Source organism: Lepidochelys olivacea (genome assembly GCF_965140295.1).
Source record: "Lepidochelys olivacea isolate rLepOli2 genome assembly, chromosome: 9".
Lineage (NCBI taxonomy): Eukaryota > Metazoa > Chordata > Testudines > Cheloniidae > Lepidochelys > Lepidochelys olivacea.
In genome coordinates, this window is record NC_140419.1 from 78,415,564 (window position 1) to 78,559,742 (window position 144,179).

At 45.2% G+C, this 144,179-nt stretch overlaps 2 long non-coding RNA genes across 2 annotated transcripts; one reads left to right on the forward strand and one right to left on the reverse strand.

Annotated features, from left to right (window-relative positions):
* Positions 1-27,054: 27,054 nt before the first annotated feature.
* Positions 27,055-106,232, reverse strand: LOC311526164. Its single transcript, XR_014712960.1, has 3 exons — positions 105,737-106,232; positions 29,988-30,168; positions 27,055-27,163 (listed from the first exon to the last, which is right to left on the reverse strand). It is a non-coding gene; the product is annotated as an uncharacterized lncRNA (long non-coding RNA).
* LOC311526628 lies at positions 97,731-99,282 on the forward strand. The gene is made up of 2 exons (XR_014713074.1): positions 97,731-97,851; positions 98,996-99,282. It is a non-coding gene; the product is annotated as an uncharacterized lncRNA (long non-coding RNA).
* Positions 106,233-144,179: the final 37,947 nt, after the last annotated feature.

The window sequence follows — 144,179 nt, forward strand, 5'->3', positions numbered from 1 at the left end:
CATCCAAGATGACCCTCCAGAGTATTGCCCATTGCTGCCTCAGCTTTATTGGAGCAGCCTTGCTTTCCTGGCTCGAGGCTCTGGCCAGAACCACCTAGAGGAGGTTTAGTGGTAGGGCTTATCCTAATCTATATATTTATACATGCTGTCCCTGGACAGTGCACAGGCAGGTTATAAATACACAAGGTCCACCTGGAAGCAGAAGTGCACCTCTTAAGGACAAAGGCGAGGGCTGTAAATTAATTTTACGAAGGAAGCTATTGAGGGGATTTAGAGGCCTGATCTCTGACATCAGATTACAGTAGCTACTTTGCTAAGAAATGGAAAATTTAGAGTTTCTTTGGCCTGACTGTTCCCACCTCCCTTCAGCCACTTGATGAATTTGTATCCCATCTTCATAATTATCATTAGTATGAAAACAAAAGCTGTCCTTTTGCTCCAAATAATTTCCTCACCACCAGGGAATGATACTAATACTGGGAAGAATGGGATGTCGACCTATAAAAAGAATTTGATGAGATTGCATTGCCCGCTTACAACTGCCCCCCTCTCACTATATTTACTTACTGGGGTCCTAAATGGCCATGGATCTCTCCTCAGTGCAATCAATGATGCTTTATCAGCATTGGCATCTGCATTTAATAGTGTTTAAAGAACTTAAGTGAGATTGCAAAGCAGAATGAATATCCAGTAGAGGAAAATGTTACAGCAGCACAGAGCCACCAGGAGTGGAAGTGGCTAGCATGGTTGGAGGGTGGGGATAGGGGTTCCATCTTTTCTTTCATGTGGTTGTGGGTTTTGTGTTGCCAATTTTGACTAGTCGGCTCAGTGACAGGGTGGAATTGTCTTTTCCAAAACTGAAAAATTTCACTTTCACAGTTTGTCATTTTCCAAATTTAAAACAAAAATCATTTTGAAAAAATTCTCATTTCAAAACAAAACCGGTTTTTTAAGAGGCCGGAGAAAGCTGACATAAAAAACAAATGGAATGAAAAATGCCTTTAGGTTTGCCAAATGTCTGAAATTTCATCCCATCCCCTATTGTTTGAGCAGCTTTAGTTAAATATACAGGCATTTTCCTCCCCCACCCTCCCGTTTGTTTGTTTATTTGTTTATTAAATGGGAGAGGACATTCCTCTGGGTGATGCTGTAATAGAATGTTTCACCTGATGCCTCATTTCCTTCCCACTCTTTAAATTATTTTTATGGAAATTAAAGAAGGAAAAAACCTATTAGGACCCTAAACCTGCACTGTAATTTGTGTGGGCATATTGCAGTGGAACAGATCCCCACTGAAGCCAGTGGACTCTACGCAGGTACATCAATCAGCCTACATAGATTTCAAGGCAGGATCAAGGTCTAAGTCATTTAGTCCACCTCCCTTGGCCAATATATAAATATGGTACATTATGTCCGGTGGTTCAACCAGTGAGTATAACTGTAAATGTTCTGACTGATGGAGCTTTCACCACTTCCTTTGGAGAGAGGATTCCCCATCCTAAAAGATCTCAGTTTCAGGAAGTTTTAACTGATATTCATCCTAAATGTTCCTTTATTAATTTCATCCCATAGTTATTTAATGTGATATAGCTAGGTAGAATTCTCCTTTCTCTATGGTACTTACACTCATCAAATATTTGCAGAGTGTTATCATTGCTCCCCTTAGTCACCAGTTATCCAAGCTGGACAGATTTTGCTCTTTAAATCTTTCCTCACACAATGACTCTGTCAACTTGCGATAATTTGTGTAGCTCTTCCCTGAACTCCCTGCAGTTTATCAATATCTTTCTGGTTACAAGGAATCCAAACTGAACGCAGTATTCCAAAATTCTTCTGCCTTTTCTTTCAGATAAACACATAGCAGCTTGTACCAGAAAAACACAAACAAACAAACAAAAACAACCACCCAACAACAATCAGAAAACCCCAATATTGTGCCAGAACAAAGCACTCAACTATCTCCCTGAGGAGAGGATGAAAGAGAATGAACCACACATGACAGATATCAGCCATGTCTTTTAATACACTTCTGGATGGTGCTCAGCTACAGTGGCAATGAGGGTGGTATAAGAATCAGAATAGGATAAAATAGATACAGTTACACCCAGGTCCTATAGACCAGGACTATCTCTTCCCTGCTCCATAAAGAGATGGCTTTGCATATGCAGCCAGAACCGAGAAGGCCCTTTCTACTGCCCTGTTTCATTGTAAACTCATCTCTAGCTTTCTCTCCAGCACCATCCAATAGCTTGACCTTCTGGCTAACCAGGCACCACTCCTTTGCTACCAGCATTCTTAGTGTAGCATCAAGTGACACTACGGGTGTGATGAGCCTGCTCCAGAAAGTTACTATCCTGGGCCAGCTGAGGAGTTGCCAGATTCATACATTAAATATTTTAATAGAAGATGTCCCATGACATGATCTCATCTTGTCCTTTTACTCTCATCACCAGCTGTATCAAGGGAGTGTCCTCAAAATACATAGAATTCTGCTATCTATTATCAAGTGCCTGAGAAGGACGTGTATTTCCTAGGACACCTCCTTTTTTTCCTTTATGTAAACAAAAGTAAGCATCCATAGCAGATATTTAATGCTACATATTCTTCCTGTGCAAGCACTGTTTGGGAATGTCTACACTGCAATTAGACACCTGTGGCTGGCCCATGCCAGTTGACTTGGGCTCATGGGTCTCTGGCTATGGGGCTATTTAACTGTAGTGTAAACACTTGGGCTTAGGCTGCAGCCAAACTCTGAGGCCCTCCCACCTCACAGGGTCCTAGAGCCCGGGCTCCAGCCCATGCACAATTGTCTACACCACAATTGAACAGCTGCTTAGCCTGAGCCCTGCGAAGCTGAGTCAGCTGGCACAGGCCAGCCGTGGGTTTTTAACTGCAGTGGAGACACACACTTTGAGTCTGTGTCCAGTGCTCTGGCCTATCTGCTCATGGCCAGACCTGTCATTTTAGTTCTATAGTAACATTAAGTGGCATCACAGAGGCTTTAAATTAACCAGGAAGAACCCTACTATCTTTCAGATTCGATTCACATTATCAGCTGAGATAATAGCTAAGCAATCAGGTATAACAGCAGTCTATATCTGAGCATCATTATCAAATGGAAATAAAGTGTGGCAGAGGGCAGTTCAGACCTATCTATTCATTGGGGATTTTTTGCCACAGCAGGGCATCACTGAGAGCCTTCAATTCTAGGTCCCCAATTCAAATACAGACCAATTCAGCAGTGACTGTGTATCAGAAGGTGGGACTGGACAACAGGAGATGGATCACTTGATAATTGCCCTGTTCTGTTCATTCCCTCTGAAGCCACTGTTAGAGGACAGGCTAGATTGGGGTAGATGGACCATTGCTCTGACTCAGCATGGCCATTCTTATGTTCCTACTGTCTGACAGCCATTTGATAGCCTTTGTAAAATGAGCTGGGGATCTCAGTCCAGTTTCCAGTGGACAACTGTCCTCATCATAAAAAAGCACCACCACCACCATCCACGTTGGCACCATTATTGGCACAGTCAGCAGAAAGGCCTGATAATGGATGTACCAGACAGACTGACCTCCCCGCTCATCCCAACTGGCGGCCACTGAGGACATATTGTTGAGGGCTGGTACATAGTTGTGGACCTTGCATTGCTGCTGCCTGCATTCTATCTATGTGGTTAGAGACCTTTAATAAGGACATTTTATATATCTGAGTAAATAAACACTGCATCTAATCAACAGATAAACCGACGGCTCCCATCTCCAGAACTGTCAGTCTGGCATCTTTCATCAGCACTAAATTCACTAGCAAATATCCCCACTCTGATGTTACATACTTGCAAATACCACAGACTTGATGAAGTATGTCTTGCTGAAGGGCCATGTTTTAGCATGATGACAAACTGCTTTTATAGTGGGTTTTAGTTTCCTCTGAATGCAACTTGTTTTGCCATTAAGACCTCAGTTCTTTGCTGAAAAAAGGAGACTGAAATCCCAGGCATGTGATAGCCCCACAGCATAGAGTGACTCCTCCTTCAGTCAAATTATTTCCCCCAGTACGAGTCCAATCCTACTCCCACAGGGAATTTCACCACTGACTTGAACAGGAACAGCTCCTTCATTTTGGAACAAGGCAGAGAAACATATGAGAGAGAACACAAAGAGGAAGGAGGGCGAAGAGAAGGTTAGAAAAAAAAAAAAGAGCAAGAAGATGCAGTGCACCAAGCCAGGCACAGTGTTGTTGTTATAGAATAGCCTTTTGTGGTACTGCCCAGTTGTGATAGGCCACTCCCAGACTAACAAAGGACTGGTCCCTCTCCCCAGGAGCTCACAGTTTAGACAGACAGACACAGAAGTCTGGGAAGGGCAACAACAAATGGGATTTTTGATACAAATGAGTAAACAAAATGGTAGGCGGCATGGCAGAAGTGGCTTTTCCAGAGAGATTTAAAAGCAGGGAGGGTAAGGCCAGGGCCATGTAGTTCAGTTCAACAGAAATGAGGAGCAGTGACTGAGGTCACTTGTGCCTTCTGACCCAATGCCTGTGACAAGACTCAACAGCGGTGAGGCAAAAGGGACCTATCCACGATCTCCCTAATGCATCAAAATGGTGATCTAGGGCAGTGGTTTTCAAACTGCAGGTCACCGCAGCTCTGGTCAGCACTGCTGACCAGGCCATTAAAAGTCCCATCGGCGGTGCTGCCTGGCTAAGGCAGGCTTGTCCCTACCGGTTCTGACACCGTGCTGCCCCCTGGAAGTGGCCAGCTGCAGGTCCGGCTCCTAGGCGAGGGGGAGGGACATGGGGCTTTGCGTGCTGCCCCAAGCACTGGCTCTGCACTCCCATTGGCCAGTTCCATATACATACACATTTCATTATTTGATTTACTGGATTTTATTTTATTTGTCATATAGTGATGTATATATCCGGAACTGGGAACACATGAATTCTTTGGCAGATATTTTGAGATCAGGAACTGGAAAGTCTAAGGGCCTGGTTCTCATTCACACTAAGGCTCCTTTTACACTGCTCCGGCAGTGCATAAAAGAGAACCAAGCCCTGGGTATATAGAATTTGTTGGGATATCTGTACAAACCATTTCCAAATTGGGGAATGGGAACATTGAGAGGATTACGTCGACAGAGAGAGGGATAAAACCAGCCCCTCTTTCACACAGATAGCGAGAGAGCAAGCAGGTGAAACAGGTAGGAAAAGGCAGATGACTGGTAGACAGAAGTACAGTCAATGTTTGAAGTAGGGTGCTCACTTTCCTTTGTAACCAAAGCCTGCTCAGCTGCGATACTTTTCAGAAGACTCACACTGATAAGAGAGAGAGCCAGAGGGCAAACATCTCTGTTTCTCAACTTGTGCAATTAGGAAGGTTTTCATCTTGAGCGCTGGTGATGCAGGGCCATCTGCATTGGCTCTGGTAGGTCCCCTTCCTCAGCTCCTGTGCTTAATTGCACTTCCATTGGCAGCTTAAAAAGTCACCGCGCGTGCGTTTTAAATGAACTCCCCACTTAAAGCTAGTTTTACACATCACCCTTGAGTGACTGGCAATTAAAGCCCCTTTCAACTGAGGGGAAATTATTACCTGTGTTTCAACTAGTATCTCACTCCTTCCTCTGAGTGTTCATATTTTCTAATATTCCCTTCGTTCTTTATCTCCTGTGGGAGTTACATAATGGAGCTGTTTGTCTCTTCCCTTGATAAGAGCCATTCCTTTTGGGAAACTATCTAGATTCTCCCTAGTTGGACAGAACAATCTCCAGTACTATACCTGATCTGGCCACCTAACCACTTGGGAGTGAAGAAAAAGAGAGAGAGGCAGCGAGAGTGAAATAGCCCAGTGGTAAATCCATTCTCCAAAGCTGCAGTAGAACAAGAAATGATCTCTGAACACTCTGCACCTGCATCTCCAGGATTAGTATCCTGGGAAGGGTCTGAGCTTGCAAACAGGTACAAATGAATAACCCACTTAAACCCTTTCTTAAGTGTTGTGACCATGGTTCAGCCCTAATTCAGCTTCTTTTGGTTCCCTTTTCACTGTGTTTTTTGGTGGCTGGCTTGTACTTTTCCTTTCTCTGCATTAAGTGAATTTTATGCTGTTGAAAGGTGCTGGACTGACAACTCTGGTGGCCCAGGCCCAGTTATATTGTGGGATGATGAAAATGTGACAAGTTTATTCTTACCGGTCTCAGAAGGCACGGCCCATTCTGGCTTCAGATATTGATCTGGCACATGAGTAGAAGATTTTATTGATGTAATTTTAACAAACAAGGCTGAGCCATCTCCCCAGCCATCACAATTATCATCTCACAGTTCTCCATTCCAAAGAATCCAGCCACACTTCACCAGAAACAAAGAAACAGGTGCACACGCGAGAAAATGCTTATACACCTTCTGGCATCCCTTCCCCCAGCCCTGTAGTGGAGCCACCTCTGGAGGCTGAAAGGGGAATGTGGCAACTGTCTTAGCATTGCACTGCAACACAGCAGAATAGTTTGTTACAGGAAGTGAAGAATATGGATCCAACTAAAAATGCAGTGGAAGGTAGAATTTCATTACCTTCACTGAAATTTGGCCAGGCCACTGGACCTAACACCAATACTTTTGTGAAAATTACCATGAGATTTTAAATGGCCAACAGGGGTCTGGAGGTCAGTCGTATATCTCATCTGAAAGAAGGTCCTCTCAAAAGTGCAGTTCTCGCAACAACCGTGCTGAGTTATCAGGTTCAGCACTGACACAAAGGGAAGAGTGCCACTTCCAGAATCACTAGCACAACGTGGATTTGCCCCCAAAATCTCCCATTCAAATTCCATCCAGGCCCAGCCCTCTTTGCCTTGTGAGATCTGAGAAGTTCTCTAAGGTGGCGCAGCTGCAGAGTAAAAGACCAGAAGAAGTGCCACTTCATTAATGAAAACCAAGTGTGTGTGGGGGGGGCGTTTACATCTCAAATGAGAGTGAACAGTCAGAGGGAAATGTATGCCTCTCAAAACACAACTCAGACTTCACAGGGGAATGCTCCCCTTACCCCTAAAACTCAGGCAGTCTCCACAGAGAAATGTGCCCTCCTCCCCATGGAATGTAACTATCTTTTTCCAGGACTCAGATCAGTCTATGGAGGCTGATCCCTGCCTGGAATTAATGAGAAGGAAAGGATTTTGCCCATTGCTCGAGGCTGTAAATGAAACAGTCATGCCCAATGTTCCCAAATTCATTCAACTCACCTCCCTGCCCTGTAAATGGAGAGGAAAAAGGGGGTCAGCGGTGTCTTTGGCAAGAGAGACATACAACTCGGAAAAGCCTGAAAGAAACTGTCTGTGGCTGTATTAACATGATAAATCCCAAGACATGACAGTACTTTTTGGATTCTAATGAGATGGGAGAGGTATTTCCTCCAGACTGACTTTCCCCGGTCCCAAAGAAGGTTTTATAATAAAGCGATTGTGGGATTTAATACCAGGATGGCGGGATTAGATATTCGTGAACCAAGACCGTTCCACAATCTTTCACCCTGATTTGCCACTTGGTGTTCTTATTCCTCTAAACACAAAACAGCTCCCTCCTGCCTCCTGGACCCCAGTTCCATTTATAGTATTATAATAGCCTCCAGCCCAGGCTCGACCAAGAGCCTCTTTCTAGTGCATTTGCCTTGATTTAATGCTTTGATTTGAAAGTTATTTTTTACAATAAGAGAAAGGTGGACTGTGCCAAAAAAAGCAGTTTCATAAAATGCTGAACATGACTTGCATTCTGTAATTGCAAACCTGAGAGACTTGGATTAATTGACGTTTTGGACGTATTGCAGAGTATCATATTTAATCTTGAAAAGCAGGTTCCAGGCAATGAATGCGACTGCCAAACCAAACTCAGACTCCTTGCCGGGCTCCTACCATAACTCATTTTCAAATCCATTCAGCACAGTCCTGAACCTAAATGTTTACATTTTTGATTTACTAAGATAACATTACTGGGTCACTGAAACTGTTTGTCAGGGAATGTCTCAAACAGACAGGGTGAATTAGTGATGCACCAGTTCGGATTTCGTAGATGCGTGTGATATGACAGAAAGTTCTTAAAACCCTGACATGCAAGTGGGTAGGTGTGTATGACTTGCACAAATGCAATTTCATAGACATGTGGGACGAAAGTGAAATTTCACAGTTGCATGACTTGCTGCAAGGGTAATTTTGTAGATGTGAGACTAGATGCACGTGTAATTTTATAGATGCAAGATTCATTGCAAGTGTGATTTCATAAATGCATGAGATGCTATTGACATTCAGATGCAGAACACTGCAAGCTCCTGTATGAGAGCTGAGGGAACTGGGATTGTTTAGTCTGCGGAAGAGAAGAATGATTTGATAGCTGCTTTCAACTACCTGAAAGGGGGTTCCAAAGAGGATGGATCTAGACTGTTCTTAGTGGTAGCAGAGGCCAGAACGAGGAGTAATGGTCTCAAGTTGCAGTGGGGGAGGTTTAGGTTGGATATTAGGAAAAACTTTTTCACTAGGAGGGTGGTGAAACACTGGAATGGGTTACCTAGGGAGGTGGTGGAATCTCCTTCCTTAGAAGTTTTTAAGGTCAGGCTTGACAAAGCCCCGGCTGGGATGATTTAGTTGGGGATTGGTCCTGCTTTGAGCAGGGGGTTGGACTAGATGACCTCCTGAGGTCCCTTCCAACCCTGATATTGTATGATTCTATGAGAGGCAAGAGAAATTGTGAAGAGGGGTTTTAATTTGCAAGGGTAAATTCATAAGTGCGTGAAATTTTGTAAAGGTACTGGATGCAAATTATACTTCAGAGAAGTGCGACTCAGCTTGTGTGTATTTCTGCAGATGCATTATTTTAGTGAAAATGGAATTTCATCAATGTGTGGGAATACAACTGACATTCTGTAAACGTGTCTAATGCAAGAGAAATGTAGTAGGCAGAGTCCAAGTTTCAAACAAAACCCAGCATTCAAATATTGCCCTCTAGCATTGTTGTTGTAAAATATTTCTCCCATATTGTCATGGGTTTATAACTCAGCCAAAAATATTTCCTTCTGTCTGAAATATGACAAAACGCTGGTGTCAACCTGCATTTTGCTTTATTTTCTATTTAATCCTCCCTCCCCCCCCACTGGTTGAGGCCAAGTTTGATCCTGATCTGACTGATGCAGAGTATATCTACACTTGGAGCTGGAGGTGTACATTCTAGCTTGAGGGGACATACCTGTGCTAGCTCTGAATGACCTAGCACACTAAAAATAGAGTGGCGGGTGGGGTTAGCCACACGGAGTACATACCAGTCTGAGACACTAAGCCTGTATTCAGGTAGCTAATTCCTCCTGCTGCTTGTGCCACAGTAGCTCTATTTTAGTGAGCTATTTGGATCAGAAGTAGCATGTCTATATCTCCTGGAGCTGGAATTTACACCTCAAAGTATTAAAAATATTTTAAAAGGATGACCCAGGTAATTATAGGCCTTTCAGTCTGACAGTGATCCTAGGCAAGATAATGGAGCGGCTGATGTGGGACTCTATTAATAAAGAATTAAAGGAGAGTAATATAATTAATGCCAATCAACATGGGTTTATGGAAAATAGATCTTGTCAGACCAACTTAATATCTTTTTTTGGTGAGATTACAAGTGTGGCTGATAAAGGTAACAGCGCTGATGTAATATACTTAGACTTCCGTAAGGCATTTGACTTGGTACTGCACAACATTTTGATTAAAAAACTAGAAAGATATAACATTAACATGGCACACCTGAAATGTATTAAAATCTGGCTAACTGATAGGTCTCAAAATGTAACTATAAACAGGAATTGTCATTGAATGAATGTGTTTTCTAGTGAGCTACCACATGGACTCATTCTTGGCCCTACACTATTTAACATTTTTATTAGTGACCTGGAAGAACATGTAAAATCATCAGTGATAAAGTCTGTAGATGACACAAAAATTGGGGGAGTGATAAATAATGGAGGGGATGGTCTGTCACAATTTGAAGCAACTGCAGCTGTATTCTCCCCTCTGGGGCTCCTTGAGGGCACCCACTCTAACTCCAGCTCCTCAGCTATCACCTCGCTCCTCAGCTATCACCCATGCCTCTCGCCCTCCTGACAGGGTTTTTTCCAGGCTGTGCAGTTCCCTGCATACATTGTGTTGTTGCCTGGCTGCCTAGCGAGGCCAGCGGCTGCGCTTGGCTTATCGTCAAGGGCTGCGAACAAGGTAATTGCCAGCAGTTGTGAGTACCACACTGCCCTTTCTAAGCAAGCACAATTATTCTTAATGTGAAAGCATTACAGAGAAAGCATGCTAAAAGAAATAGAAGAACCTACAAGCCTGCTCATAAGTTTACCACAGATCACCCCAACTCCAACAAGGTCTCTGGTAGATGTCAGCCCTTCAAACCCCACTAAGGGTTTTTTCTGTGGTCACAGGTTCAAAACAGCCGTAGCTCAGAAAAGCAGTCTTACTGTTTCTTTATACAGCTTGGGCCTTTGATCTTGAAAATCTGGGCACAGTTAATCAGCAGACAAGGGTCCCTCCTCAGGCAGAGCTTCAAAAGGCTGGGTTTTTGCATAACTGAGGGGGTGAGATGGGAGGACTTGCATTTCATCCCCCTAGAGATTCCCCAGGCAAATCACTTGACACTGGTTGCCCCGAAAGTCCATTTTTGTCCGGCCCATTGTTCAACTTAGTCCACTGACGTTCACACAACTTCTTAGGGTTCACATCCCCACTCTCCTCTAGAGAGGTTACATGCACTCCCAGCCCCCAGTAATACAAAACCTTTGCATTTAATATGATGCACTCCAAAGATATTTACACATAAGTCAATACATTTTTTCAAGGAATTGCCACATCTGTCATAAAGACAATAACACAGAGTGATCTGGATCACTTGGTAAGCTGGGCATAAGCAAACAATGCGGGTTTTAATATGGCTACATGTAAATGGGTGCAGGAACAAAAAACAAAGAATATAGGCCATACTTCTACCATGGGGGACTCCTTCCTGGGAAGCAATGACTGAAGAAGATTTGGGAGTCATGGTGAATAATCAGTTGAACATGAGCTCCCTGTGAGACACTGTGGCCAAAAGGGCTAATGCAATCCTGGGATGCATAAATAGGGGAATATCGAGTAGGAGTAGAGAGGTTATTTTACCTCTGTATTTGGCATTGATGTGATTGCTGCTGGAATACTGTGTCCAGTTCTGGTATCTGCAATAAAAGAAGGATCCTGATAAATTGGAGAGGGTTCAGAGAAGAACCACGAGAATGATTAAAGGATAAGAAACATTCCTCAGAGTGAAAGATTCAAGGAGCTACTTAGCTTAACAAAAAGAAGATTAAAGGGTGCCTCTATTACAGTCTATAAGTATCTGATGGGGAACAAATATTTAATCATGGGCTCCTCAGTCTAGCAGAGAATAGTATAACATGATCTGATGGCTGGAATTTGAAGCCAGACAAATTCAGACTTGAAATAAGGCATACATTTTTAATAGTGAGAGTAATTAGTCATTGGAACAACTTACCCAGGGTCTGGGTGGATTCTCTGTCACTGGCAATTTTAAAATCAAGATTGCATGTTTGTTTAAAAGATCTGCTGTAGGAATTATTTTGGCAAAGATCAAACTAGATAATCAAAGTGGTGTCCTCTGCCCTTGGACTCTGTGAAGTGCAGATATACTGACAGTGTTAACCCTCATGTAGACTTCAGTGGAGTTACTGTTCATTTACATGGGGGGAAGAGAGCCAAGCGCCAAAGAAGGCAAGGATAATATGAATATGGAAATGAAACCAGAGCTGTGACATGATGGTTCCTGGAAGCATGAGCTTTACTGTGATTATAGGGCTAGGTACTGACACCCTTATTTATGTCAAATAGGACCATACTCCCCACTCATTTTCATTGAAATGAATGGTGCTCCTTGTAAAGTAAGATACTTCTAATCATGAATAAGGATGGCAGAATCTGTCCTATTATTTATTATGTGTCTTATGGTGACACCCAGAAGCTCCAAGTAGGATTAGGGCCCGATTGCGCTAGGCACTGTACATACATAAAGGAAGACCTTTGCCTGAAAGGTCTGAGATGACCAGACATGAGAAGTGGATGTTGTAAGTGCTAGGAGGGAATGGAAAGGGGAAATGAGGGGAACAGTGATAGGCTGCAGGTTTTCTTTCTTCTTATTTCTTTTAGAGAGGTGGAATTTCCAGCAGAGGCAGCAACACAGCGTGGGGATGATTTTGGGGTCAAGGTTGGCATCAGAAGGTGCTGGGTTATTATTTGCCCAGCTGCACATCTTTGTTAATAACACTCCTATTGTTCCTATCATTTTGCATATTTCATTGTGAGAGATAGAAAAACCAATTGCTGCATCTCTGGGGGTTCAGCTTCTCTTTTATTTCCTCCAATGCAGCCTGCAGCAGGAGCTCATGGCTGTCAGGATATTCACATCTGTTACTGATCTGCGGACAATGGAAAACCATCCACTCAACACACATGTACAATCTGTGACAACTTGACAGCTTGCCCAGGAATTCAGACTGAATGGTTACTACCCAAAATAATAGAAATTGTCTGATCCAACATTAAAAAAGAAGAAGAAATCATTTCAAAGGGAAGGAAAGAAAAGAGAAGAAAAAGAAGCATTTTTTACATTTCTGATGAGCGGCATTAGAGTCTCAGATCATACAGTGAAGGCTAGTATGACAGAATGGGAATGAAGGGCTGGGCTGGTTAAAAGCTGGCATAGACATTGGTTCAGAATATGCCCTGCTACACAATTTTAGCCTGTCTAAATCCCATGCCTCTCTTCAAACAATTGCAGCCAGCTTTCTGCAACAGGAAGTTTGATTGAGTATTGAATTTTACAGTCAATGCAGAAGTTGGTCTGCAGGAGGCACTGGAAGCAGTTATTTCCCTTGGACACCTGGCAGGTGTCCAATCCCCATTCCTGGCTCTCCCTGTCAGCAGGAGCTGAAAGTGGAGCCAGGTGGAGGCTGACCTCTGGTAGTCCTCTGGTGGAAGGCCAGACTGCAATCCCTGGAGAAGGGAAAGTGGGAGAAATAAACAGGTCCCATAAAGATGCAAAGAGATTTTGATTTTCCTCATGCCACTGCAAGCATGAGTTCCTTAGAAACCAACTTACCATGAAACCAGCAGCACATCTTCTGTCTGCAACGGATAAATAGCCACTAAATGCACCCGATCCAGGAGAGCCAGACACAGAAAGGAGCCTAAGGGTATGTCTACATTGCAATTAACAACTGCGGCTGGCCCCTGCCAGCTGACTTAGGTTTGCAGGGCTCGAGTGAAGCAGCTGTTTACTAGTGGTGTAGATATTCGGGCTCAGGCTAGAGCCTGGGCTCTAGGACCCTGCAAGGTGGGAGGGTCCCAGAGCTCCGGCTGCAGCCTGAGCCTGAACATCTACACCACAATTAAACAGCCCCTTAGCCCGAGCCCTGAGAGCCCACCCCAGCTGGGCCAACCGCAGGTGTCTAACTGCAGTGTTGACGTACCCTGAGTGAATCAGTGTATCCCCCAGCTCCTTCTAGCCCCTTCCATTATGTACGTTACCATAACTTACACCGCCTGTAGACCATCGGTTCTCAACCTTTTCCATGCTCCCTCTGTGAGAACAGAACAAAGTTTGGTCATCCTTCCCATCTAGCCAGGCAGCAAGGGAAGGTTGTTGCAACCCCCTGAAATCTGTCTGTTGCACACACACAGAGTGGCTAAGACCATCTGGTCTAGTCCACCTTAGGTTGATACGTACTTACTTCTTCCTCCCTTTACATGTCATCTCTGAATCTGGCCTCCTGAATTTAAGGAAGTGACACATCAAGGGGCCAGAAGAGAGGAGTGCATGAAGGAAAGCAGGCAACATACACATGTAAACAGGCAACTTAAACAAGGTCATTCCCTTCTTTAACATACACCTAATGCTTTCTTCCAGCTCCTTGGTATGCATATAATACATCAGCTTAGGCTCTCTTCTGCTCACACAACAGTACAGCAAATGGGTGTATGTAGGTCGAAGGAAATCTAATGAAACGTAAAGGAACCTGAATTACGCTACGTCACACATCTCTGAATTTAACCTTGGGGATTAATTAGATAAACAACAGTCTTGTACTGTACTTTACATAAATGTACAAGCAAGACACCATTAAGAATTTCCTTGTCACTAACCCAAGCTCTTGGGTGATTTAATTAAACAATTAAAGGTGCTGTGGAATGCTCTTGTACTAACCAGAGATATTAACACCATTTGTATTTATATTTAATGGCATGGCGGATGGGATTTTAATTATTCTGTCTTGCTTGCTCTAGTCTTCTTAAGATGAAGTTCTAGTCTGTTTTTAAAAGTGTATCCCTCGGATGTTTTTCCAAGTGTGACGTTTTCAGTGGTTCAAGTCATTGGATCAGTTCCCTCAGCTGGAGTAAATTGGTGTAACTCCACTGCAGGCAGTTTCTGTATCAGTCAAAATGCAGCCAAATTTGCCAGTCCATTTGTTAATTACAGAAGGAGTGGTCCATCTGATAGAGTGGTAAAATAACCTGTGAGTTTAATGGCCTGCTAACAATGGTAACTAATGAACGCTGGGTTTTATGGTAATGGCTGCAGAGAGAGAATAATTTGTGCAATGGTGCTTGGGATGGTAAAATCAATGGAAAGTTTAATAAAACTGTGTGGAAGAATGACTGGTGAGTTTCATGGTCCTTGGCATGGTGAAAAAGAACAGGATGTTTATTGGCACTCTAACTGGGTTTCTTAGTGGGGCATCCAATAGGTAAAATGTATACTAATCTGGGTCTCTCCAGAGACGAAAGCACTGAGAACTGTGCAACAGTTTAGTAACATCAGCTAATATTGTGAAGGAATATGCCTAATCATTTCAACTCTGACCTAATTCAGGGTTTGAACTAAAATCCCAAAAGGAGAAAAATCCTTGCATCACTGCATTGTTGTGCTCAGCCCACATCCTCTACTGCACTAAACCAGAGCTCTCATTGCTCTTCCTTTTCTAAACATGCCATTCCTGCCATCTCTCTGTCAATAATTGCACTTTCACTGTGTTACAAGCATCAGCAATACAATTAAGTGTAAATAATATAGATCAAGTGTAGAATAATCTTGTTTGCTAACTAATGTTTGAGACAAGTATATTTTTCCAATTTTCTTAAATCTAGAGTTGGCTAATATCACTGTAACTATTACACTCCCAGCCCTTCGTAAGGTAAAGTAATTGTAAAATGAGCAATCAATCACGGGAGGGACACATTCAGCACTCAGAACAAATGAAGCGATAATCGCTTTTGGTTAGCGTGTCAAAGGGATAGGATCCTCGGGGAGCCGTAAATGGGGAAAGGAGTGGGATGTCCTCAGCTAATCAAAGACAATGATGAACGGTGTGCTCAGTGGTCCATTGGATGAAAACATACGGCAAATGGTATATTCAACAATGTTAGCAATGCTATTTTCGGAGCATGGAGCAGAGTCAACTGGACGGCAGAGGGAACGGAACTGTACGTTCCATGTAAGAAAGAGCAGCCTGTGGTCTGGCTCGTGTGGTGAGGGGTGAACTTTAACAGGTTGAGAGCTTTAGCCCAGATAAGCACAACCTCAGTGACTGGTTATTCATAATCATTGTATTTATCCCTGTAGTACCTCCAGGGTGCATGGCACAGTGCAGGTATAGAAATACGTAAGTCCATGAACTGAGGAGTTGATTTAAATGGACTGGGGCTACTGATAAGCCCTTCAATTCAAGAATTCTCTTCCCCTTGAGTCTACTAGAGAATGGATTTTTTTTAACCAAATGTGGATGCTTCACCCCCCACCTTTTTATTGGGCTTGATGACCTGGATTTGTGGTGGGTGAGCTGATATAGAGGGATATTCTATGGCTGTTCAGTTGGTAGGATTTTTGCATTTTGTATATGGTTATTTTTCACTTTGTAAAGAGCCAAGGGTAAGAGAATGGAGCTAGAATATCTACACAAATTAAAAAAAAAATAGTAATAATTAAAAGTAAATTGCAATGTGATTGCTGTTCCAGCAGCTCCCAGGTTGGTATCCAGTACTTTAATCTATCCTTGCTAGGCAAATCTGCATGTTAAATGTACAGCTTCCAAAATATCCAGAAGCCTCTCTGTCTCAGCAAGACTAAATTAATCAATACCCAAGTGGCTATCAGCTGGGGCTGGCTAATTTCCAAGGGGTTGGGGTCGCCTTATAAAAACATTCTGCAGCAATTGTCCAAAACATACCATCTTACAACAGTGCTACAGCCCAACATAGTGATGCTTTGTTCTTTCTTTTTACAAGGGGAGATGACAAAGGGTGCTGCTGTAGGAAAGAGGAAGGGTCTGTGGCCACTAGGGAGAGGGGCTGGGTTAGGATTCTGACCTGCCCTGAGTCTTCACTGGTGCTGCACCCTTCTTTTAGTCTGCCTTTGCACTGTTTGTCTCTTCTTTATGTCTGACCCTACAGCAATAGCAGCCACCGTGGTCTGGGAGAAAACTAGAGCAGTTCTGAGCAGGCAGGTGAGAGGGAGAAATGCTGGGATGCTTCATCCGAACTACATGTGCTCTCTGGGCCACTAAATAGAGGCGGAAACCCTGCAAAATAGGCTCTACCCTGGGATTTCTGATCCGTGATGCTTTGACTTGGGCTGGAATTAACTGGCCTGTTGGAAGGGGACCACCAGAATGACTCCTCACATGGTGCTTCAGCTCTTTTACTTTGGCACCTGGTTGAATTCAGAGGCCATGTGGAAATGAAAGATACTGAGGGAGATGTTCACCAAATGTTATCAAACTGTCACAGAATTTCTGAGTCCAGCTTCAGTGTTCGCACGGTGTTCTAGTGATCAGAATGCTAGCTAGCCCGGGACTTAGGAGACAAGGGTTTGATTCCCTGCTCTGCCATAGACTTCCTGATTTCAGTGGAAGTTCAGAGCCTAAATACCTTTGAGGATCTGGGCCTCAGTTCCGCGTCTGTAAAATGGGGATAATGGCACTGCCCTGCCTGATAGGGGTGTTGTGAGGATAAATACATAAAAGATTGTGAGGAGCTCAGATACTATGGTAATGGGGGCTATGTAAGACCCTGATATGGATACAGGAGTTGGGAGGGGGCTGTTCCATCCCTCATTCTGCAGAAGACAAGAGTGCCTCCAAGCATGGGCGACGGGTGAACAACCAGCTGGGGGAGGCTAGCCCCTGGTAGCCCCCTCCCCCATGGACCCACTCCCTCCCCCGCCAGAGCCCAGACCCCTCCCACCCCTGTGGCCACCAGCGCCCCCGGCCCAGCCCCGAGCGCAGGGCAGGCGGCATAGCCCCGGCTGCCCCAGCCCCCCCCCACTAAGCATAGGGTGGGCAGCCCCCACCCCAGCAGCACTGAAAAGGAGCAGCCTGCCTGGGTTGGGGCCATGGGGGAAAAAGCAAACAGGAGGGGGCTTCGGGGAGGAGCATGAGCGAGGCCACAGGGGCTGTTTGGGCAGGCACAGCCTTCCACAGCCTACTGTACGTGCCGCCCATGCTTCCAAGTGCTATCACAATAGTAACTTTCCCTGTGGGTTTTGCAGCAGCACATGGAGGACCTGCATTTGCATCTGTTGCTTAGGCACTCTCTGCACAACCTAGCAAGGGATGGGAGGGCCAGGAAGTAGCACACTCTGTCGCTGGTGAGAAGAAGGGTTCTTGTGAGGCTCTCAAGTGATAGTCATGCCCACTGAGAAGGAGGCTCACCAGCACAGAGCCCAGAAATGGAGGGCAGAGAAAATAAACACTGGAGAAAATGCGGGGGAATGTAGAAACATGTGTGATAAAATGAGCGGTGCACCCCACAGAGGCTAGTGCACCAGGGGTATAGAGCCCAGAGTTGCAGCTGGCGTCCCAGGGAACTCATGTACTGCTGAACAGGGCCCCCTGTTGGTCATAACAGGGAACTTGAAATAAAGCCTTCCCAAAGGACATATACAGTATTAATATTACCCAGATATTCTGGCTGACCTAGTACCCATATGAGCAAGCTCTGGCTCTCTTTCCCAGTGTGATTTAATGATTCTGTATTCAAGGCTGTTAAAGGGGAACTCAAAGCATGTGATATCATTGCAAACCTTGACCTAGATGATTGCACTGGGATTACAAATCTTCAGCGAGGGGGAAGAAACTAGCCCCGTCTATTTACACATTCATTAATGTAAATTATGTTTCCCCTCCCCCCAACCTGGAGGGGCTGTTCTCTTCGCTTCAGTCGTTCTTGCTCTCAAGGCACCGGACCAAAGGCCTAGTCCTTGACTGTCCGTCGCAATATCTCAAATGAAACGTGCGGGGCCCTTTCCGTGGGCGAGGTAGGGCCAGAGCAGTAGGCCTATGAATGAAGCCTGAGCTATGTAGCAAGTCCACCCAGCTGGACCAGGATGTGCTATTGGCATTAATTACACTGTGCCACCAGCTCCAATTAGGGAACCCTTTGGAGGCTTAACTGCATCAACATCAATCACTATGTTCAGGTTGCAAATGGACACAGCCTCCCTCAGCCAGGGGTGCTGGACATTTTGTATAGTGAGTTGCTGAAAGCCATTGAATCAAACTGTAAACCCTGTATATAATGGAAACCACCTCAAGCCCGGGGGTGTGGCAGCACCCTTAGTTCCAGCCCCTATGCCCTCTGCATGCTAAACTAGTGTTCCTGCACCACAACGTCCGGTTCCCAGTCTCTCACACTTGAGGGATAGCTCAGTGGTTTGAGCATTGGCCTGCTAAACCCAGGGTTGTGAGTTCAACCCTTGAGGGGCCCATTTAGGGATCTGGGGCAAAAATTGGGGATTGGTCCTGCTTTGAGCAGGGGGTTGGACTAGATGACCTCCTGAGGTCCCTTCCAACCCTGATATTCTATGACTTACACATATTTCTATGACTCTTCTTGCCTTGTTGACATAATTGACCAAGCAGCAGGTGCTGTTTGTAGAGCACCTAGCACAGTGGGGCCCTGATCCTTCATGGGGTTCCTTGGTGCTGCTGTAATATAAATAAATAATAATTGTTTTGTCAAAATGGTGGCTGCTGCCAGCAGGGGATACCAAAATTCTGATTAGAATTAAAAAGTCCACATGGGCTTCATGGTTTATACACTGTGCTGCAGAGACGTTCAGAGCAAGAGGGGATGGGGCTAGAAGTACGGGGGGTGATGCACCTTCCCCTTAAACTCTTGCTCTCAGGAACAATCCATACCCTTCATGGCTGCCGCTGCCCCTTCCTTCTTTCCCTTGGCTGTTAAATTGCTAATAAGCTGCTGCTTGCTATGATTTGACCTAAATTACAACTTTAAAACAACCACAGATGTGCTAAACTAGCTCAGCATAACAGGACGAGATGAAGAATAAAGGTTCCCCCAGTGGGCTGTCTCCAGTGCAGGTAATTTATTACCTTGGTGGCTAATTATGTGCTTCTCAGCTTCCCAAGGTTGAGATTCCCTAATAAAGGAACCCTGTGACAACAAGCGCAGTGGCCAGAGTTGTGAGTGGGAAATGCTGTGATGAAGTACCTGAGAGATGGAGAATGCAAAGGAAAAGGCATTCTGGAGCCAGAAACAATGAACTGCGTGATTTCCCCCAGTCACTTGGAGGAGCTGAGAAGGGTGAACCCTGCTCCTAACTCTGGCCAAGTCAGGCACTGTGAGCACTAAAACTGCAGCTGCCTGAATTTCAAGCTGGAAAAATCTAGAAATGAGAAAAGAAATGGAAGCAAGTATGTGTATGTATATGTGTGTCCGGGGAAGAGTATCTCTGATATTCCTCCTGCCTGATTAATTCCCTGTTCTCTCCAACTCCATCCCATCTTACTTCCCCAACAACTCCATCCGACCTCATGTGAAAACAAAACCCTCCTTCTGGCTAAAGAATGCTTTCTGAAGCTGCACCCACAAACCTTCTCTGACAGCTGCAGGCCACTGATTTTGTTGCCTTTAAAAGTGCCATCCCTGCTCCCACCAGCCCAGGAAGCAAGCCACATGGTCCGAAATCAAGCCAAGATTCCTACCACCTCACAAGATTGTGTTTCATACTGCATCTATCACCAGGCTGGCCTCACATTTCCCAGGGGGCCAATATTCCCCTCTTCCCTCTCAGAATGACCTTGAGGTGTATAACTCCATTGCAATTGGCTAGAAGAGGCTGATTTTCCAACTTCATACTCGGAAGACCATATGGAAGAAATATATACCTAATATCCCTGTGTTCATTATTTGCTTGATAAAATTTATTGTTTGCATTGTTAAAATATTTGAGACAATGTATCTTATAAAATACACAGTCCGTCAAACACGATCAAATGGGTTAATTTTCACAATATTAAAATATATATGGCATGAGGCAAATCCTATGTGGAAGAAAGATGTCTCTCTAAATCTCTTGTGTCACACCACAGCCTGTATATGCAAAAGAAAAGCCAAGCAGTCTTGCAATGTTTATGATGGATTGTCATATACTTTAAATATACAAGCAAAACACATTTCAGGAAATATCAGAGCCTTATCAAGAAAATGGTTCTGTGGGGCCAGGCAGGGGCTAGGACTAAGCCACACAAGTTCAAGCTTCAATTTGGTGGACTTGGCAGCAAGTTAGCAGTGGCTTGGATTCCTGCCTGTTCCTAGTGCTCAGTCTGCTGCCTCAGGCTCCCACATTGACACAGTGGTGGTTGAGCATTCAGGAAAGTTGCTTGCAACCATGCAAGACATGGCTACTTGCAGGGGTAATGACACTCCTTGTGACTAAGGGATCCTGAATTGGGCTCTAAATCATCTTCCTAACAGTAATGAATTCAAACTGGAATCTAATTTTTTGAACCCCCTTAAAAAGTTGGTGAGGTCAGATAAGAGGAGCCTGGATCCACAATGCTTCTGCAGGCTATGAGGCATTGTGAAACCAACAGTACCTTGAGATTTGCCTGTTTCTGTTTCCTCTTACTGCCTTGGGTAGAAATGCAACAAAGTCTTTCCTCCCCCTGCCCCCTATTTCTGTACATGTAGCTGTGCCTCCCAGCTCCTAGCTAGGCATATCATGAGGCCTAATCGATGACTGGTGTCGTCCTCAATCGTCTGCCTTGTTGATGTCCAGAGCTCTGTGCTTGTCTAACTCTGTGGCTTGATCAGGATCAGTGCTCTGTGAGTATTCTAGAGATTGAGATTAACTTTGGAGTTCACTCTCCATCACCATTTGTGCCAGTCAAACCCAACTGCACAAAGCGAATGCCAAAGGGGCATGAGCACGGTGATTGTGAAATTCAAGTGAAAATTCAAGCAAGCATGCATGGGCAAGGGTTTGCAGTATTCACCCAGCTCTAATTTTAACAGCTTTGCAGATTCCTAAACTAGCAACAATAACCATGTAAGGCTAGTGTAATGCTGGAATGCTATGCAGGACACCAGGTTCGATTGTAGTGTTGGCTGGGATTGAGTCTCTCTTACCCTCAGGATGACAGATATAGCGAGTGAAGGAGCAGGTATTGCAGCCACAGCTCAGCTCTCCCTTTGATTCCACCTCCAGCCTTCAACAAAATTCAGTATTGAAGGATTGGGGAATTGCCTGAGCCCAGCTCTGGCTCTAGGTCTAGTCTGGAAGACCAGTGTTGTGTGAGCTCTGTTTCTGACTCAGAACTGTCTGGGACCTGGTTCTCACTTCAGGTTCCAGTCACCAAACCAGTGGCACTTTGATCTCTGGTTCTTTCTGACTTCGAATGATGTGCAGCCCAGTTCTTATGTGAGTCTAGGCTTGCAGCAGGTCAGTAGCATAGGATCCTGGTTCTTCTTGAGCTTGCTGGGACTGCAAAATCCTGATCCTGACCTTCTGGTCCAGGTATTTCCTGAAATTGGTGCATCAGCAGGACCCAATGGGGTGAGATGATTGAACCACGACCCATTTTCCCCATTCCAGTGCTCTGAGAATAATAGGTTAAAAAAAAAAGCCTCTGGGTGTTACCAGTGATAATAATAAAAAGGAGAATCTTAGAACAAAGTGTTGGGGTCAGAAGGGGAATATCCTTTTAACTGAGAAAGAAGTGTGTGTGTGTGTGTGTGTTTGTCTTTGGGCACTGCAACATCTCCCAAAGCTCTGGCTTTACGGTTTTCTTATCCTTCCACTCCTTTCTTAATGAGAAATTAATTAGCCTTGTAGTTCCTGCCTGGGAACTTGTAAACAGGCAGCATCAGTGCCTCCCCCACCCCTTCCCTCCCCATCCCCCATCTCTGAGGTGCAGTCCAAGATATCTGACAAAAACACTCAAGAACAAAGCTGCCCGGCTAATTCAGGGAATTATCAGGAAGCCTTAGCAGAGCTGAGATAATAGGCCTTAAATAGCAGACTGATTACACTTCCTCCAGAAGAATTCCATCCGCTCAATCGCATGGCAAGGCAGCAAGTGAGGCTAAACGGCAGCATAGCGTGCTCCAGAGGCCAAGAGGGGGAACGTGCAGTTGCAGGAAAGAACATGCTCTAAAGGAGATGAGAGAACAGGCATTAGCTGTCTTGTGGCTTCTGTACAGATTCATGTGACTGAGAGCTGGCATACATCTGTTATAGGTCATCTAGTCCATCCCTTTGCCTGGGGGCTCACTGAAAGGGGTTACTGGACTACTGGACTGTTGGTTTTGTCTTGTTGCTTGCTTGCTTTGCAGTTAAATGAAATTTCCTTGGAATTGTTCTGGGAGCTGCAGGGTTCATTACATTGCCCCACCCCATCACGGCGCCACTTCCTGGGAATATTGCCCCGTTTCCCAGCAGTTCACATTAGTGGACAGCTGCCGGGACTAGAGGGCCTGCATACCTTCACTGAGTGCAACCTCCCATCTCGAGAGATATTGGCTGGGGCTCCTTCTCCAACCGCTAAGTCTCTGCCCACAGACTCAGACCTCCTCCAGTATGAAGGCTCCTTCCTGATCTACCAGGTATGCTTCATATAATCTGACTTCCCATTATAAAAGATACTGGAGCACTTTCCTAAACTCCCTGCACTGAGCCCTGGGCAAATTCCAACACTGACAGCATAGCCTACTTAGACTGAGAGCTGCTGAAAGATAGTTCCATACACCAACCCAGAACCTCTCCAGAAATCCAGCGAGGCCCTTTGAGTCACATCCCTGATAAAGGGCAAAACCTGTGATGTGTTTCAAGGGCAGCAGAAGGGGAACATGAAATGGCAGGAAACAAAACTGAGAAGAGAAGGAGGGTCTGTCCTCTGACGGTTCAAACACCAAACCAAAGAGAAGTGAGGTTTCAAGTTTTCCATTAAAACTGATAAAATTCCACTGAAGCAAAAACCTGAGCCTGGCCTGCAATGGAAAAGACCAAAATTCAGTGTCCAATTTCTTTCATTAAGAGAGTTTTCTTAATTGAGAATTTTAAGTAGCAAGAAAAGTGTATGATTAATTGCTGCAATCAAGGGACAAATCGAGAAGCATCAACTTATGCAAAGATTCCACTGAGGCCCCCGTTCAGGAAAACCTTGGCGTGCATGCTGATGCCCATCCTGTTCTGCAAAGCACTTACGCACATACTGAAGTGAGACTTGGGCCTGTGCCTAAAGGTAAAGCCTTTGAGGATAGGATGGGCTTCAGCATGCACTTCCATGGTTTGCTAAACTGGGAATCTTTCAAATTGGGGCCTGAGTGAGGCTTTGGCCCAGTTTAGTTAGCAAGTTGGCCTGCTTGTTTCACACCCTAATCTGAGTTATGCTTCAGTTTCAGGCATGGCTAGTGCTGTGACTTGGGGTGGACAGCTTTGGGGCTGTTACTGATACACTGGTTTTAAAAGCACAGTTAAGAGTTTCCCTTCCTGGAGGAAAGGCGATTTCTTGCAGAGAAGAGATCTGCAGCAAGATAAACTGTCTTCTGAGGTGAATGGCAAATCCTACTCCTGGGATATTCAGATGATGGTACAAAAATTACTTCTAATTTGTGGTTCATTTAGGAAAGGAAATATATTGCAACAGTAATTTTTTTTAATGGCTTCAAAAGTGAGTCATAACTGGTATACAAGTTTAAAAGCTGTAAAATAGCAATACATAAATAAAACAAACATTGTAAACTGGAAATTAATTATATCCCAGCCCTATCTGAACTATATTCTAACCTAGACCACTGCTCCCCCATTTTGGAGGTTTATTATGAATCCCTAGAGCCCTCTGTTCAACAAGCATCGTTCGCAGGCCAACTGGAAAGCGGAACATGGGCAAACAGCAGAAAGAGGCACAAATACATTTGTTAATATGAATGACAAAGTCCAAATCCCAAATCCTTCCCTCTTCTGGGCTTTGCAGTGCCTCCTCTGTGCCTGCTCTGCATCTACGTCCATCTTATTGGCACAGTAAGTGCCTCAGAGCGGGGCACTGGCTACATCTGGTGTCCTGGGCTAGGCGCTTAACAAGTAGCAACGCGAGTCTCCCCTGCCGAGGCAGTACAGCGTAGGGAGAGCATTCTTCGTTTAACGCAGAGCCATTCACATTTCCGCCTGCACAGCTGTCCCTCATCCAAGCACCGAGGTGTGGTGACGTTAAAGGGCTAGACCCCGTGTTGTTAAAAAAGGAATATCAGTTTAGGACAGCCCCTTGATCTGTCGATTAGGCCCCTCCCCACTGTATTGTTATTTCTTATGGAATCAGAAGGTTGTGGCTGCTAATCCTCCCTGGCCACCTCTGGCTCCTGGGTGTCTGGCCCTGGATGCAAAGCTCTTGGTTAACAGCCGCTCTGACAGGCTCTTTGGGTGAAGAGGTCAGCACAGGCATTTGGGGTCAAGTTAGGGTTACCCATGCCACCACTTAGAAAAAATGTAACTCTGGCCTCCCCCCCACCCCACCCCCAAGTTACTAAGGAGGTAGGGCAGCGGTGAGAGGGGGTTGAGCAACACTGTCTTTTGAAAGATGAGTGGTGCTCTCCTTTCCCACACCAGCGGAACCACCCCCACTGTCATGTCCCGAGTCCAGTTCACTGCAGAATCTTTTCCGGGTTTCCTATGATGCGTGCCCTGAGTTTGAGGCCCCGCTGAACATGATGCACGGGGCTGTGTTTAGGGGCTGGGGCTCCTAGGCAAGAACAATTTGGTGCCTCACTCTCCTTGTCCCTGGAATATAAATGTTGTCAATATAAATAGATGGCATGGCTGAGAGCCGCCTGCTTGGCACTGGGTTGGGATATGCAAGGAGAGGAGTAAAGGAACCAAATTGAATTTGCTTCCCTTTGTGTTGTCTCTCTCTTTGCTCTCTCCCTTCTGTTTTCATTTAATTCTCCCTCCCTCATTTCCTCCATCTCCCACTTCATTTGCTTTCATCTCTACTCCCTTTTTCTCTTTCCCTTTGTTCCAACTATTTTCTCACTCCCTTTAGTTTTCTGTCTTCATCCCCCATGTCTCCCCCTGCATGTCTCCCAGAACCCCTCAGCTCTTATCTCCATCCTCCACTCCCGTCACATTCCTTCATTCTCCTGGGTCTTTCCCCAACTTTTCCCTCTTCCCTGTCCATCTCAGCCTCCTCATAGCCCTGCTCACACATTGGTTAGCTCCTCAAACGATTTTCCTTCTTCCCAGGGTTGTTTCTCTCCCTTTCCCCCCTCCTCTTCCATTGCCCTGCAGAGCTGGCAGTTATTTTAGGTTTGTAAATGGCCCTCTTTGCTGCCATGAGAATGTGGGGAGTTTAGGGGCCATGAGGGTATTTCTCCTGCCTGCTGCTGGAAGGGGGAGAGCAGGGATTTTGGAAGCTGCTGCCCCTGACCTTGGTCAGGGGAGGAACAGAAATTTTCATGGTCACCTGCATCCTCTTGTCTTGTGTGGCTCTCCAGAGATTGTGGTTCTTTGGCTGGTGGAGTCTAAGGTACCCTAGGGGAGAGTAGGTGACACTCCACTCCCTGTTTGCCAGCTAAGCAGCTCCCCATCCGAGACTGAGCTGGTCTCCCTCCTTGTCCTGATGAATATTCACTGTGGATAAATTTCCCTTTGCTTCTGCTGCCATCGATAGCACACTCCACCCATGATGCACTAGGTCCCACTACCCCTAAAGCTGGGCCTGCTGAGACTGGATCCTGTCTGAGTTTTCTAGGGTTTGGAGCACAATGCATTAAGGACTGAGCATCACCCTTAAGCTCAGTGGCTGTGGTTGCCTGTTTTGGCAGGTTCAGTTGTTCGGCCTGCTCCCTGCATCCTGTGTAAACCAGGCCACAGCATGTAAAACAAGGTGATTTAACTATTCATCCATGCAGCCGTATCTCACTGCCTGTAAAACACACACCAATATCACCCCTGCATGCCAGTGCTTTCCAGGGAAATTCCATCAACAAGCCTCTTTTCTGGAAGCTTTATCAGCATCTCAGGAGGTGCCTGGCAGTGGTATTCTGACACAGTGACTTTTACTTATATGTGTGGGTATGAACTGGGTTCCATATAACTTTCCCAAGACATCACTCCATCCAAACGGCAAGGCAAGACAAGGTCATCCTGCCTTCCCCACCAAAGTCTCCTTGTCCTGCCTCTATGAGTGTTCGGTCGGGGAAGCAAAACAACCCCAGTTCTTGGAATCAAACCCAGGTCTCCTGTCTAGCAGTGCGCAGAGCTAAGGACAGGGATACCCCCTGCAGCCCTTGCAGTCCCTGCAGGCCCAGGCAGTGAAAGACTAAAGCAGTAAGTTGAACCCAAGTCTCTGGTAGAAGAAGGTATTAGCTGCTCGGCCAATCTGAAATCAATTTGCTTCTGGCTCAGGACCTGATTCTTATTTAAAAGTGTGTCCTTCTCTGTTTGGAGTAGAGCTGATTCTAAAGGGAAGACACAGACAAACTAGACTAAACATCAAATGTTAAACAGCAACTGCTAATGTGACAGCGATAAAAATACAACAGCTACTCTGCTTCTGCCGCAACTGGAAGGCAGATTGTGGACCCACAACTGGATTTACTTCTAAGAAACTCCAGGCTGGGATGACCACCCGCTCAGGGTCAAATTAAAGAGAAACAGAGTCAAAAATTTGGAGCATCTGCTCATGAATACATCAAACAGCTGGAAAGAAGTCCACTTTCCTACTCTCCTCTGCAGGGAGTGCAGGCTTCTGTCTTCCGCCTCTGTTCTTAGCTGATGAAGGAGGAGATGGCAACTTTTTGGCAAACAGATCCCCTAGAAGTTGGAAAAGAGAAGCAAGTGGGTTGAAATATGGCCACCCAGATCAGAGAGCCTACCAAGGAACAAGAAACCAAAAGGCAGCATACCTCCATTTCTGCCCATTGCATTTCTAGTCTGGGGCATGAAAGGGGCATCATGCATACACCTACTAATGCCACCATGGCTAGTGTTCTCTTGTGGAACAACAGCTACCTGTGAAAAATCCCAGGTGAGAACGTGTTCTCTCATGAACACACCAAGTATATGGATTACTTATTTATTGAGGTCAAGATTATTCCTTGCCTGGTCACACAGGCTCCAGGTGAATGCTAGTTCTCCCAGGCAGATGGGTGGTGAGTGTGTGCAAAGGGGCAGCTGAGCCAGGGCAGGGGGAGAAGAAATCTGCAGTTGGTTAAGAGCTGTAGCAGATTAGTTTTCCTTCCTGGGACAATCGGGAAACCAGTGAGAGAGTTGTGACTATCTGCAGCACAATACTGTCCCTAACCTGCTCCTGGGGAAGAGAGATGGGGGTGACCAACATGACCTTGGGCGAGATGTGAAGTCTCAGTCGTGCTCTTATTCATTCATTTATTTACTTGACCAGTTTTGCCAGAAGTAGGGATGTTTCCCATGCTACACTGCTGGGATTCAGGAGAACTGGGATAAGAAACAATTCCCTGGAACTCCTTAAGGATCCAAGATAAATAGGTGTGATAGGAAACAGTAGAGGCATGAGAGACAGTGAACTTTGGTACACCCTGACTGTATCCCAAGTGAAATTCCCCATCATGCTGTCTGCAGGGACTTAAATGCATGGCATGGGCAGCGCCCTGGGTCCTTCTTTCTGTCTCACAGGCTCCTCCCTCTTCCTTGAGCCACTTCTTTATCTCGTTTTGAGCATACCTTCCACTTGACTTAACACTAACATACGCACAGTTGACATTTCAGTAATGCCTGACAAATTAGCTGGGTCCAATTGAGAGATTAGCAGCTGGCTCAAGTCTCTTCCCTGTACCCCCCTCAGTTTAGCTGATCCTGTTTATTACAAAGTCAGGGCTTCCTACTCAAGAAAAGGGCTAGGGCTTCCTCCTGGATTATCCAGCCATCAGCCCAGATATCTCGTTGCTATTACAGAACATTTCCTCACCCTGCACTCGGGCCATGTCATAACGAATCACTCTGAAGTTTGGTTCCCTACTGTTTTTTTAAAGAGCTTTTTAGTATTGACAGGCAATGTCTCTCTGCAGCCAAATGCTCTCTCACTCAGCAATGGAGAGTCCAGCAAGCCCTAGCCGATTCTTCTGGCACTTGTTTTATGGCAGAATCAGTTGGTTTAGCTTCCTTTTGGGTCCACTTGATGTGGCCAGCACAGATGTGCACACAGAGGTGTTTTCTATAGCCAGAATGCAGATATAATTCTTGTTGGGATTTTGGTGGCTGTGGCTCTTGTTGGTGTGAGGTTGTTGCGTTTTTTGGCTCCTCCTTGTCTTTATGTTACTCTTGTTTGCTCTTTTGATGGCTGTTTGGAGATCTTAGGCTGTGGTGTTCTGTGTGAGGGCTTCCTGCCTAACAGATCAACCAAGTGACTGGATTCAGAGTAGCAGCTGTGTTAGTCTGTATCCGCAAAAAGAAAAGGAGTACTTGTGGCACCTTAGAGACTAACAAATTTATTTGAGCATAAGCACAAATGACTGGAGTAGCCAATGAGCAGAAAATAGCCTCAGCATGCATCAGGACAAAGGGGTGGGTGGCAGGCAAGGCTTCTTGCATGAGTAAAGATTCCCATGCCTCTCTTTGCAACAGAAATTTATAAGTGTAGGAGGAGTGCTTCTAGATACTGTAAAAGAGTGACCCTCTGAAACTCCACAGGATTGACTGTGATTCAGGCTCCAACAGATCTCCAGTTATACTGTGCGTTTATAGCTTGTAAACAAAGAGTGGAGGGTGGATGGACTACATATTTGTTCAGGTGATTGTATGAGAAAATCTTTAACAATTCAAAATGCTGGTTGAGTTTGCACTGTCCCAGCACTGTCGACTTCTGAATAGAGAAGCCTAAAAACTTCCTGGGGGCTCCTTTATCCAACATGCAACTTATTATGGGTTGTTTGTTCTGAGCTCATAGATTTCCCCCAGACTTCTTGGATTCCTGAGTTCTGGCCATTTGGTTTGCCTGTAACTGTATTGCTCCATTCTGTAAAGCATTCTGAAAAAAAGCATTTGTATGGAAGATGCCATAAATAACGGTGCTTTCTAGTATGCTGCAGTGCAGAGGGGCCATGCCTTGATTTCACAGAAAGATCAAATTATTGAGGCTGTAAGGGACTTCTACCAAGTTCATTTTATCCCCTGCATCATTATTCTTAAACCTTCCCTGTCTGATGTATGCCACATTTCTAGTTCTAGCTAGTTTGTGTGTCTAGTTTTGTCTTTGACTATTTCCAACAAACGTGATACAGCAACCTTCCCGGGGCAGCTTGTTCCATTATCTGAGCTCTGTTTGGAGTTATAAAGTTTGCTCTAATATTTAATCTTAATTTTTTGCCTAATGCAATTTAATGCCTTGATTTCTTGGTCTGTCCTTGGTGACTAATAAGCAGTGGTGATTCCTCTTTTCTTAAGACCCTCTCTACAGGGGACTGAGAACTAAGTTAGCTGAATTGATTTACAGCTCAATTACAACAATTTCAGCTTCTCCAGTTTAAACAGTCTAGATAGCCATGGATTTAAACTGTTGTAGCATTAGAGCTGGTTAAAAAAAAATTAACTTTGAAATTTTGAAATTCGGAAGAAAAAAAAAGGAAACATTTTCACAAAATTTTCCCATTCCTCAACTTACTGTTTTTTGGCTGGCACGATGGTTTTGAATTTCCTTGTGTTAGTTCATTTTTCTTTCTTATGTTCTCCATTTTATCTGTCTTTTTAATGTTTGCGTTGTTGCGTTAATGGATGCTCAGAACCTAAGCACCCCCAACAGTTGCTCTGATGCACTGTGGTTTCTTTCTGTGGGACATGTGAACCTGCAAACAGATGAGATTCAGTAGTTACTTTAGGAACATACCCAGAGAACCACAGAAATTACAAAGCCTGATGCAGGATTGCTCCATATCCATCTATCTTAGGTTCTTATATGGCCCCCATTACTGTAGAATCTGAACACCTTGCAGCCTCCCAGATGACAAATTGAGGCACAGAAAAACTAGGTAACTTGCCCAGGGCCATACAGGAAGTCTGTGGCAGGACAGGGACTTGAACCAAAGTCTTCTGAGTCTCAAGCTATCACCATTGTCTCTGGTCCTTCTGTACAGTATAGTCTTCAGTCTGGCTTAAATGATGTAAGTAATGGAGCTTCCCCTATTTCTCCTGGGAGATTATACCATCATCTATTAGATTTCACAGTTAGGGAATGTTTCCTGATATTCAGCCTAAATTTTCTTTTGCTTATTTTTATCCAGTTACTCCTGGTTATATCCCTCGGGCCATCCTAATCACTTTTCCTCGCCTTTCTTTACTCTGCTCAGATACTTGTGGACAATTATCATATCTATCCTTGGCTGGTGTTTGGCTAAGCTACACATATTTAGCTCTTTTAATCTTTTGCCATAAATCAATCCCTCCAGCTCTTTAATCATACATGTTGTTCTTTCATGGCTACATTGTTTTGTCTGTTGACTGCTGGCAAGACAACCCAAGTGGACCTAGCCAGTTCACAGAGTCCCCCATCTGCCGGCTGGGCTTGCTGCACAGAATTGAATCAGGATCATCATTGTCTATAGAGAGCATATGTACCAGGTGAGCTGGCACGAGCGATGCTCAGCTTGAATCAGTGAAAAGGTGCTTTGATACACAACACAGTCCTAGTGCAGTACTTCATCAGGCCTGCCCAATGAAATCCTTTCACCCATCTGAGAATCTGAGAATTCACAGTGTTTCTTGACTCCACTTCTGTGAATGCTCCTCAAATGCCACTAACCTACAGTCCTAGAACATGCAGCAGTGTCAAGGAATGAGGTCTCTCTCTCTCTCTCTCTCTCTCTCTCTCTCTCTCACACACACACACACACACACACACACACACACACACTAGGGTGGCCAGGTTGTCCGGTTTTCGACCGGAATGCTCAGTTGAAAAGGGACCCTGATGGCTCCATTCAACACCACTGACCAGTCCTTTAAAAGTCCAGTTGGCAGCGCAGCGGGGCTGAGGCAGGCTCCCTGCCTGCCTTGGCTCCCTGCAGCTCCCAGAAGCAGCAGCATGTCCCTCCTCCAGCTCCTAGGCATAGGGGCAGCCATGGGGCTCCACGCGCTGCCCCTGTCCAAAGCGCCAGTTCTGCAGCTCCCATTGGCTCCCAGCTCCCTCCTGTGCCCCAACCCCTCAGCCCCAGCCTGGAGCCCCCTCCCACACCCCAAACCCGTCAGTCCCAGACCCACTACAGAGCCCTCACCCCCAGCTGGAGCCCTCACCCCCTCCTGCACCCCAACGCCCTGAGCTCTCCTGGTAAAAATAAGCGAGTGAGTGAGGGTGGGGAGAGTGAGTGACAGAGGGAGTGGGTTTGGAGTGAGCAGGAGCGGAGCCTTGGAGAATGGGTGGGGCCTCGGAGGAGGGGTGGGGAAGGGGACGGGGTGAAGGTATTCAGTTTTGTGCAAGTAGAAAGTTGGCAACCCTAATACACACAAAGAGAAAGAACTGGCTAGATTGTCGGGCTCAACGGGTAGTGATCAATGGCTCCATGTCTAGTTGGCAGCCGGTATCAAGTGGAGTGCCCCAAGGGTCGGTCCTGGGGCCGGTTTTGTTCAATATCTTCATAAATGATCTGGAGGATGGTGTGGATTGCACTCTCAGCAAATTTGCGGATGATACTAAACTGGGAGGAGTGGTAGATACGCTGGAGGGGAGGGATAGGATACAGAAGGACCTAGACAAATTGGAGGATTGGGCCAAAAGAAATCTGATGAGGTTCAATAAGGATAAGTGCAGGGTCCTGCACTTAGGACGGAAGAACCCAATGCACAGCTACAGACTAGGGACCGAATGGCTAGGCAGCAGTTCTGCGGAAAAGGACCTAGGGGTGACAGTGGACGAGAAGCTGGATATGAGTCAGCAGTGTGCCCTTGTTGCCAAGAAGGCCAATGGCATTTTGGGATGTATAAGTAGGGGCATAGCGAGCAGATCGAGGGACGTGATCGTTCCCCTCTATTCGACATTGGTGAGGCCTCATCTGGAGTACTGTGTCCAGTTTTGGGCCCCACACTTCAAGAAGGATGTGGATAAATTGGAGAGAATCCAGCGAAGGGCAACAAAAATGATTAGGGGACTGGAACACATGAGTTATGAGGAGAGGCTGAGGGAGCTGGGATTGTTTAGCCTGCAGAAGAGAAGAATGAGGGGGGATTTGATAGCTGCTTTCAACTACCTGAAAGGGGGTTCCAAAGAGGATGGCTCTAGACTGTTCTCAATGGTAGCAGATGACAGAACGAGGAGTAATGGTCTCAAGTTGCAGTGGGGGAGGTTTAGATTGGATATTAGGAAAAACTTTTTCACTAAGAGGGTGGTGAAACACTGGAATGCGTTACCTAGGTAGGTGGTAGAATCTCCTTCCTTAGAGGTTTTTAAGGTCAGGCTTGACAAAGCCCTGGCTGGGATGATTTAACTGGGAATTGGTCCTGCTTCGAGCAGGGGGTTGGACTAGATGACCTTCTGGGGTCCCTTCCAACCCTGATATTCTATGATTCTATGAACTAGAGCTAGAAAACTAAGGCAGCAGGAAATAGGATTAGAATCTGGTTCACAGGTAGATGTGCTACTCCAGATATGAAGGAAAGAAGTGTCACAAAGTTGGGGGCGTGTATATGTACATGTGTGTGTATAAAGATTTCCACAGAACATGCTCAGAAGCAGTTATTTAAATTGTTTATAACTAGAACTGGGCAAATAATTCATAGTAATTTTTTCAATAAATATGTTCACTCTGTTCATGAATTGTCTGCCAACAGAGTGTGATTTTAATTAAATTCTGAATAATGAATATTTTTTCACAGAGTGATTCCAGCAAGTAATTCTTCACCAGAGCTCATGTCAAAGACGTTTACTTCAAATATTTGATAGTAAAAATTCAAGCTGTTTTGACTGGACAAATAGATCACGGGGCATGTTTCTATGTCCTGAATGGCTGGACGTATCAAAAGAGGATTGCAGTGCAAATATTTGTGCTTACCAATCTGAAATTTCTTTTCCACAGATATTCTGCAATATTTGCTTAAAATTCACTATTTCTGCTAAAATTCCTGACACAGTTGATAGAATATTCATGAAAACCAAAGCAAAATAATGGAGTTTAAATGAACTTGTTCTAAAATTCAAGTGACTATTCATGGACCATTAGTTTACAATATTTATCTAGCTCAGCTTGCAGCTTTTTATTTTTAAATGTTTAAATTTTTAAATGTTTCTCTATTGAAGCCCATGCTGTATACTAAAGCCTATGTCCTAACCATGATTCAAGTTACAAAATTTTTGTCTTAGCCCTGTTAAAAAAAGCCCTGAGTTTAAATTTTTTTTTCCACACTAGAAAAAGGATATTTTTTTCCACTGTCTGATAATTCATAAATGGTTGAAGGGAATTTGCTCCAAGTTTTCCCACAAACACTTGTCTTTAGGCAGAGCCCAAGCATGGGAAATTTTAGCCCAAAATATAAATGTGTCAGACATTTATGAGAGTGTGAAAACCAGGGGCTTATAATGAAAATTGGTGTGCAACTTTATAGAGGGCTTTACTGGCAACCACTACTGTCCTGCTGAGAGCTCTTGTGTCGTAATATCATATCCTAGGCCTCAACACCATCATGTTCTTGTGTGAGATTCCCCCTCAGAACTGTGAGGTTCTTGGTTTTTTTCAGGGTCCTTGACCAGAGCTTCCTCAGTATTGCTAATGGCAATAATAGACAGTATAATCGTCTGAGTGAATGGCAGATTCGCCACAATGTGATGTCTATAATAGCCCTCATCCTAGCTGAGCATTTTACTGATGCATAGCATGCTGGCCTAAGGCTATGAGATGTAGATCACTGATGAAAGGACTGTGAATATTGATAGGTACCAGGAGAAATGCATCCCATAGACAGACACCCTGTTGTTTTTCAGCAATAGGCATGTTTTACAAATCATCACAAACCAACTGTATGCTCCCTGGAGTAGGGGAGAAGAGTTAATTGTGAACACAAGCTAATCGTGCCCAAGCCTCCTTTCAGGGTACCCAGGGGAGGGCAGAAGTTATATCTTGATGAAAGGAGAGGCTTGCTCCTTAAGGGGCCAGAAAATATCTTCCACCATCACCCCCTCACTTCTCCTCTTTCCCTTCTAAGCCTGGAACCAGGGTGCTTCTTCTCCAGCTGTTCAGGAAACAGGAAACCCTCCCACCCCTTGCCCCCTATTGAATGAACACCAAGTGAACAGAGCCTCTGTCACCGCCAGGTTTTCCATCGTCTTTCCTTTCCAGGCGATGCACCTCTGCTGGACACAATGACACTGTGTGTGTGAAAGAGAGAGGTGGCTGTAAGCTCCTTGTCAGAGCATTTAGGATACTATTGATGGGTTTAGCGAGGAGTGGGAGTGGGTTTGTGAATACAGCTCCTCAGGGGAAATCCCTACAAACGTCTGACAGCAGATTTGCACTGTGAAAAATTCACATCTCCTGCTAAGAACTCAATTTTCGGAGGAGATAATTAAATGTGACCTGTGTAACAGAGCAATATTTTTCCAGGGTGTTTCTCTTTTTTAATTTGTTCTTCTATTTTGAGTTCCGTTGCGCATCTATGTTCCTGAATATTATATTTTTACAAGAATTCTCAAACTGCTCATAAATACTATACTTCCAGGTGAGAACAAGGTGGAAACCATGACGTCTGCTTCCATTCATTAACCTGACTTAAAGTGTCAGCAGTTCAATCCCAAAGTGCAACGTCAGTCTAGTTTTGAACTTTGGAGCCAGGGCGTTGCTGGGGAGCAGAGAGGCACACGACTGCCAGGCAGGGGAAAAAGCAGAGGTCATGAAATCCGGCTTTAAGATGGAAGGAGCTGCCTCCTGCTCTGATGCCAGTGAACACTTCTCCCCTGTGAAAGACATAGGGAAATCCCAGATCAAGGGATTTTTCTCCTGATCTAATACCAGTGCAGACTCAGTTAGTGAAGACAATCTGAGACAGCAACAGGGAAGTCCCAGACTGAGAGTAATCATCCCTCACCTGCCGCTATGGCAGACTCCGCTACACTGCTCATCTAAGATAGTCACAGGAACACCCAAGGAGGTGCACTGGCAGAACTGATGCAGGATCTAAAGTAGTAAGACTAGATGCTGGTCAAGACTGAGGAGCATCAGCAGAGCTGCGTGTAAGGAGCGGCATTGGGTAAGGCACTCTGACAGATAGCTCAGGACTGTGCAGCAGCTCACGACTGGAATAGCAATGTGACAGATGAGGCTTGGTGGGTTCCTAGCCTGGGAGTAGCAGGGGGTGTTCCAGGTCTGGAGCACACTAGCCGAGTTCTGTGTTTGTGTGGGGGTGGAAGAAAAGGTGGGGAAGGACTGAAATAACAGTGGGTGCTGCTGGCCAGGAGTGAGGTACATTGGTGGAGATGCATGAATTCCTTAGACTGGAATAGAAGTGGGTACTGCAAGTCTGGGTTGGAGTGCATTATCAAAGCTGTGTGGGAAACTTGCACAGTTCCTTCTCTTCACTATAGACTGACCACTAGCCCGTGCTCTCAGCCTCTCATGGACATCAGCACTCGATTCGCTCACAAATTCTTTAAATAAAACAAAATCTCTCAACTTTCTGTAAGGAAGGAGATTGTCACAGTATCATCCATTAGGCATTAATTTCCAAATCATTTTATGACATATTTTATTATAAGTTATTAAATAAGGTAGCTACAGTGGGCAACCATTTGATAAATGATACCATAATTTAACATGATCCTCCATAATGTTTATTGGGAATAAGATTTATTTTCTCAGTGAAACTTGAATTATGGCTCAGCATAAACAGAGAATTATTGAGAGGGTCCATTGGCCCAGGAACCTCAGATTGGCCAAATCTCTCACATTAGCAATTTTGCTTGATGGTCACTTCTAGCTAACCCAACTTGCACCCCTACGATGAAGGCTGGATCATGGGCTAATTGGGGGTAGGTGATGTTTATAGATAAAGATGCTGAGTGTATGTTTTATCCCACTTCTCCACCATTTATTTGCAGGGACTGTCTTATTATATGTTTGCACACTGCTTAGTACAATGCATGATACAAATGATAAATCCTATTACTACTAGGTACAGTGCATATGTGCTGGCCAGGGAGGGAATCTCTAGGTCCTGTTCCCTGTAGCCTCCTGCCTCAGCCACGTTTTCTGTGGTCTGGGCATAGTTGCCAAGGGACAACTTTCCTAAAAGCTGTGGCTCTTGGGGTCAGTGGGTGCCCAGCCAGTGGAGGGGTTTGTGTTTATTCCAGTGGGTTTTAGGACATATGTAACACTTTGTAAACATTAGTTACTTAACTGTCAACTCCCCACCCAGTGCGGTTGGATTATCCCTATTTCACTGTTGTGAAAACTGAGGCAGAGAGAGAGAGTAAGGCCACATTTTCAAGCTGGAGTATAAAAAGTGAGGCTCTTAAATCAGTATTGAGTCAGTTTAATAAAAGTGGCCCTGTTTTCAGATACTCCAAGCACCCAGGTAGTCAGCACCTGTGGGGTTAGATGACCAACTTTTGGCATTCAAGGTTGAAAATGTTGGTCTGTGTAACTTGACAAAGGCTGCAGAAAATATTGGTGTTAGAGTTGGGATGCTACAGACTCTTCTTGTGGCCAGAGCTCATGCTGGCTGCTCCACAGAGGAGCTGGCTCAGCCTGTTGAAGCAGCTGGTAGGGAGCTTGAAGCAACTCGAGTACCATTAGTTGGTTGGCACCTGCCCCCTACAACTGTGAACTGACCCCTGGAATACACAGCAAGCAAAGGAACTATGACAATGTTTGTTTGTTTTCCAGATTCCAAATCCTAGCAATGGGACTTGTGAGATTTAGAGGAAATCAGCATCAAATTTCCAGTCCCAGTGATTAGTTTGTATCAGTTACATTCCCAAGACTCTTCTCAAGCAATAGGGCTAGACATTCCCTTGTTATTTAAATGGAAATTGGGATTCTCATGTACATTTGCAGAAATAGGGAAGTCCTGCAGCAAAGGGCTTTCCAAGAACTGTAAGCCTGCTTTGGGAACAGTGCTGCTGTAATGTAATTGCACCCAGGACTTCACAAGCTTTATGGACAACTCTCTGGGGCATGCTGTAATTTAAACTTATTTTGGGGCAAAGAAGATTTAAAACTACTTCACAGCAGCTTCTGGTTTCTAGATTCTTTTGGGGTAGAAGCAGCTGTAAACCTGACCCATAGGGGATGCTATAATCTAGTCTCAGGCAAACAGTAAAACAATAAGAAATAACCTGTGGGCTTCCATGCCAGTTAAATGGCTGTTCCCCTGTGAGAAGTTAATGGTCCTCCTGGTGAATATCACTATTAGGCTGGGAACCTTGTCAGAGATCCTCATATTTCATTGATTATTTTTATGATTATTATTGTGGCTCTGGAAACGATCTTTTAATCTCGCTCCTTGGTAAGTGTATTTTGCCTTCTCTGTTCCGTGTGATCCTAGCACGCTCTCCCTCTTGTTTTTCCGGAAGGGAGCCACACTGAGACACAAGTTGCCTTGATTTTAATGAGGACCACTGGGCAGACTGATGACAGCAGCAGCCTATCCCGAGCTGCTGCCAGGGCAGAGATGGATGGGAAATGGGCTTGGGAGGGGTAAGTGGGCATCTCAGGGAATAGGCGTGGCTTCCTAACTGGAGTCTCAAAAGTGTGTGTGTTGGGGGCAGGGGAAAGCTGCAGGTACTTCTCCTGTGGGGGAGGGGTTAATGCAGATCCATACCACTCATTCAGCTCTTTCAGTGGTGAGATAGCAACGACTGTATTCACGCGAGGAGACACTGGATTTGAAGAGATGGCGCACTGGCGTGCAGTTTTTGATGGCAGAATTATTCTATAGCTAGCTTGGGTAGTGCAAGAAGCAAAGGAAACTGTTGGAGCAAAGCAGCTAAGAGTTACAGGCTCAATGCGGGAAGCCCCATTTCTTCTGGACCCAATCTGCAGTCACATAGGAGCCTTGAGTGATTTTCCAGCTGTCTGGAGTTTCTCATCTGAGTGCAAGTGAGGCAGGCGAGGTTTTCATGTGGACCTATGGGGCTTAGGTTAAGACAGAGGCACCACCAGACTTACGTCCACTAGTGACTTAGGGCAGGATTTTTGCTCAGGTCCCAAGAGCTGAAGGATCAACCACAGAATATGAGAGAGTGAAGCCAAGAAAGTTCCAATGAGCACATGCAAAATAATGCTGCTCAGGTGGTGAGAGACCAGGGACCACCTACTCTGCTTCCAGGGTGCAGGTGGAGGTTGGAGCAGCAGGAATATTGGCTGAATTCCTTCTGAGCCCTGGCTAAGGTCGTTTCCCAAATTCTGAGTTTGGGGGGACCCGTGTTCCCATTTCCCTCCATACATCTCTAAGTGCTTTGCTATTTGACATCTGTCTATGGAGACCTTTCAACATGATCCATGACCTTCTGTGAACAGAGGGAGGGTGCTAGTTTATTGGGTGGGGTGAGGAATGTGTGGTGTTTTATGACCATTCATGTGATAGGAGAGTTCCCCCACACCAGTGGCTACACAACTGCATGGAACACAATTAGAATGAGTGCTGGCTAGTTAGCATGTCTGTGTATGGACACACCCATGCATACATGCAATAATGCATTTTTCTGGATAGGATCGGAACTGCTCTCCTGAATGACATAGGCCCTATACGGCTGATAGTTAATGGAGGTTCTCCTTTAGCACAGGTGACAGGATGCTGTACGTGTGAAGCTGAGTTGATCCCCACTGCTACTTTGCTGTTCTGGGTGGTGAGGAACAGAGACACAACTATGAAGCTGAAAATGGCCATGGGTTTTATTAGAATATGACCGATCATGGGGTAGCAAAGGGAGAAGACTGCAAACTCTCCTTGGCCTTGCACAAAGATGGATATCTCCACTCCAACCTTGTAGGAAATTGTTGCTTCCTTCACTATCCAAAAGCATCTTCCATTAGCACATAAAAAAACTCATTAAACTCCAAATTGCTCAACAGCTCAGGGAAGGGGAGGAAGAACTGCAGCAGGAAGAAAAAGGCTTAAATATGGTGGGCTGATGTCATTCCTTTTATTTGAGAAGAGGAGAAACACAATCCAGTTCCCCCCCGCCCCAAACAGAATGGAAGGGAAAGTCCCCAGAGAGAGATTAAAAAATAAAATAAAATAAAATAAAGAAACCCACCATTTAAAAAAAAAGGAGTCCTGCTGTTGTGTATAAACTCCTTCCCTTTCCCCAACTCCCCAGCTCTGGCTGCGCTCACAGGGCCATAAAATAAGAGTGTGTGGCGTGCTCAATCGATTATTTCTCCTAATGCACTGTTTTTGGAGACAGGTAATTCATTTCAGACTCTCCATGTCTACATGCAAAAAAAAAAAAAATGCTCACGTCCCCTCCTTTACTTTTCCTTTCTTCCTTCATTTTTTTATGGCTGCTTTCTGCCACTCCGCCTCCCTTGAAAGTCCCTTCAGACACAAGCATTTCCTAGTGAAAGGTGCTCTCACTCCCACAATGAAACCCAAGGCAGGTAATGACTTTCTCACCCCATCCATATCACTGCCTCACCAGCTGCATCCCTTTATTTTAGAGAGAGAGAGAGGGAGAGGGGAAAAAAGTGCCAGCCCTCTCTCTGTTTCTCTCCCCCAAGGCCTTCCAATAAAAAAAGGAGAAAGATATAAAGGGAGCAAGTGTTTGCAGAGATAGAGTTTCCATTAAAGCAGAGGATTTGGGGGGAGCGGGGGCTGCTGTATGTATGTTGGGAAGGGAGGGGGAGAGAACACTCCCAAGTACAGGCTTCTGAGCTACTGAAGTTTCCAAATTTCTTTAGTTGACTTTGCTGTGTTTTGTAACAGCCTGGACACTGGATCCCCAAGCGAACAGGAGGGTTTGCTTGATGGAAGCTGTCAGCTTCAGCAAAAGCAATAATTGGATTGGGTAACTGTTGATCTGTTATTGGATTTGAAGGTTTTGCCACTTGATTAGTGAGGCTGGGGTTCCCCAGTGTGCAACTTAAAACCCTGTATGTTCAGGATATAGATCTACACAAGTCTGCCAGAGAGAGAGAGAGTGTGTATGTGTGGTGTTGTGCGAGTGCAAGATATGGATTGTGTTTGTGGATGAGGGTGGACTGTATGTGTGCCTCTGCATGTTGCATCTGTGTGTGTTGTGAGTTCAGAAGCCTATGGTGTGTGAGAGTTTGTGTTTGTGGTGTGTGCACACACTTGAGTAGCTGCATATATCTGGGAGTGAGTGCATGGGTGGAGGGTCTTTAAGAACAGCTGGGCATTTTTTAGGAGTCAGTGCTATAAAATCAAGCGAGGCCAGCACCCCACTTTGACAAAGAGAGGCCAGGGAGCTCAGGGACATACAGGCGCACATGCTCTTTCCAGATTCAGCAAAAAGAGCAATAGTGTTTGTGTTAGCACTGATTTCCCTTGCCCATTGCTGCTGCCTCGGTGCAACTCTGCACTGTGTGTACCACATTCATGGTTAACATCTCTTCTCTTTCCATCTCAATCCTGACCTAAAGGCCCCAACGCTGGGCCTCCTGGCCCGGCCATTTCCCCTTCATGCTGGATGCACTCTGCCCTGGCATCCATATCACAAAGGGAAACAGAGACATCCCTGTTTATAAACAGTTTCAGGTATTGATTTTGACTGGCAGAGATGTCGGTCAGCCAGCAGTCACTGTGCAGCGACGGAAGGCTGCAGGATACACACTGTGGTCTGCAAGGCCATCCATCTAGGCGGGACTGCTCCTCCTTGTGAAGTCCTCCTCCGAGCTCAACGGATAGGGAAAGAGGAGGTTCTCCCATGCCACACTCTTGATAGAACAGAAATGGAGAGTAGACAGCCTCCTCCTTAGGCTGAAGGGGGTGGGTCACCCCTGTCAGATCTCAAGTATCTCCCTATTTCTCACCTCGATACATTCTCTACCTCACACATTGTGGCCACCACACTTCTAATTTAAGATAACTCAATGGAATTCCCTTCTAGCTGGTCTGCACTGCTTGTTTATCAGCTAGAAGGGCCCTGAAGAGTGATTTGAAGACTGTCCTCCTGGTCCTGTAACATTCCCAGCTCCATGGGGCTCCAGGAGAGTGTGAGACCAGGGATGGAAGTCACTCCTGGAAGCATAAAGTGCTAACCACCAGGCTACTGGGGCCTGCTCTTAGTTATGTATGAAGATTTCATGCAGTGTAGTAAGCATTTAATATGTTAAATATTAGTATTTAATCTCTGTTCCTGCCACCAAGGCTTGCAGCATGGTCCAGTGGATTGGTCAATGGACTGGAACTCAGAAGATCTAGCTTGTATTCACAGCTCTGCCAGTGCCTAGCTATGTGACCTTAGGCAAACCGCTTCCATTGCCCCCTTCCTCCCCCCCACCTCCCAGACTCCATTTCCCCATCTGTAAAGTAAGGCTAATGATCCTGACCCAGCTTTGTAAAGTGCCTTGACAGTTGGAGATGGGACGTGCTAAGCCGTAGGCGTGAATAAATATCTCCGACATTATAAATGGAAAAGACTTATTTGGTCACACCTAGTCAATCCTCAGCCATGCAAAGTGTTTTCTTCTGGTCTACTCTAGTTTTAAATGCCCTCAAAAGATGGGGCATCCACAACTTTCTAGCTATGTCTTTATTCAGGAAGTTGTAACAGGTTTGAAAACAGGCTGGAAGCTCGTCTTGCTCCTTGGCCTACACTTTCCTTTCAGAAATTGCAGCCATTCCTCCACAGAGCTGAGACCAGAAGTCTCGTTTCACTGGTTATATGACAGTGCTTCCCATTTGAAACTGGGTTTCCCTGAAGAGACAGAGGTCCTGCTCTGGCATTAAGCCGCCTCTTTCAACTCAAACATGTGCTTCCATTCCCATTATGTGTCCAGAATGGCATGAAACTGGCCACCCTTTTTACAGGTGTCATAAATATAAAGGGAAGAGCTGTACCACATCCCAGTTTAGGGTTTTCACCATTTGAACGTATATATGGCCGCAAGGTTAAGAGGCCATTACAGTTGGTGAAGCAGCAATGGGAGGGGTTTACACCTTCTCCAGGAACTAACATTCTGGACTTTGTAGCCAACCTACAAAACACCCTCCAAACCTCTTTAGCCCTTGCTAAAGAAAACCTAAAGGATGCTCAAAAAGAGCAAAAAGCCTGGTATGATAAACATGCCAGAGAGCATTCCTTCAAAGTAGGGGACCAGGTCAAGGTCTTAAAGGCGCTCCAGGCCCATAAAATGGAAGCGTCATGGGAAGGGCCATTCACGGTCCAAGAGAGCCTGGGAGCTGTTAATTATCTCATAGCATTCCCCGCCTCCAACCGAAAGCCTAAGGTGTACCATATTAATTCTCTAAAGCCCTTTTATTCCAGAGAATTAAAGGTTTGTCAGTTTACAGCCCAGGGAGGAGATGACGCTGAGTGGCCTGAAGGTGTCTACTAAGAAGGGAAAAGTGATGGTGGCGTGGAAGAGGTGAACCTCTCCATGACCCTTGGGCATATGCAGCAACAGCAGATCAAGGAGCTGTGCACTAACTATGCGCCGACGTTCTCAGCCACCCCAGGACTGACTGAACGGGCATACCACTCCATTGACACAGGTATTGCTCACCCAGTTAAAGTCCAACCTTACCAGATATCTCCTCAAGCTAAAACTGCTATAGAACGGGAAATCCAGGATATGCTACAGATGGGTGTAATCCCCCCCTCTGGCAGTGCATGGGCATCTCCACTGGTTCTAGTTCCCAAAACAGATGGGGAGTTACGTTTTTGCATGGACTACTGTAAGCTAAATGCTGTAACTCACCTAGACAACTATCCAATGCCACGCACAGATGAACTATTGGAGAAACTGGGACGGGCCCAGTTCATCTCTACCTTGGACTTAACCAAGGGGTACTGGCAGGTACCGCTAGATGAATCCGCCAAGGAAAGGTCAGCCTTCATCACACATGTTGGGCTGTATGAATTTAATGTGCTCCCTTTCGGGCTGCGGAATGAACCCGCCACCTTCCAAAGACTTGTAGATGGTCTCCTAGCAGGACTGGGAGAATATGCAGTCACCTACTTTGACGATGTGGCCATATTTTCGGATTCCTGGGCAGAACACCTGGAACATCTACCAAAAGTCTTTGAGCGCATAAGAGAGGCAGGACTAACTGTTAAGGCTAAGAAATATCAAATAGGCCTAAACAGAGTGACTTACGTTGGACACCAGGTGGGTCAAGGAACTATCAACCCCCTACATGCCAAAGTGGATGCTATCCAAAAGTGGCCTGTCCCAAAGTCAAAGAAACAGGTCCAATCCTTCTTAGGCTTGGCTGGATATTACAGGTGATTTGTACTGCAATACAGCCAAATCGCCACCCCACTGACAGACCTAACTAAAAAGAAACAGCCAAATGCCGTTCAGTGGACTAAAGAGTGTCAGAAGGCCTTTAACCAGCTTAAAGTGACACTCATGTCTGACCCTGTGCTAAGGGCCCCAGACTTTGACAAACCGTTCCTAGTAACCACAGATGTGTCCGAGCGTGGTGTGGGAGCAGTTTTAATGCAGGAAGGACCAGATCAAGAATTCCATCCTGTTGTGTTTCTCAGCAAGAAGCTGTCTGAGAGGGAAAGCAACTGATCAGTCAGTGAAAAAGAATGTTATGCCATTGTCTACGCTCTGGAAAAGCTATGCCCATACATTTGGGAACGGCGTTTTCACCTGCAAACCGACCATGCTGCGCTACAGTGGCTTCATACCACCATGGGAAATAACAAAAAACTTATTTGGTGGAGTTTAGCTCTCCAAGATTTTGATTTCGACATACAACACATCTCAGGAGCTTCTAACAAAGTGGCTGATGCACTCTCCCGTGAAAGTTTCCCAGAATCAACTGGTTAAAATCATCCTTGAGATGTGGAAACTATTGTTACTCTTTATACACTTGGTAGTATATTTAGAGGTCCATGTGTCTTATTAACTCTGTTTTCTCCTAGAGCCCCAGGAAGAAATCACAGCCAGTGTTTCACCCTGTCTGTGATTTGTGGGGTGTGTCATAAATATAAAGGGAAGGGTAACCACCTTTCTGTATACAGAACTATAAAATCCCTCCTGGCCAGAGGCAAAACCCTTTCACCTATAAAGGGTTAAGAAGCTAAGATAACCTTGCTGGCACCTGACCAAAATGACCAATGAGGAGACAAGTTACTTTCAAAGCTGAGGGTGGTGGTGGTGGGAACAATGGGTCTGTCTCTCTGTGTGATGCTTTTGCCGGGAAAAGAACAGGGATGGAGTATTAGAACTTGTTAGTAAGTAATCTAGCTAGAAATGCGTTAGATTTCCTTTTGTTTAAATGGCTGGTAAATAAGCTGTGCTGAATGGAATGCATATTCCTGTTTTTGTGTCTTTTTGTAACTTAAGGTTTTGCCTAGAGGGATTCTCTATGTTTTGAATCTGATTACCCTAAAAGGTATTTACCATCCTGATTTTTTGCAGATGATTCTTTTACTTTTTCTTTAATTAAAATTCTTCTTTTAAGATCCTGATTGTTTTTTCATTGTTCTTAAGATCCAAGGGTTTGGGTCTGTGTTCACCTATGCAAATTGGTGAGGATTTTTATCAAGCCTTCCCGAGGAAAGCGGGTGTAGGGCTTGGGGAGATATTTTGGGTGGAAGACATCTCCAAGTGGGCTCTTTCCCTGTTCTTTGTTTAACACGCTTGGTGGTGGCAGCATAGGATTCAAGGACAAGGCAAAGTTTGTACCTTGAGGAAGTTTTTAACCTAAGCTGGTAAGAATAAGCTTAGGGGGTCTTTCATGCAGGTCCCCACATCTGTACCCCAGAGTTCAGAGTGGGGAAGGAACCTTGACAACAGGGAAGTTAGCATATTGGCTGTAAAAGGAGTTTATCTAAATCAGCTCCTCAGCTTTAACAAGGCCGGCAGCTGAGGGGAACAGATGAGGCATCTATTGTTTCCAATTAGGGGGAGTTGGGAGCGGTTTTTATCTTGTAATGAAAAGGGCACTACGAAGGGAAATAATAAATATTAGAGAACGGGAAGGGAAGAGGAGGAAAGTTATTGGAAAATGCAGACTCTGCCATCAATCCAGTCCAAGCACTGGTTATGCCTGTTGGTGAAACTCTAATCCAAGTCTGCTGAAGCAATCACCCCTGTCAGAAACTGAGAGAGAAGCACCATTTGGCTCAGTAGCTCTGTCAAAGGGTCTCTGAACGTGCCCCAAAGGCACCTCTTGGGAATGAAACACAGGAATGCTACAGGGACGAACTACCTTGGCCTTGATGGGATTTCAGTTCCAAATGCAGGAAGAAAGAAGACCGGCTAATCCTCTGCTTTCCTGGGACCCCATGGAGAGAAGGGAGAGCTGAATGCTAGCTGCACGTTGGGAGCCTGTATTTCTTGTACACTCTCTGTCTTCTTAGATTGTGAGCGCTCAAGGACGGTGTGTTGTACAGCACCCAGCACAAATGGGACCCTGATCCTGAATGCAGCCCCTGGGCACTAATACATATAAATAATTCACAGGCAGAGTCAATCACAGGTTCAGTTTAATTGTTCTAGGGGTTGGCTGTGCTGAATAAACTCCTTGGGAATGGGTGCACCAGTCTGAATAAAATAAATTCCTCCCCCAATCCCTTTGCATTTCCAGCATCCCCACTTCTCCCATCTCCCTGCAGGGATGGTTTTGTCACTGGAAGTCAAGGGGACTGATTCCAGTTCTTTGGGGTTCTTTTATAGCCATTACGATTCCCTGTGTTCAGTGAAAGGGAGAGCAGTGATAATTAGTGATGGGACCAAAGGGAAACCCTGGATCTAGACACCCTCAGACTTTGGATTTGGATCCAGACATCACAGTTCTAATCCATTCTCCCCTTCCCACAATGTCCAAGACTTGTGCCCACTAGACAGGAAATGCCTCATTTCACTCTCTGTGCAATATTTTGCCCGAGATCCAAATATCCTATTTTCCTGCAGTGTCAATAAGGGCATGGCCAGTCCTTCTGGTGTGGAGGTAACACACACTGTGTGATCTTTCTGGAAAATAAGTGGACAGGCATGGGACAGATTAGCCCTCTCTCACCGATCCTTTGGACAAAGCCACATCTTTGTACAATCACTCATGACATCTGTGCCACCAGCAGCCACTAGATTGAACATTTAAGGGCCCAGCACAAACCCCGGTATATACAAGTTTTGTAAATACCAGACAGTGCAAGAGGAGGAGAAGAAAGAGACTGTTTTTCTCAATGTGTCTTCTGGGTTTCCCCTGCTGACCTCTAGGAGCCTGAGTGATAGCAGAGTTAAGATGGGATTTGAAGCTTCAGTTTCTCACTCGTCTCCATTCCAGTATCTGAAATCTGCTTTTATCATCCAGACGGTTGCCACAGTAACTTGTAAAATGCCAAAGAACTTCCTCCTCATGTGTCAGACCTTATTTTCCCCATCACTGCCCCTCCCTTCGCCACTCACTTCCCCTGCCTCCAACCTGCATCTTTGGTTTTTCTTCAGTCTGTGGTGGTTCTTGCCCTCAACATCCTGTCAATGAAGGTCTCACCATTTTGGAGCTGGTGAGCAGGACCAATTTGTCATTACAGAGAAGCTTTATCAGGGCAAGGGTGCTGGGGGCACCAAGACCTTCCCCCCCTTCCCCAAACCTCAGGGTATTAGGTGTTCTGAGCTGTAGGCTGGACTTTCACCCCAGGTAACCTGTTTCTGAGATTAACAAAGCCCTCTGTGGAAGACAACCCATAATGTGGATATCTCTTCCCTCCCCCTTCCGCCTCCAAATCTGCAAAGTGGGACATGCCCACTCCACTGGCTCCAACCTGCAGGGACAACACTGTACTTTTCTCTCTTATCTTAAAAATAGGAGACTAGGTTGCAGGGACCATTTTCAGAATTTGTAGACTTCCCCATAGTTTTTAGTGATGGAAAAGATACTACAAGGCTCTGTGAGCTACTGAAAGAATAGGCACACATGCTCTCGGCCCAATTTCACATGGGTTCTGTAGGTGTGAATTCACGTATGGGCCTATTTATTCCCTGGGGAGAGGGGGGGAATGGTGCGCAGCTGAAATATTTTGAAATATTTAAACATTTCCAATGAGGAATCAGAGCAAGATAGGTCCCCATTGCCTTTCCCTCCCCTCCCATTCTCAGCACCTTTCAAGACTCCAGCCAAACGCCTCTACCAGGATCAAAGCCTGCCTGAACCTTTTCCATATGCCCTGCTGCTATCAGATGGGCCCCCTCAGCCAGGTGGCTTTGCCTTCAAATACCGTCCGCAGACCTCCCACTTCTGAAAGAAATACAATAAAGCTGGGCCAGAAAGCAATTAGAAAGCACTCCACTGCACTCACACCTTCTCACGGAGTGCAGGCTGTGCTGGAAATGAGGGCACAAACAAACGCCCAGTCAGGTCCAGACCAGGATGAATAGGGCTCAGATAAAGTCAGAGCAAAATAATTTAACACTGGCAAAAGGTGCCAGATTGATAGCCCTGTCTATCCACATGCCCAGCAAATTGCATAGAATCATAGACACATAGGTCTGGAAGGGACCTCAAGAGATCATCTTAAGTTCATCTCCCTCCACTGAGGCAGAACCATGTCAGTGACAGCTTCCCAATGTGCCTTGGCATTCTAGGCCCACCTTGTCTAGTGGATGGAGAGCAGAGTTCAGCTGTGATGGCCCCATTACTTTTTGGGCACTCTGATGAGACTGTTGGTAACAGTGTCAGTTGTGGCTGAGGTTTTGTGGTGTGGACCGTTGTCCACTAGGAAATAGACTGAGACTCACCAATTCATTTCACACCTGTCATTGAACCGACATTATTCTGCACTGCTGAAATGTATCTCCCTGCAATGTCCCCACACTGAGTCTTCACCAGGGAACAAGTAGGGTAATCTGGGACACATAAATATAGTGGTTGGGCACCTCACATTTCATGAGTCTAGAAATGTGTTACAGGTGGCAAGTAAACAACCTGCCTTATCTTTGTTTTCAGCTGCTAAAGTTTTGGTAAATAATATATGGCTGTACATCAGGCCTTCATGAGATAAACCATCTCGTTGGGAATTCAGAGGAACACAACAAAAAAGATTAAATGGCTGAAGGGATTGAGTTATGAGAAAAGATTAAAAGAGCTAAATCTGTCTAGCTGGGCTAAATGGCAACAATAGGGAGATACGATAACTATCTACAAGTATATGAAGGGTGTATATAACAACGTGAGATAAATTGTTTAGCATAGTCCAAGGGAGTTTAACTAAGCTTAATGGATCTGAGTTGCTCAAAGGAAGAAAACTGTGAAGTCCGCTAGGCTATGAGAGGTCAGGCTCCCAAGAGAGGTGACAAAAATCCCGCTGCTTTTTGAAGTAAATGGCCCAGGCCCTGGCCAGTAGACTGTAGGGAAGAATTCTGCACTGCCTGAGGAGGCTGGAGTAGATGGGACCCAAGAAATCTAGGTGATTTGTAACTCCATCCCCTCCCCCCACACACCCCGCCCGCTCCCAGTTTTCCAGAAAGGCCTTCTGGTCTCATCCAAGAATTAGAAACTTGGCAACAAAGAAGATTTGTTCTTGCCCCAGGAGACGACATTCTCAGAAAGGGAAGCCTCCTGCCTCTCCAATAGACCTAGGGAAGCTACTATATTTCCGCAGCAGAACTTCATGTGTATTGTTAGCATGGCTGACTGCAGGATGGATGCTGCTCCCGCCTCTGATAGAACCAGGCATATTGTTCCCTTGTGAGAGAAAAGAAGATGAGGTGAAAACTGAGAACCTCCTCATCTGCGGTACCCCTGTGTCTAGAATAATCCTGTAAAGGTTTCTTTCAAGGGGGCTGGGTGTGTGTAAAACTTCCATGGAAATCCTCACCTGTGAAACCTTCATTAAGAGCTTGATTCTGCAAATCTTACCACGCATTGAGGAGCACTTACTCACTCAAGTAGCTGCACTAAAATCCATGGGACTATTCATGTAAATGCTACAGGGGAGTAAGGTTTTCAGAATTAAGGTAGCAAATAAACATGGACAGGGGAAGGGAGAATGTTAATTCTCTGATTTATGAGTCCCAGTTTAATTAGCAGCTACATGCCAAATACATTAAGGAGCTAATAGCAGCATTACACTTACCTGGAGGAGCTACGGCAAAGGCAGGATGCCAAAAATGCCATTGGACTGGAAGGAAATAGCAAGGGATTGTGGGTAAAAGTATGCATATTGCCACAAGACTGAGCAGCAGCACTGAGTGAGTGGTCTCATGTCTCTACCACTCAGGAGTCAGTGTAGGCTTTTGCTGGGATTCTTAATGCATCCTCCACGAGGGAAGATGCATTTATGAAATGATTCCCTCTCAGTGTATACTCAGGCTAATTCCCACACACGTCAGTGAGACCCTTGCTTTAGTAACCAGAGTAGAAAGCTTGGGATTCAGCCCTCAAAGAAACTTACTGCAGGGAAGAGCATGATTTTCTGGCTGCCTATGGAAATGTCTGGTTCCCACAAGGCCAGAGGGCTGCTCAGGTTTTTTAAAATATTTAATCTGCACATTATTACAATTGCAGTTTAATTTGATTCCTGCTGTAATGCATCCTACCTGGGAATCTCCTCTGCAGTGCTCCTGGCACCAGAGGTTACTCCCTCAGCCTGGCCCCACATGCTATTAGCCCAGTTGGCCCCAGCAAGTTGGTAGGTGAAGATCACTAGTTAATTGTCAAGGGATTCCTGTTGCGTCATGTGTACCTTCTCTTGGGCTTCTTATCCCACAGTAAAGAGGCAGTAGGAACTGGACCGAACCCTCCTGTAGGGAGCTGCAGAGCACGAATCACTATCAAGTTCCATCCTAATCACTCACTGATTAAGGCCCAAATGCTTCTCCACTTGAAATCAGTGGAAACCCCCATTGGTTCAATGGTGCAAGATTGGGCCCTAGAAGAACTAAGAGCATAATTCACAACTAATAATTCATTCAGAATTTTTCTACTCCCAGAGTATTCATGAGCAGGTCACAATTTCCAAAAAATATACTAGTTATTTGGAGTAACTCAAATAGCATTCCCTTATTTAATTCTGTGGGCTGATCATGAATTTGTGTGGTTTAGCTGGGACCGGTCAGATGAATCACATGGTATTGCTTCTGTTCACAGATTGGATGAGCTTGCAGACACTTTTGGTGCAAATGCTTATGTGTGTGTGTTTATTAAAATTTGGCATTCACAAATACTGGTCTACAAGGCTTTGAAATGTGTTTTTCGCTTAAACCTTTGCAGAAAGTGAACGCAAAAGGGGATCAAATGCAGCCAATGGAAATTCATTTAAAAATGAAAAGAGAGATTCATGCCGAGCTGTACTGGTGAAAAGTGAACCTCCCTCCCTCTACAGAGAAGTCAGAGTTGGTTTTAGTCACTGTCCACAGCATTTTCCTCTATGAAGCAATCTCTCATGATTTCCTAAACAAGCAAGGATTTCCTGTGTTGCCTTCCCATATTCGGTTCCTCTGCTCCATCCCTGATGCACCAGGCTCCTGGCCACTAGAGTTATTGCACATCTGACATTGGGCCAGTACAACTCAGTTCTTTAAATGGTAATTTCCCCCAAGAGGCTCCCAGCTCTGTTATTTCTCTTCTCACCAGCCCAGTCTCCAGCTTACATTTGCAAATGACAAATTGTGCTTTTGCCTCTAATTCTAGCTTCCCTGGCATCCTCGAGTGAAACAACCCACTCTGCTAAAAGCAGCAGGTTCCTTGAAACCAGCGGAAGGGAGGCTTTTCCTCTCCTTCCTCACCCCTCCCCCACCTTAATTGCAGCCCAACATGGGCTTTTGAGGTGTATTAAACATACAAATTATTCTGCAAAGCTTCATAAAGTGCTAGTTACCGAGGCCTCTAATGGGAAACGACAGTGCAACCACAGAGGCTGTTAACGTCAAAGCATTGTCTGAAATTGCTCTGGGAACATTATCATTTTGCAGGCGTGCAGCAGGACCAGGCATCGATGGATTCACCTCCTGGCAGGTCACTCTGACATGCACACACAAGCAGCGCTGGTGCTTTCGGGCTCCATGCATAGGAGAGGCAGCACTTTAGGGAGGAGGGAGAGCGGGGGTCCTTCTGTAAATGGCTAACCCTGCCCACATCTGGGATATTGTATTTGATTCTGGGCACCAGGTTCCTGGAAAGATATTGACAGATTGGAGGGAGTTCAGAGAACAGCCACGAGCACAATCAAGCAGCTGGAGGGCATGATTTATATAGTGAGGTTAAAAGAGCTACATAATAGTAACAATAATAAGCACTTACAGCACATAGTGTTTTCCATCTTTGCATTAAAACTAAGCTAACATCTACTAACCCAAGTGTATGAACATCCTAACTATGTCTGGCATGGCCAGCTGATAACAGGAGGGGATATGGTAATCACTTGCAAGTATTTGAAGAATGCAAATGCCAAGGAGGGAGGAGAATTGTTTAGGTTAGTCCAAGGGGTTATAACTAGTAATATAAAGGCATAAAAATGGAAAAAAGAAAATGTTGGTGAGATCTATTAAGCAGAGGAATAGTCTCCCCAACAAGGGAACAGTGGCCAGCCCCATCACATGGGACATTTGAAAGCTGAACCGCAGAAGAGAGTTGGGACCAGTCCTGCACTGAGCCCCAGCAGGCTGAAGGAGATGGCACGCAATAGTATCTCAGATGCCCAGGGGACCAGTCTCCGCTATGCTGATAGGGGTTTGTGTTGAGCTGGTCGTTGTCTGGGAAATTGATGTTGTAAAGAGGTGGGGGTAGTGTAATGTGCTCTGGTTCTGTAGGCCCTGGCTTGTGTCAACGGCAACATAGAGGCAAAAGGGGAGAAATAACCCGTTAGGATCTGGGCACTAATATTTATACCTGCTGCTGCAGCACTAGTAACTACTAGTAGGATGCTGACAGTGGCATTGTGCTATTGGTCTATATCAGGGATCTGGCTTTGGCACACGGCCCATCAGGAAAAGCCGCTGGCGGGCCGGGATGGTTTGTTTACCAGCAGTGTCCACAGGTTCAGCTGATCGCAGCTCCCACAGTCCGCGGTTTGCTGTCCCCGGCCAATGGGGGCTGTGGGAAGTGGCACTGGCCAAGGGATGTGCTGGCCACCGCTTCCCTTAGTCCCCATTGGCTTGGAACAGCGAACCGCAGCCAGTGGGAGCTGCAATCAGCTGAACCTGCGGACGCTGCAAGTAAACAAATCGTCCCGGCCCACCAGCGGCTTTCCCTGATGGGCCGTGTGCCAAAGGTTGCCGGTCCCTGGTCTATATGTAAGGGGACTGTTGTCCACTTACTAAAACTCAATGGGGGTGTTTTGGTTGGCTAGTTCCCAGTACCAAAAGAAAGGGGAAGGGTCAATGGGAAATCAGGACCCTGAGACTGACAGTCCCCAGGAACTATGGGGAGAGGCCAGCCTGATTGATAGGGCTAGTGGGCTAATCGGGGAGTCAGGAGGCCCGGGGGGGGGGGTGGTGTCCCATCTTCCGTGTGCACTGGAATTGCCTGAGTCAGACAGAGTGGGGCTGAGCTAAGGAGAAAGCAGGGGTCCAAGCTGAGCTGGGGAGCAGAGCTGTGCCAGCCAGAGGGGCCAGAAAAGCAGCCCAGGGAGCAGGTCAGTGCTGGGAACAGAGTCAAAGAAGCAGCCCAGAGAGCAGACCTGTGCTGGGAGGAGGGCTGCAGCATCCACAGCCAGAGGGGCCAGAAAAGCAGCCCAGGAAGCAGGTCAGTGCTGGGAACAGAGTCAAAGAAGCAGCCCAGAGAGCAGACCTGTGCTGGGAGGAGGGCTGCAGCATCCACAGCCAGAGGGGCCAGAAAAGCAGCCCAGGAAGCAGGTCAGTGCTGGGAACAGAGTCAAAGAAGCAGCCCAGAGAGCAGACCTGTGCTGGGAGGAGGGCTGCAGCATCCACAGCCAGAGGGGCCAGAGAAGCAGCCCAGGAAGCAGGTCAGTGCTGGGAACAGAGTCAAAGAAGCAGCCCAGAGAGCAGACCTGTGCTGGGAGGAGGGCTGCAGCATCCACAGCCAGAGGGGCCAGAAAAGCAGCCCAGGAAGCAGGTCAGTGCTGGGAACAGAGTCAAAGAAGCAGCCCAGAGAGCAGACCTGTGCTGGGAGGAGGGCTGCAGCATCCACAGCCAGAGGGGCCAGAGAAGCAGCCCAGGAAGCAGGTCAGTGCTGGGAACAGAGTCAAAGAAGCAGCCCAGAGAGCAGACCTGTGCTGGGAGGAGGGCTGCAGCATCCACAGCCAGAGGGGCCAGAGAAGCAGCCCAGGAAGCAGGTCAGTGCTGGGAACAGAGTCAAAGAAGCAGCCCAGAGAGCAGACCTGTGCTGGGAGGAGGGCTGCAGCATCCACAGCCAGAGGGGCCAGAGAAGCAGCCCAGGAAGCAGGTCAGTGCTGGGAACAGAGTCAAAGAAGCAGCCCAGAGAGCAGACCTGTGCTGGGAGGAGGGCTGCAGCATCCACAGCCAGAGGGGCCAGAGAAGCAGCCCAGGAAGCAGGTCAGTGCTGGGAACAGAGTCAAAGAAGCAGCCCAGAGAGCAGACCTGTGCTGGGAGGAGGGCTGCAGCATCCACAGCCAGAGGGGCCAGAGAAGCAGCCCAGGGAGCTGAGGCAGAGCGGTGGAGCTGGGGCTGGAGCAGTCCAGAGCCAGGTGTGGTGAGCAGCTGGGGAGAGTGAAGGGGACCCAGGGCAAAGGGCCCAGCGCAGGGAGACGCCCCCAGCCAAGAGGCCCTGCAGGCCAGACTTGGAGCGGGATCGTAACCCCAACAGGGCGGAGGCGACGCTGGGCAGAAGGGTCCTGCTACCTAGAGCCTGAGGATGTGTGGCCACCGCCAGAGTAAGTGTCTGACCCACAACATCCCTGCAGCACAGCCAGGGCCTGAGGAGAGGCCTGAGACTTGTGAGGAACAGACTGAACTTCCCTTACATTCCAGAGAGGCTGGTTGTGATGTCCTCGTGCTACAGAGCAGGGTGACGTGTTTTCCTTTCACCTTTCCCAGTTTTTCCTTATTTTTTTAAATTGATTGCTATTTAATAAATTGTATTTGCTTTGAACTGTATGTAATGATCAGTGGGTCAGGGAAGCATCTAGTGCAGAGAGAGCACCCCGGAGTGGGGACACCCTAGCCCTTGCCCTAAGTGACCATGACAAGCTTGGGGGTTGAGCCTCCCAGGAATCCTGGGCCCAGCCTTGTTGGGTTTCCAGAAAAGTGGAAGGGGACCCCTTGAGGTCAGGCAGGCCTTTGGGTAAAGGAAATGGGAGTGAGGACTCAGATCATTTCACTAGCCCATTTCACCGGGGTAGTGTATAAGCCAGGAAAGTTCCCCACAATAGCGGGACCATTTCCCCACTTACATGAGCAAGCCAGCAAACATGTTATAACATGAGTTTTGTGTCGGTCAGTCAGGCCTTCGGGATGTATCTCCCCTTTCCACTGAGGCCCGCACAAAAGAAATGTGCTCTGGCTGCAGGTAGTCAGCACAGCCCGCGTCTTCTTCTCTTCAAAATGATTTTAGTGCTTGCTACAGAAAGCTGAGAGCTGGCAGGCCGCAAGAAGAGCTGGAGCTAGAAATGAATGAAAGGTCTTTAATTGGAAGAATCCCAGGTCTCCAAGGCTTCTTCGACTAAATTAATTACAACGAATGTATAACCTCAAAAATCATTATGAAAACATATACAGATTTAAAACACGGAACTGTCCTTAATCTGGGTCCTGGCACCCTGCTCTGCACCCACTGACCCCAGCCTAAATGCCCACCCTGCTTTGCTCCCATGCTGCTCTGCCAATCTCGCTCTGCCCCCAGCATGCTTGCCCTCCGGCCCATGACACAGCTTGTTTCTGTGTCATCCTAACCAACTCTAGGTTATGTGTTAATACAATAGGGCCTTCTGAGAGAGTGTCAACCAAAGTTTCCAGGTACATCCAGGCAGAAACCACCTGCTGTGTTACTGAATGCAGCGGGAATGGCCAGGCAGAGCATACTCAGCAGCACTGGAAGCAAGTTCTGCAGGGGGGGCCTGGTCCATTCAGAAACAAGTAACTGTTCTTCCAAGACCCCACCTTGAGACAGTCATCTTGAGATCTAAATTCACAGCTCAAACCCGTCTCTATAATGGGTCTAATCTGAACACTCAATCCATTCTGAATCACCCCGGGGTTAAAATAAGCACAACGGGTGTGTGGGGGTGGGGGTGAAAGCTCCCCCTTCTTGCCTCAATCTACTTTAACGTTTGGTTCAATAACTCCGGATTAGTGATGCAGGGGACCACCGGCACAGAAAGGGTTAATGAATCATGCTGGAAAACTCTTCCACTAAACATTTCAAATTGGAAGGCAGGTGAAATGGATCCTTTGTCTTCTGAGCCAAGTGACACTAGGGGAAGGGTAGGCCGGGGTATGTGTGAGAGAGACTGGTGTATGGCAAGGCAGTCAGAACTAATGTGGCAGCAAAGTGTGGAAAGGAGAGAGCAAGCCAACCTCCCTCCCCCAAAGCTGAAAATGTGGCTTATAGATCCCAAATCCAGGTGGAGACCACCTAGCTGGGTCACCCTCCCCATTCTCCAAGCCCCAGTTCTATGCCACATTGTAGCCAATTCCTTTCCTTCATCCTCCTCACTTCAAAACAAACATCAAACAGCACTCTGTTACCAACTGCTGCCTCGGTAGAGGGTCCAGAAGTCACTTGTGAATTTAACCCTCCAGTCTCTTGGGAAAGCCAATCTAAAGGCTAATGTACCAAAGGCATAAGGAGGTGGGGCTGGGGAAACTTCCTTCTTTGGGTCTCAGAAGCAAGTGGGGTGCTGTCATGGTGACAATGGAAATGGACACGGAGGATTCCTAGTAATAATAATCCTACAAAGCAAAGGAAAAGAAAAAGCTCCATTTTACAAGCTCACATGTTTTGGACTGCACAAAAGACAGCAGGGGAAGATGCAGACACAGTCAGATGGGCAAGGGCATGACTCAGCCTGCAGGAGGAGTTAGGGCCTTGAAGTCCGGAGGCCTGGTTTGATCATTGCTTGTCAAACACACAAGACAAGGAAAATCTCTGGAAATGGATATCATGTTAAAAAATGTGTTGTAATAAGTGTTTTATGCTTTAGAGGAGGAGAGAGAACAGTGAAATCCCCCGTAAGAGCTAATTATCACAAATTCCTTTTCAACAAAGTGGGAGGCATGGGGGAAGAAATCCTCTCTTAGTGAAAAAATCCATGCAACACTGTCCAGTGAGGTAACCACAGTTCATGTCCTCATCACATTGTAACTGGAAGTCAAGAGAGGTTTTCCTCATGGTTTGATAAGACTGGTGTAAGCAGCTCTGAGGAGGCAGGTGTTTGTGTGTGAACTGGTCTGAGGAGGCGGTGCTTGGGTGCAAAATCTGGAAGGTGGGTGGGATCTTTATGGAGCAAGCAACTCAGAGGAGGGGAGATTTTGTCCCAATCCCGGTGCTGATGGAAAATACCACATTGACTGGCCCTGGAGAATCAAGTCCTCTATATCCACGGGGCAGGGAGATGACTGGCTGGGGCAGGGCGAGTTTGCCTCACACACTGCTCAATGCACCATGACCCACTGGACCAACACCAAGAATGTGTGAGAAGTTTCCCTGCCCTTTCAATACCTGGTCTCTCTTTTTGCCAGCAAGGGGCCCATTGGTGCTCAACGTGGAGCTGGTGGAAGACAGACAGCCATTTTAACCATATTAAATGAATACAGTTGAGTTCATATTCGTATAGGCTGCAGGAAGAGGTGCTGGTGCCTGATGAGAGGGTGCTTGTCTGAACCAATGCACCAGCATGGTGCTGGGGGTGCTGTGCAGCCAGGAAGAGTGCTGGAGGTCATTTGGAGTTGATCTTCCCTCTAAGTCAGTGTGCACCCAACACCCCAGCATGGTATTGCAGGGAGAAGCATTGGAGATTCTCTTCCTTCTTGTCTCTTGCGCCACCAATACCCAAGCATGGTGTTAGGAAGTGCAGGGTGTAGCTCTGGTGATTTAATTAGAGGAAATCTACTGATTCCAGTGCTGCAGCATGGTGCTGAGGCTGCTGTGTTGTCAAATGGTGTTAATGACTCATTCCCTAGGGGTTATTGCCCCTCAGTGCCTCTGAGTCCATACTGAACCATGGAGCTAGGTGGCATCCTACTGTCAGAGAAGCTACTATTGGAAGAGGCATAAACCAAGTCCCTGGCTACTTGCATTTCTTAGTGAACTTATGGCTCTTTCCCCAAGAGTAAAGGTGTTAGCCCTGCTACCTTGGCCAAATTCCAACTTATTTAAAATTTATAAATTACAGAGTGAATTCAGAGCAGATCTGACTCCCTAGCTCATACTCTGCACTTTTCTGTGATTTGAAATGGAGCCAGTTTGGTGGATTTCTTGCACATGGGAGTAATGTATTGAATTACATGTATGTCCAGTGCATAGGAGAGATACATTTCTTTTCCACATGTGCATGCAGCTGTGTGACCCCAGGAAACCCAACGGTGGGGTCTTTCTTAGGAGACGAATAGAGGTTCTTCCCCTCCCTCCCTCCCCCCTATCATTTTCTTCAGACAAAGAGGGGGGAAATTATCCACCTAACACATCCATATTCCCACAAATCCAACCAGCATAAACACAGGAATAGTTGTTCAACGCAATCCCACAGAGCATAAATGCAGGTTACTGGGGCTGAGTGTCAGAGGAGCCGCTGCTATGCTCAGGGCCTTTCAGTCACAGCAGTTCCTGGGCTCGACCTGCACATGATGAAATGAGTTTGCTTTACTGGCTGTCCCAAGTGGCCCCTAAATCCTGGGCCAGCAGCTCTGCAGTGGATCACTGGAATGCTATGTGGTCCCCACAACTGAGAAACTGAGCATTTGATCTCAGTCAGTGGGGGAGGGGGAGGTAGAAGGTAGCTATTAAGAACTGCTGGGAAACAGAGCCTCAAAAGTGGCTGGCCCGTCAGGTATTTCTTTGCTCCATCTTGATTAAATTTGAGTGTTTGAACAGCTTCCTCTCCCCCTTTGGTTACTGTGGACTGACTCATGGGCTCTTTCTCCGTCTCTGCAGATGGCAGAAACTCCAGGCAGGCCCTGGAAATATGGGAATGAGAACAGCTTGGTAGGGGAGGAGTGGATGGACATCTGCCGCATGCGTCTGCCGCCACCATCTCACATCGGGGGCTGCATCCCCCTGAGCCACAGGGGAAGAACAAAAGTGCAGGAGACTCTCCGTAACCATGGAGGTGGCATTTCCCATTCTTTACCTGCAGGAGAGGAGTTGGTGCCGAGGGCATTTGTGTTAATTTTGGATCTCTGAGGATGTCATCTAATCCTGCAGGCACATTCCCAGCTGTGGCAGACACATTTATCAAGAGCTTTGCGCTGGAGCGGCTGTGGGGAGTAGAATCCACTACAATGGAAAATGAAGAAGAAACCCATATTGTATAAATCAACTTTGGAGCAATTGTGGCACATTTCAGTTGCTGGCATTCAAAGGGACCTGTCCTTTTAATCCCCAGCACTGTCACTCAACATCCCACAGGCTGTCCAGAAAGGAAGGAGGCTTTATTGATATGATCTGGGGCTTGAGAGAAAATAAAAGTAGAAGGAGGAATTTTTTTTTTTTTAGAAAAATGCTTGTACAATAGAAACCTATTTAATGCAGATCCTTGCTTCACAAATACATTATTCCCTTAGCAGCAAGTCTGTTTCCAAAATCTGTTTCTTTAGTGGGCCTCTAGCCTCTTTGCAAGCTTATTTCCTTAGCGCTGAGCCAAGGCAAAGCAAACATCGCTTGCACTGGAACCTCCCAGGAAATCAAACATTATAGGACTCTACTATTGGCTCCATGGCACTATAAGGTTAAGGAGCATGGATGTTATCAGGTGCTATTTATAGCTCAGAACTCTGCTTGAAGCTCCTGGGCACTGTTAAGATGTGGCCAGAGCATCATTTCCTTGCTCATCGCTGTACTAGATAGCTCTAAGTAGCCTGTTCTTAGTCTCAGTATCAGACAATGCTCTGGGACAATGAATGGAGATGACTTAGGAGACTGAAATGTGTGGTGTAGCAAGTGAACTGGAAATAGCTTTGAAACCACAGGGACAGTCAGAGGCTAAAGGGATTAGCTGCTAGATTCATAGATTCCAAGTCCAGAAGGGATCATTGTGATTATCTAGTTTGACCTCCTGTATAACATAGCCCAGAGAGCTTCCCCCAAATAATTCCCAGAGCAGATCTTTTAGAAAAGGATCCAGTCTTGATTTAAAAATTGATAGTGATGGAGAATCCACCTCGACCCTTGGTAAACTGTTCCAATGGTTAATTACTCTCTCAGTTAAATTTTTACGTCTAATTTCCTGTCTGAACTTGTCTAACTTCAGCTTTGTGTTATTGGATCAAGTTATACCGTTCTCTGCTATAATGAAGAGCCCATGATTAAATATTTGTTATCCATGTAGGTACTTATTGACTGTAATCGAGACACTCTTAACCTGCTCTTTGTTAAGATAAATAGATTGAGCTCCTTGAGTCTATCACTATAAGGCATGTTTTCTAATTCTTTAATCATTCTCGTGGCTCTTCTCTGAACCCTCTCCAATTTACCAATATCCTTCTTGAATTGTGGATACCAGAATTGGCCACTGTATTCCAACATTGGTTGCACCAGTGCCAAATACAGAGGTAAAATAACCTCTCTACTCCTACTCAAGAGTCCCCTGTTTGTGCATCCAAGGATTGCATTAGCCCATTTGGCCACAGCATCTTATTGGAAGCTCATCTTCAGCTGATTATCCGCTGTGATCCCAAAATCTTTTTCAGAATCGCTGATTCCCATCCTGTAAATATGGCCTACATTCTTTGTTCCCAGGTAAACACATTTATATTTATTAAAATATATCCAGTTTACCAAGCAATCCAGATGGCTCTGACTTAGTGACCTGTCCTCTTCATTATTTGCCACTTGATTATTTACTATCTGAAAACTTTATCAGTGATGAATTTATGCTCTTCTGGGTCATTAGTAAAAATTTTAAATAGTGTAGACCCAAGAACCTGTCCATGTGGGACCCCACTAGAAACACACCCATTCAAGGACAATTCCTGTTTACAATTACATTTTGAGACATATCAGTTAACCAGATTTTAATACATTTCAGGTGTGCCATGTTAATGTTATATCTTTCTATTTTTTTAATCAAAAGTACCAAGTCAAATGCATTATAGAAGTCTAAGTATATTACATCCACACTATTACCTTTATCAACCACACTTATAATCTCATCCAAAAAATGTCAAGTTAGTTTGACAGGATCTATTTTCCATAAACCCACATTGATTTGCATTAATTATATTACCCTGCTTTAATTCTCTATTAATAGAGTCCCTTATCAACTGCTCCATTATCTTGCTCAGGATCAATGTCAGACTGACATGCCTGCAGTTACCTGGGTCATCCTGTTTACTCCTTTAAAATATTGTCACAAAATTAGCTTTCCTCCAGTCTTCTCGAACTTCCTCAGTGTTCCAAAGCTTATTAAAAATCAACATTAATGGTCCAGCAAGTTCCTCAGCCAGCTCTTTTAAAGCTCTTGGATTCAAGTTATCCAGACCTGCTGATTTAAAGATGTCTAATTTTAGTAGCTGCTGTGTTTTGCTAATCTGCATAGGGAGCAGAGTCTCAAACCATGTTTTCACTATCACTTGTACAGTGGTTGTGGGACTTGTCTATATGCAAGAGTTGAACTACTTTAACTTTCCAGTACTGGTAACTTAACAAACTGTACTAGTTTTAAAACCAGTTTAGTTAAACTGGAGCAAAGCCCTATGTGGACGCACTTAGATGAGTTTAAATCTGGTTATGCCAGTTTAACATTCACCTCTACATTGGCAGGTGCAAGCTCCACCGGTAGCAGCCAGACTTAAAATGGTTTAGAATCAAACCATTAGTTAAACCTGTGCAATTTTGTGTGTAGGCATTATTTTTGAATAAGGCACAGCCTGGCTTTGACACTTCTATGTCCTGCCAAGGTTAGCACCTTTTTCCAGGGCAGCGGAAATGTAGGGTCAATGCCTTCCTTTCTGCTTCATTGACTTTGCTACTATCACCAAATCCCAGTGGTCCATCTCTGACTCTAAAAGCAGCAGGTCAGGTTGAAATGATGCCCCGTATCACATCAGCCAAGCAATGGTTGCAGGACAGCAGTGTCCAGGTGCCAGAGAAGGTGTAATCAATTAGAGCAGAACTCCATCCAGCAGGTGGTCTCACAATTTGTGTGTGTGTATGTAACTTGCACACGATCACAGTAGCAATCAGGACCCTTGTTTCAGAGTAGCAGCCATGTTAGTCTGTATTCGCAAAAAGAAAAGGAGTACTTGTGGCACCTTAGAGACTAACCAATTTATTTGAGCATAAGCTTTCGTGAGCTACAGCTCACTTCATCGGATGCATAAAGTGGAAGTACAGTGACCCTTGTGCGGGTTTGTAGGCAGTGGACCTATTAGCTGGAAACATGAGAGAGCTTCCTCACTTGCTCACCACAGCTACCACAGGCTTGTCTCAGTTGAGAGTCTCCTCCCCCTTGCCAATCTGGTAGAAGCCATGCTGGGTGGATCTTGGTTGGAAGCCACTTTGAGCTGATAGCTCAGGAGGGCCATATTGGTTTCAGTCTGTTCTTCAAAATACAAAACAGCATGTTCAATCTGCGAACGCCTTGCCTGATGAGCGATGTTAATTGTGTGTGAAGGATCTGCCAACAGCGCACAGTATTCAGCATCGTAGGGACTTTATTATTATTACTGTTCTTCTGGCAGTGGGAGAACAGCTATCCTGCTTGGTGATGGCCTGGGGAAGCTAGCAATGAACAGGAAACCAGGCTTTGCTGCCCTTCAGCTCCTGTGTCTGGAGGGACAAGCAGGTAACAAGGGAGTCCCTGAGATGTTCTGTCCTCAGCCTGGGAGAAGCAGGTGGTGAACCTCTCTAGTCACCTGATGCCATGAGCTCTCTGACTTTAGGGATTTTTAGGGACACTGGCCAGGTATAATAACCTCTCTGGGGAACGGCAAATAGGTTTGGATAAAATACGAAACAACCTGAGTCGCCCAAAATTTGATCTGAAACGAGTCCCTGGGAGAGAAGTAGGTGTGGCATAGTCCTCTCTACACAGCCTAGACAGCTAGAAGTGCTTGAGCTTTAATCCTGCTGCTACTGCCAGTTCTCTTTGTGACCTCAGATATGACCCTTCCTTTCTCTGTGTCCTCATTTCCCCCTTTGAAAACTGAAGATAATGTTACTTATGTACTTTGCACTGGGGTAGCAAGGGATAACTGACTGCAGACTTTCCAGGTGGTTGGAACTATGTGCCATTGCCTTCTACAGTATAAAGAATGGGAGGAGGAAACACAGGGGTCTTTGGCCATGGATCTGTGCACTCTTTATGCCTGGCAAATGCAGACTAAATATGGAGAGAGACCTGGATGCAGCACTTGGTCTGAATCTCACCTCTGTGGGGAGTACGATGCTCTTTATCTGGAGAAATCCCCCAGGGCACATGTTGGGGGAGAGAGCACAGCAGGAGTTGTTCTCAGCATACACCAGGGCTGAGAGTGCAGCCCCATGCCATCATACGGGTCACATCCAGGTTTTAGGGCCACCCTAGACATTCCAATTCCAGATGTTCCTGGCCTGGTTTTGATTTCCTCACCTCTTTTAAACTGCTAGAGGCTATGACTCCTGGAGATGTGATAGCCTCCTTGGGACCATTGCACTGCCAGATAATCTGAAATGGTACCTCTAGAAAAAGGCAGTCAGAGCAGGCTTTGCTGGCACCCCCTGCTGATAGATTAACCGAAAGGTGTGCGGGGTGCAAAACAGGCTGGTGCACAGTTGCAGCTGGGACCTGAAAGATGATTCAGTATCATGGGGGGTATTTGGGGAACAATTTGGGGGAATGTTGAGTGCTTCCTCCAAATGGTGGGGTTGGAGCAGAGCTAATGCTGGCAGGGAGGTAAAAGAGAAAGAAAAGAAAAAATAGAAAAGAAGCAGCACTCTCCTTGGTGGGAGGTGAAGAACTGAGGCAGCCTCAGCCAGCACGTACAGAGCAAAAAGAAAAGATTATTTCAGGGCAGAGTAGCACAACAAGCCTGAAAGAATCCAGGGGTGAAATCCTGGCCCCACTGAAGACAATGGCAAATCTCCCCGTGACCCCAGTGGGGCAAAGATTCCACCCCATTTTAGGTTCTTTGGTGTGCATGAGTAGCTCAGAGACATCTCTTTGTAAAGGTGGCCCTGCCATCTCGCAAGGATTGATTGTGAGGACACAGTAACTCTGTATTTTTAACCCCTTCTTTAATTTTTAGAAGAACAACCAGATACACTTTGATATATTTTCAGAGAGAGAGAGAGAAAAGAAAAGGACCCAGCAGATGGCTCCTAAACTTCCCTCCTGTTGCAGAGAATAAATGAAGTGCTCTCCATTTCCCACTCATCTACCATCCTCCACTAAGCCTGTCATGGACTCATCTGTGTATAAATTAGCTTTTCACAGTGATGCTGTGTAAAATTATTTCTGTCATCCTTTTATATGACCAGTTTATCTCGTCAGCTTGTCAGTCTTAATTCTGGAACCTTTCTCTCCTCTTCTGTGCGGATGGAGGCCACCTAAGTTGTCCTCGCAAAAAGAAAAGGAGTACTTGTGGCACCTTTGAGACTAACAAATTTATTTGAGCATAAGCTTTCGTGAGCTACAGCTAAGTACTCCTATTTTTTTTGCAAATACAGACTAACATGGCTGCTACTCTGAAACCTAAGCTGTCCTGTCTCCCTAAAGCAAACAACAAGCCTTTCCATAACAGTGTTCACCTTGCATCCTTTCCAGCTTCCAGGATATTAGAATGCATGTTTGCCAAAGACAGCAGCCATTTACAGCTCTTTGAAGTTTGACACTGTAGCTGAGCGAATAGTTCGTGACAAATCATTTATCTGACCAATTTCACTGTTTTTTTTTCTATGCAGAGATTGTCATGTTCAGAAATTGTATCCAATTCAATGAAATTTATCGAAGTGGCGTCTGCTGTGTGGCCCCCTCTTTCAAATTTGACCTGTGCTGTGATTGGTTACATGAGCCTCCAGGTATTTTTTCTGTCCCCATATTTGATGACAGTAACTCTTTTATTCAGGCTTCTGTTATGAATGTTCATGGAAAGAGCATTTCGAATCTACTCTCTGGGAGCCTTTGTGCTAATAGAATTGGTTTGTATGTGTGCTTGTGGAAAGAGAACCCGTAAGGGATGCACATGATGCTGGGGCATATTCATTAAAGAGTCCAAACAAGTAGTCACCAACATCCTTTTATCACATTCCCTCAGCTCTGCTTGTCACACGGTCTTGTCTAGGGAGATAATGTCCAGGAGGGGTAACTAGGAGCAGTATACAGAGGATTAGCAGACAGCTGTGAATTGCACACATTACAGGTCATGATGCCTCCTCCTAAGTCCCCAGAGCATCAAGATGGAGTTGCAGCCTCATAATTTACAATCTAAATATTATGTAATCGGGGAGCTGAGTCCACCATATGCTGCTGCAAAGCTGTGTCCCCCATCCTGCTCTTAAATCTCCTCTCCCACTCCACTTTCACCCTTACAAACACCCTGACATTTGTCCCATCTGCACATCCAACCCCCACCCTCCCTTCCTTCCTTCCTTTGTCCTCTCCCACCCAGTGATCCCTTTCCCATCACTGGCTTCTCAGCCACCTCCCTCAATTACTGCTACGTTTCTATAGTACAGTCCTATTGATAAAAAGCCATGTGGTAGTTTAGTGAGTTATGAGAAAGACCTAGTAAGTCCCATCAGGCCCATCTCCCAGGGGTCAATGGAGGAATGCTCCTTACTGTAAATTTGCTAGCATTTTGTCCACTTTAGTGTTAAATGTCTAGGTGATGGAATATCCACCACATCCCTTAGGAGATGATTCCACAGCCTGATACATCTCACTGTCTCTCTCTTTCTCTTGTTCATCTCCCTCTGTCTCCTCTATTTATATTGTGCTTTGATTTTAACAGTTGGTTGTTACTACTGGTTCCCCGGATTGTTCTCTTTCTGTCTAAGAAATATTGTGGGTTGTAATTCTGTCTGCTATACCTTGTGAATATTTCTGGACTCTGGGGTTTCCAGGCTCCAGATGTGTTGACCAGGCATGGAAAAACTCAGCATTAATGAAAACCTTTTGAACATAAAAAGTCGTATTGCGCACTAGTGACATCATGTCCGTGAAATATGACCTGATGATGTCACATCTGTGAAATGAGTAATGATGATTGTCTTTCTTTTCTTTTCTTTTCTTTTTTGGCAACTGACCTTTTTTTGGCCAGACCTGTTAAATACACACACATGTATCATAAATATGTACATTAAACCCAGAAGTCAGGAATGCTGCCTTGTGGCCATCAGGGTCAAGAAATCTGACAAGATAGAACTGCCAATGGGGTTAATGTTTCCTAACAGAAACTCCATCTCTGACACGTATGTCAGTGGGGAGACAAAACTGGCTAATACGTTCCTACCTAGCAATGTGCATCGCACATTTCTGCAAAAGGAAAGGAGCTGGGTTCCCACATTGTACCTATCCTCCAGTCTCTTCCCTTCCTCCTAGAAAGTATTTGCACTGAAACAAATATTCTGTTGCTCACCTTTAAATGCTTCATAAACTCAGAAAGGGATGATTTCCCCACCCATGTATGGAGCATTGAGCAACAGACCAACTGAATTAAGGTTTTACTTTCCCTTCCACTGAAGCATTAGTTACTGACTACTCCTAGAGTAGGATCATGACTCTTATGGACCAGTTGCCAACCAACACAAACAAATTGTGTAGCTTTCGGACCATATTAATTTCAATGAGTGAAGGCATTTATTGCTCTTCTGCAGAACACACATGCTGAAATGACAGGTTTCAGAGTAGCAGCTGTGTTAGTCTGTAACCGCAAAAAGAAAAGGAGGACTTGTAAATTTGTTAGTCTCTAAGGTGCCACAAGTCCTCCTTTTCTTTTTACATTCTGAAATGAATACCTCAATAATGGAGATGTATCATCTGCTATATGGGAAAACGCGGATTTGTAAAGAAAACATAGAATTTATCTGACCAAATCAGACTATTACTCCATCATTGCTCATAACTTGCCTCCAATGGTAGCCAACTCCTAGGAACGCAACGTTTCTCACCTCATGATGTACTCGGCCAGTTGTACAATGCTGTAGGTGGGAGAAAATATTCCTTCCTGACCCCTCTGACAAACCCATTGCACTCTAATTATCTTTCCAAGATTAATTGCAGACGTTACTTTATATGCTAACATTTCTAACACAGTGTATTTCAAAATATTATAAGCAACAGTCTGATAAAATACCAAATTGCCCAGCTTTCTTATCTATAAACTACTGTACCTGGCAGAGTACTAGTGCCGTATATGTTACATGTGTCATACCTTGGATTGCAAATATCATGAGCATTGGCCAATATGGTAATATTCTAAGTGCACTTTCCTCTTTGGCACATATATTTTACATGTGTGTGCGATTCCTTTTATGAAACATGTTGCCATGCTCTGGGAAAGGTCTATTTTTTCCATATGTCGATGCTTTTTAGTCTAAGCTTACAGCATGCTTTTTTAATTTGTCCTCTCCCTCGTCCCTTTTAGCTTTATTGTTCATGGATCATCTTGTCCTGTTCAGGTTGTGCAGACTGTCAGGGCTATCTTGGGTGACCAGCGCTCAGACACACCACTGGCAACTGATATCCTGAACAGAATTGGTTGGGAATTTTTTGACAAACGGGTGTTTCCACTGGAAAATGCAGATTTATTCAGACTGAAGCTTTTCAGTGTGAACATTTTTGAAAAAAACTTTGAAGACTGTCAAAACAGTTTGTTTGGGCATTTTCAAAATGAAGAATTCTGGTTTTCTGGTTCAAAATGACTTTTCATTTAGACACTTAGGCTAATTTTAGAAAAAAGTAATTGGTTGAAATCAAAATGAAACATTTTGAAATTATTGAAACAAAATGTTTTGATTTACCTGGACCTGCATCTTCCTCTGGCATCACGACCCCGACCCTAATTTTCAGCTCACAAAAATGTTTGATATTTTTTCTGACTCGGGAAGGGAAATTTTTTAAAATCGCGAACATTTTAGCGGGATGGGAAAATCATTCCTCTAATCATGAGTGAGAGATTTGATTACACAGTGCAATGGCATATCCATTAGAAAAACACAACAGAATGGTCTGTCCTGGGGTGCACTGCAATTTAAAATTTAGGGAATGTCTACCCAGCAAAAGCGGAGCATGGGCTCGCCTTGATCCCAGCTAGCAGGGGTGATAATAGCAGTGAAGACAATGCAGGGCGGGCTTCACGGCAGGTAGTCGGGTGACGAAACAATTTTTATAGGGGGTTGGGTGGGGATGACTCGGAGACATTGAACCAAACTGTAAGCACTGTAATGGAAACCACTTCAAGCCAGGGGGTGCTGCCACACTCCCAGCACCCCTAGTTCCAGCACCTATGCAGGTAGTACAAGCCTGGCATGGACCTTGTATACGTATGCGGCTCGCTAGCTCACTCCATGTGGCCCCAGAATAGGAACAGGAATGGTGAGCTCCAAAAAGTTCTGAACTGCTGTTCAGCTCAGCAGCCAAAAGAGAGATCGAGAGTTGTTATCTGAAGCTGTATCCAGATTTCTGTGAGCTAGAAATCTGGTGAGACTGGGTTTTTCTCGTGGCATTTCCAATAGACCCTGATTCTAGGTTGCTCAGAAATACCCCATGAGCTCCCTTGCTTGGGATATTTCTGCACTTCACTTCCAGTCCCAGGCAGAAATAGGAAGTCTAGAGGCTCTTCCTTATAAGGTTTCCTCTTAGAATCATAGAATCATAGAATATCAGGGTTGGAAGGGACCTCAGGAGGTCATCTAGTCCAACCCCCTGCTCAAAGCAGGACCAATCCCCAACTAAATCATCCCAGCCATGGCCCCATCAAGCCTGACCTTAAAAACTTCTAAGGAAGGAGATTCCACCACCTCCCTAGGTAACGCATTCCAGTGTTTCACCACCCTCCTAGTGAAAAAGTTTTTCCTAATATCCAACCTAAACCTCCCCCACTGCAACTTGAGACCATTACTCCTTGTTCTGTCCTCTGCTACCACTGAGAACAGTCGAGATCCATCCTCTTTGGAACCCCCTTTCAGGTAGTTGAAAGCAGCTATCAAATCCCCCCTCATTCTTCTCTTCCGCAGACTAAACAATCCCAGTTCCCTCAGCCTCTCCTCATAAATCATGTGTTCCAGTCCCCTAATCATTTTTGTTGCCCTCCGCAGGACATTTTCCAATTTTTCCACATCCTTCTTGTAGTGTGGGTCCCAAAACTGGACACAGTACTCCAGAGGAGGCCTCACCAATGTCGAACAGAGGGGAACGATCACGTCCCTCGATCTGCGGGCAATCTGCTTAGTAGAAGACTCCCACCCATCTCTATTAGGGTCAGCCAGAAACTCTGTCTTATTACACAGAACAAAAGGGGCCCAAGAGTGTTTCTTACAGGGATGGAGAGCTCTCAGCAAGTGGCTGGTTTGGTGACTGTTCTTTCAATTAACTGGACTGGAACCTAGATGAATATTTCTCTGATCTGGAGAAATGCATTTCACTCGACAGCCAGAAAGCAGGGCCCCAGCAGCCTGTCCAGATGAAGTTCTTGTCAGGAAGATCAGAGCCACAGAGGTGACAGAGGATGGGTTTAGGGACATGAACAACAGGACTCAGGAGGAGGAGAAACCAGAGGGTGAGAACACTGATGGAATTCACTTACTCTCATAAGACAAACAAGGACAGGGACACAATTAGATTATCACACTGGATCTTTGAAATGATTCAGACCTGATAAATGTGGGAGGGGGGGATTTCACGGCTTTTGGAGTTAATGAATTGTAGCCAAAATCTTTAGTCTATATCAGCCCATGCAGAGACTGCAGACCGGTTCTAAAAAGTTCTCTTGACAACTTTTGTCACCAGCTGTGGAGGAAGAAAAATGGGGACCTTGTTGGTTCTGGTAAGTAGGTATAGCATCACCTTTCCCAGGCAACAGCACTCCTGTCCAGAGGGCTTTGTGTGGGAACCAGCAGAGAACAAGGCACCTCAGGCACACAAACTCAGCCTGGTGGTGTCAGGAGCAGCAGCCAGAGATATGCCTGTTTAATGTAGGACATCCTTCAGCCCAATAAGTAATTTCTAGTCGTAAACTGACAAGAATCATTCTCACCATTTGATTGGTTGGTGTCCTGGAACTTAATTTTCTAGTATTGCCTGGTTCGTAGGAAGGAATGGACATGGCATGTCTGAAATCAGGGGTACTTATGCACACGCCAAAGGAGTAAAAGCAGATCATTCTCTCTCTCTCTCTCTCCACTTACACTACTACAATTATCATCATGATATCTGAACACAACCATTATGTTTGTATAGTGTATATTAATCTTATAATTGCACCAATGAAGTTAGAGCAGTAATGACCTCATGGTTGGATACTCCTTGGGGATGAATGAGCATTTGGAGTCTTCTGGACCGCACCTCAGGCTCCGAGCTCTTCCCATCCTGCCTCTAAGCCCCAGGAAATGATCTGCAGTCAGGCCATTATCACTTCAACCCATGAATGGTAATGAATCAGAATTGTGGTTGACTGTGGGAAAATGGTCTCACCAAATTTGCATTGTTTTGTTTTGTTTAAAAAGTTTAACAAAGCAATGAAACAGACATTTGACTTCTACAGTAACACTCAGTTAACCCCTTACATGGCAGTCCTGCTTCCACTGAAGTCAAAGGCAAAAATAGTCCTTGGCCACTGTTGTCTTTGGGAGCAAGACTGGGCTCGAGAAAGGAAAGTCTTCCTTATTACTGAACCTAATATGTGTGTTTGTAGCATACAATGACGGGACTTCAGTGTTTCCGTTGTAGGCTGGGTGGGAGCTCTTTAACTCAAAACACTGAAATTGAGTAGTGAGATTTACTGACAATGCTTGAATTGCTGAGTTATCTGCATTGACTAAATTTCCCAAATTCTACCCCAGCATGCACTGGGCTCTGTTTAAAACTTGGGATGGAATCTCTGGGGCCCAGTCCCTTTTAGGATTGTTCCTAAATCCTGCTCAGGAATCTGGAGGCTTAGCTCCAGCACCTGACAGGCCACACTGTGATTCTTTGTCAGCCCAGTGAGCTGGGACTTCCAATTGGAGAAGCAAGGCCTTTACAGAAGAATCTGGAGCTTCCATCCTGGGGAAAGGGCTGCCCTGAGCCTGGGAGATCCATCTATGCAGCCTACTGGGTGACAGTTCTGAGAGCACCTCATTCAGAGCCAGGCATGCCATGTTCTGAGGAGCTGTTTGTCAATGCCACTGCTCTGTACATATCCTTTCTGGAGAGGCTCCACAGAAAAATACAGGAGAGTGACCTCCTTGTGTTTGTCTAATATGAAAGGAGTCTTCTTGGAGTCACTCCATCACAATCTTTCAGCACCCTATGCTCAACCTGTGAGTATCCCATAGGAATCACGCTGGTTAGCAAAACATTCTGTGCCTGAACAGACCCACAGTCCTGGTTCTTCACACCTCAGTACAGGGGTCATAAGACAAAAAGGGTTTTTTTTACTTGAGACAGACAAGGAAATCCCAGACTGGATTTTTGATCCTTCTACTTCAGCTCCTTGAAAGAGGGTCTTCTGCCTGGCCTCACCCCAGCCTGTTCTCTAATAGCTCCTCTCCAAATTATCAGTAAGAACTTTCTGTATTCTTGAGCTTTACCCTGTCCTCCCTGATTCTTTCCTGAGATCCAAAATGGATCCTTATCTTCTCCCATTCCCCATATTTGTTGCTGTGGCCTTTGTCTTTCCCAGCACTGGCCAGAAGCAGAGATGGTCTGAAATAAATAGGATAAAATACGATAAGAACACATACAAAATACTACACTTAGGAAAGAATAATCAATTGCACAAACACAAAATGGGACATGACTACCTAAGAAGAAATACTGCATAAAAGAATCTGGGGGTTATAGTGGATCACAAACTAAAAATATGAGTCAACAACTTAATGCTATTGCAGAAAAAGTGAACATCATTCTGGAATGTATTAGCAGGAGTGTTGTGAGCAAGACATTCTTCCACTCTACTCAGCACTGATAAAGCCTCAGCTGGAGAATTGTATCCAGTTCTGGGCACCACACTTTGGGAAAGATGTGGACAAACTGGAGAAAGTCCAGAGAAGAGCAACAAAAATGATTCAAGGCCTAAAGAACATGACCTACAAGGAAAGATTGAAAAAATTGCATCTGTTTAGTCTACAGAAGAGAAGACCCAGGGGGACATAACAGGTTTCAAATACATAAAAAGGTTGTTATAAAGAGGAGGGTGATAAATTGTTCTTCTTAACCACTGAGGACAGGACAAGTAGTAATGGGCTTAAATTGCAGCAAGGGAGATTTAGGCTGGACATTAGGAAAAGCTTCTTGTCAGGGCAGTTAAGCACTAGAACAGATTACCTAGGTTGTGGAATCTTCATCTTTGGAGGTTTTTAAGAACAGGCAAACACCTGTCAGGGATGGTCTAGATAATACTTAGTCCTGCCTCAAGGCAAAGGACTGGTCTAGATGACCTATCAAGATTCTTTCCAGACTTACATTTCTGTGATTTGGATGATCCCCAAGTAACAAGGGAGAGGTGGTCTTGAGGAGATTTCCAGTCCAGTTTTACTGGTGCTGGTGGGCCAGTAATTTGGAGCAGCATCCTCACTTTTGGGGAGATATCCAAACCCTCTGAGGTTCCCCATCACTACCTTAATACACACCTGCTCTACTGGCAGGTGAATCAGTTGGGTGGCAATCCAAGGGGAGGGTGGAATTTACAGCTATCTCTGTAACATTTCTGAATTAAAGCTCTCAGTTAGGTCACACATTTAATTTTGTCTTCTCTAGCTACCTTTTTGTCTATCTACCACTCTATCTTTCTAATCGTATTTTTAATGAACTCATCACAATAATATCTAAGCACCACTTTATTGGCTGCTAGACAAACACCAGCCAACTTACAGTATTCAGACCCTCGGGATATGTCTATACTGCAATTAGACACCCGTGGCTGGCCTGTGTCAGCTGACTCGGGCTTGTGCTTCTTGGGCTGCGGGGCTGTTTAATTACAGCATAGGCATCTGGGCTGAGAGTAGAGCCTGGGCTCTAGGACTCTGCAATGTGGGAGTGTCCCAGAACTCAGGCTGCAGCCTTAGCCCAAAAATCTACACTGCAATTCAATAGCCCCATAGCCTGAGCCCCATTAGCCTGAGTCAGCTGGTGTGGGCCAGCCATGGGTTTTTAATTGCAGTGTAGACAGGTGTAAAGTGTGGAAAGAACAAACCACATTGCTCGCTAGCACCCTGCTCTGTCTGATGTAAGAGCAACATTGACGGTTCTGTAGGCAAATTCCCAAGCCCTCCTTGGGCAGAAGCCAGGTACCCTGAGTGTACGTTATCAAATGGGAGGATATAGAAAGATCTTTTTGATTATATACTCACTGAGGATTAACAACCATGGTAAACATGCCTTATTTTGCCTCTCTGGTCTGTACAACATTAATCAGTAGGACTTTTTTTTTTTTTTAAAAAAGCGGTATCATCCAGTGCAAAAGCAAATGAGCAAAAGTGCTTGTTCAGGGACTTTTCATAAAAAGGGCCCATGCCACGGCATCAGTCCTCTAAGAGGCTATACGAGAAGCCAACCCACTGAGCCACCCCGATAAGCCACCCTCACTCATTTGGAATGCTGAGGCCATGTCTTCACTTGAATCTGGGGAGAAATAACAGATAAAGCCGAATCAGCATGAAACGAGTCTTCTGATGCTGGGGAAAGAACTGAGACCTGAATCCACCGGGAGATTCATGTTCCACGGAACATAGTGCAAGGGTGAATGTAATTGACTCACTGATATTTTTAAATATATATATTTTTAATAGTGCACAGAAGTGTGTGTGTGTAAGAGAGAGAAAATGACCAAGTGAGTGTGTGTATATTATAGCCTCCTAACTTTGACTCTTCATCTCAAAGCAAAAAAATATTTTAAAAAATTGAATCATATTCATTTAAAATAATAAAAAAGAGTCCTCTAAAAGGAGCAAATTCTTCAGCTAATACGATCCACAGGGAAACTAAACGGAGCTTAATGGTTGTGCTGTCTGAAGCAAAACCTTTGCAGCACCTCCCTGCAGAAGAACTTTTACCAGGAGTGTTAGATTTTGGTGTGGGAGGGGGAGAGAGTGGGGAGTGAAGGAGAGTGAGAGAATGAGTGGAATGAGGTTTCAGAAACTGTAAGTGCCTGATAAATGATGTCAGATGTCACAGGGTTACCCAAAAGGCCATAGGTCGTTGCCATGTTATGTTGTCTTGGTGACAGCAGAAGTCTAGTAACCCTGACAGGTTCTTGCTGCTTTTGAGCTCTTGGCTCACCATGGCCATCAATTTCAATTCATTATGAAGAGAGACGTGTAATTTGCCTATTGTGTCATTAGCAAGCACGGATAATCAGCAGCAATATTGCAAACCCACACATCCCAGCGGCGGAGCTGGGATGAAGATGGGTGGGGGGGTGAGGGGGGGCAGAAAGGAGGGGGAAATAAAATCAAGTAAAATGGTTTTAATTTTTAAAGGAACCAGACCATTTCTGTGGGTGAGAACAGGGCTGGAATGCTTTAGTAATTTAATACGGTGCCAGGCCTGCTTGTCCGTCGCTGCAGCTCAGCTTTGCAAAGGGAACACATGGAAAGAATATCGAGGCATTTAAGAAAAACGTATATATGTTTCATAAGCTGCATGGCACACACATATGTAAATCAGGACAGGATTTCCAAAAGATATATTCAAAGTTGACTGAAACAGCTAATTGGTACATTTATAATGCATCCTATCTTGCAGCATGGTTTAAATCTAATTCAGTGTAGTCTATTTTAAATGTTATCCAAATGCTGTATGTGATCGCCCTCCACCCCTTCACCTTTCTTCTCCCATATATATATATATAGAGAGAGAGAGAGAGAGTGAGAGAAAGAGTTGTGGTTACAATGCCACACACTTGGCTAATGTTAATGTTATGTTAAAGGTATAGTATAACACAATATGCGTTAAATGTATTTAAGCAATAACAACTGCGGTGCTGAGCATTTCCTAGAGATTAATGACTGGCTGGAAAGGGCTGAAGGTCCACTTTGCACCTGAGGGTGCAAACCTTGACAACTCATTAGTTCCCTCAGAAATGCCCTGTGCCAGAATCGTCATTATTACATAACACTTAAAAAGAAAAGTGAAAAGCACCAGCATATGGATTTTTGTAATGGATGATGCTGTTTCAGTTGATCAGCACAGGGCATTCCTAGGGAATTAATGCCCTGTAGTCAGATTACTGGAGTCATCTCTCAATAGCCCATTCAACATGTTTAAAATAGATTAAGGGGGCTCATAGGATAGATCATTTTTTAAAATGTCAATTTAGAGTTAAGGACATGAAACAGAGTGACAGCCCTGGAAACGGAGTCCTCTGCGCACTGAACAGCTGGAGCATGGGGCAGCTGCAGGGCAAGCTCTCCACACACTCTGCTGGCAGCCTATGGGCCTCAGTCCTAAAGGGGGGATGAAGGGGTAGTTTAGTCTCCAAAGTCCGTTCAGTGCTTGGCTTCTCTGCTGAAACTACCAGCAAAGACAGGCAGACCTTCCCAAACCATTTCTCACAGGAGCCACCAAACAGTTTATCTTGTTGAAATTACTCAGAGGGAGGAAGTCTGGTCTGGTGGATAGGACATGGGACTGGACTGCAGGAGACTCGTCTTTAATTCTTGGCTTGGCCAAAGACTTCCTATGTGACGTGGGGCCAAATCCCTTAGGCCCAGCAATGAAAGTTTGGAGCCTAGATACCTTTGAGGTAAGTCTTTCTGTGCCTCAGTTCCCCATGTGTGTAATGGGGATGATGGCACTTCCCTATCTCACAGAGGTGCTATGAGGATAGAATCCATTAGTGATTGTGAGCTACTCAGACCCTACAGTGATGAGGGCCATCTAAGTACCTAGATAGATACTTACCTGGGTTGAGTTCAAACAGGATCCTATAGCTATAAAGTTCCATACTCCATAATGAACTAGAATGAACTAAACTCTTCTCTCCCCTACAAATGCTCTCTCCAGGCCAGGGCAGAGGCACCCTGACAGAGTGGAGGGTACCTTGCCCTCCCGCTTCCGATTGTGCCCCTATTCTGGTGGATCATTAGAAGCCATCACTTTCCTGGCTGTCAGTTTGGTACTTTTCACCTACATGAAATTCACTATGATAAAAATGAAGAACCGTAGGACAATAATAAACAGGAATCTCCTCGATCTTGGAAGGAAAAAGGTGACAATTTAGCCCAGGCGCCACCAGCCATTGACACTGAGCCTTTTAGAACAAGATTTGCTTTTTACCAGGTTTTAAGCCAATAAGTCAACACTGTGCCTAAGATTTCTTGTTATCTTGCTAACAGTAAGCATGAGTCAGACTGCAAAGCTCTCACCCCCAGCTCTGGATAGGTCCTAATCACAATCACATGCTAATGTGATACTTCCTCTCTTCATCCATTTCAAACTCAAGAATTAACTTAGTCAGAGTTGGAATGAGGTGAGGAAATCCTCAGACGTGAAACTGTACATGGAAAACTGATCTTTTGATATTTTACCTCTGGGGCTGAAGCTGTGAAGCATCCAGAATATAAAGGAGCCAAGCCAGTGTTTTGGACTAAACTGAAACACTTAGCAAATTCTAAGCACACTCTTGGCATAATGTTGACTTGGTGCTTCGTTTCTCCCTTCTCTCAAAGGATGTGTAACTGATGGTCCTGTCACCCTGAGGCCATTTGCATTGCAACCTATGAGGAAAATCACATTGGGGAGCATGGCATATCCCCCCCAATGGCATATCACTCTAACAGAGAGCATCCATGCCAAACATATCTTCTAACAGAGCACATACATCCATAAGAGCATATCCGTCTAAACCAGGGCAAAGCCTTGCTCCTGGAAGGAGTGACTGTTCAGCCTAGTAACTCCAACGGGACTATTTGGAATAACAAGGATTACTCATATGAGCATGGGTTTGCAGGATCGTGTCATGTCCATAGTTTCCATCCATTATAGACATCCATCCATTCTAAAACTGCACAAACAGCCATTACAGAGCACCCATTCAGTACGCACATAAACACACCCATATAAAATAACAGAATCCCCCTGTTTTACCACTGTCATTCAGTACTGCATAGCCATCCAGTAGACAGAGCTCAGCATATTCATCTAGTGGAACCTAACCTTCCAGGATAACCCACTTAGCCTAAAATTTGTTTCTAATGTGGCCATAATAGAACTGTCACGGCTTTCCTGCTGATTGGTATTAGGCTGTAACTTGGATTATATTCCTCTTCTAGAATCAATACAAACTAAGCCTTGCATGGGTACATATGATTACTGCAGTCATGAAAACAAGTCAAATTTGAACCAGTTCCACTCAGATTTGAATACAATGCAGACATATCTTAGAAGTTCCTGAGTCCTGGCTCTTTCAAGAGGTTGCACGTGGAAAGTCTATTCTATTCTATACAGGTGCTTAGTACCCTCATCACCGTAGCTTCTGACTGCCATCCAGTAGTGCATTAAATGCCAAAGCCATACTAACATCTGTCACATGTGGTTCATTCTTTTTCTCATCTTCTTCTCAGGAGGAAAATTGTGTGTGATACAGTGGCATTTTCTGTTTTCTTCAAATTAAATTATATGTACCCTGTGCTATGTGTTTATATAAGCAAAAGCAAGGAGAACTAAGCCTTGCATTTGGAGTGGAAGGTGGTGAGGTTTATGGTGATTCCTCATTCCTGTGAGAGTTCATTCACAGTCTTTGACCAGCCCAGGACAAGGCTCTGTCTCCTGCACACATGACCTTTACCCTTGCAGTGGACACCACCATTGTGCAGTGGACAATTCTATCAGGGACCTCTAGAGGTTTGGGTCAAATAAACACCTGTGGAGTGGAGAACCTTGGTATAGCTGCCTTCTAACAGAAGGTGGCCCAGTTGTGCATTTGCTGTTATTTTAACTTTGATTTAGGTTCCTGGGAAGGAAGCACAGCTCCCCTTCGCCTTCTTCCCTTTCCCATCCCATCTGCCAAACTGCAAACTTGCCATGCAACAAAGAGGTTAAAAATACTTAAGAGTTGGCACCTTCCTCAATAGCATGTCTGGTTGTCTGCCTGCTCCCGCAATGCAACTTACACCCAGTTCATACACAATCCAAACCCTGATGATTTGACCTGATCCCCTCTCTCTGCTCCAGCCACTTAAAATCTGACCCCCTTCATTCCATTGCTTAATCTGACACAATTACCTTAATTACTCCTCCGTAATCTATTCAAATTAAAGGCACATCAATCATGAGACAAGCCTTGGTTCCAGCCCAGCCTCTGCTGTCCTTTACAGGTAAATGAACAATTTAACTAGAATCTGACAAAATAATTGTTCTCATATGATTGGTTGCTGTCTGATCAGCTGATTGATAACACATACCTGACTTGAAAGAAAACACTAGGTTAAATCATATCAGACATACAGAGGCCTATCCGTTTGACTCTTGTGCCAAATGCTGCACACAGGACTACGTAGAGGGCTATGATGTGAATCAGAAATGTACTATACTCTGGATATTCCTTTTCAAGAGGATCCCTGTTCCTCTGGGCTTGGCCTACCCTGTGTCACTTTGCCCTTTTCACAGATTCCAAGGCCAGAATGGACTATTATGCTCATCTGGCCTAATCTCCTGCTTAACACAGCCCATAGGTTCAAACATGGGAGTTGGTTATGTGCTAGAGAGGTAGCAGTAATTTCCCATGTTTGAGGTTTAGTGCAGGATCTGACATACTCTGACCAGGCTTTACCCACTGGAACAGAATCTTGTGGCCAAGCTACATTCCACACTGCCGCAACCTGGGAATACAGCCAACTCTGGTAGGTCCCCTTGTTTCCCTCCTCTCCCACCTTCTCCTCCCCTAACTCCTAGTTAGTGGCCAGATTCTGTTACATTTACATGCACTGAGGAGCACCTTATTCCATGAGTGATTCTATAGACTTCAATAGGGCTACTTGTGGAGTGGGGTGAGTGATGGTATCAGACTGGCTTTAGATTGTGAGCTCATTAGGGCAGGACCCAGGACTTCAATTTGTCTGCTAGCCACTATGCACACTAGTAGGGTTACAGAAATAAATTGTCATCATATCAGACACCACCAGACAATATCCATGAATGCTTCCTTCTGAAAGTGCGATTATACTCTGAAAAAAATGACATGGAGGGGGCTCATGCTAATTTTCCCTCTGTGATGTCAGAGCCGATGTATTCAATGTCCTGGTCACCTGTCTAGTCATCAATAAGATGACTTTTCTAATTTCCACCTTGATCAGAGAATCCAGCTGAGTTCATTCTTCCTCTGACACTGGATCATCACAGCAGGCAGCCCTGTTTATGACGTGTGAAGCAGAATAGAATCCAGCTCCTACTTTGCTAGCTCTGTTGGCTCAGCACTCGGGGGAAAGAAACCTATTTGTTCTTGGTGCAGGGAGTGAATTCTGCCTGAAGACACAGAGGGAACAGACATGGTAAGTCTGAAGGGGTCAGATTGACATGGTTTTCTGACTGTAATAATTTCTGAATGGCTGCTGTTATTCTGTTTCATATCACCCCCTTTCTTCCTGGGTCCCTGCATTTTTTCCCTGATGTTGGGGAGCTCCCAAAGGTCTTTGCTCTGAGGTTCAGGGGTTGCCAAAGGCATCTCTCCCCTGTCTCCTTTATCACCGTTTGTTGGGGTCTGGCACAGCTGGAATCTCCACTATGTTTATTCAGCCATTTTTAGGGGGGAGAGGGGTGTAATTTTCAGCGATCTCTGACAGCATAATTAGCTAAATACAAATGAAAGAAAAACACACCCTTGAAGTCCAGGGACTTTCACATATTTTCCCTGTTATTCCATCTTGCTGGAAAAATAAAAGCAACTCAGCACGAACATTTATTAGCAATTACTGTCCAGGACACTTGGAACTCCCTGGGGCAATCTGGGCAATCAGAGCTTCCCACAGTCCACTCCCCATTCCTCTCCATTCTCACTCCTTTCTGGCCCTTGTCCTGTTCTGCCTTTGACTATGTGTTTGAGAGACCGGGCCAATTCGAGGCAGCAAAAACATCACTGAAACAGACTGCGGCCAGATATCTCCATGCAATAGCCCAGCCCTGATCTGCAATGCCAAATCTTCCACTCCGAGCTCTCACTCCAGAGTTTACTTTGTCAGCTAATCATCAAAGGGACCCAATTCCCCTTTTTAAAAATGTGAAACTCACCATAAAAGGGCAACAACAATAACTAGGAAAAGGGCAGCAGAGATGCTCAGGCCAAGTTTAGATCTGGTAATGCAGTCATGCTGGGTGCTCTTCTGTTCTCTCCCCTGTATACATACGGTGAAGGTGAAGTTCAAAGCTTTTGTAAATATGTTTAAAAAGGGAATCTGCCAACTTAGTTTAGGATCTAAATGGTAGGCTTAGATATATGTAAAACAAGGATTTGAAAAACACCCATTGCTAAAAGAACTAGGAATGTTTCCATGAATGATTTAGTTTTTCACTTAAATGAAAACAGGTTTGGGGGGATTTAAACCATTTCCTGCAGTGCTGGGAACCTGAACACAAGAGCATCCTGTTAGTGCCTTAGAACCAGGAAGTGAAACTGACCAAGATAGGCTGCCTGTCTAAGCTGTGTGAAGTGCAAGAAGTAAACAAACAGCAACAATGGGGGGAAAGTCTTTTTTTTTAAAAAAAGTTGTTTTACTTACCTGCCAAGACTCGAGTTCAGGGTTTTGTGTTTTCCCTCATGAGCTGATGAGATCAGGAGTGTAGGAAAATGTTCTGCATTAGGCCCCTGAGAAACAATCAGCTCACAGAGGGAAAACCCAGAACCCTGATCTCATGTCTTGGCAGATAAGTGAAGAAGGAAGTGATTTTCAAATATTTTGTTTTAAAATCTGATTATCTGACATTTACACACCTAGCCTGCTACTGGGAGTGTTCAGAGGCAGTTTCAAAGCTTTGCAGGTCCTCTTTAAAGGGACACAAGTTAAAAGCTGCATATTTAGAAAAAAATATTCACATAATCAGACAGTGAAATGGAAAAAAAATAAAGATCTAATTGTTTTGTCACTACATAGACCAATACTTTGCATTTTTATAGTGCTTTCTGTTTGAAGGCACATTACAAATATTAGCTGGCCACACACGTGAGAGGTAGGGGAGACTGAGGCATTTGCAGACTGATTAAATGTCTTATCTAAGGTCACACAGGAGATTATACCCTCAGTAATCAATTGTTAAATTGGGGCTTTAGTAGCTAAGTAAGGTATAGAACTCAGATCTTCTGAGTCCCTTTCCTTTGCCTTTATCACAAGGCCATCTTTCCTCCCTGTGGCAGTGATTCTGCAAGGTGCTTAAGCACATATGTAGTTTTGACCTTGGGAATAGTCCCACTGAAAGACGCCGTACAAGAGCTGGGTATTATTATGTGCTCAGTATTACACAGGTATTTTGCTGAATTGGGGCCTTTGTAATGTTTATGCTCTTTGCTTAAGTTTTGTTCTTCACTCAGCATGGCCTGGTCTATTCATAGGCAGTTTCCCTTAGTTCCATGCAGTTGCCTTAATGTATCTGCGTTCGGGTTTCCAGCATTACAGGGTCAGGCTTACTGAAATCAAAATAGTGAGAACATTGTTGCTAATCATTCAGTTTGTCAAACTTCCTGAAAATAGCTCCATTATTTATTTATTTTAGTAGTTTTTGAACGCCATAAATCAGATCAAGTCCCATGAAGAGGGTCTGGTCTGTAAGCCACTAATTCCCATTCTCAGGTCATGTTACTGAAGCTGAGGCTGTCCCTTTTAGAAATGTGTACAGTGTGTAGTGCACAGCATGATGACAGTACTCCTGGCAAGATGATGATGACTATTTAGTATTTGCATTGCAGTAACACCTAGGAGCCCCAATCACGGACCAGGACTCCATTGTGCTGGGCGTAGTTCAAACACAGAACAAAAAGGCAGTCCCTTGTCCCAAACAGCTTACACTCTAAGTAATGATTATGATACCACTGTGATGGTGCACCCCATAAGGCTTTATGGAAATATGCTTATGAATGTATATATGACATAACTAGAATATGTTTTATGCTGCATATGCCATGTAACATATCTCTGTAGAGGTTATGATCTACTGAATCTATTAATCCTATTTGTATGCATGTATCATTTTTGTATTTGAAGTCATGAATATTGGTTGTGTACTTGCTTGATTTTTAGTAACCTTTGTAAAGCATTTGGTCAGATTCTATGTTTAATGTGCAAATTAAGTGCCCAATCAAGAAGCACTTAAGGGACAATGGATCTTGGAATGCTCCAATCCACATAAGAAGTCTACTTGAGGACGTTCAAGGTAGCATGTGACCCATGGCTGCTAACCTGTAAGTTCTGAGTCATGCATGGACATGTGACTGGCCCATGTGACTCCAGAACTCCATTTTGGAGCTGGACTTTGCATAGGAGAGAGGAGGGGGTCTCCACTCACAAGAGAAAGTCTATTTAAACCCCTGGGAGACCGCTCCATTTTGTCTTCAGCTGGCTAAAGAGACAGCCTCTCCACCCCCAAGGATACCTGAAAGAAACTGGAACAAAGGATAGTAACTACAGGGGGAGTGAGTGATTGCTGGACCCAGACTAGAAGGAGACTAGTCTGTAAAAGGAAGCTTATTGGGTGAGGTTTTTATCAGTATTCAGTTTTCTTAGACATTGACTTGTATGTTCTATTTTATTTTGCTTGGTAATTCACTTTGTTCTGTCTGTTACTGCCCAGAACCACTTAAATCCTACTTTCTGTATTCAATAAAATCACTTTTTGCTTATTAATTAACCCAGAGTATGTATTAATAGCGGGGAGCAGGGCAAACAGCTGTGCATATCTCTCTATCATTGTTTTAGAGGTCAAACAATTTATGAGTTAAAACGGATTTATTTGGGGTTTGGACCCCATTGGGAATTGGGCATCTGAGTGTTAAAGAAAGGAACACTTCTTCAGTTGCTTTCAGTTAAGTCTGCAGCTTTGGGGAACGTGGTTCAGACCCTGGGTCTGTGCTGGAGCAGACTGGCGTGTCTGGCTCAACAAGAGAGGGTGCTGGAGTCCCAAGTTGGCAGGGAAAGCAGGGGCAGAAGTAGTCTTGGCACATCAGTTGGCAGCCCCAAGGGGGTTTCTGTGATCCAACCCATCACAATGACATCTTCTTGTCACACATGGTTTCCAACATTTAACTCAATTTAGGAATTGTAGATGCTTTGTCAGATTGAGGGACGATCCCATCTAAGATGTAAATGTTTCAAAACACTGCAAACACTTGGCAACACCACCTGCATAGCGCTAGGAGGACTTGAGAGTGACAGGAGATTTTTACTATGAAACACTAGGTTCCACCCAAATAAATAATTATACATGTCACATTTATTTACTGCCCTCAGTAATTCTTTGCTGGCTGTTTTGGTTTAGACGTAAGTGATTTTTTAATATATATATTTTTCTTACTCTGGTGGCATGTAATAAAGCAATTGTGTAATTACTGTAGCAATAAATTTGTCACCTTGGTAAGTAATATTTAATACTTACTATGAGAAAAAAAAGGCACATCTCCCTTCTTTACGATGGAGTGATGTGGTTTGTGGTTACAGGCCCTTTCAAGGATTTCGTTGCTTTGTGTCATTCTAATGATTTAGACTCTTGAAATTTGTTTTTGTTTTGATCAAGTCTTTCCCCAATTGCCAGCTCAGTGTTATTAACACACCTTGAGAATTAAACCACAGAAACCTACATGGGTAAGTTGGGTGTTAAATACCAAGGCACAAGGGGTTCACAGAGCCCTATCGTGCCTGGAATTTTAATGATGAATGTAAATATGCAGGACAGTCTTCAGCTCAAGTGGTCTTTATGGTTTTGCTGAGGATGGGTGCATTGTCCATGCCAGTCCTGAGTCACTGTGCAGGAATTGGAATTTCCATTCTGTGAAATATTCCAACATTTCAAAATTTGTTTTCACCCTGAAATGGCATGACATTTCAAAAATTTCTGTGAAACAAAATGTTTCAAAAACATTCCATTTGGATCAATCAAAACATTTTATTTTGATCATATCAAAACATTTTGTTTCAATGTTGGCTTTTTAAAATGTTTCTATTCTAATTTAAATTCAAATAAATTTCAAAACAAAAAGTCATTTCAAAACCAAAATCTAAATATTCCATTCTAAAAATGTCAAGAAGGAACCTCCCAACCTGACTGAGACCCTTTGCTTTGATTTTGTTGCTAAATGTTTCCACAGAAAGTTTCTAAATGCATTTTCCAATGGAAAAACATTCAGTCGGATAATTTTTGACCAGCTTTAGCCCTGATTCAAAGCATTCCAACGTGGTCCTAAATCCAATTGACTTCAATGGCTTCCACTTAGGCATGTGTGTAAATGCTTTGCCGAATTGGGTCAAAAGCACTGAGAAACTGCTCATCATTGAGCCTATCTCAAGACCATGTGTCAAAAGGAGGTTGGATAAGAGTCTGTCTTGGAGGGTTTAGACCCATCAAATCCTGCATCTTGGCAGGGGGTTAGACTAGATGACCCTGGTGGTCCCTTCGAACCCTACGGTTCTATGATTCTACCCACCATGATTCTGGCCAAGGAGTCTGAACCGGGCTCAGAACCTGGCCATGCTGCATACTAATAAATGATAACAGTGAATTTGTCTTTTCTCAGCCCTTCCCAACTGAAAATCTCTATGCATTTGACAGACATTATTCATGCATTAAGCTCCATGATGCAGTATGAGGTGTCAGTGTCACTACCTCAAACTGAGGCACAGAGAGGTGAAGTGACTTGCCCGAGCTTCAGGCATGTTCACACTACAAACTTTTGCCAACCCAAGTTATGTCAGCATAAAGCTGCCCTAGTTAGTACATCGCTTGTGGGCGTGCATACTTGGCTCCTTGTGTCAATGCTTGTGACAGTGCAGGGAGCGAACCGGTGAGCCCGCACTCTGATCACACAGATGTTAATTAGTTCCCCTTGGGAAAGCTGGCAGAGATAATAAGACAATCAGGCTGGCCCGCTGGATGGGATAGGGAGTCAATTAGCCCATCAGCCCAAGGCTGATAAAGAGGCAGGAAGGAAGTGCCAAAGGGAGAGAGGGGACCAGCGCTAGTTGGGTCCAGTTACATGGTGGCCTTGTGGGACTGAGACCTCTGTTCCCCTCAGGTCCTGGGGAGAGGGGCAAAAACCATGGTGGTGCGGTAAATAGACCGATTGTTGCACAGGGATTGTTGTGGAAATGGTAGTGGGAACTTAAAATAAAATGGTTTGGTGAAGGCACAACCACTGCAGTCTGTGCTGTTTCTGAGGGGAAGAAGACAGGAGAGTAGCCATGCCCCATGACAGCACTGCAAACACTCACCAGGAGTACTTGTTTCGATGCACAGTGTGGTGCACCATGGGTGGGTACCTCACTGTGCAACTTGCCACCATCCAGTGCACATCATTTGGGAAGTTTGGCAATGCATGGTGGGGCCAGAAACAAGTTGTGCACGGGTGACTGGGACTGCAGGGTCAAGTTTCCATCATGCAACTTTCTCCCCTCCCCCGTAGTGCCATCTTTTCCCCATAATTTTCACACCTGTTCTGAAAATCCCACAAACCCACATAGGATTTGTCACTGTCCGCCATCTCTGACGGAAGCATGGAGCCTGTGCAGCTCTGCACTATTGTCATGAGCATTTCAAGCAGAGGACGCATGATCCTCCAGTATTTGCAGAGCTGAAAGAAGAACCGTGGGGGAACATGACGATTTCCTGGAGGGCAGCTGGCTGTGGGAAAGAGCAAGAACCAGGTCAGGATTGTTGGTGGCACCCATGCAACAGCTGCAAACAGTGGAGAGTTGCTTCTGGGCCCAAGAAACGAGCACTGACTGTGGGATCACATCATAACGCAGGCTTGGGATGATGATGGCTGCTGAACTTTTGGATGCGCAAGACCACATTCCTGGAGCTGCATGCTGAGCTCCAAGCCCTCTATTCACGGTCTGATGCAGCACTGGCTTGTAGGATCTCACTGAACATCATGAGTCCTTTTCCTTATCCTCCTTATCCGGCTCAGGCGTTCGGCAGGTATGGCAGTGGATCTCCTCAAGGCAGCAACAGCAGCACAGAGTTTTAAAGGGGAGTAGGGGGGCTTCCAGTCTGCAAGACCCTGGGTGATGGAGTTCATAGTTGTGACCAGAATGGTCAATGTTGGGCATTGTGGGACAGCTGCTGAAGGACTGCTAGGCTCAACATAGATAATTCAGTATCTAATTTGCCCTGCATTGACCTCAATGCATGGACCATGGCTCAACACCGCTTGGGGAGGTGATGTTACTATGCCAGCATAATGGAAAGTTTACGTCAGTGGGGACAAATTTAAGTGTGGACACATGTACACCTAGCTCAATGCACGGCAGCTTATGTTGACCTAACTTTGCAATGTAGTTTAGGCCTAACATAGTAAATAAGTGCAAGGGCTGGGATTAGATCCCAGGAAGTAGAACCCCCTCTTGAGCTGTAGCTGCTCCATTCATGAGGCTGTGCTTCCTCCAATAGCCCAAAGGGACAGCATAGCCTTCGCCATCCCTGGGGGGCTGGGCATTCTGCCAGCCTCTATGGATCCATTGAGACTGAGGACCAGCTTAATAGCCCCTGCCGCATTCAGACACTTGCTGACAAACTAGTGATTGCTGATACTCAAGAAGCATGTTTTATTCATGCCAAAAAGTGCTCTTTTGGCTGTGTCTCTATCAAGCAAATGAAACACAGAATGGGTCAGTGGGGTTCATCCCAGGGAATAATCTGTCTCCCTTAGGGAAGTGCTATGCAATGCCCCTAAGTCCTTATTGATATTTAATGGCATGAGTTTGATTCCGAAGCACCACCTGTGCACTGAATTTGTGTAGTCTCTGCATTGCTCTCTGGCATCTGTTGCTGAGGGAAAGGATTTCACCAACGCAGCCCCAAACCTCTCTCCTAATGGGTTGCTAATCCTTACCCACTGCATCACATTTGCCAGCTGAATTCCCAGGGGCCTGAAACATGCCTTCCTCCTCAAGATGTTTTCTGGCAGCTTGGCAGTTGCAGGGATCCCCCTGGGAAATGGAGCAGTGACTGCGATAATAACCACCGAGCGACCCCTCCCTCCTGATAAAAAAACAGTTGGCAGCCGGAGTGATACGCACATTACTGGATTTATATGAAGTGCTGCTGAGCAAGAAAGATTTGAGAGGCTTTAACAGCTTGATCGGACTGAGGGATGATCTCAGGACATTGGCTCGTGCCTCTGAAGGGGGCAAGAGCTTTAAAGCAACAGTACAGGAGACACTTTCAGAAGGCGAAAGTAAGTGTCCCAGCCTGTCCCCTGGAGAACTCTAAAGAGCCCCAGAGTGATGATGGGAGCAGTAGGCGCTTCGATGAGCTGTAAGGCCTTGTGCACGCTAGGAACTTAGTACTAAGTTCCCAGCAGTTGCATTCGATGGCACGGTGGTTTGGTGCCTGCATCCAGTCTATACCCGAGCCTACACCCTGACTACTATGACTACAGCTGCACCAGGTCTGAAACATGGGTATAGGCTTCTCTAATGTAGGCTCACCTAAGGGATATGTCTCTTTCCTAAAATTCATAGAGGAAGCAAGTGTTTGTAGGTTGTTTTTTCTCTAGAAATCATGGTTCTAAGTGACTTGGCCTGGGAGGGGATCTTGTTCCTGCTGGAGTTACTAGCATTTCACTGATGTTTAAAGAGAATGCTTCGTGTTAGTTTGCCTTTTAATACGGGGGTGAATTTCAGGGAGGCTGTGTGTCTGATAGTGTTGGCTCGAGCCAAGCCATGCACCTCTCTGCCAATACACCTGGATCCTGATCTGCAGCACTGCCTGCAGTTAGCACCCACTCAACTCTGCCAATAGAACTTGCTCTTGATCTGCAGCTCCCCTCTGCTATTCTAGACCTGGGCTTTCCCCAGGCAGCTCTGCTGATGCATCCTGTACGACAGGCCCCTTTGCTGCGGTTCTCCACCCAGCTCTGCCAATATACTTTAGTCTCAACCTGCAGCATCGCTTGTATCAAGTCATGGGCTCTTCTTGAGCAAATTGGGCTGCTAATCATATAGAGTGCTGCCAGAATGTGTTTGAATAAACTTCCACTGGGGACTGGGCAAGGGGGACCCGCCAGACTCCTCCCTTGTGACCAGTGGCCAGATTAAGACAAGATCTCCAGAGGTGAGAAGCTGATGCGTTAACCCCTGCTGGGGTTACACACCCCCTCAGAAAAAGCTTTTAACGGGTCACCCAATAAAAAGCAGCCGCAAAAACATTCCCTTATCTGTTCTGCCATGCCTGAGCTCTGTAATATAGCTGATTCCTGCGAACCCACTCAAACAAGTTTATCTGTGTTCAAGGAATAGTCGTAGAGTGAGATTGCGATGTAATTACCTTCTCACAAACCTGAACTGGAAATCTTCACATCCAGTCATTAGCTTTAAGACAGCCAGACAGGCAATTATACATGAATAAATGTCTGAGAAATGAATCCCGGTGACTCTCAGCACCGACTAAGCTCAGAATCTTAGGCACAGCAGCAAGCTGTCTGGCAGGGCCCAACTGTGCCTGGCTTTCCTTGTGCCAACTCCATTCTAGCAGCCTGGGCTGCACCAAGAAGCACGGTGGGATCCAAGACCCCAGGCTGCTATTGTGCATGGTGCAGGTCACCTGTCTGGCTTTCCTGTGGGCTCAGATGTAGCAGTGCCTGGCCTGAGGCTACAACACCTACAGCGTACTTCACTCTTAGAGGAAGGGGAAAGGTGACTGGAAGTTCAGCTGGTTTCTCTGTAGGTTTATAAATCCTAATGCTGAGCATATGAACCCTTTCAAGCAGGTAGGCAATTAAACATGCAAGACTTTGTTACAGGGAAGGCAGCAGCTACCCAGTTATGGTGCACAGACAAAGAGCCAGAACACTTGGGGGTTTGGTGCCCAGCTCTGCCGCTGACTCACTCGGTGGCCTTGGGAAAGTCACATACGGACAGATTTCCATAAGAGTTCAGGGCTGGATTTTCCAGTGCGCCACATGTACAAGGGCAGCCCAATTTTCAGAGCAGCGCAGCACCCAGCAACTCCCCAGGGGGCACTTATGGCCAGATGTTCAGAACAGCTCTCCACCCAAGGTGCCCATCAACTTTAGCCTCTAGGTGCCTCTGGAGAGTTGGAAAAATACTTCTCTCCCACCTTTGTGCCCCCCTCCCCCCGAAACGGGCAACAATCTGTATTTATATTTCCCCGTAGCTATTATTTTGAAAACCACTTTACAAACTGGACTAGGACATTCTTCTGATTTTGTCCTCTTTCCTTTACTCAGACATTGACCTCACCCCCGACTGACCCATCATACGGGAGTGAAATGAGCCCAAGTCACTCATTTGCTTTGTTTCCTAGCTTGTCTATCGGAATCACCAGGGATGTCAGCACATGGTCCTGGAAATAGCCTCAAATCACCTGCAATTGCGGAACCAGCAGGGGGTGCACAGCCAGCACTGTTTTTTGGGGGAGGGGGGGAGGGGCTTACAGAACCAGTGGCTTGTTTTTCATTTTGACATTTAGGTGGCTATTTTATTGTATGTGATTATTTACTTAACAAAACACACATATTTGTAACCCAGAGGCCATTCCCCACTGGGGGGCTGGAACAACCATTTTTAACAACACAGGAGATCAAACTTTGGGAGTAAATGCCTTTGACAGAGCCCTTTAAAGGGGGAGACGTAGCTGAAAAGATTGTTTGATTGTTTCCTGGTTGTGAAAACAGTCAGCTGGTTATACTGAGAAAGAGAGAGAGGAGTGGAAGGTGGGGGTTAGGGACTGCTGAGGATGGGAATTACATTGCTGGCACCAGATTTTTTCATATGGATGCCTGGATTCCAGTTGTTCATGGGTGGCCAGGTCTCCCTTATCTCACAGGGGAGGGTACTTCCTGGTTCCAATGCCTCCCCTAGGTCCCTAAATAAAACAGCCACAGCTATCGATCTTTGTTTTACATTGTTGCCTTGAACTATAATTTTGCTGTAGTACTGTCTGGCAAGGGAAGGGACTTCATGATAGGCCTTCTTTCTCCTTACTCTCCACCCTTCTGAAAGGCCGTGTTCCTCTGAGGGCTGTGCATGAGGGCTGACCCTATTTTTGCACACTGATTAGTGGAGAAGGTCTAGGATGATTCTCACTACTAATCCATGTGCAGAAAGATCCTGTAAAATTATGGTACCATCACAGTCCAGGTAACATGCACACTCATTCCATCCCAAACCATTAGAAGATTAAAACCAGACCTTTGATACAAACATGCTCCATCCTCATGCAGCTTCAGCGCCAGGCCCAAGAGCCATGATAAAACCAGTGTCTCCGAGAAATTAACAGTGCTAAAATATCTTAGACTAACCCCACAAAAAACAGCATCCAGCACACCAAGGAAAAAACAGACTGGAAGCAGTAAGAAGCTAAATTGCTACAGAACCCGGTACAGACATTAGCAGATGATCTTTCTACACTGGAATACACAAAAACTCTGCCAGATCCTCACTTACAGCTGATCCAAAGCTCAGTGAAATGAAGGAGATTCTTTCTGTTGACTTCAGTGGGCTTTGGATAAGGCCCTAAATGCAGAATCAATTACCAGAAATAAGTGGGAGACATAAGGCCCACTGAGAAATTAAAGTGAGTGAATAGTTCACAGAAAATAATTTATCTGGTGGTGACTCTAGCCACGTTTTTAAGCCTGTAGGATATCCGTGAGCAGACAGAAATTTCCTCATCATCTGAATTTATGGGACAAATTTTTTCTTCACAGATACTTCACAGGGTATGCTCAGGACTTGCTATTCAATGTTCAAGCTGCGTCACTTGTGATTGGTCACCTAGCTGGCAAGTCACATGATATTATTTCTGTTCCTTGATTGGATGAACATGACTCATATAATCAGAAGGAGGGTGAAGAAATCATGAAGATGGCAGGGCCTTGTCTCCCTGGGAAGAGGAGCAGTTTCAGGAGAAGGAGCTGATAAGTGGAATTAGGGAATTTTAGAACTTTCTTTTTTCTTTTCTGGGCCACACAGGCCTTGCCTGAGATATCGTTCCTATGAAAAATTAGGTCACTGCAAGATTTAGTGGCTGGGTTTGGAGCGTGCATTTAATTTTCTATCATCATGTTAATATAAAATAATATCATGTGACTGCACGTTCCTAGAATTGCCCAGGCCGATCATTTTCTTGCTTGTTGCATCCTCTCTTGACTAAGGGTCTGGTAAGAGACGAGGGACCTTGTTTCCCTGGTGTTTCATCCCATATGAGATATTCTGACATAATGTTTGATGGTGGTAGTGTTCCCAGTCAGGAATCAGGACCACATTGTGCTAGGCTCTATATGCAGATATGAAAAAAAGACAGTCCCTGCTTCAAAGAGCTTACTGTCTTTTATAACAGAAAAGAGGTGGATAAAGAACACACAGCACCCAGATGGGAGAGTGTAGAGGAACAATAAAATGATTAAGATTAGTGTAATAAACAATGGTCACACTATCTGCCTAGCCATTGTCAGTTGCTTAGTGGACATCACAGGATAGGTGTGTTTTAAGGGGGGATTTCAATGAGGATAGCATAGTGGCTTTGTGAATTTTTACAGGGAGGGCCCCTCCCATGGCAAAGTGGAGAGAAATGGTGCATAACTTTGGAGAAGTAAGAGAAATAGCAGAGCTAGGGACAGACTGCTGCTGGAGTAGATATGATGAATAGTCCCCAATGAATATATGGTACAGAAAAACTTTGCCACTGGGATCCCAGATGACGGGAAGATACTTGGTTGCACCTTAGCAACGCTTGTATCTCTTCCATGCCACTTATCCAAACGAATCAAGGTCCTCAATGCCAAACCAAACATCAAATAAACGGTGTCAGTGCAAGATTGCAAGGTGCTATTTCTTCTAGGGACTAAGCAAGCTGCCCCTGCAGCACTCTTCCCAGCTCTGCTGGCCCAAGGTGTGTTGACCCAGGAGTCCCTTTCAGACAAAGCAGAAAGACCTGCCAAGCAGTCAGCAAAAGTTCCAATCCACAGTGCTGCTGCAGATGGGGCTCAGCAGAGATATTGCATGATATGTGGCTGAGGCATAGAACACCAGTTGTACTGTACAAGTCGCACTGTGTGCTGTAGTGTGGTGAGCTGTAGGCCTCACCACGTGTGAAGAGATGTCCAATCAGACATGACTTCAGACTTCAGAAGGCGTAGGCCAGTCTGGGAGTCTAATGTACTGCATGTTGGAATCAGAGTCCAAGCAGGTCCGTCACTCCCCAGATTAGCAGAGGCCAGCAATGCTGTGCAGGAAGCATGTTTAGCCCTTAGGAATGAAGGGGAAGCACTGCATTGCTCTCTGAGATCCTCCGTGTCGGACTCAAGAGCAATACTGATATCTCTGGAGGGAGTTTCATCCTGACTTTAGCCATGAGGATGATATGATTTTACAAACCATATACACAGAAAGCACTTCTCCTGCCACTGAGGCCTATGACTATTTAGGAATCATAGAGTCATAGAATTTAAGGCCAGAAGGGGCCACCAGATCATCCAGTCTGACCTCTTGTCTATCACAGGCCACCACCACCACCACCACCACCATCAATCTGGAAGAACAAGTTTTGTATTTTAAATCCAACTTCGGCCTAGCAAGGGTGTCTGTGTACAGCTGCTCCATTGCAGGAGCAAATTGGAGATGGCTCCACCATCCCTGGGGCAGGGGCCTGCCTTGCCCTGGTTAGCACTCAGCTTATCTCTGGGGGACTCATCTAATATATGAGCATGTTGCTGACTGACAGCTGTTTGCCACTATGGCTGGAGGGCTTATGCTGGCTCATTAAGGGAGCCATCCTCTTCCCCTGATCCATTAACAGGGTGCCGTGCCCTTTGTCTGCCATATATACAGTGCTGCTGCTTCCCAGTGTACTCCCCGTGCTGATTCTTCAAACATGTCTTCTGTACCCTTGGGCAATTGAGAAATATGTAAATGCCAATCTTATTTGCAATGTAATAATGTCTGGAGACACCAAGGTCATTATGTATTAACCTGACAATGACACTATTTAATCTTCCCGAGAGGTAGGAATCAAAGAGGAAAATATATCAAGCCCATTCCCAGGAGTGTGTCCTGTATTTGTGGGTTTATAACCACAAGAATGCAGTCTGTGTTTATACTTCCGTGAGTTAGCAAAGGGCCTTTATTACAGGGTTGTTTATTCAGAGGTTAATGCCTCAGCTGTAAGATACCCACCTCGAGGGGGAAAAGATTGTTCTGTCTTCACCAGTGATGGCTGACCTTTCAAAACTTTGGAGGTTCAGATAAGCACCCAAAAGTTTAGTTGCTTATCTAAATTTCTTTAAACATCTTCCACTTGAACAAATAGATCTGGAAGTCCTGCAGAATCTTCTTGCGGCACACCTGCTTTTGGACAGAACTCAACAATGCAGTCACCCTCCCTATCCACACACATTTTTAAAAGTTTACCAGATTTATTGGTTTTGAGTCCTGCACAAAGCCTGGATAAAGGATTTGGCCCTGGGCTTATTTTAGTCACATTATTTTATGCAGCTCTAGTCTTCACATTCATTCAGTCAAAGGTCTCTCTCCGAACACTGTCAGTTAGCTGTGATGGTGGATTTTGTTCTGTAGACTCTTGTCTGCTAGGAGTTGAATACCCTGATGCAACACACTTCACATTGGTCCCCAAACAGCCTAGAGTTGGTAATATCTTTGGTTACTGGTCAGAATTCAAGCCAGTGACTTAGAGCTGAAGACTTTGTCCCCCATTACCAAACCCTAGAGCTATCCAGGTCCCCTTCAAAGCTTTCCCTACCCTGGTTAGGAATTATGATGGATAATGTTTCCCTGTACATTTTCAGGAATTTCCTTCAGTGTTTTTTGCTGTCACAGGTTGGTAGCTATGACCTCACTACATGGAAATAAGACTGATGAGATGGAAAGATGGACTCTTGATAGGAGCTGGACACAGAGTGTGTGCAGGGGACTTTTCATATTGGATTGTGTGTGTGGGGGGGGGGGGGGGGGGTTGTTCATTTGCTGCTTAATAATAACATCCCAAGACTCACTACTATCAGGTTTCGAAGCTTCCGAGTTCAAAAAGAAAAGAGTAATAAATATTGAAGCAACAAAGCATATTTCCATATCAGATAGGCACAAATACAATGGGCTCAAGGATAAAGTCCTCTGTGTTACATTCCCAGACTCGTGTCACTCTAAAACTTCTGCTTTTCTGGCAGCTAGGTCCTCTTTCCTCAGAGCTTTCCACCAGACTGATTAGACCCTGAGACACTGAGCTTTTGTGTTAGAGCTTGTAACAGACATGAAGTGCCAGCACACCTGCCCTGAGTTACCACCACATATAAAACAGAAAGACAGTTAAAGATTTTGTCCCTGCCCTCGATCAGTTTTGAGGAATATCAGTCATCAGTCAGATCACTGAAATTACTGAGAAGGAAAGATCTGCATGACCATGCCTGCAAATGCAGGTTAATCTAACCTTTCCCCCGAATTGAGATTGTATCAGAGAAAATTAAACTGATGCTGCACACGATTTTAGCCAGACTTTCCAATGCCCTTTGCTGGTCCCGGTCTGAAAGCTCCTGTCTGGTTTTCAGTGTACACATGGAAATGATTCTGATCCCATCCTCCACACAAATATCAGGAGAATTCTTCCAGGCTAATGTGATTACAAAGGAGACCAAAAAGGGAGATGGAGTCTGAGAGACAAAGCTCTTGGTTAAACAACATAGATGTCTCAAATATTTGCCAACATTTGCGAACACAAATATTTACACCGGCAGCAAAAGCCAAGGCATATTTTCACTTCAAGATATATTGAATGTTTCCTTGAGCGTGCAGGATTCAGAAAGAGCTCTTATATCACTCGCCGGCTCATTTTCCAGGCCACTGAATACACTCACTTATTTGGCAAATCTCGTCATTAACAGTTTTTCCTCGTCTGATTTTACTGTCTCTCCTGCTTTCCCTGAGAACCCTGTGCAGGGAGAGAGAACCAAGGCATTTTTCTCTAGCAATCAAAATCGTGCCTCAAATTGCAAAATCCCAATGTCGGAGCTAGCTATTTGTGACCTTGCATGCTTCATTCTGATCCAGTCTTTCTTGAGGGGACAGGTGCATTCAAACACTGATCAAAGTCACATGTCCAAGTCAATGGAGTATAGCACTAGAGAATTTGGCCCAGCATGAGTTTGCTTGATCTGTAGCCTAGTCCTTAGCATAGCTAGGTTCTGATCAGAAGAGATCCAGAACTGGAGCACCAGGGCTGACCCCTGTGTCTGTCGGCTCTCCAAGGTCTGCAGGAAGAACAGCCTCATTGGAAGAAGGCCATTACTGAGGAAGCTATGCTGGGGCCCTTGGGTCTGGCTAGCATGTCTGGTTATGGCCCCATACTAATGGTGTCTCTTTTGGAGAAGTGCCTTTGTGATTGGAGAATCACCCCTGCTGCTGCCAGTGTTATGGCTCTTGACCCACTTTGTGTACGTGCAATGCCTCTGATGCTCGAGTGCTGCAGGAGAGAGCTCTGAACCTTCTCAGGCAGCTGCGCTCCCCTTATAAAACAGTATATTGTTCTAATAATAAACGGGAGGCTTATTTACAGTCTCAAACACTGGAAAAGTAAACAGGGGAAGCTGCAAGCAGTTCCCTGGCTGAAAATTGTAGGGATTAAACTGTGGTAATAAAACTTCAGTCAGTTCCCTCAAATCAAGGGGGATTAAGCGAGGCCATGGTCAGTCAGGCCTCAATCAAGTAACGGGAACACTAGGCCCACAGTAATGGCAAAAGCACATCAGAACAGAAATTTAGAAATGGTTGGCCAAATGAAGCTGTGGTATGGTGCAAAGCAATTAACTTGTATAAAAAGTGGAATGTTCCTAGAAATCATAATCCCCTCCCAAGCTGTTTTGCTTGTAAAAACAGCACAGATGTATCTTGCATTGGTAAGTGACAGCAGGTTATCAGGGCTGCTTCTGCAGAGAAAGAGCTAAAATGGCTACTGCTAACCCTGCAGGTCCCATGGGGTACACCTAGCCAACCAGGGAACACAAGCCAATACCCTGGGACTGAAACCACATGGCTTGATTCAAACCTTGAAAATTCACTGCAAAAAACCTGCACTGACATCCAAACAGTGGGAAAAATTATTATGCCCAGTTTGGTGAAGATATTTTATGAATGTGAAAAATTGGGTCAGAATGCTACATTTTCTCGGATTTCAGTACACATAAAAAAGCACCCCAGTTTGAGAGCTTGCAATTTTACTGCAACTATCTTGCACAGGCCTAGAAAAAGTTCATTGGCAAAGCTTTTTGAGGGGTGGGGGCACTGAGGAATATCAAGGTGTGCAGGTCGGGACAAAGGGACGTTGGCAGAGCTGGTTGGGTGCCCAGGACTAGAATAACAGGGAATGCTGCAGATCAAGACTGAGGTGCTTAGTCCCAGGACTGGAAGTGCAAGGGCGACTGTAGGTCTAGTATTGAGATACATTGGTAGAGCAGCTAGAGGAAGCTTGCCTAACACCTTCCCACTTGATGGCTGTCTTTGTCTGGCACTATCAGCCCTGTGCTTCACAACAGAACTCAGATTGGCACTAGAATTCACACCCAAAAATGCAAAAAGGAACGCACAGACCTGACACATTTCCAGTGCAGCTCGTATTCAAGAGGTGTTTCTATGCCTCAGATAAGATAATTGAAATAAGGTGATTCCTCAGATTCTGTACACTCCTACGGCCTGCCATTAATTAACCCTTTTCATACATGATTGAGGGCCGAGAAATAAATATAGCAGTAAACAGATGATCCCAGGCTAAATTAGGCCCCATCTCTGTGGTTCACTGCATGGGAAGGACATGGGAGAAGCAGACACATTGATCTGGCTGTTGGTTTATGAAGCAGAAAGCAGACTCTGATGGTTTTTCTCATACCACCCCCAAGCCAGGTCAGCAAGTTATGACAGCAAATGTCCCCTGGGAAAACAGCTGGGTACTGCAGAGGCAGCTTCCATTGAGCTCAAGCCCATTTGAATTCTCCCTTATTATGTTTATATTTTCATTTTGTTTTCAAGTTAGAACTTTGTTGTTTCCAGGAGAAGGGGTCCCCACCCCAGAAATGAACTTGCAGGATGCCGTACCATTCTCCTGCTATGCCCCCAGAATTGGGAAGCTATAAATAAGGCACTTTGGAGAGAAATACAGGGAAACACAATTTAACTCCAGTGAAATGCATTGAACATGGAGAGCTTCTTTGGAAGGGCATTGAAAATTGGAAAATACATTGCTCAAAAGATAGGGTCTGATCCTTTTGACTATGGACAATGGGGGGCATGTGTGATTGTGTATGGACTGTTTATGGAGTCTGGAGAATGAAATCCTGGTTAGGGTCAGGAGAATGAACTTAGAACCAGTCAGGACATCTGGCAGATAAAGAAGCCTTTTGAGGAGCTGAAAATGGTTAATTCTAGTATGGATGTATATTTGCTTTGGTTTTCTTTGCATAGGTCTACTAGCTCCCTTGAAAGATGTGAAAGGATAATTTCTGAAATACTGGAGAAACTCTGTCCCTAAGTTGTCTTCAGCAAGTCCCAGACCAGGAAGAAGTAGAAATCTCTGGAGAAAAGCCAGCCCTTGTGCATCCAAAAAGGTTCTGATAGCGCTTTGTATGAACTTTTGGTTGCCCCTCTGATTGAAATGTCCAAACCCATCACAAGTCCAAGCAACTGCTGGGTGCAGAGAATGGCTGCTGATTTTGCCTGAACAGCTTCTAACTCATTGCCTTAAATAGCACTCTTGTCATAAATATAAAGGGAAGGGTAACCACCTTTCTGTATACAGTGCTATAAAATCCCTCCTGGCCAGAGGCAACATCCTGTTACCTGTAAAGGGTTAAGAAGCTCAGCTAACCTGGCTGGCATCTGACCAAAAGAACCAATAAGGGAACAGGATACTTTCAAAACTTGGGGAGAGGGGAAAGGCTTTTGTTTGTGCTCTTTGTTTATGTGTTCGTTCTTTCTTGGGACTGAGAGAGGCCAGACAGAAATCCATCTTCTTCAACCCATCCTAATCCAAGTCTCCAATATTGCAACCAGTATAGGTAAGCCAGGCAAGGTGGATGAGTTTAACTTTTGTTTTATGTGGATTTTCCCTGTGTTAAGAGGGAGGTTTATTCCTGTTTTCTGTAACTTTAAGGTTTTTCCCAGAGGAGGATCCTCTGTGTTTTGAATCTGAATACCCTGTAAAGTATTTTCCATCCTGATTTTACAGAGGTGATTCTTTTACCTTTTCTTTAATTAATATTCTTCTTTTAAGAACCTGATTGACTTTTCATTGTTCTTAAGATCCAAGGGTTTGGGTCTGTGTTCATCTGTACAAATTGGTGAGGGTTCTTATCAAGCCTTCCCCAGGAAAGGGGGTGTAGGGCTTGGGGGGATATTTTGAAGAAAGAGGTCTCCAAGTGGTCTCTTTCCCTGTTCTTTGTTTGAAACGCTTGGTGGTGGTAGCATACTGTTCAAGGCCAAGGCAAAGTTTGTACCTTGGGGAAGTTTTTAACCTAAACTGGTAAGAATAAGCTTAGGGGGTCTTTCATGTGGGTCCCCACATCTGTACCCTAGAGTTCAGAGTGGGGAAGGAACCCTGACAGCTCTGGAGAACCCAGAGTAGAAAAAGTGGTAGATCAAACCATGTGCTATTCTAGTCTGTTGTTCGATAAACAGTGCCTAAGAAGGAAGCCATTGCTTTCATTATTATGAAATTTAAATAGCTCTCTGAGTCAATAAGAGAACAACTCCTCACAGTACCCAATGGGCGTAATGATGTCCCATGCAAACTAACAAAAAGTAGCCAGAGACAAACACCAGCTCTTCTGGGCCACAACCACAATGTTCATAAGTTAATTCCCTATAGTTTGGCCCTTCATATTAGACCTGAAAATGAAGCATAAAAACCCTCTTTTTCGTCTCACAGAAAAGAGCAATGACGCAAGGAAGTACCATTACCAACCCCACCAGCCTTTAGTGTTTATAATTTAAATTAAGAGAAGGGAATGAGGCAAAGGTCCCATTTATCATGCACTTTTCCAGAATACACCTTCAAAGCCTACGAGTTGGGACTGGATGATCTTTACAGGGCTCTGTTTCCTTTTACTAACATAAAGGGAGGGAGGGGGGAGAGGAAGAAGGTTGTATTGTGTCCAAAAAAACAAGCTGTTCACTTTTTCTCTCTCTTTTTTTGTTGTAAAGCTGTTGTCAAGCAATTAAGCGAGGAGGACACGCTGTATAAACATGGCACCAGCAGGGTGTTTGGAATTCTGCTGACTCTGGACTTTCCATGCAGGAGGGGAGGAGGGAGAGAGAGCAAAGGGCAAAGGGCGAAAGAGAAGACAGCATCTCTTTCCTGCCATGGTGTCCAAATTTGAAGTATCTTCCCAGCTGGAGTAAAGGAACTGGAACACTCTGTGCCATTTATTTTGCATTCTCCTCTCTGCTTTCCTTTTCATCTGTATACGTAAATGTGGTTTGCAACTGCAGACTTTGTTTTGGGTGGCTGAGAAATTGCACCACAAGCACAGCTGCCATGCCCGGCAAGTGGCGCCCTTCGGTATGCTCAGTCGTGAAGCAGAGTTCACTGGTGGGTCCGGGGACAGCAGCCAGGTGATAGATAACATGGCAGCGTATCACCGAATAGAATTTGGAGCCCTGCAGACTTGGGATGGCTGATAGAGCTTCACAGGGTAATAAGTTAGATACCAGCAGTGCAGGAACTGCACAGGCAGATGCAGGTGCCATTCTGTGCGGGTTAATAGTTCACAGACTAGCCACTACTAGAACCTGTTTGACTGAAAGAGAAGTTGAGCGGGTCTGTAAGGTAAATTAATAACTATGGGCACTTCGGTAGCATATTTCATCCCAGAATTTCAAAGCACTTTAAAAACGTTAATTGATTAATCCTCACAACACCCTGTGAGGTAGGCAAGGGTTATTAATTATCCCCATTTTATAGATGGGGAAACTGAGGCATAGAAGGTGAAGTAACTTGGCCAGGGAGGTAGTGGTAGAACCAGATACAGAAGCCAGGATTTATGGCTCCTTTTCCTCATCTCTAACCATTAGATGACACTACCTTTCTTCCAGCTAATTACATTTTTAGAGTTTCAGTTGGGCTCTTTTTCTGAAGATCGTGAGTCTGTAAACCTGGGCTGGAAATCTCTCAGCAATGTAGACCGGCTGTATCACGATATTTCTCACACTTTTTGCTTCTGACTAGAACTGCGAGCAGCAGCCCAGTCAGTCTGTGTGGGAGTATTTTGGCACATCCATTTCTGGTCTTGACTGGATTGATGTGCAGCACGGCATGCCGGGATGTGTAGTCTCCACAAACCACACTTCTGTATTGAAAATATGTAGCTACAATCTGCTCCATTCTCGGCAAATTAGATGCATCACTTGGTCTCCAGTAAGTGGCTCTCATGCAAAGACCCTGGAAGTTGATGGGAGCCTTTCCATTTACTTCAATGGGTTTGGATCAGGTCCCAAGCATGCAACTCTGCTGAAGAGAAATGAAGCAGACCGGTGATTCCTGTATGTCTGCGTGAAGTATCCCATTGAATACTATCATGTCATTATCTGTAATCATGATTCAGCTGTTTGTACAGTACTGCAATAATGGAATGCCCATAGCTTCATTATCCGATAACATGATTGTTACCACATCACAACTTGGTCATAGAGGGACACTCACCCATGGCAAATATAACACCATCAGGTGACTGAAGTTAGCTCCTGCATTTAGATTTCTATAAACAAGATTTTACAAAGCCCCAGATTAGACATGGACCAAAACTAGGATCTTGCCTCCAACTCCTTTCCACATCCCTGGATCTCAGTGCTGGGAGCATGTTTGGGGGAAAGTAAATTGAAATAGTCAGATCATTTCAGTTTGAATAATCAAAGGTATCATTACTAACACATGGAGGGGCTTGCAGTTTGTAGCTGTTGCTTTTCTAAATATGTGGGGACAAATTCACTCCCGATGTAGTCCCATTGCCTGTAGTGGAGTTATACCAGGGATGATGGGATTATTTATTTTTGTAACAGCATCCAAGAGTGTGCTTTCCAAAGCAAATAGAATGAGAAGGAAATCTCCCCATGCCACAGAGTTTAGGCCTAAATTCTGTACCTGACTGGGAGCAGCTATACTGCTGTGCCTATGCTGAGATGATTTATGTCCATGGGCTCTGCATGGGCAACCAGATGCAGACCTGAGGCCTAATGTTAGATGTGATGCAGTTGCAGTGAGTTAGCATAACAAATATTAGGTGGATGAGAAAAGTTATAAGAATGTGACCACACAGTTATTCAGTCTGAGTACCTACTTACACAACTTCGTGGCTCTGTTCCTTTTAAAAGAAATGTACTCCATAGAGATGATGCTCTTAGCCTTTTATTTGGTTTATATTTTTAATCTGCCAGTGTCCATTTAAATAGCGAACAGTAGCCATGAAGATGCAAAGGCTGGATATTCAAGCCCTGGCACATAAAGTGTTATGTGGTGATCTATTATTTTATACCCAGCCAACTCTGCTCACAAAGTCCCTGTATGTTTTCCTGAATCAAGTGCTACCCTTTGGGGCATCTCAAATGAGCTACCAGAAGATTTTAACCTTGCCACCATGATAAGAATAATAACAAAAAGCTGTCATGAAATGAGCATGAGTTCCCTTGGCATATGAGGTGGACTCAGAAGCTCTTGTAAGAATATGGAATCCTGCTTTCCTGGCTAAACATATTTAGTATTTGTGTGGAGGGTGGGTTGAGGAGGGAGCACTTTATGCAAAAGGCAAAGGTGTAGAATTTGAAGGTTGCCATGGATACAGGTCAGATGCCTTTGTTCTTGCATTGTGATGTAGCTTATGGAGATTAGAGACATGCCAGCTTTAAACAAAGATGAGGGGGATATTTTTGATGCTTGAAGGAGAATATTTTCACTTTCCCATCACAGTTTGAAATGAAAGGCATTAAATAAAAGAAAGCTGTAGACTGAACTCATGGAGGAGAGTCTAGGAACTGGCTCGGATGAGTAGTGAGCATCAAGGGGAAGGCAAATGGGCACAGGCAGCCGTCTATGGCGTCACAAAGCCACTTGTCTTGCAGTAACTCAGCACTGATACCGAGTCTAATGTTTTCATCCATTGTGTCTGTGCGCACATGGGTCTATGCACGCTTTTTGTTTTCCCCTTCTGAAGTCCCCTCATGGGCTCTTTATACTCTCAGAATATTTGATGCTGAACTAAGGAGGAGGTTTCAAACCAGGATCCATATGGGGCCTGTCAGTTGTGACTGGATTCATTTTAAAGTCCTTGTTAAGTCCAACAAAAAGCCAAAGATTAGAACTGATACGCTGGCTTTTATCCAAGTGCTGATCCTTGAAGGCTGCCTCAAGACCGCCAGGCAACTCACTCATTCCTCCCTCAGTCTCTTCTCACTCTTCTTTTCCTTTCTAATTACTTCCCAAGCTTTAGTTTATTAGTATGCTTTTGAAACCTAGGTAACCAGAGCCACATACACTTTCTCTTCTTTGTGCCTCCCTGGTACCAATCAGCCAGTTTCTCTTGGTTGGTTCAGAAGGTCCAAGTCAGCATCTTGACCACCAACATCAAATACTTGGCAGAGCTGTGGCCCTTTGGGATAATGCTTTAAAACCAGCTATTAACTAGCAGATATGTTACTGGCAGCCAAATATCCATGTCTAAAAGAAAATCAACAGGACAGAGTCTGTTAACTTCAAACTGTGCTTCCTGTTCTGTGAGTTCAGGGCTAGCGTTTACAGTTCCTCTGTCCTTGATTTAATTGTTTCAGGGATGTTTTCATCAGAATGTAGCTATGCACCTTGTAAGGTCTGTCACTTACAATTGGGAAGCTAATAGGGTCTACCTGGAAAATCGGCAGCTATCTGTCTCTAGAACACCAATTATCATGGAATCTTGATAAGCATTAAACACTAAGTTACACATATGTAACAAATTCAAGGTCAATGGGACATTCTTGGGCAATAGCAACTTATTTGCAGTATCCAATGTAGATCCAGCAATATATCCTCACTTGGAGAATCTGATCCTTCCACCAAGTCCTGAATATATCTGAACAACAGGAGCCATCGACTGAGTTCCCTCTCTCACTTTCTATATCACAAACCAAGCATCCCTATTTGAAAATAGCTAGTCATGCCCAAAGCTGTGCACTACATCCATACATGGAACGGCAGTTGTGACAGATTAGTATTATGTCTGTAAATGTTTATATCAATCTGCAGACTCCATTCTCTTTTGGGAGCACCATGTTGACTGTAAACTGTCCTGTGTTCTTCATTTTTTACAATGTAGCTTCTATCTTTAACTACGACACCCCCAAAGTGCTAGGAGAAATCTTTACACCTAGTAGAGGGGCTAACAATGGGAAAACTATCAAGAGTCCTCAGTCTTGAGGACCCTCCATTCATATCGGTCTACCTGAAAACTTTAGGCTGGCTATAGCCCAGAGGAACCTCTTTTCAAAATGTAGACCCAAATGGTGGGGAAGGGGCTGGAGCTAAGCAGCTGATCTCCTGACGAGGAGTCCAGAATTCTATTTAAATGCCAGATCCTTTGAGCCAGGAGGCTGAAGTCTGAGCAGGAAGAGGAAAGTGTAATAGGATCATGGGACCCTGAAAGGACACTAACCAAAATCCAAAAGGCTTTTAGAGTGTTGAGGACACTGGAGGAAGAGGTTTTGTATTCAGGTTCTTGTTCTTTTTGTGTAGGTGTGTATCTCCTGTGCTTTGTCTGAGAGTAAAGAGTCTATGGTTAAGAAGTTTCTTTGCAAAGTCTTTGTGATCCTTGTTTTAATTTTCACAAGGTCTCCAAAGGGGTAAATAGTAAGAGTTCCCAGCTGGATGGAGCTTTGGGGAGAGCATGCTTAACTAGTGAGGAGATTAGCACTGGTCTTGATGGTCCACATCCCAAGAAGTGATACAAGACAGGGGGCCTCTTCCCTGGGAATGTGCCAGATAAGATGGATTTAGACAGTGTTTGGACATTGTTTAGACCCAATAAGCTTAAAGGCCTGTGGGATCCAAAAGCTGAGTCCAGTTCAGCAGCCTGGTGACAATCCACAAAGGATTAGCACAGCCAAGGCTGTGACAGCAATTCACTCACATGCCTCCCATATAGATAAGGCTATATACATTCCATATAGTCATTCGGTGTTTGTAGGGTTTGTAAAAAGTTACTTTGCTCCACATCTGCCACTGGGGCTACATGCAACAGGAAGCCATAAAAACATTTGATATTGTATTGTTCATACATTAATTTAAAATATGTGACCTTATATAAAATATGAGGTCAATGTTCATGCAGTTTAAATTAGACAGTAGGACAATATATTTTCAGTATGCTCTATGCAGTATAGGGCATGTTACGAATCGCAGCAGATAGATGTGAAATGTACCTGGGGTACATTTGGACTGGAAACAGCTTGCAAAGCCATTCAGTGAAATATCCGGAGTGTCAGGGAGGGAAATAGGTTTGCTGTCTTTGTCTTTTTTTGTGACTACTTTAACTCTAGGCTCTCTGTCCCTGGAGTCCCACAGTATATATGCAAAAAGAAAAGGAGTACTTGTGGCACCTTAGAGACAAACAAATTTATTTGAGCATAAGCTTTCGTGAGCTACAGCTCATTTCATGTAGCTCACGAAAGCTTATGCTCAAATAAATGTGTTAGTCGCTCAGGTGCCACAAGTACTCCTGTTCTTTTTGCGAATACATACTAACATGGCTGCTACTCTGAAACCTGACAGTATATATGGTGACCCTCCACAGGCAGCATAAAAAGAAGCCAGCCCAGCCCATTCTTTATACTACTGTCATTTCACAAGTTCAGTGGCCCTTTAATGAAGAAGGGTATTAAAAGGAACCAAAATTTCCATTCACTCCTGCCAGCTTTAGACTCTCTGATAATCCCCCTGTGCAGGCGGGTTTGCAAAAAGGCTCCCAGCCATCATCCAGGAACTGCCAGCTCAGCATGCAAGCACACATAGAATGCACATACTGTACATTCAGGGGATTCACATGTACAAAAACATATGCAGTTATGTCCTTCATTCTGACCTGTATACGCCCTATTGTTTCAGTCCTGCCCTCCGTACCTCACACATATACAGCTCTGTCAATGGACCCCAAACCCAACCCGTAGCAATCTTTTTCTGTTTCAGTCTTGATCCTTGCATAATTCTTTCAATGCACCTCTATTCTTCCCTGCAGTTCCAGCTACTTTGCCAGTCTGGGGATCTCTATCCAGCTCTCCCCACGTACCTCAAAACTGACCTGCAGCATAAATCATTCCAAAGGGGTATTTTTCTTCTCCACATAGTCAGTCAGCATGTGCTGCATTTTCTCTTTGATTATATAATTTCTAGAGACCAATCAGACCTAAAGCCCAGGATCTGAGTCTCCTGGATCTGAATTCTGCAGCTCATCTTCTATCATTTCTTTCTAAAGGGGAAATAAACCCTCCACTATAGTGGAACATTCTGCAGGAAGGAAACCTCCCTCAATACTGCACCACACGCTCAGAAATCCATACTTTCCTGTAAGAGGGCCGACTACCTCCTGAGTTCCATCTTGTGGCCAGCGGTCACTCTGCAGTGTCCTGACTCTGTTTCCTCCCGCTTCAGGGCCCGTTAAGAACTCCTCTAGAGACTTTCTTGTGGCCAATAACGCCCCTCCTGGGGGGTCTGGATTTATTAACATAAACAGTCCCAACCATCCTCAAGGTCCCAAAATATAGTCTGTCAACCCAATATATAGTTCATGGACCCAACACCGATTCAGCTCTGCCAGTCCTGCCTCTTCTTCAGTTCCAGCCTGCTTTCTATCAAGCAGCTACTCCAGCCCTTCTAACTGGAATCCTTCCCTGCTCTTCCCAGCAGGGGCACCCCAGTCTTCCTACCTGGAGTTCTTTCTTCTCCAGGAAAGGGTCCCACACCCTCCAGTCCTGGGTACACTCTAGATTTGAAAGGTCAACAGTCAAAAACCTCTGCTGTCCTGGCCTTCAGCCTTCTTCAGTGCTTATGCTCTGGCTCTGGCTTCCAGGCCCAAATCCTTCCCCCAGCTGGTCTTTTTCAGGAGCCTCCTCTTTGCCACAGCTTCCTGCTGCTCTTACGGGCATACACGTCCTCCTCCATCAGGCCCCAGCAAAGCTGTTAATGCAGTAGAGGTGGGCTGGAACAGTTCCTTTTTAAACAGCCCAGTCCACCCTGTGACACGAGCCTAGAGCCACAGGATGTAAACCTCTTAGCAAAATCAAAGGAGCGTAGCATGCTGGGGAGTCTTGCATGCCGATTGGTGGGACAGCAGTAACCAGATTTATGATGTAATTTAATCTGTCCAATCATCTATTTTCTCCTACTTTGCCTCGTTTTTCAGTTATTCATTGGACAGCCAAGTAAGGAGCCCATTTATTTGGGGTTTTTTTTGTGACTGGGCCTGGCTGATATGAGGAGCTTGTTACTAGAGACGGTCAGGGAATGTTTTTTATTTCTGCAATAATTTTTAATGAAAACTAAAACAAACAAACAAAAAAAACACAACTTTTTGTTTCCTTTGAAAGTTTTCTTCAAAGATCTTCAGGATTTTGTCAAAACTCCCCAAACATTTGGTTTCAAGCTTTTTTTGGATTTTCAATAAAAACCTGAAAAAATGTGTCAAAAATGGACATTTCCAAAGCCAAACTTTTTCACTGAAACAAAGATTTGGAATGAAAAATGTCATGCAGCTCTACTCATTGCAGGCCAGCAAGCACCATTTCAATGCAATGTGAGGCCCTGGGGCAGCTCCACGAGACCCAGTCTGTGTGCATGAGGAAAACTGGCTTGGATAAAATCCAAACTGAACCAGACCTTTACCCGAAACCACCTTAAACATCAAAGCCCTGAAGTTTGAGACATTTCACTTCATTTTCCCCCCATTTTTCTTCTATTTTCGCTCCTAGCGCAGCAATCCTGGATTCTGTGACCAGGAACAGCAGCATCAAAATACGGCAGGAAGCCCTGTTCTCATTATATTCTCAGGCCAATCAGAAAGCCAGAAGCAGAGGAAATCTCCTGGTGAGACTTTTTTTAGGCCAGTTTGTCCAGGCTGGAGGTCTAAGACTTTACTGGGCTGGCTCCCCAAAATGGCTAAGCTGTGCCTGTTACTGGAGAACCCCGGTGAGTGTGAAACAGGCGGCTTTCGTTCTAAACTCTCCCAGTTCAAAGATTAGGCAGCAATGCAAACAAATGAAGCCAGTTGCTGGAGAGGACAGGAAGCAATTACAGACCACCCTGTAAAGGCAGGACAGCAAGCAGCTTGTGTGGCTGCTGCTGCTGTTTAAACAACAACAACCCCCAGCCCGCAGAGCAGGAACATCTTTGAAGAACAATGCTGGAGCGAAATGCACAAGGGAAGCCAAGAAGGGGGATTAGCCTGTACTGCCTCAAACCAAGGAAAGGACCTTAGGCCTCACCTCCTGGGGCTAGCAGAGTCTCATAGCAGAGGAGGGGACAAACATGATGGGTTAGTGATCTCAAAGTGAATCCAAACCTAGAACACATCATAATAGTGAATCCAGGGAGCGGGCTCATCTTGGTCAGGAAGCAGGGTGGCCGGTGGGACCCCTTTCCCATCTGTGGGACCATTTTCCAGGAGGATTTTTTGCAGAAAGGAGGAAGAAGATGTTTGCTCCAGGATATCCCAGCTCAGCCTGACAGCTGGTTCCCACTGGGCTCCGGACCAAAGGCAGTTAGTAGAAAGGGTGGGAGTGGGCAGGTGGGGAGGGGAAAGGGCACCAATAATGAAGAGGAGGAAGAAGAAGGATGAAAGGCACTTAAATGAGGAGGATGGAACTGAACCAGGAGGACACACAGTGGGAGAGACAAGCAGACCTTTGAAGCGCCTCTCTATGGGGAGCCCCCTTTAAACACTACACCATGCTGGTAAGGGTGGGGGAGGGGAATCTCGCTGAAAGTTATAAGAGCCTGGGAGCCCTGCTAAAGCTGACCTACCTCTCTCTGTCAATTACCCATTTTAAAAGCTCGCCCCATTTCCCAGGGGTCAGCCTGCCACAGGCCAGGGCCTGCTTCAGTTCCTCTTTTGTTGCTGACGTGAGTCAGATGGGGGCGGTATCATTAACGATAAAGGCAGAGTTGCTTCCATGGAGCCTGCAGTAGGTCAAGCCACTTCCCCTGGAAAACTAAAGCATGTGGGAGACCTGCCCTGGGATACAGAGCCTTTCAGCCTCAGTCTGGTTCCCGGTGAACAAAATCCACCATCAAATGGCATTAATTGCTCCCCCACTGCTCGTCACTGTCAGCAGACAGGACAAGCATTGGATAGTCCCTGGAGACTAACTCCCCTCCCACCCCAGGATGGAGGCACTCTGGCAAGGTCTAGCGGGAGAAGCTGTCACCGCTGCCTATACCTATAATAGAGGCATTCAGGCTCCATCCAAGGTTGTCAGTCTGACACCTTTCACTGGTGCCAAATTCACTTATCCCTTGCCTCCCCTCCAAAACTAGTTAGAGACTGAAAGTAGAGACATCACTCGGTGAACGATGCTTCTGCCTGGGGTTATATTTAGACACTGGAGTGCCCTGTAATTTCAGTTACTTTGTAAGGGGTTATTTCTATGACAAGCAGACAGTAGCACAGCTGTTTGGGGGCCATTCACCACCTCTGCCAGCACTGAAACTTGTTAGCAAGATTCACTCCAGGGGAAGATGATGGAGGAGAATAGTGCCCGAATGCAGCATCAACGGAGCAGCGAGACATCTGAAGCACCTCCAATAATCTTAGAAGAAATCCAACAGTGATTTTTCTCAATGACTCTGGTCTCTAATGAGGTTTCCTCACTTCCATAACCTGTGCAAAGGTTCATTAGTGAGAGCAGGGAATGGACCAACTCTCAGAGTCACCTGATGACAGACGTTTTATAAAGCGATTTTAAAGGTGGTGATGTCAAAAATGTTCAGCACAAAATTTGACCATTGTTCTAAACCACTGGAGAGTGTTGCTGATATCTACAGGCCAGACTGGTACAGCTCTGTGGAATGACTGAACACCAATTTATGCTAGCTGAGGATATTGGCCTAAAGGTCTGCTAATAAGAATCCCATCACTCAGGAGCTGAGACATTGTTTTAAATACTGTAAATAATGGGTTTTTTTTAAAAAAGTGTAAATAACGTTCACCATCTATGTAGGACCAGCAATATGATAAGCTTTGAGCTCTACTGATGAAAAGCAGTAGATAAGAGCTAGATATTGTATTAAGTGCTTTGAGATCCTCAGATGAAAAATGACACATATGTGCAAAACCTTATTATTATTTCACTGTACTGAAACAACTATTCCCTGAAAAGAGCTGGTGTCACCGCTGTTGCTGTTGCACAAACAAGGAAGTGAACCCTGCAGAGCCATCTTGCCTTCTGCTCCTAGAGAAGCACCGGGTGAGAAAACAAGCAGCATTTGCCATCTGGAAAAGGCCACTATGGCAAGGAGAACGAATGTAATTTGGGAGTAGAGCTGGCTGAATTATTTGCTGTGAATAATATGCATTGATAATGTAGCTCTTGGTTTGCAAATCATTCACAAACCGTTCTGATTTCTGTGAACGTATTTGTTAGTCCTGTTTGCCAAACAGTTTGGATTAAATTGTGACCTAATCTTGCAAGGGTGTGCTGGTGGGGGTGGGGGTGGGGAAGGGGATGAGAGGGTCATGCAAGTAGCCTCTTCCCTCTTGCATAGACTGTCCAAGGTCAGGTCATAACAACAGTTTCTGTGAGCAGGGTCTGCTCCGTCCCAGCTCACTTCAGGGAATGAATCACCTGGAAATGGGTGGGGAGGAGGTAAGGTGTAGGTCCTGCTCTCTCTCCACACCAGCACAGTGGGGCTGGTGTACCAGGAGGAGGAATCTGTGATATGCAGTCCCAGCAGAGCCAGTATTTCCTCTCCCCTTGTGTTCTTCTTAAGGCAGTGCAGCTGCACACCCCACCCTGCACAAAGCTACTGACAAATTGCCCAACTGAGTCCTTTATGCCAACAGTTTCCAGCCCAGAGGTTATTTGCGGAGGGTTCACTTCAGTTATTGGTTATTCGTGACACGTGATTGGCCACCAACATCACATAGTATGATTTCTTGCTCCCTGGTTGAATGACTGAAACTTTGAAAACAAAATTACCACTAAGGAATGACACACAGGAGCAAATGGTGAGTAGCGAATAATGCATAAAGCAGCTTGGGCAGATGTGTACCCAAACGGAATATCGTTTACAGGATTCACAGACATTGTCTCAAAGAAACTGGTAGTGAGCTAAATATGCAGGAACAACAGCTGATCTGATCCCATGAATGACAGAAGAGCCAACACTCCACGGTTAGCCACAAGAATAGCCTGAAATCGTACTGCGGGATTTCTTCATCTCATTCATTATTAATTTGTATTACACAAGCACGCAGGGGTCCAGTCACACACCAAGGGTTAAAACTGATGTAAAAATGTGCAGTGCTGGTGTTGTGAAAGGTGTGGCAGACTACCGTTCCCCCCTCATCCTCCTTCCCCAGGACCCTGAATGGCAGTGGGTGGGTGCTGCAAGTTCTGGCCAGGTAGGGATGGAGGGGGGAGATGGTCTGAGGAAACCCAAAGGTCTTGTTAGCTTATTTCAGTGAATGTTGCTGTTGCTGTCTCCCTCTGGTTTCTGCCTTGGAACAAACACAAGGGTTTCAGTCAGAGCGGACTTCTGTGTTCCTTTCTACGCAATGGGAGTCATGAAATCATCCCTCTTTGGGTTTGATTTGATTAAAAAAAAGGGGAGAGACCACCCATAATATCTGTTTAATAAAGCACCCCAGAAGGACTCCCTCCCCCACCTCCTTACCATACCCAAATAGAGCTCTTGTGGAGAAAGACAGAAGGCAATGGCTTATTAAATTACCACAGACTAATTCAGAATATCAAGGAATAATGTGGCAGCCAGGCAGTAAAGGTATATGATCCATGAAGGAACATGTCCGACACAAACCTGCCATTGGTGTGTGGGACATGTTCCTTCATGGACTGTATAACTTTACTGCAGATTTGAAGCATTATTCCCATTGGGTCTGAATTAGGCCACCAAAATGGAATAATGAATCTTTCTTTAAGGAACAATGGAAAGTTCTGCATCCCACACTGGAGTGAGCAGCTCCACTTCTGTCTGGGTTGCCTGACTCTGAAGTAGCAGTGGGTATGCCTGGAAAGGGTCTGAGTTCTGCTGCGGCCTGGGAGTTGAGTAATGTAGCTCTGCACCGGGGCTCTCCTTCATAATGGGCTTGAACTCTCAAGAGAACAGGTTTCTCTGTGGTACTTTTGTTGCTTTCAGGCTGTCAGGAAACCAGCTGTGCAGAGGCATGTAGTTTCACAGGAGAGCAATGGGAGGAGAAAGTTAAAAATAACAAATGTTTTTTGACCACAAACAGTTTTAGTCCGAGACCTAGTTGAAGGTTCACATTGGTTCTTATAATCCACATTTGTTTGCCTGTTCTGTCAAATGATTCTACGGCAAGATGTATGTGTTGGTATCCCCGGGACCTGCTTGGTGAGCTCTTTGACTAAGAACTGCACAATGGGTCACAGAGGCTCGGTGGCCTGGTTCCATGTCCATCAGGCCACCGAGCCACAGAACTCCAGCCAGAGTCTTTTAGATGGTCAGAAACAGGAGTGGTTTGCCAGACATGTTTGTTTAGATTATCCCCTGGGCACATCTCCAGGACTTGGGTCTGCAGATGAGAAATGGCAGCTGTAAAGGGAAGGGCACAGAAGTCATTGAAAGTCTCTTGCGAGCACCCAGAGAAAGTCTTGCAAGCATCCATAGATAGGACTATCCAGAAACATGCCTAGGGGTAGCCACATTATTTAACCAAACCCAGAAGCAGATGGGCACATTTCCTCCTTCCCTTTCTCTTTAAGATCAGACCAGGCCCTAATTTGGTGCCTACAATAAGAAGGGAGTTACCTGCTCTTTATGGATCACATTTCATCTGGAGCTTCCAGGTCTTTAAAAGTGTGTGACAAGGTAACTGAAAATAACTGTAGGACTGAAATACCCCCATGTTGTATGGAGCTGTGCTGAATGAGCTAAACATGCACCAGACATGAGGAGAGGAAGAGGGAGCAGCTGTGTGAGTGTAATTGAGAGAGGGGAGGGCAGGGGAGAAGTTGAGGGGGCCACAGAGTTAGAATAAAGGAAGAAGGAAACCCCATGATTTTTAGTACCCAGTGAGACAGTTATAGAGTGGAAATAGTATCTCACATTCTCATAAAATACAGCCATGAAATATAGAGGTGGGCCTGAACCAAACCCCCAGACACAGAGACCTACCAGCTTTGGGGGTGACATCATCTGACCCTGGATTTGAGTTTTGCAAAGGGCCCAACCTAAAAGCCCCAAATATGGGTTACTCAAAATCAGGTGGCTTGCTCCCATCTCTAGGGAGAAGTGGGTTGGATTTGGGTTCTGTCCCCCCACCTGGGTGAGAGTATGTGGGTAGGGGCCTGGAAACTCAGGGTAGATGTTTCTCATAATGAACAATGGCATTGGCGCCAACTTCCCTAACAGGTCTAATCTTGGTGGAGAAGCTAGACGGGGAAGAGAGCTGGCTAGAAGATTCACCAACTTGCCACTTTATCTGCTAACCAACCTCTTCTGCACATGACTGGGACTGAAGAATAGAGAGAGGCAGGGCTGGACGAGACTTGACTTGTGGTGTGGCTGACAGTGCTAGATGGCTAGGAGACATCTGGCTGAGATCGATGGATAAGAGCAGCGCTGGAGGGGAACCTTGTCGTGCAAGGAATGGATAATCATACCTGTAAGGTGCAGTACAACAGTGCCCAAGTCAGTATAAGGAGTTACTTTATCCAGTGCATCTCTCTGCTCTCCTGACTTCCCAAGGATATCCCTGACTATACTTTTACTCTCACTAATCCTCTGTATTCTTCATGAATCCATCAAGACTTCTTCTTCCTAATCCCCTTAAGCTCCTGTGTTATAGCTGCCATCTTCTTAGATCAAGATCACTACATAACATATCTTTAGAGCCAGTCAACACCATTTTACTTTTCAGCCAGGGGGATCTTCCCTGAGCTAAGTGATTCCCTCCACTCAGTGCTGAGCATGTGGCTGCTGCATCATGCCCAGCTCCTGCCAGACCAGGGACCAGATGTGGAATTCAAACTCAGGTTCTGAAGATTGCATCTCAGAGCACTAACCAGGCCAGCACTGACTCATTATCATGAGGAAATCTATGTTGGTCTGCCAGGGATGTGGAAAGCTGCAAATGATGTGAGAGCTGAAAAAATATCCTTTCCAGCCAGCCTTCCACACTCTGGTTTGTATAGATAGAGAGGGTGGGATTGAATGTTCCAGCCTTCCCAGATACAATGTATGAGGCACCCCCTCCCTTGTGCCATAGCCTCCTAGAGCTGTGATTTATAATGAGAAAAGCTGATAGTCCATTCTAACCTCATAGTGGTGAACATGGCATAGCATGGATCAGGCATGAAACTTTCAAGAATGTAAGCATGTTCTTTGTATTATCTGTGAATGACTTTCACACATTTGTTGGTATAACTGAACACATGGGAGCCCTGAAAGACTGTGACTGGATGGAGGGGCTTTCAAGGATGAGTGACATCTTTCAAAATGGTGGCAGGATCGTTTGGAGATAAGTGGCTCAGGGTAAAATATCTAGGTTGGAAATTTTCCAAAAGACATTGGAACTCTATTGTTATGGATTCCTATTACATGGCAGCAAAGAGTCCTGTGAGGATCACATGTTTTCATGCCTCCTCCTCACCTTCAGCCTTGTTAGCATTTGTCCCAGGATTTGGTCCTGCTTTGTCTCTTACAAACTGGTTTTCTGGTGGTTGCCAGCAGCAGTCTAAACTCTGTCACCTCTCTCTCCCCCTGTAGAAGTGTATGGAGAGGAGAGATGACCTAGGGGAACTTGTAAGACAGTGTGTGCTGAGGGTGCACTTTAGGCACTGGCAGGCTAAGCACAACTGACTCAATTGTAATTAACGAAGAGTCTCCATTTAATGCAGGCCATTACCTCCTCAGAGGTTGCTGAAGGGCCTGTTCTTTTCCATTTTGCTCTGGCTGTTCTGGACTTATGTGTGAGGAGAACTGACACATGCTCAAGCATGATAAAGGCTAGTGGGGGAAATTCATTTCATGCTGTCAAGTGAGAAGCTCAGGGCTAAATCCCCATGTACCCGTGCTGAAAATATCCAGGCAGGCTCAGTGAGATCCTGCTGTGGGGAAACTTCCTGCTCATGAAAATTTACTGGACACTAGAGCTTTGTTACAGCACAGAAGCTATGTGCTGAATGGGATGGGACAAGAGCTGGATGGGAATTTTCCACTGGAATGATTTTCAGACTGAAAATGCAGTTTCCAAAAGATCAAAATTTTCCATGGGAAAATTTCAGTTTTGCAAAAAAAAATCAATTTCAGTTTATTTTGGGTCATTTCAACAAGCTAAAATGAAGGCTTTCAATTTCATAATGTCCGAAATTTTAACATTTTCAATTGAAATGAAACATTTAAAGTTTGGAATGTTGAAATGTTCCGTTTCAATTGAAAACAAAACAAAAGAAAAGAGTTAGAACATTTCCTTACTGATATTTTTCAGAATATTTCATTACACATTTTAAAAAATATTTTCAAATTTTCATCCTAATTTTGGACCCAAACAAAAATGTTGAAATTTCCCACAGGATGGAAATGCTGAGTTTTCCCCAGCTCTCAGTGGAACACTGTGAAGGTAAAGAGCCAGTGAAATATACTGCATGAAATATGCACTTTATGTCTGATGTCCATGATTTAAAAAGTATTAGCCAATATCCCTTTATAAATACCTTGCCACGATTACTGCCTGCAGTCCCACAGGCCGCACGTTCCACACCCATATATATATCCACACCATTCAGTGGAGGCACCTCTGTATGTCTTCCACCAAAACCCTCACCACTGTCCCTCACCTTGCTACAGCTCCCCACCGTATCCACATTTCCCATTGGTTATATACGTGCCACGGCAATTTGTTGCCCATCCTAAAACATTGCTGCAGAGGTGACCCAGGGACAAAGAGGTTTGGGTTTGCAAAACTAAATCAAAGGGGGTGGTGGGTTTCCTACCCACTTTACCCAAAGCACCCACATTTTAAGGAGATAAATGAGGGACGTTTGGCTAAAGATTCTGGCTTTGGCCAGTTTGGCTCTTCAGTCTGAACCAGGATGCTCCATCTCACTCCAAGAGTTCTGGGCTGCTTTACCCTAGAAACACTGCATATTTTTTTTCCAAATTAAGGTCATACAATGGAAGCAGAAGACATGGGACCTGATTCTTCCTGGGCACTGGTACTGACTTCTGCAGTGGTGAATTGAAACTTGGCCAGTCATGTGCTCTGAAGGGGGCTTGCCACAAAAATAACAGCACTGTGATACTGGAGGGCATTAATGGCTGCCATCAAGCGTGCCTTTGATCACTAGGCAATCACAGACCTGGTGAAAGCTGATGCATGTGCTAAATATCCTTCATTCAGGCTAAATGAAAGGACCAATTAATGTCCCTTTATGTAGTGACACAGCTGGAAACAATAGTAGGCTACCACCTAAAGCACAGTGAAGCCTGAACATCCCCAGGACTGGTAGCAAATGCACAGATGAGGGGATTTTTTTGGCGAGCTATGTGTGTACAAGAGAAGTGAAGAAGCCAACTGACAGCAGGGGATCCGTGGGGAGTGGGGTCATGAAAGGGAGCAGAGAGACAGAGCAGCTGGGGGCATGGAACTTACTGGAGAGGTAGCCTTGGAAGTTGTGAGCAAGGAAACTGCCTGGTGTTGTTTGTTTCTACTGTGCTCAGGGAAACAGGACTTGGTACATTCTTTGTAAATAAACAGGATTGCACCAAAGAAAATACCTGATTATCATCAATTTCTCCTTCTAACAAAAACAGCCTGGCAGGGCCACAGATATTGGCTAAACTGCTTGGGCCAAAGGGGCATCTGTATTTTCCAGCATTCCCTTCAGAGAGCAGTCTGGGGGTCTTGTATTGTTTTTAATCAATTTGGCCTTTTAATTTGTCCCCAAGCAGTGGCATGAGGCAGAAAGTGAGTATATGTTTCCTGCAGTAAGGCCTGGCTCCGCTCATCTGGGGGTTCTTCTCCACAACATCCTAATGGCTTTTTCGACAAGTTGTTCAGAGGCCCAGGTGGTGGGATTAGCAGGAAAATGTTCTATTGATCCAAAAATCTCCAGGAACACATCTTTAAAAAAGAGAAGAAGAAGAAGAAGCAGCAAACAGCCCCAGGCTGGTCTGAATGGGTCCAGCGGGACCCTGGCTATTAGAATCTAAAATCACTTACAGGCATCCCAGGAAGGAGGAGAAGGGGAGTACACGTTCAAGGGGGGCCGCGAAAGAAAGTTTAAACAACTTCTGTTTCAGTTACTCACATCTCTCTCCCTCTCCCCCTTGCTCCCTTTCTTTGTTTGGTTTTGTATTAAGATCTGCAGGTGCCGGGTACACTGTGACGAATTGGAAAATTGAATGTGATATTAAGTTAATTAAAACTGCCCTCTGTGTGTTAATCTTCTTGTCGAGTTTTAATTAAGTGCTGATAAAGGCTCAGCATGGGGAGAAGGGGGCGGGAGGTTCTAGTTTCCCTGCCTGCAAGCCAGGCAGCCTACAGACACCAAGGTGCTTGTTAGGCTAATGTTTAGCTTATAATGGCTCCCCTAGCGCTTCCCAGCTCACATGCCAGGGGTGAGGGAGCCTGGTTATCCAACTAAAATATATGAGATGGATGCCCCGTAAGTGTCTGCACCCCCTCAACAGGTGTTGCCACCTAAGTAAGAGGACCCGGGAGGGGAAGGGGTGAAACTTGAATATCAACTTTCAAACCTACTTGGAAATTGAACCTGATCTTGTGTGGACAGCATCCTCACTGGAAAACACCACTGAAAATTTGCCAGCAACCTGAAAATTCCACTTACCAAAAGTCACCTTTGTGGGCTTGGCCTTCCATGTGTTACATCACAGGACAGCTTGATGACCGCACAGTTCTCTACTTTGTTGCCAGTGAGCTGGGAGTTTTAGGCCCAGGGCGTGCTGTTTGCCATCAACAGCCATTGTGATGGGCTGATCATGAGAATATAAGTGGATGGATGGGTGAGTGGATCTTAAATATAGTGCATGTGTAACGCTGACAGACCCCGGTTGTTAGCGGGCGGGATTGAACTGAGGACCTCTGGAGCTTAGTGCATGAGTCTCTACCGCATGAGCTAAAAGCCAATTGCCTGTTAGCTACCGCCATAGAGCAGTCTCTGTAAGATCACATTAGTATAACCCATGCCACTTGTTAGATGGGTCCTCTTTTTCTTCCTCCTTCCCATCACTTGAAGGAAAAGCAGAGACGGCAGATAGGTCACAGCTTGGGTATCTGAACTGAATCCTCTATGTTTCCTCGAATCCTGTGCAGTTTCAGGGGCTTCACTGATTCCTATTGGCCGACGCTGCTGAAATGTTGGGAAATTCACAAAATGAAATGCAGGTTAAAAACAGCACTACAGAATAAAATAATAACCCAGAATATAATGTAATTTTCAGGATCCAGTTAAAATAGGTTTTTCCTAAGCCAAGTCAGTTCCATAACACAGGTGCTGTGCCCCCACCATGCATTTAATTTGTCACAGTACTTCTGAGAGAGGTATGACTCATCCAGTCCGACAAGGGAGGCTGGTATTTCACTACCTTAGCTAGCCTGGGCCATGTTCCAAAGCCTGCATCCCCAGCACCACGGAATGCAGTTGTTCTCCATCCCTTCCTGGTGGGAATATTTTGTGATCTAAGCAGTGGGGAGATTGTGTTCTCTGCAGAAGAATACGAGCATGAGATGGTTGATTTTTTAAATTTTTTTTTTTGAAAATTTGCCATTTCAACCAATTTTTTTTCACAAAAATGTTAAAAATGGTTTGCAAAAAAATTGTGAACCTTGTTTTCACAAGCTGTAGAAGTGGCATATTGATGTGCATTGCAGGTGGAGTATATCTCATGCCCATGACCTGAACATTCATCCCAGGCCAGAACAAACTACCTTTTGCAGTAGTGAGATGCCAGCTATGTATTTTAGTGAGCGTTTCTGTTTCCAGCAATGCTGGCACAACCTTTCCTTTTGTAGCAAAGCATTGTCCACCATGCTAATATCTTCCCAAAATGGTCAAGATGGTCCCAGTTTGGGGTCTAACTCTCTTCTTTCTTTATTGCTTTTAAAACTGGTGGATTTGAGACCTATGTTCCTACATGCTCAATTGTCTTTTTTTCAAAGACGGAGAATGTCATTTTGCAGCAGTTATTTCAATTATTGACCACAGACAGAGTTGAAATACATTTTCTCAAATTGCTATTCCTTCCTATACCCCATTAGGTCTTCTTTATATTGTGGAGTGAGCATTCCAACTATTTCTTTTTCTCCCCCTGCCCTGAATCAACAATTAAACTTTGTTCAATTACATCAAATATAAATAGCTTCTGTTAGTTCCATTTTTGACATTTTTACACCGAGTGTATATAAAGTGTCTTTCTCTTGTTCTCCCCACGAGTGTACATAAAGTGTCTTTCTCTTATTCTCACCACGATTTGCCAAGGGCTTTTTCATTATATTTTTAAGGTCGCAAACTAAAACATTATCCACCTTAATTTACCACACCTTGTAATGCCGCAAAGCCCCCACAATTATTCCTTGAAATACTTTGGGACTAGAACTAATACCAAACAGAATGAAAAATTACTTGTGTAAAGCCTGACTCATCTAACATCAATTGCAACAATATGTCTCCTGCATCAGGTGTTGTAGACTTAACACAGGTATATCACCTGCATTCACAATGAGAAAGTTATCAAGTGATGCTACTTTTAAAAACAACTTGTAACTGTTACTTACTCACTGACCCTTTGCTGCAGCTTTTGGTGGAAGTTCCTTGGCTACAAGATTATTACTGTATATCCTGGAATATCACTGCAAAGTGCTGCAGTATCCAGCTGAAAGGATACAGTTCTACCACCAACCATTAGCTGTCCTTGTCAATCTCTCGGTGTGGGTTCTGGAGTTAGTGAAGCTATAAAGGGCCTTGTGTCACTGCTTTGCTCTTCACCGAGTGTGTGGACAGTCCAACATACCTTGGAGAGATGATTTTTGCCATTGCACTTATGGCATATTTGCCAAAATGCGTGTTCAACTGAATAGGGATTTTCACATTGGAAATCCTTTCGGCCAGCTCCTCAGCCTAGTGTAATTTGCAATAGGTCTATTGCCATCTAGGGAATTACAGTGATGTATGCCTGCTGAGGATCTGGCCCAATAGTCCCATGTTGATTTGTTATTTTGGTTCCCGTCAGTTCTAATTTGATCTTTTTTAAATGATTCAAGGTGGAGTAGCTGCTCAGTTGTCCCAACTAATAGAGAGCCCCTTCGTTCAGAAATTACATAATTCCCAGAATTCACATACTTGAGCTTTAAAACCATCACCTTCACATTGTTCACCCTGTCTTGTCTGTTTAGAATATAAACTCTTCTGGGCAGGGACTATTCCTCACTCTATCTGTACACTACCTAGCATAAGGGGGCCTCGGCCTGGGTTGGTCTCTAGGCAATAATGTTAATAACCAACAATTTATAAGTAACATTTTTCTGGCATTACTGTTCCTCTTAAATGTATTCATAATCTGTACCAAATCCTCTTTATCTTCTTCTTCCTTCCATGTAAAAGCATCAAATACGTGTAACAGTAATGGGCCCTTCACACACAGAAAGGTCATTCTCTGCACTTTAGGTGCATTCTCTGCAGCCCCAATGGAAATGAGGGAAATGTCAAATTTACGCTTAAACTGATGCCATGTTTCTGCAAGGTTCCCTTGCAAATCCAGTGGCCTTAGAAGAAATAATTGCTCTATCTTTGGTTTGAGCTAACTTCTGACATAACAAGCACGCAGACACCAGACTTGTCAGGAGAGAACGCACAGCCCTTTTAGTAACTGCATGGGAACTCAGCTCAGCCTGAGTTTGCGCTGGCTTCCAGACACACACTATGCATGCTCAAAAGTTTTACAGACATGTTGGCATAATCCCACCCAGCCTAGTAACCTGATACCTCTCTTTACACCAGAGAACGGAAATTCAATGCTACAGAACACGGGAAGCTTTGTAGGGGGTTTCCCTGGAAAAGAGAGACCATGGACTAATTCAGGGAATCTGGAACAAAATGGTGGTGCCCAAGAGACTATATCATTAAAATAAAGACATTGCCCCATTTTCTCCCATCACTTTACAGATGTCTCGCATCTCCAGGATCTTGTTTGTTGGGAGCATGAATGCCAATTTGCTTCAGAGGAAAGCAGTGCTCCTCCTGACTAGCCACCACTTGTCCTTTTTTTAAGAACGATAAAGGCAAAGTGTGTTTTTTCCTTCTACCCACACAGACATGGGCACCCTGGTCCTTTGCCAGCTCAGGGAGCAAGAGACCTACATCAGGATCTGAAGCAATGCTGCCTTCTTAGAAGTTCATAAGGCTTCAGTCTTTAAAAGCAAGGACGGCTATAGCACTGTGAGGATGTATTATATCAATACAAACATGGGGCAAGAGACATTGGGTATGAAAATATCAGCCGAAGGTGTCTGCAGATGAGGCACATGTTGAGTGCTCTGGCAGCATGGATAGGCCTCTGCTGCCCTTCCTTCAGGGCTACTATTGTGAACTGCTCTGTATGTATGTCAGCACATGCCTCTGTCAGTGTGTCTCTAAGGTGCCACAAGTACTCCTTTTCTTTTTGCGAATACAGACTAACACGGCTGTTACTCTGAAACCTGTCAGTGTGTTTGTGTGTCTGCCTGGGTGAGTCCGTGTTCCTGGGGCTGGGTCAGTTTTTGCTGGTGGGCCTTCATGGAGGTGTGTTTGTCTCCTTGCATGAGTGTGCATAATGGGCCTGTTGCAGTGTGTATCTGGATTACTGCATGAGTGTGTATTCATCCTCCAGAAGGTTGTGTGTTTCAAGTTCAGGGGTTAAGGTCTGCATAGATCAGAACTTGTCCAAAGTTTCGGATTGTTGGATTCTGGGAGTTTGGTTCAGGCCTGCCGTCTGTGTGTGTGTGCACACGCTTGCATGCATCCGCATGCAGCTGTGTGCCTATCCAGTGTATCTTGTTCATGTACCTGCATGAGGGTTTAACTCTGAGGCCTTGTGTGTGTTTCAGGCCTACTGCTATGTCCCCATTGGTTTTCTGTGGTTATGTGCTTGTTTGTCTCCATAGGTTTGTCTCTCTTTCCCGGTCCTTGTACGTTTGCATTGTGAATGTTTCTCTGCATGTGTGTGTGTGCAGAGAATGTGTCCCCACCTGAGTTATGAGTCTGTATTTGTGATGGTGTGCCTGCTTAGGGTGTGTGTATATGTGTGTGTTTGTGGCCCTTCAGGAGTGTGTCTGCCTGTGCCTTAGTGTGCCTGCATGGCTGGGCACCTGTGTGTTTGCGTGTCTTCATGTAGCTGTGTCTCTCTTTGTGTCTGTCAGTTGTTGTGTTTTTGACTCTGTGTGCCTACCTAGGAGTGGTGTCTGTCCCCTTGGTGTGTATGTGTGTATGTGTGTGCATAGGTGTATGGTATGAGTTTGCCACTCATCTGTCAGCTCTCACTGATTACCAGAAGGGAAGTGAATGCTGCCAGGGATTGAAGGTCACCAGAAGGACATTTCAATTATTCTGTGTCATCTGCGAGGAACTCGACTCTTGTCGGAGTCCCAGTGGAGTGCAATGAAACAGTAACTCGGCTGGAGGAAAAAAAGGAAAAGGAAAAACAGAAAGAAAGGAGGAGGGGGGAAGTCCCATACAGTCTGCACAGAAGCTTTAAGGTCACTGGAATTGACAGCTGCTAGGAGATATCTCTATTTCTTGTGCCGAAAATAACACCTCTCTGGGCTACAGATCTGCGTTTTCAATTAAATATTGGGCAGTGAAGAGGGGAAAAAAACTCTGAGATAATTTCAGAGGAGGGGAGGAAATGGAAAATAGACTTATAAGGGAAGTCTGCCTTGCTGGTTCCTTTAACCTTATTTCCTCATGACAGTCTTGGTATATTTCTCACTCTCTCTTGTTCCTTATCTCTCACTCTCCTTTTGAAGTCCTAGAAAACACTAAAGGTGGCAAATAGAGAAACACCTTTTGAGAGAGGGAATCTTTCTCCTTGTATCACCCTTTGTGTGAAGAACAAACAAGCCCCAGTGGCGTTTTTGATCCCAGTTAATCTCTGAATCAGTTCCATGCCATGTCAGGTGGCAGCCACCATCACATAATCCTCAGCATTTTCCACTGATTTCTGCTTGTTTCATACATACATGATGCCTTCTGTAAGTAGTATTAATCCACAGCCAAGAAGTCCCCCTCTGTATGGATGCGCTTTTCTCCCTCGACCTGCATTATCACCGAATCAGAGCAATTAGAGATGAAAGAGACCACTTAGGTCCCAGTTAGTCCAGGATTGTTCCTTACAATCTATTCATGCTGTGGCTGAGTCCAATTTGAAATGTCTTAAGTTATGGAGCTTCCACAACTCTCCCTGACAGTACAGTCTGCAGGCTGATAGTCTTCACTGTTCCTTGTATTGACCCTAAATACTTCTTTGCTCAATTTTGTCTCGTACTCCTAGTGTTGTTCAAGAAGGGGGGAGTGACACACCCAGTGCAACAATCTGCTATAACTGCCTTGCAAAATACCACGGTTTATTCCCAGAGCTGAAAAATCATGTTTCTTTTTCTCCCCATGTTTTACACACACACACACACACACACACGTTCCTACAGGAACTGAAAAGAATATGTTTGTCTTCATTTGTACACTGACGTGAATTATATCAGCACCACCCAAGGAACAAAAGACGTAGTACTTTATCTTATTCCTGCACAAACCATGACTGCTCTTTGTTTGTTAAGCTGAATCTGGAGGGCATGTCACACAGCACTGCAAAAAAATTCAGGGCAGGTCAGATTTTGATCCTGAAGTTCAAGGACACCCGCCATCCCCCTTCCCTCACATTGCCCTGCTCCCTGCCTGTGGGACTCAAGTCTGAATGCCTTCTGTTCTGCAAAATGGACGGAAAATGTTTCTGCAGAGAGGAGCCCTTGAAAGCTCTATGGCCTGTAACTATCAACAGCTGGTAAGCTGCTTTGTCTGGCTGCGCTGGGCCAGCAGATGTCTGGGGATTTTTCTTCAGGTAACTGTACTGTTATCATCAGGAATCCAAGTGTATGGAATCTGGGGCTTTGGTTTGTTGTTGTTGTCATTTACTGGGGATGACCTACTTGTGCCAAAGCCACAGAATTAGACTCAGGCAGGCCAGCAAGAACACAGCAGGATGAGCTCAGCTCCGTTGCTAAATAACCAGTAAAACAAATGGCACATAAATGGCTAGGGCAGTCTGCTCTCCCCATGTCCTCACTGGGTGTAATCCGATTGCTCCAAAGGCTGGGAAAGCCATCCAGTCTTCCCTGCACCATGGATGCCACTAATAAATAGAATGTGGCTATCACAGCAGTGGGTACAAGTCGGAAGCAGCTTCACGAACAGCACAAGGCCAATATCTGTTGCTTATTGCAAGCTGAGAAGCAATTAGAAAAGCATTTGGAGAATGTCTGATGTTTCTGTCTGGAATTCTTCCTTGTTCTAAGCCCCATGCAGGTTGCAATATGGCTCAATTTCCCCGTGTCTGTCCCCTGATTCATGAGCCCAAATGAAATGGCCCATATTAATTTCAGATGTCATGATGAAGCCACACAGCTTTGTAATAGGATGTTCTAATCCATATGACAAATGCAAAGAAGTGGCAACCCTGCCTGTCCAGGACAAGAGAACTGGAACATGTCAGATCTCAGTGACCTCACATTGTCCCTCCAAGCCTAACTCAAGTGCAAAGGGAAGCACACCAACCTTCTCTGAGAAAACTCACTGTAGTAACCAGGTTGTTTCCAGGGGTGATGCAGGCAGGCAGCCAGCTTGGCTATGGCTGTCACTGGGTGTGATAGTAGCCAGTAAAATGCACCGTGTTTGTGACTGGTGGTAGATTAGTCCGTGAAGCTGCAGCAGCGGGTGGCGTTTCACTGCCTGTTGCGTTGCATTCAAGTGGCAATCTCTCTGTCCCTCCAGTCCTGGCTTCCCCCAGAGCCCAAATATGTCAGTTCATTGGGCAGTGGAAATCACCGCAGCACATGAATGCCTAAGTTACTGTGCCTGATAGAGTGGACTCTCTGAGGGTGAAGAAAACAGGACAAAGGGTTGTGACAGACTGATTCTGGGGCACTGGCAACAAAGTCAGAGAACTGACGATGCTGCTGATGGTTTGGAATCTGATGTGCACATAAAAAAATTAGCGTACCAAATGGATGATGATTTGCCTGTCGGCTGATGCCTGGGATGAGGGCCATTACAAAGCAGTAATTCAGTTGCGGGGTTCTCTAATAATGTCATAAACTGTCTGAAAGGCAGTCAGGACCCATCAACTGGATTACAGCCTCAGTTCATGCTAACAGCCCATGTCACTTAGGTGAAAAAAAGCCAACAAAGACAAAGCATCTAAAGGAATTTGTGACTTCAAACTTGCACACAAAGAGAAAAAGGAGCCACTAGGCACTAGTAACTAGCTTACAGAATGGCTTAGGGTGTTGGGGAATATGGTGTGAAACCTTTCTCCTTTAAGCCACCATTTTGAATCCAAAGAAAGCTGGTGGTGACAAAAAGACACTACCAACTCATGGCTGCTTAGTGGCCTGTGTGAAATTAATTGGTAGGTCTCAGTCCAGATGCTTGTGGACAGGTGCACTCAGAACGAAAAACAGCCGCACAGGCAAAGTTAATTGGCCTCTTTGCTGGCATTTTCAACTGACAGTATGTCTACACTGCAATTAAACACCTGCAGCTGACCTGGGTTCACAAGGCTTGGCCTGCAGGGCTATTTAATTATGCCCCAAGAGCCCGGGCTCCAACCCACACCTGAATGTCTGCACAGCAATTTATAGCCCCATAGCCCAAGCCCTGTGAGCCTGAGTCCACTGGCCCAGCACAGCTGCATCCATGCCTCAGGTCTTTTATTCCAGTGTAGACTTACCCTGAGAGGCCAGGGATTGGATGGGCCATTATGACAGAACTGCTGTCTCGTTTCTCAAGGTGGCCCCTGCGGGTCAGGGTTAAGGTATGTCCAGGCAGGCAGCACATGGGAGCCGCGCCCCCTACTGCCTGTGCTGTGCCTGTGCTGTGGATAGAGCACTTCCATCTACGGGGCTGTCACCAGGGGGTTGCCATGTGTGGGTCAGTGCTGAGAACATCCTGCTCCCAAGACAGCAATCCCCACCAATTCCATGTGCAGAATGCCCAGGCACAACTCTCCCCAACTCCTAGTTTAAAATGCACTTTATGTGAAATCCCACATCCCATGTAAGGCTCGGACTGTGGCTCATAACCTAGTACAAGTTGTGACTGTCATCTAGGGTCCAAAATACTGAGGTGTACTTAATCCATTAGCACAACTGGCCTTGCTTAGATGTGTACGGATCCTGAACACTTTCACCGCCAAGACTTGAGCTGGGATTTCCCAGCTCAAGAAGGCAGTAGCTCTGCCAGTCAAGCAGCAAAGGAGACATTCCCTGTCTGAGTCAGCAGGTGCTGGCTGTGTTAAGACTAGGGACTGGCTAGATCACTTGTTCCTTCAGGATGTCAATAGTCTTCCAGTCCACTTACAGCTGGTAGTTTCTGTTCTGAAGCCAACATCAGGGCAATCCTGGACACTCATGACTGGGACTTATCATGTCATATTGGCTGTCTGTGGGGATGCTGAACCAAGACTGGTCAAGAGCCATGCGGTTAGGTCTGGAGGGAGTTTTCTTTGTCATCACCTTGTACCCAATATCCACATGGCAGCCTTTCCGAAACGAAGGAGACAGAGTAGGAATAAGGTCAGTGCCATACCAGATTCCCACAGGCCAGCACGCAGGAGCTCTGGATTCCTGGATGCATATCTTTTTCCTGGCAGGCTAGTCATATCACCATCCTCCTTCCCCTCAAACATGCCTGAAGGTGAGACGTTGCAGCGTTACTGGGAAATTGAGGGGGAGAAAATACAGGATTAAATGCAAAAAAAGGGTTAACTTCAGTTCCAAAGTCTCCTGGTGGTTACAGTAATTCTCAGCCCTAGATTCCTTTTTATGTGTATAAGGGGCAGATAGGGGAGAACTGGCCAGATGACACGCCACCTTCTAGGAACCAGGGGAAGACACAAAGCATGCAAATGGTGTAAATACCTCCGCACCATAATGACTGAGGGGACATTACACATCCATCCCCATGAAAATAGACTCTTAGAGGCCTCTTTATGACAACGACTCTTCCTTCCACTAGAGCCAGTGGACTGCGTGAGCACAGCCTGAAGTTGGAGCCTGAGATACGGCACTCCACAGCCCTCTAGGCCTTAGCAAGGGGATGTAAGAAACACAGGGGATTAAGCAGACTAAGAGGGCATGAAAGAACAGTCTCCCTTGTAAAGCTGGCATGAATCCTGTGTGTACAACAGACTGATATTAAAGAGCGACGGTTTGGGTGCACTGCCCAGGGCACCTGACTGCTATAGATTGCTCTCCGAAGAGACCTGATCTCCAGCTGGCAATGCCAGACATAGAGTAATTGCTCATATTGCTCCCCAGTTTGCTGCCTTCTCTGTGTGCCCCACCCTGCTGCCCCAAAAGCAGCACTTCTCTCTGCACCTACAGGTAGCCCTGTCCTTTCAAACTCCTCCTTTGTAAGGCCATATCCTCCAGTCCTTGGCCAGTGGGGGAGGGGAGAGGCAAAAGCACAGCTGCGATTCAGATCATTTCCAACCACCAAACACATCACATTTTTTCTCTCTCACACAGTGCCCATCCCGAACATGCTTTTGCCTTCCAGAGGGGCCTGAGGGAAGGAGCAACCAGATCCATCCCTCCCCCTCCCCACATCCCCTCAGCTGTCTCCTGGTGAATCATGTGCTTTGGAGATACGAAGCACCCCCCCTCGCCTCCATCATTGGACCCCTTCTCTGGGAGTCATGCTCACACGTCGTAAATCGTGTCAACTGTAACACAGACGGCCTTCTCTGGAACACGGGGCGATTTATTTTATATCCAAAGAAATATAAATGTTTGCACTTAGCGGCGGACAGGATGAGAGCAGATGCAGGTATTTCACCTTTGAATTCCAGCCTCATCGGCTTGCTAGTTGCTGAGCAGAAGGCTGATGAATTGCAAACACATTAAGGCCCCAGCTCTCTGGCAGCCCCCTTTGCTGGCTTTGTAAGCTGTTTAGCTGATGAGTTGTTTAAGTGGCCTTTTTATTGTGCTTCATTTCCAATTGCCGAGTTTCGCTAATCGTTGCAGACTCTGCTGGGCTCAGCACAGCATTCCAGGCCTTGCTTTCACACAGGGAGGCTTTCCAAGCACTTTTGGAAGATGCCTGTGGGAAGATGGCCCCCATTATCCCCCTCCACCCACTGTTGGATGCAAGGATTTTATAACCAAGACCACCTAATGTGATTTGACTTTTTTTTTTTCTCCTGGTTTGGATGTGTGAACTAGTTTGCTTTCATCCTGAAATTCTGCCCCAAACTTAAACAGCTCTCCCTTCCCTTAAAAACTTTTATTGAAATTTGGAAGAATTTAACTGAAATTTGACATTATTTCCTGTTCTGGCACCACTACTGAACATCTTCCTAGCTTTGTCCATAAGCTGAAATTTCCCATGAAATTTCACCTGGAAATCTCATGAGAAATTCCAGTCTCATAGGGTCTCCATCTAATTTTGTAGATGCCAAAGCTTTGGGGGTTCTGAGGAGCCTACACATGAAAGGTGCTTCTTAGGACCAAATCTCAGAGCCTGCTGAGGTTCACCCATCTCTCCCCTGCACCAGCCTGGAACAGAAGGAAGATTGGCTGTGTTGCTTTTAAAGTTGGTAGCAGAACCTTGATTGGCTTTAAGGTCCCTGTGGCCAGGAATATATTCCTGCTGATTCCTAGTGCCCACTGGACCATAGCTAGGATTGTCTCCTGAAGCAGATGTGAGAGGTGGTCGCTCTGAACACAAGCCTCTTTGAGTTCGTGGGAAAGTGACATAGGCACCAACTTCCTCCGGGCCCAGTGGGTGCTCAACCACCTGCTCCGCCCCAGCTCCCACCTCCACCCATCCCCTTCCCCCAAACACCCACCCCTGTCCCACCTCTTCCTGCCCCCACCCCACCTCTTCCCACCCAGTTCCGCCCCCTCCCCTGAGCATGCCCCATCCCCACTCCTCCCCCTTCCTCCCAGAACCTCCTGCATGCTGAAAAACAGCTGACTGTGGCAGCTGGGAGGCACTGGGTGGGACGGGAGGAGCTGGCTGCCAGTGGGTGCTAAGCACCTGCTAATTTTTTTCTGTGGATGCTCCAGCCCATGGAGTCAGCGCCTTTGGAAAGTGATCATAATATATGCTGAATTTAACTGCCCAAAACACAATAAAGGCTTTATTTTCAGAGGTGCTGAACATGCACTGCTCCCATTGACTTCAGTAGGAGTTGGGGGTTCTCAGATCAGGTCCTAAAGATATTGCCAGTAGCATATATAGGTAGTAAATGGGGGGGGGGGTACGTTCTTTGAGAAAGTTGAGAGGGTTCTGCTGCAGCAGGGAAAGGATAAGGCCTATGGGGAAGAGGAACAGGACAGAGACTGCAGGATGAATGGACTAAGCACCTGGAAAGAATTAGCTGCTTACCCACAACAAAGGTTGCAAGGCAAGAACACAGAACATCTGAGAAAAGGCTAGGGCAGAATGAAATGGTACTAGTGGGAAAAGACATTCCTGCCGATCCATAAGGAGACAGTGAGACACAAAGACGGGCTTTGATTTTAACACTGTGGTTCTTTCTGGGAATAGGTGTTCAGACCGAAGGGATCACACTCGCCCTCTCTTACATTGACTTCTCCCCTCTTCACTTTTGCCTTTCTTCCTCCTCTTTTTGTCTTTCCTTTGCTTCATTTCCTCTTTCCCTCTTTCTTTCCTTATTCCTTTCTCACCACTCTCTTTCTATGCCGACATCTCTCCTCATACACTTCTCTCTTCCTACAATGGCCACGGAGTCTGGGTGCCTCCTTTTTTGTGTGAAACAACTGAGACCTGGTTCTGCAGAGGTGCTGAGCTCCTACAGCTCCCATTGACTGCAGTTAGATTTGTGGGTGCTAAGTGTAACAGCCAGCATGGAACTTGGAGGGAAGAGCACAAGTTGTCAGAGGGAGGAGTTTAGAGGAGACACCAGGAAGTCAGTCTGCATGCACATGGCTGGAATGCTAGCTGCAGTTGCAGCACCTCTGTAAATAGTTCTCATAATAAAGAGCCAGTTAATTTTAGAAATATCGAGCCCTCTCATGTTATTAGCCAGCATGTGATACAGGAAACTTTCAGCACTTCTGAAAATTAGGTTCTAAGTCTCAGAAGTTACCACCACCACCCAAAACAGAGGCCCCCAAAATCACTGCCCACCTTTGAAAGATTTGCCCATTGTGAACAGCCACTATTTTTGTGGGATGCCTACAGATACTATACATGAGGCCCCCCATTGCGCTGTAGTATGAGCTTCCTTCCATAAAGCTGGTAGGAAGAAGCATTTTACTTCCAAGCTTTTAAGGCATGACATTCACTGGGAAATTAAAAACGCTGAGCGATTAGGCAGCAGGTAACAGTGCATGTCTCTTTAAGGCTCCGGCTGTTATTCTCTGCACTATTATGCAAGTGTGTTTCAAGTGCCTTGTTCCATCCAGGTCACATGATACCTGCTTCCCCAAGTTCTTCTTCTAAAATAAATATTGCTATTAGCCTCCTGCCTGGCTTCCACTCGCAATCTACCAGGCCTGATCAGACCCATAACTCAAAGGGCAAGAGGAAATTCATCTTGCAAAGGAGTTTTTCTCCCTTATATCTTATTTTGCATGTTGTCCTAGATAGAGGCATCCTTCACCCCTATGCAGGATAGGCTGCAGAGCTGAGAACAGGGCTTTGCAGACAGTTTATTCTACTTGACAGTTTTGAATAAATTTTTTGTGAGGAGTCTGTTTCCTAAGCCTCTTGGCTGTCGTGGTAATAACACTTGCAACCCTCCTTGCTCTTCAATTGTGCAGGGGATTTGGTAGTGTGTACCGCTGGCTCTATTGTTGTGCAAATTCCCAGAGCAGAGAAGCAGAGTAGAGGTTGTGAACTGGAGCTCCCAGTCCTTGTTAGGATTGGATGAAATGAAAACCCCTCCATGCCCCCCACATGCTCACCCAAGACCATACCCTTCTGTGGTTCCAAAATGTTCGACTAGTGATGTTTCTGGCCTGACTAGAAACAGGAATCACCAGAAATTTCCAGCAAACGCCTGCTCTCCTGAGATTTCCAGCTCAATTTGCTGGCTCAAGAGTGTCGGATAGTTTGGAGAAACACTCAAACTTGTGGATGTTGTAGCCAAACCTGAACTCCGCAGATGTGAGGGTGGGAAAAAACCTGTTAGCTCATCCACTCCATCTCCCTGAAATTCCCAACTCCCTGAGGTTCCCCCACCACCATCTCCTGCCCCAGTAGGGTCTGATGTAATAGGGGCAGTAGTAGTAAAAAGTTACTAGGTGTAAATGAACTGATGGGGATTAAAGAGCCTGCACATGCCTTCTGGAAGGCTTTAAAAGCATCCTGTTTAGAAACAGCTCTGTTTCTCTGTCCCATTTTCTCAGCCATTTTCTTTCTCCTGTTTTTTTCATTCATATGTAGAAATTACAGCTGGCGCAGACATGCTGGATCCCATTTAGCCCATCTTCCCAGGGCCAAGTGCAGGATTGACGCAGATAATCTCTTCTCCATGGCTTTGTCCAGTCTAGATTTAAATGCCTCAGGAATGGGCTTTCTACCTCTCCTTGAGAGACTAGCAGATGATTATTAAAGTTTGCCTGACAAGAGGGGCTCAGTTCTCCTGGTGCAGCACTGCCCTACTGCCCTGTACTTTCAGTGGATCCTCATCATAGTGTTAGTGTAGTCAGCCCAGGGAAGATTACCCCAGTAGAAGGTGACATGGAGCCAGCCTGGAGGCTCCTTCACCAACTCCCCACACCCCCACCTGCTACCAGTGGGAAGAGATCATGGCTGGAGAAAAGGGGGTGCATGGCTAGGACCCTGTACACTTTGCTGATCCCCAGCAGCAATTTCATCCCTTCAGGGCTGTTTACAGCCAGTATATGTGGGAGCAACCCTGCAGGGTCTCTAGCCCAGCTCAGTGGGCCTGGCCCTTCAGAGAACAGCCACAGATTCAAGGGAATGTAAAAGTGAACTTTACACATTTACACCCCCACTTTGGCATGCCTCTTTCTGACCTGGGCTATGTGCAGTTTGGCCAGACCAAAGGATCTGGCCCAGAGTCTTTGCTTCTTGGGAATTTCAGGTGGATCGGCTGTGGAGAGCAAGCTGTGTGTGATGTTGCACTCCATATGCTTTATGAAACTATGCTTATGAATGTGAATATGATATAACTGGAATATGCTTTATGCACAAGGTCTCTTGTAAAGTATCATTACAAAGCTTATAATCTACCGAGTATGTACATCCTATTTGTTGCATGTACTATTTCTATGTCTGGAGTTAGGCGAATAAGATATAAACTTGTATTACTGATGTAAACGTATTAAGTGGAAGCTATTAAGGGTGCTCCAGAAACAATCAGTTGCAAATGGCCTTAGTTACTTGAAAGCCTTCCTGTGTATGTGTGGGCCATCCCATAGGGAATGGAGACTAGGGGGTCTTACAGTGACATGTGACCATGTCTCCTGATAATGAAATCCATCTTAAATCTGGTACTTTTCCATTTGGAAGGAGGACTGGAGACCCAGAGAGACAAAAGATTCCTGCCTTGTACCAAAGCTATAAAAGGGGGGTGGAGCAGGACAAAAGGGAATGCCAGTCATGAAAAGACTCCTGCTTACCACCTCAGATGTCTGCTGGAACTAATAAAGACTATACTAGAGGAAAGGATTGGGCCCAGACTAGGAAGGAGTCTAGTCTGTGAAAGAAGCTTATTGGAACATCTTTGAGGGTGAGATGTTACCTGTAATCAGTTTCTTAAAGTATTAAGCTTAGACTTGTGTGTTTTGTTTTATTTTGCTTTGTGACTTACTTTTTTCTGTCTGTTATTACCTAAAATCACTTAAATCCTACTTTTTATACTTAATAAAATTAATTTTGTTTATTGATAAACAAAATGTAAGCGATTAATAGCTAGGGGAGCAAACAGCTGTGCATATCTCTCTGTTAGTATTATAGAGGGCAGACAATTTATTAATTTACCCTGTATAAGTGCTATACAGAGTCAAACAGATTTATTTGTGGTTTGGATCCCATTGGGAACTGGGTGTCTGGGTGCTGGAGATAAGTAACCTGCTGAGCTGTTTTCAGTTTAGTCTGCAGCTTTGGGGGCATGGACCAAACCCTGGATCTGTGTTGCAGCAGGCGAGCATGTCTTGCTCAACAAGGCAGAGTTCTGGAAGTCCCAAGCTGGCAGGGAAAACGGGCTCAGAGGTAATTTCAGCACATCAGGTGACAGTCCCAAGGAGGTCTCTGTGACTGAACCCCTCACACTGTGGAAAGGGAGAAAGTTGTGGCGAGGGAGGTACTTGAAAAGTAATAATTATGGCTAAATTCAGCCCAGGGTCTGACCTGGCTTCTTGACACTAGGCCCTGAGGTGGAACAACTGCCTGAGAGGAAGCTGTACTGGAGTAAAGTGTCTGCAATCTTTCTTCATCTGTGAGACCAACACAGCCCCTAAAGTGGGTTGCCCTGGCTGGAAAGAGGTTCTGTCTAATGTGACTGGGGTTGCACTGATTGAGCGCACTTCCTCTACAGCTTCTACCATGGGGGCTCCATAGGAGCCCTGGCCATTATCTAAAGCTGCTCCTTTCTGATGGGAAACCTGAATCCTCCTCCGGGGGTGTGTAATAGATCAACTGGTTCAGAGAGGTGTGAAGTGCACTGCACTTTAAATCCATCTGTGGAGTCTGTCTCTGGTTTGAGGTTAACAGGAATGTGCTCCACCAAGCAGTTCTGTTCCCATGGCACTTATTGTTACTATTATCTCTTGTATGTATTGTGATAGTGCCAAGGGGCCCCAGTCAGAACTCAGGACCCCATTGTGCTGGATGCTTACATGGCAAAACCACAGTCCCTGACCTAAATGCTGACAATATAAGACAATAGGCAATAGATGGATGCAGACAGATAGATGGGATGCAAATAAGAGAACTATGGGAGGTTTACAGCACTGTCTTGCTGGATGACATTGTTTGGGTCCCTGCTGTTCTAGTAAGCCACTTTGTATGCTAATGTGGCAAAGTGGGATTGGACTGAGTGGCAGAGAGAAGACAAGCCTGCCTCGTTTTTTGCCCTGGTCACATCCAATGACTTTTACAGTGTTATTAGTGCCATGAGGCTGATGATCCCAGTCAGGAGATGGTGCCAGACCAGGAAAAAGTAAATGCACACACAAAAAGAATGTGTCTTTCTGGGTAGTGAATGAGTCTTTTTCACTCAGGGGCCTGAAAGATGAAACTGTCTCTTGGCCACTGGTGATGGAGCTGAGCAAAGAGTTTACAGTGACTAATTACTCAATGAGTTTAGTCTCTCTATTTGTGAATGCCCAGGAGTAGATCATAAGTGTCTCAAATGTATTCACTTACTGAACATATTTTTGCTGTAAGTATGCTGTGTGGGTAGTTGCAGCTGGCTATATAAGCCCGTCACATGGGATTGTTTCTGTTCAGGGATTGGATGAGCATAATGTTTACCTTCTGGGAGAAGGTTTGCAGAGGCTGGTGTGGGTTGACTCTCTTGGGAAGAGAACTGTTTAGTTATAGGGAGCTGATAAGCAGAATTAGGGCATATTAGACCATTTTAAAACTTTTCCTTTCTGGCCCACGTGGGCATCATTCATAGGAGAATAAGGCTACTGCCACATTTATTGGTGAGTACAGGGTATACACTAATTTAGACGGTAAACTCTTTGAAACAGACACCTTCATTTTGTTCTGTGTTTGTACAGTACCTAGCACAATGGAATCCAGGTATCAATTAATTAATTAATTAATTAATTACATTTTCTGTCTTCACATTCACACAAAGTAATAGTAGATAGGTGTTTTAGCCTATTTGTGAAGGGTGTGGTCAGATCTTTCTGTGGCTGATTTAATTACCATTCTGCAAAAAGGTTTTGGCATTGATCACCTACCATATCCATGTGTCCAGAGCCTAGAAAACATGTTTGTCTTGATGCAGAAGATGTGGTTAGATTCTTGTTTAGGTCATTTAATTGCCTGTGTACCGGGTGTCTGGCAAAGGATTCTGGGAACTCTTGACCTCCTCCTGTGGCATTCCCCAAAACATACCGCATCAAATAATTCCTTGACTGTGTGAGTTTTGCATTGGCTCTCCATAAACATTTATGTGATTAAAATTCAATCACTCCAATGTTTGGTGAACACAAAAGCCGAGCGAACTTGGCCAAAGCTGATTTATTTTAACTGTGGGACATTTTTAAGATTCTTGGACATTTCTTTTTGCAGTGTTCATCAAGTCCTAGTGAATAGGGCCAGGTTGTCAGCTGGTGTATATGGGGGAGCTCTAGTGAAGTCAATGGCACTAAACCAATTTACCCCTGCTTAGGATCTGGCCCTCAGGGGCCACTTGCGAATCCCAAATGAGATGGAACCTTGAATGTCATGTTTACTGAATCCCAAGTGAGACTTTTAAAGAGCCAGAAACCGGTGCATCTCAAGAGATTTGGAAATTCTGTTCACTTCCAAAAAGAGCCCACCGTTATGGAGGCCATCTGAATTTTGAAAGATCAGGCATCCCATGTGATTTCAAGTACATCCTTCTGATTCCGGTTGGGCTAGAAATACAATACTACAGCAATAAGCTGTCTCAAGCTATCTTGCTAATTTAAGATGAAAACCAGGAATCAGATAGGCTCGCTGACTTTTTTAAAATAAAAGTTAACCAAACATTTTCAGACTGCACTGGTTGGGAGTCATCTTGAGTTACTGGGTGAAGGTCTGGTCCAGTTTTTATTTTATCCAAGCCACTTGTCCCATACCTAGTCCTTCAGTGAAAATTATCTAGCTAGGGAGACATTCTCTATCAGCACCTCTAGCAGAAGGGTTGCATTATGGGTGATCTGAAGCTTTTCCCCATGGCTGTTGGGGAGAACCAGGAAGAAGATGTGCAGAAAACCAGCATACGAGGGATACTGCTTAGGCGTAGTATCATCCCTATCCACACCTATTAGCAACTGGTTGCAGCATTCTCAGATCAGCTGGCTGTGTTTCATGCCATATCTGTGTCTCTTGCTCTCTACCTGTGCATCAAGATAGCATTAGCAGGAGCCCATTAAAATGAAGAGTGGGGACGACGGTTTGCTGTTTCCCTGGCAAGCTGGATATGATGAGGTGTGTGTGCTTCTGCAAAGACAACAGTGCTAAAGGAGTGTTAATATTGCAATGAATCCCTCATTCACAGAGGGATGGACTTTCATCCTGGAATTGTTAAAGCACTTTTCTGAGCTCTGCACAAATGTAACCCAGGAGCTGCTTCTATGTCCAGCTGCTGAGTGGCACCTTGTTGCACTCACCTGCTGTCAAACTGTGAGGTCCATCTAGAAGGGGAGACATTGCTGACACAAAACGTCCTGTTTTAAAGCAGATATGATGGTCCCATTTAATTTCTCAAAGTATCTAAGATGTCCGTTCTCTCCCAGCTACTCTCCTGCCTAGTCTCCCTCTATCACACTCCCCACTTCTGTCTTTCTTCTTCTCTCTGCACAAGAATTTTAAACATTGTCAAAGCTGGCCAATTTGATAATCATGCAAATGTATTTTGCAGATGATATACCCAGTATAAGGTGGCTGTGTGAAATCTCTGGCTGGGTTTCTGGGCTTCTGGGCTGCTTTGCATCTCATCTTGTGCTTGCCTTCAGCTGCATGTATGTATGGCACAGACTCTTGTGCTGCTCCCATCTGCTCTTGTGCTGTTTTGCAGATCAGCGGCTGGCGCCCCTCCCCTGGAGACAAGAATGCTCTGACCCCTTCAGAGTCCTTGGACGTCACCTTCCCAGAAGGAAGGAATTCCAAGGTCTGCAGCTGGGATGTGCAATGAATGCCAAATGCCAGGGAGATGATGCTAAACATTAGAGGCTGAGGGCCAAGCTCTACTCTAATTTACACCAGTGTCAATTCAGAGTAATCAGTCACAGCAATTGGCAATGCTTTGGATTTACACTCGGTAATGGAGATCCAAATCCGGCCCAGAAGGAAATGTTGGTGGGATTTCAGTGGATCAAAATTCACTGGAGCTCTGGAGGAAGCAAAAGGCCTTCCCCTCCCACACTGGAGCTGGAAGCGGCTCTTGTTGGCTAGCCACTTCTCCAGCAATCCCTCTCTGCCACCAGCACTCAAGAGATGGGCTCCTGGAGCTCTCCACAGCTACCATCAAGACATTGTCCCATCATGATGCAGTCTGGGTTTCTCCAGACTTTGTGGCTTAAACCATAACTTCTTGGAGGTCTCCCACCCTAGCCTCTATGTATGTATCTGAGGGCAGGTCCCTTGTATGAAAAAGATGACTTTGCCTCTACAGCCCCTCACCTCCCATTTCTCTTTATTAATAGAGAAAGCCTCCTTCCTTTCCTCAGTGCAGCAATTCTCTCACTCCATTACCCTGGCTTGCTGTTGTCCCGCAGAATGCACTGGCGTGTGTAAGGTTCAGTGCTGTCTTGGGCACATCCAGTGACTGCTTCCATCCATCTGTTTAACTAAAAAAAGCATCTCAATGTTGAGTGAGTGCAAAAGCATATGTGGAGAATTGGCAGTGATCAGAGCCTGACTCACAGCACCTCCAGTTCTGCCTGCTCCTACCACTCAGCGGCTGGGCGCTGTGACTCTGCCGGCTGCACTGCTCACTACCCCTCCTTACACTTGCTCTAATTAACAAAGGCTGAGCACTTTCTGGGAACATGCTGGAAGAGAAGAAACTAGCAAAACAGCCGCTACGGATGGAGGAAAGAATCAGAGAAGTTACAAATGGAAATATCTATTGGCTGGAATTTTCAGACCCATGCATGCATGTTATTTCTGCTGCTTATTATGTGGGTTATGGTAGCACCCACAGCATACTAGGTGCTTTCTACACACAGGAAGATGCAGTCTCTGTATGAAAGAGTTCATAGGATAAGAAACTGTGGACTTGGGGATGGGATTGTGTGCCCATTTTATGCATGCACTCATGGTAACTATGCCAGCAAATGCCCAGTCATTCATCTGATCGGTCACCTGCATAGAGAGTTGCATGGACTACATTGTATTCAAGCAGCAACAACTCCTAGATATACAATTTTGGATCACCCTAAATAACTCCTCTTCCTGACTATCCATCCCTCAGATCCTTGTACACCATTAGCATAGCACCTCTTAGTCTTAGCCAGTGTTTAGCTAAGCTGGACTGATTTTGTTCTTTTAATCTTTCCTAATAAATCAAAGGTCCTTTTCAGAAGTGCTCGAAGAATGCAGCCTACTGGCCTCTTACATTGCTGCTTGTCTGTATCACATAGCTGCTGGCTGTTACAGATCCTCAGGCAGAGAAGGAAGTGGCAGTGTGTGCTGGGAATGGGAAGACTTACTCTTTTCCAAAAGGAAGATCAAGGCCATGATAGGCTTTGTTTAAAAGGAAGAAGAGGAAGGAAGATGGAAATGGTGTCCAAAAGAATGGGAGTTGCCTCACCGGCTGCCAATATTGCTTGGAAATAAACCATCCAAACAAAGCATGACCCCATCTGGAAGCTGCAGAGTAAGAAACTTGGACAGCACCCTTCTTCCTTGCAAGATCTGATAGAATTGTTTGCTGTTGCAGAATGAAGCACGCCTGTCATTGTTCCCTATGATGACTTGCTCCGTTCATGGCCAATACCATTGTTCGAGGATTCTACGCTATCTGATGGAGACAACAGAATCAGAGGAAATCACACCAGATCACATCCGATATTTAACTGTGTCACAGCTCTGGGTGTTTAGTTTATTTTATTTTACTTTATTTTCCCACTGTAGTTTTTGATTCCTCTTGGACATGAGGAATGGTGGAGAACACAAACATTTTATCCCAAAAATAACTAGGAACTTAATAAATTGCTGGACTTGTATGAGCTGACTAATGTTCCAGCTAGACCTATCGCTTCTCTCTGACAGTGATGAATGCCATATACTTCAAAAAGAGGTGAAAACATCCAATGAGTCTCCTAATTGTGCATCCCATGGGAGGACAGTTTCTTCCTGACCACAGTTGATAATGTTCTGAAACAAGAGGATGGAGAGCTATTATTATTTATATCCTAGTTCCTGTAACTGCAGGTGATAGTCTTATTCATATTATCATAGAATCATAGGATGGGAAGGGACCTCGAGAGGTCATCTAGTCCAGTCCCCTGCACTCATGGCAGGATAAGTATGATCTAAACCATTCCTGACAGGTGTTTGTCTAACCTGCTCTTAAAAATCTCCAGTGATCGAGATTCCACAGCCTCCCTAGGCAATTTATTCAAGTGTTTAACCATCCTGACAGGAAATTTTTCCTGATGTCCAACCTAAACCATCCTTGCTGCAATTTAAGCCTATTGCTCCTTGTCCCATCCTCAGAGGTTAATGAGAACAATTTTTCTCCCTCCTCCTTGTAACAACCTTTTATGTACTTGAAAAAATATATAAATGCCTAAGTCCTTTCTGCATTTCATTAAGATATCTCAGTGATAATCCCTCACACAAATTTAAAGAAAATCTAGAGTTCTGAGACTGGATTTTCCAACTTTACATCTTTGGTTATTTGGCATATTAAATGTCTGAACTGTATTATCTGTCCAAGTTAGACTGTAAGAATTTTGAGGCACAAACTCTCTCTTCTCTGCCGCTGTATATTGTGTGATATGAACACGCTGTTGCTGCAGCTTAATATTTAAAACATAATATTCACCTCCACAATATCTTCCAGCAGCCAGTTCCACAGGATAATTATAGGCAGAGTGAAAGAATATTTCCTTTTAGTCATTTGAAATGTGTTGCATTTTAATGTAATTGAGTGTCTTCTTGTTCTTGAATGATGGGATGTTCACTATACAACCTGGTGCTCCTCTTTACCCTTTCTCATCACCCAAGGTCCAGGGAGCATTCAATAACAATTAAGGCAACATTTGTAAAACTGTTAAAAGGAAATTTATTTATAGACCACATAATTAACCTGTGGAACTCATTGCCCCCAAGATATTGAAGCCAAAGACTGAGTAGGATTCAATAAAGTATTTGTAGGATCCAAGGAAGGATTCAACATTTTTATGGATAATAGTCACTTCTAACCTTCCCTGGGGACTGCATCTTGTCATGCTGGGAAGGTCTGTGTTTTCCAATGATACTGAGAGCTAGGATGGTGGGAGTTTTAATTCCTGGGAGGGCCTCCCATGCTGCCCAGGTCAGAGGGTTGGGATGAGATGAAAAGCAGCCCTCTAGCCCTCCAGACTGAGAACTGAGAGATATGCTGAAAACCTATCCTCAGAAAAAAGCTAAATTATAGAAACAGAACTAGATAACCATTCCCACAAACAGCGTTATAGACAGAGGAGCCCTGTTCACACTCTAAGCCTTGTCTGACAGCATGGGAAGAATTCAGATTCAGCAACTTCTGCATTCCATTATTAGATGAGGTACAGTTTGTATCTGAGATATACATCCTTCTGATTCAGGGAATGAGCCAATCACTATCATATGAGGGTTAGGAAGAACATTGCCCTGTGAGCAGGTTATTCAATACTTATCCATTATGTATTGGATGTAAAGGCTTCTTACAACTTTGTCTGAAGTATATGGTAGTGGACCCTGTTGGAGACAGGTTACTGGAGTAGAGGGACCCTGGCCAGGTCTGAACCAATGTGGCTGTTCCTATATTCTCTGAGTAGACTGTTCTCTCCCCTGCACTGGGCAGAGCTGTGAGAAGAAGTCAGTTTGGCTTGCCATGTCTCCTTGCGTATTCCACAAGGGAATGGAATTTCCCTCTCCTCTCCTAAAGTCCCCTGAGTAAGGAAACCCAATAATTACCAAAAAGAAAGGAGTACTTGTGGCACCTTAGAGACTAACCAATTTATTTGAGCATAAGCTTTCGTGAGCTACAGCTTACTTCATCTGATGCATAAAAGTGGAAAATGCAGTGAGGATGTTTTTATACACACAGATCATGAAAAAATGGGTGTTTATCACTTCAAAAGGTTTTCTCCCCCCACCCCACTCTCCTGCTGGTAATAGCTTATCTAAAGTGATCACTCTCCTTACAATGTGTATGATAATCAAGGTGGGCCATTTCCAGCACAAATCCAGGTTTTCTCTGATCACTCTCCTTACAATGTGTATGATAAGTCATTATGCAAGGTAAGCTATTTCCCCTTGTTTTTTCCTACCCCCACCCCCCGAGACGTTCTTGTTAAACCCTGGATTTGTGCTGGAAATGGCCCACCTTGATTATCATCCGATGAAGTGAGCTCACGAAAGCTTATGCTCAAATAAATTGGTTAGTCTCTAAGGTGCCACAAGTCCTCCTTTCCTTTTTGCGAACACAGACTAACACGGCTGTTACTCTGAAACCTGTAAGGAGAGTGATCACTTTAGATAAGCTATTGCCAGCAGGAGAGTGGGGTGGGGGGAGAAAACCTTTTGAAGTGATAAACACCCATTTTTTCATGGTCTGTGTGTATAAAAATATCCTCACTGCACTTTCCACTTTTATGCATCCGATGAAGTGAGCTGTAGCTCACGAAAGCTTATGCTCAAATAAATTGGTTAGTCTCTAAGGTGCCACAAGTACTCCTTTTCTTTTTGTGAATACAGACTAACACAGCTGCTACTCTGAAACCAATAATTACCAGCTGGCTCAATTCCAACTTGTTTCTGCTGCTGCTGGTGTCTTATGGAACCTGAGGGTCTCCACAGAGGGATTGTGGGAAACAGCCGAACCAGGTTCCAGTCCTGGTGGCTTCCCTAGGAAATCAATGAGAAGGTGCAAGGGCTGAATGCTCTGTTTGCTTCATGAAGCTGATAGATCTCCATTCTGGAGAGGCTGTGAAATGAGCCCCCAGGGGCTGCTAGATCTCGGCTTAATGGAGCCACAGCACTCACTAGAGCCCTGTCCTCTCTTCATAACACATTCTTCACAGCAGACAGCAAACAAACTGGGGAGGAATGAGGAATAAAAGTCCTGTTACTGAAAGGCATGTTCAGACGCTGCAAGAAAGCCAAAGCCTTTGGCAGGCTCCTTCCCCCATCCGAATGCAGGGGGGATGGGTAGAAAGAGAGGGAACAGAATGAAATGAGTCATTTCCTCCTCAGTGTTCACCTGGAGTGGAGGTGTTCAGAAGACAAACTATCCAGGTAAAGGGCACACTTGCGACTTCCGCAGAGGTTTCTCCAAAGGCAGATGTGTGGTGTCCACAGATTCCTGCATGCAATGCTTCACCATGCCATGCCACGCTCCATCAGACATCACCATAGCACACTGCTCTGTGCCTCGCCACTGCTCAGCTCCCTGGGCGGCACTGCGGCTCGCTTTGCCATGCTGCAGCATGACTTGCTTCACTGTGCCACATGTTGCCTTGCCATGCAACAAGACACCTTGCCTCCCTGTTCCACACCAGCCTTCCCATGCTGTGCCTCATCACCACTCTGCGTACATGCCTCACCTCCTGCCCGCCGGACTTTCCAATTCTTTTGTCTTTAACCTCATTGCTTGAAGCCAGGACACACAAGAATGGGATAACATGATTTTGGCAATTAATTGATCTTTAAATATTCATGGTAAATAGGCCCAATGGCCTGTGATGCGATGTTAGATGGGGTGGGATCTGAGTTACTACAGAAAATTATTTCCTGGGTATCTGGCTGGTGAATCTTGCCCATATGCTCAGGGTTTAGCTGATCGCCATTTTTGGGGTCGGGAAGGAATTTTTCTCCAGGGCAGATTGGAAGAGGCCCTGGGGGTTTTTCACCTTCCTCTGTAGCATGGGGCATGGGTCACTTGCTGGAGGATTCTCGGCTCCTTGAAGTCTTTAAATCACGATTTGAGGACTTAGACATAGGTGAGAGGTTTTTCGCAGGAGTGGGTGGGTGAGATTCTGTGGCCTGCGTTGTGCAGGAGGTCGGACTAGATGATCATAATGGTCCCTTCTGACCTTAGTATCTATGAATCTATGACTAACAACCCGAGAACCAGGCCTGCAAGCGGAGGCAGCTGCACCCACTCCCTCCCAGACACTGGCTTTATTTTGCTAAGAGGAGTTGGTGGTGTGAGCACTTCACAACCCCCACTGCCCCTTTTCACTGCAGCTTGTGCTTCTTCCCTACTGCAGCTTCCAATGCCCCAGTAAAGAATCTCGGTTACCTCCGGGCTAGTGAGCGCCTTTCATCAGACTCCACCAGATACTTTGACACATCTTTAAATAACGTTTAAACTGCCTTACTTTTCCTTTAGACAGTCTATTTAAGATAAAAGTTCTTCCCTGGACTGATGGGGGAAGAGCCTGATCGATAGCTCTGACAGCACTTCCTGAATGTCAGGGAGATGGTTTTATTCATTGCAACTGCACCGAATGCCAACTTGTTTCTGCAGAGAAACAGTAGTTCCTTAGCTTTCCAATGAAGAAAGATGGTTTTGTGGTGAAGGCACACAACTGGGAACAGTTGGGAGATCTGGGGTTTATTCCATACAGACTTGCTGTGTGACCCTGGACAAGTCAATAAAGACCTGATTTTCAAACAGTTTAGGCAAGCCTTCTGCATGGGTATGTGCCATGATAACATGAGTGAATTGGGTAATAATGCATGCTAATATGCCTAATTAGCTATTTGCAGGGGTGGTTGCCCTATTTGCAAAGGCAATGCATAGATTTTTACACCTAACTTGTCTGAAAATCTGGCCCTTACACTCTCTAGTCTCAATTCGCTCACCTTGCAAATAGGAATAATAATAATGATGATACACACTTGCTCCACCAGCACAAGTTACGAGTCTTAATTACCGTATGTAAAACTCTCCGAGGACCCTGGCTGTAGATGCAAGAGAGGAAGGGGGTTATTATAAGCACATGCCCTCACACAACACAGTCTCCCAAAAAGCCAGTCAGGGGAAGCCTCTTAATGCAGGATATTTGCATATTTGTGTCAGTTAGCATTGTCACAACGGCATCCTGCAGTTTGCGCAAACACAGCTCAGATGTACAAATGTTTCCCAACAACAGCGGAAAGCTCCAGGTTCTTTTCAGAGCCTCACAAACTGCCTCCTTTCTGGGAGTAAAGTTGTACAAATTTGTGTTCATGTCAGGGCTATCTGTACATTTACATTAACAAGCAAACTGGAAGCATAAATTTTTTATGTCCATTCCGTAAACTGATTTAAAGTCTCAGTTTCTGCTGGCATCTACTAATTGATCAATCAGACCCAAATCCCATGGAAATTCCCACTTTGCAAGCACATCAGTAAAGCCTGCAAATATCATTGTCAGCCCACTTTCTGCACGCTGACTCTGAACATCATGGGCACCTCAGCAGTGCAGCCTTGGGATCCCCTGGGGTTGAGTCAGCCCCTTATCTCCAGAAAGCTGCCTGGATTCCCTTCCTCCAAATGCAGGTTCCATCTCTGTACCTGGATAGAGCGCTGGGGTGATGGGGAAGTCTCCCACGCTCATCAGATGCTTTTGGCCCTGAAGCTGGAATGTTTTGCAGAGCACATCCCTCGAGCATGCTCAGGTGTCTCAGTCAGCATGCTGATTGCTGGTGAATCTTTCCAGCCAAATCTCCAAAGTCCTGGCCAAGGCAAACCCACCCTGATTTCTGATGCTTAACTAACATATTCATTAATGACTCATTCTGCACACATGCAGGGGAGGCTTTCAGAGTATTTGCTCTAAGTCTGTGCAGCAGTGATCTGGCCACTGCTGTAAACTCTGGCTTGATTTGTGATCTCGGAGATAGAGAATTGTGAAAAATGCTGTTTGGTGAGACAGGCCACGTGCTACGTAACCACAGACACGCACTAAACAATACACTTAGCACAATGTGCAACACAATGCACCCACAGCACACCCCCACAGAATACGCAATGCTCATCATGCCAGACAAAATACAGTATCCCCCAGCACTAGCGCAC